The sequence below is a fragment of the Ixodes scapularis genome, unplaced genomic scaffold (assembly GCF_016920785.2).
Source record: "Ixodes scapularis isolate PalLabHiFi unplaced genomic scaffold, ASM1692078v2 PGA_scaffold12__126_contigs__length_90152505, whole genome shotgun sequence".
Lineage (NCBI taxonomy): Eukaryota > Metazoa > Arthropoda > Arachnida > Ixodida > Ixodidae > Ixodes > Ixodes scapularis.
Window position 1 is genome coordinate 83,298,719 of NW_024609838.1, and position 144,179 is coordinate 83,442,897.

A 144,179-nucleotide genomic window follows, 5' to 3' on the forward strand; every position below is an offset into this window, starting at 1 on the left:
ACTGGGAGTTCAGAGGACCAAATGCTGCCGTTAGTCCCTTGAGGTCAACTTTTTTCTTAGAGTGTACAGCCTTCTAACACGATTTCCTGAGCATATTTCAAATTGTGGGTGTGATAGGGGTGTAATAGGGGTGTATGTAGGGTGTAAGCCTTCTCGTACACCCCTGTTACACCCACCAATACTCAAAATTGTGTAAAAAGGGTGTAGAAATGGTGTAGGAAGGGTGTTGGTTAAAACAAACACCCTTTTAACACGATTTTGGGTGTTAAAATATTTACTGTGCATATACTTTACTAGGGGGAATACATTCCACTCCTCTCAAATACAATAGCTTCGGCGCGGCGAGAGCCATCTATCGTCGTGGAGGTCTCGGCTACCGGGCGGTAAATATACTTCGTTTCACCTTATGTGCGAGCGAAGGCAAAGCTCGAAGCACGAGCACGAAAGCTCCGCGCGTTCAGGCTTTGCTCGAGCGCGCGAGCTGGGCAAAAACGCAAAAAGCGCTGCTCTCGCGCTTTTAGCTTTGCCTTCGCTCGCAGAAAAGGTGAACCGAAGTATAGCTCAGTGCTGCGCCAAATACTTTGCTCCGCTGTGCCGCCGTAATCTTCCCAAGGGTTGCACGTTGCACGTGCCTCGTGCATCGACGCACCTCGCGGAGACGACACCGCCGCGGCCGCCACGAACATCCATCCACGTGCACATGCGCGTGGACTGACACGGATTTCCACACCGTCAGCGGCGCTGTAGGCGTTTTGTCTAATGCAAATGAGCAGAGTGGAATGTATTTCCCCTATACTCCGTTTCACACTTAGCGTGCAACGCTGTCAAAGCTACTGGCACGAGCGCGTGGCTTCATCTATGGTTTTGTTTGCGCGAGAGCGCGTGCAAATGATCAACGAGATCAAGCCCCATGCTCTCGCCAAAAGCTTTGACAGCGTTGCACGCTAAGTATGAAACAGAGTATAGTAAAGTATTTGGTGTCCCGGTGTCCTGCGCTGCGCCTGACCTCCTTGGCCACGCCCCTTCACTTCTTTCTGGTCACCTGTCACGTGACCACCCGAGAGAGAGGAGGGCGCCAGCGCGCACGAGCTACACGCTGATAAGCATCGCTTGCGAGATCCGGTACTGCGCCCGCTGGCAGGCGTTTTTTTCTTTGTCTGCTTGTTGTCTGTTCAAGTCCGAACTTCGTACATCCTACCTGCTTCGATCTGTCGCCTTACCCTGCGGTCTTATTTGGATGTCACGACAACGTATTGGATGTGCACCAGAGCTATCAGTGTTCGAAAAGTCCTACGTGTATATCGGCAGCAAGCGATTCTTCAAAGAAGTCAGGAATTCTTTCGGTTTGGTTGGGTTCGGCAAATGACCGCTTGTGCGCCGCATCGTGTTAAAACTTCAAGGAGCCTTCCTTCTCGTTTTGGTGTTTGTGTCGTTGTCCTGCTTTGATCGGCGTCGACATTTATATCGGATTACATCTTTCAAGTCCGCTATTATTACGGTAAGTGCACTGCAACCTACTTGTTGGCAACGATTGACCGTTCTTCTATGCTTACTCTTCCAATTATCTATAGAAATATGAAGCGTCGATTCTCGCGACAGCCCTGAGAATAATTTTGCCGGAAGCCTACCATTACAGTCTAGAATTAACTCGGGCGGGGGAGAAAAGCTTACCGGAGAATAGCTCACCGCAAAACTGGAAGATGCGGAGAAAAGCTCACCGGCATTCGAGCGGATGCGAAAAAAGCTCACCCATCTTTTTTTTTTTTTGCTTAGTTCAACAAAATGGGCGTCACACGTGGCAATATAACACAATTAGAATCCGTTACTTCATTAAAATTAATTGTCCAATTTTTTTGTAATATTCTTGAAGTTCATTTGGCACATTTACTAATTCCTCAGAAATTATTATTCACCCATTGTGTTTTAATGACGCCGCAGGTATAAAATCGGAACGTCTGACACCCGTAATAAGGACACTTCATTGACACCTTGACAGTGCGCCGTTGGTAGCTCTGTCAGATAAAGAGGTTTGTTTTATTGCGAGCTAATATAAATAGCGGTGTGTGAACCTTTTTCCTATTAGCGTTTTTCACTAATAAACCTTAAGTTGCGAGAACAGCTACGTCCTGTCGTGTTTGTTGTCTTCACTCCGCCTTCGTCGTTTGGGCGGTTTTCATCATGTATAACGTTTACCAGCTCGCCCGATTCGGTGACAGAGTGCAGCTCTGAAGGTCGTGGGTGGCTGGCCGTTGATGGGCACTATCACACAATTGCTGTAGTAAGAACGGCTGAGTGGTCGTTCATTGATGAGGTCAAGAACAGCGTTTATCTACATCTATTTACATTAAAAATGACCTGCATCATCCGCTCATGGGCAGGCCTGCATCGTCCATCTCGTAGTTTCCTTTTGCTCGAGATCCCGCTTCTTCTTCGTCTTTGTCGGGAGGTCCGATTTCACATAAGTTTCAACATAATCCCCGCGAAAAGAAGAGAGTTAATCTGTCCTCGTCGTCAAATTAAATGATGAAAGAAAATTATGTTTTTATTATTTTCCTAGATCTGATGACGTTTTCGTAATCAGAGGGAAGTGTCGGTAGCCTGGAGATCATCTCTTCATAATTTATGTCGTGTTTTTGCACATCATATCTACCATTCTTGTGGCACCCAGATGCGATCTCTTGTTTTTACAAGATTTGGCCAGCAAGTTCTCCATCCGTTAATCCAGAGGGGCTTAAAGGGATGCTGAACCGAAATCTGGATTCCACAAAACACGCGGCAAAAGCGTGAAACGTGATGCTACAAACACCAATACATCACTCATACAGCGATATCTCGAACGGATGGCCGTATTTTTCAAGAAGAGAAGGCGCATTTGACAGAAATGTTCACGTCATGTTTCCCCGAGAAGGAGAGGGAATGGCATCGCGTCTTCTGCGCCTGGCGGCCTCGAGTGAGCGAAGCAAAGAGAGGAGGAAACTAGGTATATTCACGGTCACGCGCCTTGTCGGCCTGGTTCAATCTCGACCTCTTTTTCCCAAAATACGGCCGTTCCTTCAAGATATCGCCTTACGAGTAGTATTGTAGGGATTGTAGCGTCCCGCCTACATCTCCTGCATTGTTTTTTCTGAAATCCAAATTGCGGTTCCCCATCCTCTTAAACTGACCTGAATGGTCTCGTTTAGCCGACCCACGGGTTGGAGACAAAGCGCAAAGTGTGCGATAAGCCCTTTTTCTGGTTTCCTTTAAAGCTCTCGTTTGTCGCTGATGCATTCCGATTATTCGTTTTGTTCTAGGTTTTTTTGTTTGGTCCGTCTTGGCTGTAGGTTCGTTTCTTTTGCTAATAGTTTGTCTGAATCTATGTTTCCTTATGTGGTTTGTAACTTCGATACATTTCTGTTTCTTCCTCTCGGTTCTTCTATCGCTGGCTCGTTTTTCTTTTTTTTTTTTTGTCAGCTCGCCGCGTTTCATTTTTATATAAGCAAAGCACCAGCAAAACAACCTGCTTCACATTTTCCTGCTGAACCGCTTATGACCTGTTTGTTGATCAGCATGAACACCATAGTCATCCTTGGCGTCGTTTGCGCGCAACATTCGTCCAGTGGTGTGTTGTTCACATCTGTAGAACCACTCGGTACGCGTCTGTGCTTCCTCTGTTGTTCCCCGTGATTTTCTGTGACCAGAGAACGGTCGGCGTAGGTGGTGGACACTAGGGCGACCGTTCCGGCTTCCTTATCTCTGGTGCAGGCGGTCACGTGAACTTCACTTGGTCTCACGAGGTATTGCCTAACGGAGCTTGTGTCTGATGGAATGCGTTGTTTTGATAAGTGCTGGTGTCCTTCCCCAACTTTCTGCGGTTTTGTCACCCACTGATTGACTAGTTGAGCTTTAAACTTCACCATTGACAGGTACCCCACGATGCGGTCGTTGAGTTCTATGACGTAAATGAATTCTTCCTCAAATTCTTTAGTGGGTATGAATGGCTCGATCGTATCGCCGAGGTACTTTAGTTGACATTTGTATTCTTTTAACCTCCTGATAATTTCGTTAGGTTGTCAGCCTGTTGTTCTTCCCGGCAAGGCATTCTCAAAATGATCAGAGTCGTTACCTCGGTGCGGTATGTAGATCTTTGATGCAGAAGGCATTCGATGTCGACATCGTTGAGGGTGATATTGTCAGGGACGTCTGTTGCTTTGGTTAAAATCTTGTTCTTCTTGCCGGTCGATCGTTGGTAAGTTGGCTGTGGTGACCTTTCGTTGATGTGTCCAGTCAGGTTCTCACTGTTTCGTTAAGCCCTCTCTCTGGTTTCGGCACCATGTTGTAAGAACGGCTGACTGGTCGTTAGTAAATGAAGCCAACAAGATTATTTATATACAAATATTTACATTAAAATGTCCGGCATCGTCCGCTCATGGCCAGGCCTCGATCCATCTCGTGCCTTCCTTTTCCTCGGGATCCCGCTTCTTCGTCTTTGTCTTGATGCCTGATTTCACATAATAAGTTTCAACAGTCCTTGCAGGGCCCCTTTAAGGCTGAGTTCACACTCTAAAAAAAGGGTGTAGTGTGTACACCCACAGGGGGTGTAAGTACACCTCAAAACGAGGAGCATATATACACCCTATTTAGGGGTGCATATGTGCACCCTTTTATACACCTTCAGCATTTGGGGGTGCAGAGATACACCCCATACTGGGGTGTTTCAGTACTCCTTTCTTACACCCTTACTGTCGTTTCGGTGTGCAGGTACACCCCAATTTAAGGTGTATAAGTATTCCCTTCTGTACACCCACCAACCGGGTTTGCTATTACACCGTTTTTTACACCCACCCCGCTCATATGGAACATATATACACCTCATTCAATGATGTACCATTACACCTCTTTGTGCGCCCACCTCAAGGAAACCTGTAAAAAATGTACGCGCCCAGGCGGTTGCAAAAAGGCAGGTAAACAGACACAGCGGATTGTTTTCAAATCTCTTATAAGTTTATTAGACAGCCTATTCCGTAAACAAGTACAAACGTGCAAGCGATCTGTGAAGATGTACAACGAAGCTGTTACACAACTGAGGAGATTACTGAGCGAACAAGAACCGGGGTGATTCTTAGGTAGTGTCAATTCTCTCAGCAGCCGGCAGAATTATTTACCCGAAATCGTGCCGGCAGTCGTCACTCATTGGCGATATAATCACTTCATCGAACGACGTGTCATCGACAGCTCAGGTTAGCTTTTTCTATAAACATCTCTTTTTTCTTTCTTTTTTTGTAATGAGCCGCCCCAGGCTATGTGCGCGAGGTGATATATACGGGTATCACAGGTAGGGTGAACATTTTTTTAATGAGCCGCCGCATACTGTCGCCACGAAGCGACGTGAACGGATGGGCTGGGTCGGTGAGCACGCGCCTCAGAGACACACGCACGACGAAATGTCCCTACAGCGTGTATTTCGCGTAACGAGTAACGGTGAAACGTTAGTGTCGACGAAACGTGTCTAGAAAACGTGTATCAATGAAAAGGTGTCCATGAAACGCGCGTTCACAAAACGCTGGGAGAATAAGAAAGTCACCTGCAGTTATCACATGATTGTAGACAGCTAATGGCAGGCGACTGCCGATAGAATTTCGGGGAAATTATTCTCCCGGCTGCTAGGAAATAGGCACTGCCTAATTTTAGACGTAATCAGAAACGGAACGGTCAATTGCTGCAAAGGAGTAGGTTGCAGCGCACTTACGAAGAAAATATCGGACTTGAAATATGTAATCCGAGATAGATGTTGACACCGGCACTGCAGAACCACACAAACACAAACACGGAAAGAAAGGGGTCTGTGAAGATTCAACACGATGTGGCAGAAGAAGTAATTTGCCAAACCGAACACTAAACGCATCACATGAATTCCTTGGGATTTTTTGAAGAAATCGCTTGTTGCCGATGTACGTTGGACTTTTTAAACACTGGAAGCCTTGGTACACTCGAATATGTTGTCACGGACGAAATTTCTGGCAGCCCCGCTGGTCGCAGCACAGCACACAATAAACTAGGCCGGGAATCAGACATTTCCGGATCGGAAAGAGCTACTACGTCACTCGTGAAACCTTTGCCACATGATCACGCTCTTGCCATTACCCGCGCCCAGACAGCGGACTCAAGGCATAAAGAAAGCCTCCAGTTCATCGGTCCGACGACTGCGTAGCCTCTTCCACGCTTTCAGCTTAGGGAGAGAAAGAAAAGAGAGGAATATACGAAAATAGCAGCTCCTTCAAGGCCAAAAGTGGTCGCCCTCGCGAAGGCTTATCTTCAGGGTCATCCCAACAATGAACGCAGCTAGAGGATTTGTCCCCTATATCCTCTTGAAAGTTCGACCCAAAGTTAATAGTGCAGTGGATGCTATCCGTGGCCTTGGCCTTGAGGCAGGTGCCGTGCTCTGCCTTATCTCTAGCTTGGAGACTGTAGTCACATGATCCTACACGGAGACCCGATTGGCCTAAAACAAGCATAGCGTCTACACTACTGTCAATACCGAGTGAAGAAAACAGTTCCATACTTCCTAAGAAACTCAACAACCCAAAAGTGACCTCCAAGAGGGCATCCAAGCACACGCTGGTCGGGGCGCTTGGCTGGCGTGGTGGTGCACTGATACACCTAGAGGTTTTTAAGGGAGAGGAGGATGTTCATTGTCGGTGCACAAATACACTGGCTGGGCAACTGAAGGTGCATCTTTCAGGAAGGGGGTGCATGTGCTGCCGATACACCCGACTACACCCGTTTTTTCTTAGAGTGCAAGAAGCACGCTGTTCGGTATATTCGATCGAAATATGAGACTGCGGAAACGAGTCTCAATAGACGCAACGCTCCTAGCAGTGTCTATTTGCAAGCCGCCATCTTTTTTTCGAATGAAGGAGCCCTCCGTGTTATTGAGGTAGGTTGAAGGGGGGCCAGCGCTGGTACAGTCAAACCCATTTATATCGAACTCGCAAACAACCGTCTGCCAGTTTGATATACCGGCTAATTCAATTAAATATCTTAACGAATTTGACACCAAACAAGAACGCCAGACTTAGGAAGGTTGTTTACTCTCACAGAGCGTCTGTACGTCATGACTCATGAGTCGCCATGTACGTTCTTCGTTTTCCAAGGTCTCACCGGCTTACCCTCTCCCCGCTCCCTCCGCAGAAGAGAATTTTTTCTTTTCTTTTGGGTAGTCTGCGCGGCCGCTTGACAGCAGTCTTGTACACGTTACTAAAAAAGGTAATCGATTACAATTACTATTACTATTGGCTAAAAGTATTCGATTAGATTACTTGATTACTCGACGGCAAAAGTAATTGGACATTACTGAAAGAAGTAATCGTTACTTTTCTGATTACTTTATTGTGTGAAGACACATCTTTAGCGCTCATAGCAATGAACTACTTCCAACCTATATTTCACATTTGCACAAGTATTGAAGAAGAAAAACTGGCTCCCTCTTCGTGGTCGTTGCACCTTCGCAATGCGGACACAAGCACAGAATTCGTTTGAAGACGTTTAATGATTTGGGCGTTCGCCAGTGTGTGTGTGTGGGGGGGGGGGGGGGAGCGGAGGGGGTTCTAGATCTTGTTAAGCTTGAGCAAGGGTTGTCGCTCAAAGTTTGTGTCGCTCATTTTATTATTCACATGTGGATGAGCTCGCATGTTATACAAAAGAGCAGCAGCTCCAGGATTTGAAACGGATCATGTGTAGTATCCATTAGCGGAAGAGATCGCCCCGACCACTTCTCAACTCGAAACATTGCTTGTCACAAAGACCACGTAGGGGAAATTGGGAAATATTTCAACTGCCTTTGTTATATCATCCGCTTTATGCATTCTTCGGTTCTGGTTCTCCTACGGGCTGCAAGTAGGTACCCTAAGCAGGATTTTTTTTTAATTTCTCTGTGTGTGTGCGTGAGGGGGCTAGTTTGAAGGAAGGACTCACAAAGCTACATTCTGCTTCCTCAAACTTCGCCCTGAATGGCCTTTGTCACGCACTGTGGCTTCCCTGCGGCTTCCCACTCCCAATCCTAGCTCGAAAAAAAAAAAAAAAAAAAAAACGGACATTCCACGGAAATTGTACATAGAGATTGACCTCGTTCCTACAGCTCCGCAAAAATCTTTCTTTGTTTCGTTCGAAAAAAAAAAGCAAATTTTTGTCATTTCATAAAAAAAAAGGCGTGTGCCGGGGGGGGGGGGGGGGAAGTCCCGTGGACAAATTGTAACGGTTACAAGTAATTTTATTACTTCAAAAAGTAATCAGATTACTCTTGTGATTACTGCCTAATAAAAGTAATCAACTGATTACAAAATTACTCCGAAAAGTAATCGATTACAAGTAATTTGATTACTTGTAATGCGTACGGTACAAGTCTGCTTGACAGGAAACAGCCAGCTTGCTCTGCAAGCTAACTTTCCGCCAACGCGCCCGCGCGCGTTGAGAGAAAACCAGCTTGCAGAGCAAAACGGCACTCTTGGCAGTTCAATGTATCGGGAGACGCTGCAATGTTCGTTTGATGTAACCGCATTTTTCACTATGCATTTTCATTTCAACTACTAGTCTGTTCAGAAATAGTTTGATTCAAGGGATAGTTCGAATTACCCGGGTTTGAGATTATTGAGTTTGACTGTAGCGCCCTCGCGGTATCTCCAACTTTTCGAGAAAGAAAGTATGAGGCAAGGGCAGGGCCGGATTAAGGTACGGGCTAAGGGGGCTGCAGCCCTGGGCCCCAGGCTCTCAGAAGGCACCATGCTGGCCCCTGAAAATTTAAAAATGTTAGTCGCTTTTTTTAGTTAAGAAAGTTTAGGCAGAAAACAGAAGAAACGCTCAAAAGGCCCTCTGGCGCCATGGCCTTCTCGTTCTCTTTTCCTCAACAAGGAACCAAGGATGCCATAAACTTCCCGTCTCTAGATCAGCTGGCGTTTGTGAGCTCGTTGTACAAAAGCGCGCCAGAACATCAAAGTTTAACACGGCCTCCCATGCCCCTCGCAAGACCTTTTTTTGTTGTTGTTGGAGCTTTTCTGAAGGACGGTTATGGAGCTTTTTTTTCTTATACTGGGGTTCCCTTAGCGTGTTTTACGGACAATTCTTGGCAGGAAGTTAAGCAAGCGTTAAGCAAGCAAGGCAGATCGTTCACGCATGTTCTTTTAAACCTTTTCGCGAAACTCTAAATGGAGTTTCTTCTAGAACGATAAGTTTGGAAGAAGCGAAAAGCTGCCCGTAAATCTTCCTGACACCGTCTCTATAGCCATCAACAAAGAGGCGTTTCAAGGAGCCGGCTCTTAAGACGCCTCTCAACAGTTTTCGATAGGTACTGACTGCAAGGAAGTGCTCTAGAGTCGATACCTGGTCTGCCAGTGAAACTTCATTTATGTCCTAATCATATGTAAATAATTTGGTGCCCGCGTCTCAACTGCTGTTTAGGTGGCTCGGGGCTAGACAACCTGTGCTACAGCTTTTTTTCCCTTTTCACCTTCCAACTGTAAACTGTTGGCAAAATAAGACATGTATTATTATGATGCCCACCCTTTTAAAAGTGCATTGTCCCGGTTCAACGCGCAAAGAAAAACAAACGGCTAGGCAAATAAGGTGAGACGTAATTAACATGCAGCGTCAGAATCCAAACGCGCGTATGACGGCTTGAGTCGAACTACTTGGACCACTTCGAGTCGTGGCTTGTAGAGTCCTGGTGGTCGGAGTCCATAGTGGAGCTCCTCGTAGTTCAAGCCCCCAAAGAGACGAATTACCTTGTAGGGCCCAAAGTAAGGTTTTAAGAGTTTCTCGCTGAGGCCGCGGCGGCAAATGGGCGTCCAGACCCATACCCTGTCTCCGGGCTGATGGCACAGAGACCTGTGGCACAGCAGAATATACATCGATCGGAATTGAACACTCCCACCGATTTACAAAAAAAATGCACGTGTGCACTTGGATAGACCAGGATACAAGCTTGTGATCATTACCTGTAACCTAAAGCTCATGAGTTACTTACAGTGAAGCACTCTATTCACTTACTGTGAAGCACTCTATTGAAGACCTTCGATAAATGATTAAAAACTGCATCCATTTGACCTCTATTTTTAATCACTTCCGCGAAATCATGCACTATATCACTCAGCTGAGGGACGGTAGAAACAGAAGCTTTCGACCCAAGCTGATGACAAAAAACATCGGTTATTCTCTTCCATGTATTTTTTTATGTCTTTACTTAATACGTGTTCCAATAGTTTACAGCATGTCGAGGTAAGCGATATAGGACGACAGTTGTTAAAATGTGGCTTGTTTTCAGCTTTTGGATGTTGGAATAACTTTGGCAACTAGCCAGTCCGTTGGCACTTGACAGTGCAGAAGAGATAGAAATACTTTGCGATCCATTCTGCGAATCTTTTCAGAAAAGAGTTACTTATCCTATCCGGCCCTGGTCCTTTTTTAGTATAATTTATGAAATGCCCGCTCCAGTTGGAAAGGGTGCACCGACAGAGCTACGACGAACTGTCGGTTCTGCGCGTCCGTCGCTGCTCGAGAACGCCTTTTGTGTGCTGGATCACTTAGTTGACCTTCATCCCTTCAGGCATGAGGTATGCAATTCGTAGTCACTAATGACCTTCTCCACTATTGACATTAGCCAATGCACTTTAATGGTCAGATGTGGGGCTCACTTCTGTCGGCATTTTTGACGGTTTCTAATGTGTCTCTGACGAATACAGAAAGATACCTGTATTTGAGACACTAAACTGTGCACTGATCTTTGCGTGATCAGAGGTGGGAGCACCGTAAAATTGTTTCCAGAAAGTTTGCAGTATATTTATAGGTATGTCACATATATGTTTTGAGGCTCGATAAAGCAAATGGATATTACCTTTACTTCCTCAATAGCAGATTGATTGATTGATTGATTGATATTTATTTATTGCGTGCCCAAAAACACCATAATGGTTTTGACATTGGTGCACAGAAGTCAGATTCCTATGAAACATGCAAACATATGGAAACCACAGTAGTCATATTAGAACAGTCAGCATAATAAAACAGTCGTAACAAAGTACATAAAATACACATCAGGTGTTAAAGGTAAAATAAGGCATGAAAAAAAAATCGTGCTGGACAAGGAGGTTGCATGATGTCTGAATACGATAGATTGGTGACTCCTTTAATCGCATGTCGGGGTAGAACATGTCGCACTGTCGCGTGAATTTCGTTGGCACACGTAACTTTATGCTGTCCAAAAGGTCAGGTACGTCAATTACACCCTGGATAAGCTTTTGTAGAAAAGCCGCATCTCGGCAATGCCTTCGGTCATCCAAAGTGCTGAGATTCAAAATCTTAAGCAGAGAATGGTGGTCGAAGTAAAGTCTCCTGTGGAAGTATCGGTCATAGACTATGCGAACCAAACGCCTTTGCACCGCTTCAATACGTCTAGATTCAGTCTCCGTTAAATGGTTCCACACGACAGAAGCGAATTCGAGCCTGGGCCTGACCAGAGCACAAAATAAACGTAATATGGCCTCAGGTGCTTGGAAGTGCCGAGTCAAACGGGAGATCATACCAAGCATTTTGAACCCGGTACCACAAATAGTAGTTACATGAGAACTGAACGTCAGTTTGCAATCGACTAACACCCCGAGGTCCCTGATCATATCAGTTCGAGTAATAATACAGTTTCCCAACGTGTACTTAAAATGTAAGGGATTTTTACGTCTAGTTAGCGAGATGACTTTAGTTTTGTTTATATTCAAAGGCAAACGGTTGGATGAGCACCATTGCAAAATACTCGAAACATCAGACTGTAACGCATCACAATCTTTTTCAGAACCAATGCTTGAGAATAACTTAATGTCATCGGCAAATAAAAGCACTTTAGCAATCTTTACACATTTTGAAATATCATTTATAAATACCAGGAACAACAGTGGCCCCAACACTGACCCCTGGGGTACGCCTGAAGTTGGGAAAAACGGATTAGATAAAACAGTATCAACTCGAACAAAATTTTTCCTCGATGACAAGTAACTATAAACCCATTCACAAAGTTTAGGGGCGAAACCATATTGTTTCAATTTATGTACAAGCAAAGCATGGTCAACCTTGTCGAAAGCCTTTGTAAGATCGAAATATACCGAGTCAACCTGCCCTCGGTTTGAAACGACCGGGGCTGCGTAGTGTAGAAAAGTACAAAGGTTAGTTTCGACAGAGCGCCCTTTAATAAAACCATGTTGTTGCAGCGTCAGATACTTAGATAAATGAGAGAAGAGACATTCTTGCATAATGGTTTCAAATACTTTAGCAAAACCACACAGTAGTGACACAGGACGGTAATTTGATACAATACCAGCATCACCAGCTTTATGAATGGGCACAACTATGGCTTCCTTCCATATTGCTGGAAACATACTGGTACGCAAAGATACATTAAAAATATGGGCTAAAATTTGCGCTAGAAGCCCACAGCATCCTTTAATAATAAATGGTGGAATGTCATCAGTGCCCACTGACGATTTTGGCTTGAGCTTTATAATCGCCTTTTCAACGTCCCGTGTAGCAACACTGAACAAGGAGAGCGAGTCCCCATCACTGGGATCATTGATTAGATCTGACTTCACCGAATGTATGGGCGGTAAGTAGCAGCTGCTAAAAAACGAGGCAAACTCATCAGCGATGTCTTTTGGCGATGTAACATAATGAGTATCACCGTTACTAGAAGATGACACATAGGTCGACGAGCGCAGAAGGTAGCTTCTCTTGGTCACTTCGGGTATCGCCGTTTTCAGAAAAACTATGACACACGGCTTTGATACTTCCCCGCACCGCACATCATGGCGTTTCAGCTCATATTGGCCGCAATAATGATGACCAGAAAAATCCCGTGCTGCCTATGCTGAGGTTGTATGTGTCTAGGAGCAGACACAACTTCTAACTTTCCCGTCATACGGTCTCTGCTTGTCCTCTTGTGGCCCAGACGACCTCTTGAGTTTTTTCACTTAATCCCCTGGCTGCTGACCGGCCTTGTCTTGGGAGTTAAACCCTTAAAGCTTGCCATCACTCATCGGTGGCTCTCACTTGTCTCTTTACTTCTTTGAGGAACCACCATGCTGGAACAAGGAAGTAATAACATACAGTGAATGTACAAAATTGCATGCACCTTTCGCTTATAGAATACACAAGTAATAATTGTGTCCCTTACTGTGCGCCGTGTTTGGCAGAGATAGACGACTAGGGTTCGACCCATATTGAACGGCGGGTTTCGAGACGCTGCCGTGCTCACAAGGAATTCTGACAAGACATGACCAGTGTGAATCTCAGAAACTGATATATATACGATGCGCTATTTCTAGAGGTGACTCTGCGTTTAATTTCTTCAACACTACACCGGGCTCTAAATCCATTGAGATGTATGTACCCTGTCAACTTCTTTGCTCGCATGTAAATATAATAACTGATAAATTGACTTTTTAGAGCGGCGCAGAATTATTATTTTTCTAAGCGTGCAATTTGTTGCAAGCTTTCTTTTATTATTATTTTGCAGAATTGCAAAACGCAAGTTCGTTCGTGTGCAACCGGATTTGCCATGGAACGTTTTATTTTCCCAGTAAAGCGGTGTGAATCTTTCGTTCCGTGGAAGTTACGCGGATATTATAAAGCGTGAACAAGTAATTACGTTCGAGTCGCGTCTTCCAGTCATGTCGTATAGCGCACGGACGCACGTAACGCGCACTGACCAATAACGTTAATCGGCTACGCCGGATATGCACTCCGTTCGAGAAAAACATACTCGTATCTGGCGTTGCACGCAGGGTAGCATGAACACATTAAATTATGTATGCAGCTACCTGTAATGAACTTGGAGCACAATCCCAATCAGGTCAAATAAATGGATTGGTCGGCTTCTGCCCAAGGAGGCCCCTCTGGGACAATTTTGCATCGCGATTCGAAAACGCACGTCAAATTAAAACACCAAGCGAGGCTAACTGAAAGGGAAATGCCCCTTAGAAATGGATATTCGCCTAGCGATCACCGACAACGAAACCGCTGAAGTCTAAAAACATGGCTTCGGAGAAGCGGGGCGCAGGGCAGTGAACTCTTGAAGGCTAATTGAGCTAATGGGCTTAACGGTGGTTAACGTCCACTGCTATTTTTGCCTTACTATATAAAACCATGGCTCCGCGCGGTTACGAATGTTTTCTAAAACTAATAATGTAAATATCAGGAATTCGTACTATTGAGACAGTTTAACTAAATCAAATAACAAAGAAAAAAAAGGAGCTATAGTTCCCCATACTGCTCTCGGGGCGCTGTCAACGCCCGGTCACCGGAAGTGGCCTTGAGTGGGACCACCGCATACCATTTTACTGTAAGTGGGACTAGAGTGGTCATGGAGGGCCACCGTGAAAGGGTGGGAAGAAACATGAAGGCTACGGAAAGGCCAGAGCCTCGGAAGGCTTATGAAACGATGGGAAGGCTTACATGGCGTGGCACGTGGGACACGAAGCAGGCGGCCCGGGACCGAGCGGGCGCACCGAATAGACGAAGACGCGTCAGACCATCTCGGAGTTGGAATGATACTGGTTCTTTTCACAATATCTACACGCATTCATGGCACACTTGGATAATAATTTAATTACAGTAGCTCAATTCCTGTAATTTAATTACTTTATAATTTGTAATTGTAACGTATTACATTCGGCTAAAAGAAATTGTAATTGTAACTTACTTACCTTCTAGCGTCAGTAATAGCAAAATTTCAAGCGCAATGACAATTACTTTTGCAAGACTGCGGCGCCGACGGAACATCTCTGAAAGCCTCAGCACTCGCACAAGCGTCCTAGCGCTTGACGGCACACTCGCACACCATGTACTCACACACACGCACAAGAAGAATAGTGTTGCGTTTGTTGTTTTGCTGCTCATACCTGCGGGCTAAGGAACAATCCTCTTTCGAGCCTACCTCATCGGCGCCGCTTGGCGCCGTCTGTAGTCTGAGCAGAAAACAATAGCTTAAACATGCCAACATATTGAAAGAAACAAAATTGAGCTTCAGGTTTTAGCCGCGAGGTTGGGGATTTTAGTTGTCTACGAAGTTATTTTTCTTCTTTTAAGCTTTTTACGTCCCTCTTCCATATCTGGCGCATATATATCTGTTTCGTTGTATTATTCTGAAGTTTATTTCCTGTTGGTTTTACTTCGGGTATTTTTTGCATAAGTATTTTCGAGACTGACCTCGCATCTGTGAATATCCTCACCATTGATTCGTCAGCCCCAATTCAGTTCTTGTATATTTCTGAGCCAATATAATTTCCACTCAATGTAAATAATTTACACTAACATAAAATATTTGCATGTTAATCTGGTCGTATTAGCGCTTGTGGATTGTAGTGTTATATGAAGAGTATTAAAATATTCAGAAATGACTAATTGTCGCATTTTTATTTGCCTAACTGACAATTGTGTGTCAGCCCAGTTTTATTATAGCGATCTAGCGGTTTCAAGTATATAAACTAATTCATTATGTATTTAAAATGTAAGAACCTAGGACTCCATTACCAAAAACGGTCAAGTTCTATCAATAATTTAACAAAATTCGCAAAAGAAAATTACAATACGTGAACAGCGATGGTTGAGCCTCCTCAAACATTGGGCAAGAAATGAACAAATGCGCTGCATTCTAAACATCTCGTTTAAATTTATATTTTCCAGGTCGGGGCGCTCCCAGAAATACGTAATTGCAAAGTAATTTGTAATTGTAATAAATTATCTTCCATGTAGTAGTAATTGTAATCAATTAACTTTCATGCAGTAGTATTAATTGTAGTAAATTACCTTTCATGTATTAGTAATTGTAATAAAACGACATTTGGAGCAATGGAGCAAAGTAATTGTAATTGTAATTAAATTATATTTTGGAAGTAATTTACCCATGTATGAGACACGGCGCGTGCCGCTGAAAGGATCATGGCGCCATCTTGTTTTAACAACACACACTATCAATCATGGCGCCATCTGATGTACAGATGGCGTACTACAACACTACAGGCGCCACTGGATATGATATCACTCTGGTTGGCTCCACGCTATCTGGATCTTCGTTCGAAACCCACGGCCGTCTTCGCGTGAAAGGTAAGGCGTTTACATTTTGACCATTCAAGCGGTTTCATACGTGCTTTATAGGCATTATCATTTTATTACGTGCTTCACGGGCATGCATGTGAGCTAACTTGAAGTTTTCGCTTTCTTTGCGGGCTTCTCAGCGCGATTCCGAAACTATAAGTATTATCGACGAAACGCCCGTCCTCTTGGTAGATATCGTGCTTTCGGCGCGCGCTCTGCGATCGGATTCCCGACTGACTGGCCTATGAGCCTACATTTAGGATTGCTTCTCCTTCCTTTTCCAACTACGTCGTCTGCACACACACACGCCGTAGCTCTCGAGAAATGCGAACGATCTCTCCGCGTGCGGCATGTTGATCTGAATCCTGAAGCCGGCGAAGCGCTCGCTGAGCGAACCGGTCCGTTGGCTCCGTGTCAAAAAGACGGGGCGCGTGACACGTCTGATCCGGAGAGCTTTTTTTTATGCCTGCTCCGGAGAAGTTTGATCCCCGTAGTCACTCGCAAAACTTCAATTTCAATGTTTGCGTTAGCCTTGTTGTCACAGTCACGAAAACCATTGCGCCAGCAGTACTTCATAAACATAGATACGGTTGAAAGTTATGATAATATTAGAGGGATGCGATGCTGTGACTAGCGGCCTTGAGTGGGCCGATAAGATTGGACAACTCGGTTAAGTAAGAGTATTAAAGAAGGGAAAGCAAAGAAAGTGTTTCGCGGTCAGTGGCATTGTATCGCACCTTTACTACTAATGTAGTGATTGCGCAGGCGAGCTGGTGGATGTTAACCATTTTGTTCTTAGCCCGAGACTGAGGCAGGAAAAGGGGAAAGTTTCGAAGTAGAAGAAAAATGAACAGTCGAAGACACGTCTCTAACGCAGCTAAAGACAAGTTTATTTGGTCACCTTCTTATATACACTCCACAAACTTCACCACAGAACCTTCCCGATCTCGAAAGCCAAAAGATAACAAAGGTCTCACATCTTTCCACCACAATTGTCAAACGACCTTGACGTTTTCCACAAAGCAATGAACAATAGCTCCCCTCATCCGGAAGACACTTGACTGAATTCTTCGCGTACACAGTACACTCTCTCCCTCTACTCTCCGACCCACAATCACAAAGCATCCCGGTAACAGAAGATCTCAATCCACGTGATACACAAAAGAAGAAACCACTTACACCTTCAAATTCAACAAGCACTTTACAAAACTTTCGAATCCGCAAGAATGATTTTGCATTTTACAAAACTTTCAAATCCGCAAGAATGATTTTGCACTGCCGCTAAGCTTTTACTGCCTTGGTTCATTTCATGTTGTAATTTATAGCCGAAAGGGGCAAGGGATAGGTACGTGGCAATGACGCGTACGTACATAGATAGCTTTTCTGCCTTGATCTGATATGACCCGTCTTCCTCAACGGTTATTCGCCGCCGAGCTCAATGGCTCAATACGCCTCGCATGTCGCCTCATTTTTGAGTTCTGCGCATGAGAAAGAAGACGCGAAGGCGGGAGAGGAGGTTATTCGCGATTCTGACTAAGCGCCGCCCTGGCACATATCAGGAGGGGCTCTTGGGGTAAACAAACATCGGCGCCGGTGATGGCGGCCGTGCGGTATGGGCGACCCAGTTATCGCTGACCCCAGTGACGCCACTGACTCAGAACATGTTTGGGGAAAAAGAAAACAGCGCCGAATATAACGGAGTACAAGAAGACTAAGTGTACAAACATCGCTGCCTCTCCACTGGTTGATTGAGAGAAAACAAAAATTTACACGCATCACTGATCCTCAAAAATAAATCAGATCCCTGCCCTGCACGTGTCAAACCTCATCAAGAACGCCAAACGCATTATTTTTTTTTTTTTGCTTCGAAATATAAAAAAAAAAAGCTTTTAAAATTTCACTAGTCATCTGCTGACTGTGTTCTCCTAAGATACACGTTTTTTGTTTATCAAGAAATGTGTTTGCAACCGCACCTATCACAGTGTACATCAGTTCGCCTTCTATCGCATTATCTGACAGAGTTGACATTCTTGAGCAGGTTTAACACGTGCGGGGAGCGGTGACTTGATGATTTTTGAGGATCCGTGATGCTTGTCGGTTTGTGTTTTATTCCAACAAATCAGTTGAGAGTCAGTGCTTTTTTTTTTTTTGCACTTCGTCTTTTCTTTTTTTTTTGTTTGGCGCTGGTTTACTTTTTGGTTAAACGTGTACAACCAACACGCCCAACTTTCCACCCTATGACTCACAACATATCGCCGCCGTCTCTCTTCTTTTCGGAGAGGGAGGCAGAGCTGACGGCCATGGCAACAAGAAGGAATGTTAGTTTATCGGCGGGTAAACCCCTCTGATAAACGAGGCGTAATGATAAACTTCATCATCTGTAGTAACCGGCTGCCTTTTAGAGTGGACAATATCTCCACTCATCGAAAAAGAAACGTTCCAGGCAGCGGCAATATGGTTCGCCTGATAAAAACCGGTCGTGACGTGATCAGTTGTGGTATGCCATGTTGTCCCCTAATTTAGACTGGTTGGATTCCTTTCAATCCTGACTTGTGTTGTGTTCTGTGGTTGTGTTCAATGTTTTTGTTTTTTATCACACGGGTTATTCTGCCGAATATAAGCACCCAAAGCAACTAAAAATTTTCTGGAAGACTGTGTGCATGCCTTTATGTAAATGCATTGTCCCGCATGTTTAGTTGCCTTATGCCAGCATTAAATGTAGGCGAAGTTTGATCGAATTGCTACTAGTTTGCATATAATTAGGAAGTACCTTGACCTGACCGTTTCAGGGCTTTTCGATGAACCGTTCAACCAGTCCAGTGGATGTTTCATAAGTACGACAGCTAACGAGTAATACAGGTAGTACCGTGAGTACTACAGCGCTGAGAAAAGGGTATATTCACGGCGTAAAAGAAATGGGCAATGTTTTCAGTAAAATTTGTAGCACACTTCGCGATTTTTTTTAGATAAATTCATGAAAACGTAGTTGGAAACTGAGAAATTTAGTTTTCCATCCATGAAATTCAGACTTGGAACGTTTAATCGAAACTTTCTCATTTTTCGAACTCGAAAAAATTCGAAATATTTGATTTTCCGAACTTGAATTTGGAATGAATTCAGAATGGGAAACGCGAAGTCGAGTGCTGGCGAAAGCGTGCGATACCCTAGTTACACGGGCGCTCTCAACTGCCATTGAGTGAACGACAGTTGACTCAATCGCGATCAGCCGGAGTCAGAGCCGTATATTGGGAGAGTTTGGCCAGTGGGTGTAGCGACGAAGGCGCCGGAGAAGAAAAAAGTAAATGAAAGGGAGGAGAGCGCCGAAGGAGCGAGAGAGAAAGAAGGGAGCAGAGAGGAGACCGCGCCATTTTTTTGCAACGCTGTCGGAGACTGGTCGGAGAAGAGCACTGCTGAGGCTACGCGTCGTCTGCTACGGGCCGACTTCTTTTTCGCCTGAATAAAAGTTTGTGGCCATACGTCGAGAAAACTTCATTTATTAGCTTTTTTACCCACCGAGGAATAACAGAATATCATTGTCTTGCCAGAGCCAGCGATATAAAAGGAAATAATCGAGAGTTAGATGCCGATCCCATGCATTCCTCGGGAGAATGAACGAAAATGGCGGCCTTCCCCACTCGGCTGCGAGCAGCCCGGAGTTCACGCGCATGAGCTCATGCCTCTCGCTCTGCGCCGCGTGCTGATTGGCTCGCTCGGGAGAAGAGCGGTACGGCGGCGAGATCATGGACTGACCAAACTCTCCCCATATACGGCTCTGGCCGGAGTTACACGGCGGCGCCATCTGTCATCGAGCCGCTAATGACAGTCGAGTTGAACTGAGGTTGAGCACCTCAGTTGAATACCCCCATCAATTCAACGGAGCTCCTTCAAGATGGTGATCACAAATTCCGGTGCGAGCACGTCAGCAGCGTCCGCGAGAGGAAACGGCGGCCAGAAGTGCTTGATTTGGATGCGCGATACAACGCTGACCCTCACATTCCTCTGGGAAGATAACCTCGCCTCTCTTTGCGGAGCGAAGCGAAATGCGGTCATCTTCGCCCGCATCACTCAATTTCTCAACTCGGCAGTGGCGAGCGCCGACGTTGAGCCAGTCGAGCTTTTCATCGTGAAGCAAGTGAAGCTCAAAATAGAAAATCTTGGACAAATCTACCGGTATGTAAAACTTCTGACGCGAGCAAGTAAACTACCGAGCATTTAACTCCTGGAAGGGTATTATCAATGTGTTGTTTCGCTGTCTGCGTTTGTTTCGACCTCGTTTGTTTTCAGGTCCACTTTAAAACAAGATCGTTTGTTATTGTTTGATATGCAATCTCGCAAATACAATAAAAAAAAACGTGTTGATACTTTTTCACTTTGTAAAATATTCTTATCTTTCAAGAAATATTTTTTGTTAGTGTTAGTCACGTGACGTGTATCCCAACTGGGTTCGGAAAGCCTGTGAAAGTGTACCGCCGGACAACTGAGTTGGGATGAATGTCAGTTGAAAAATTCTGTCATTGACTCACTGACAGTTGAGTGCGCCCGTGTAACTAGGGTATGAGCCATTCAGCAAGGTCACGGTCAGGTCCTTGTCTACTACACACAGGAGTGGAACGGCTGCGCCATTCTGCGCCATTCTGCGCCATGTGGCAGAAACTGCGCCACAGCCAATACCTCGCGCCATTATGCGCCAGATCGCAAAACGTGCGTCAAAAAACTTTTTATTTTGTCTTGGTTTTGGTTTTTATCGACTAGATTGGCAACAATGAGAGCGTCTAGCCGGGTCGGCCTTGCAATCCTTTGTTCTGTTTATTCCCCCTGTCTATCCCGAGTCGGAAGCGCGCGAAAAACTCGGATTCTAAGCGCTACACCACCTGCGACTGGATTGTTATTCTTCAACCATAAGCGGTAGGGCAAGTCGGCCGAGGTGAGGTCGAGTCGTTAAGCGCCAGATTGCATTAGGCTCTGCGGACGGGATCCGGACGTCATCCAATCGAAAGCGATTGAGCAAAATATTCCTTTTAGTACGTCATCGTTAGGAGCTGGAACCGCATTCTCGCAAGGCAAATCGTGATTTGATAGAACTGAAACGCGGTCCGATCCGAAACCTTGCCGGCCAGCAGCTCTACTTACCTGCTCGGCGTACTTTAACCTTGCTCCTGCTTATCGCTTCAAATACGATAACTTCGTTAATCGTAGTCTGCTGCTTCGATATCGAGTTGCACAATAGGACAAACTCGAAATTTGTTTTACTGTTCCTCCGTGCAACTGCACGTCCGTTGTTTACGCACGTCACGTGGTTCGCACATATAATTACTATGTCGAGCACGTGTGGGTTGTGCGATAAGCAGTGCTGGTGTGCATCTTGAGCATCTGAAAGCCACTCAGAAAATATCAAGGAAGCTATCTTCAGAAGCATAAAGTACTTGCTTTTTGATTCTCATTAAGGCTCACAAAGTTTCAAGTTTTCGCATCTATTACACTGTTATCCCATCTACCTAGGTCCCTAACCACTCATGATCTCGGCTTCTAAGCACAATTGAAATTCCTCCCGTGCTTGTCTAAGACGCAAGCTGAAGTGCCATGCAAACTGATCTGAGCTGCTCCTAGCCTGCTCTAGAATGTAGTTTTAGCTGCTCCCAACCTGCTCCAAAACAGCTGTTTCAGCTGCTCCCGTGTCTGCTCCCAAGTACATTACATGAGTTCCACCCCTGTACACGCGGTAGCTCGAATATTCGACCTAGGACGTTAAGGAGTGGGCTAGGGCAAGACTGACTAGGCAAGGCCATTCTAGCCTTCTTATATTTCCCACTAGGGGTAAGGGTGTACGCGAATATTCTGGATGTACCGAGAATTCAGCATTCTTTCTCGGTCATTCACGCGGCATCACTCTCCCTTTAAAAGTGCATTGCCTTGGTGCATCCTTAAATAAGTCAAGACAAGGCTATGAACCAAATAACAGCAAACAGTCCACCGCGGTGTCGGCTGAACCATACATAGTCCTCAGACCTACACTGTTAGCAAAAATGCACTACTCCTCTAGAAGTGTAAACCGTTGTCCCAGGGTGGCCACCTAAACTAGTGTTCGTTTTGCTCGCAAAGCTCGGTGTATTTTGTTTACACGCGAGGTGTCTTGAAAAATGAACGTCTTTGAACGTGTACTTCGTTCCGCGATCAGACGTCTAGGGATGTTATTTTATGACAGCCGCGCAAATATAAAACGGCGGCCGCTTGAGGTGAGACGGGATGTACGAGTGAGGCCGAGCGCTTTACACGGCTTTTGGGTTTGGGCTAGTTGGTCTATACTGATTCCAAGAAACACGCGGTGGAATATATTGATTGTGTCACGAACGTGGTGTACCAGACCCCCTTTAGTTGAATGGTAAAGCACGTGAGAAAATCTGTCTGCGCAACAACGGGGCCGGGAGGAAGGGGAGCGCGGGAGGGGGGCACCTTGCTGACCATTGTAGGACAGTGGGGGAGGGGGGGGGGGGCAAACTTTACCTAACTTCTACGAAGTTTTTAATAAAGGCAAAATATCATACGAAAAGAGATCTTAAAAGTGTTCTATGTAAAAAGGCAAAAAAAAATGCAATCGCGTCAGCGCTTTATTTGTCTGTCTGCTTCAAAGTGAAATGGCATTTATGGATGGCTGTCTGAGCGTTCGATTGGGTATGATGCGGGTTGGGCAAGAATGTGTCTTCATGTAGCTGACTTTGTTCGCGCTTTTAGCCTTTTATTCTGTAAAAGCGTAGTTTGCACGTGTCTATTCGTAGTCTTCCATACGCGCTAAACCACCGAAGGCATCCTTCCCGAAGAGCCGACACTGTATTTATTACGGCGATTACGCGACAGTAGAAGCGACGGCGGCCAGCCGTCTTTCTTCGTCGACGTTCGCGTAGTGGTTCTGCCGACCTACAGAGCCTCAGGCCGGCTGCATTTTCACCGAGACAAGATAATTATATGAGGCGAACCCTTTCGCGACCACCGAAATAAAAGTTTTCTTGCTTCATTGAACTTAGCCTCTGTTTGCCGTTAGAAACGACGAATCTCTCCGACGCCGACCCGGCCGCGCTTAGTTGCTTCCTCACGCGGATTAAGACCATGGGGCGACTCCGGTGCCCGTGATTGGCCTTTTTTGAGGCACGATAGAGATGCGCGCACCGCCGGCATGCTAAACGCACGCCCAGTGTTTCACGCGTACACAAATTCATTCTCGGGTATAGAGATGCCGTCTCGAGAGATCCGCTCGCTCGCTCGCTGGCTTCTTCCTAGTCTGGGCTTGCGGCCCTATTGGGAAGCGACGCCGCTATCTCCGCATTGTTACTTCTACACGTGGATTAGGCCCGAGACACTCTTATCGCTCCACCACGCGGTGCTGGGTTTTGTATTCGTCGCCCAAACTAGCATTTTGTTTACCCGCCAAATATCTATCCCCAGCCACGCCCATATCGAGGCGCGTTGTAATGTGCCACCACACAGTGTCGCCGCGGCAGCAGTGTGCAGCGGCACATTACAAGGCGTCGACGATCGCTGCTGCTTTTTTTTACAAGTGTGTTCTTTTTTTTTTAATTTCTGGCACAGGTTCGCCCTCCTTTAAATTAGTTCATTCCGTTTTCTCCTTCCTCATCGTCTGTCATTCGTGCCATTTTTGGTGGAGGTGCGGGGTAACTCAGCCCATGAAGCGTGCCCCTCCCAGGCCTCGCAGCAGCAAGCGACGGGGTGTAGGTGTAACAGCGGGCTGTCGTGAGAGAGAATCAGCTAATGAATCGGCAATGCGACGTTCGGCTCTTTCCTTACTATGCTTGTCATCTAGAATTTTCGATCTAGAATGTTCGGGAAAGAGCTAGGGCGAGCTGACTATACTTCGTTTCGCCCTAAGTCCAGACGCAGCAGATGCTACGAGCTGAGGCCATCAATCAGAGAGCGTCAAAAGCGCACCATCATGGTGTTCGTCATAATTCTGTGCGTATTCTCTCATCGCTGAACCAATCATACAAAGAAAAGGCCCAGTAACTAGCGCTTTCGACGCTCCTTGATTGCTTTCATTACCTCGAAGTATTGGCGGCGTCTGGACTTAAGCTGAAACGGAGTATAGGGAAGGCCTTTCTGGTCTCCTTTCCTTTTGCACTAGGGGTAAGACTGTACGCGAATGTCTCAGACGAACGGAGAAACGTATCTTCTGGATCATGCAGGCGGCAATATCTTAAAATATCGGGTTTTACCTAAAAGGAAGCGCAATACATATAATTCATTATCGCTTGCATAATCAGAAGTAGGAAAGTACGTCTTTATTCCTTCTTTATAATTTAAAATATGTTGTTTAAATGTCATACTTTAAACCACCTATATATTTTCAATGGATCTTTATGTTCTTATATTTCTTCATAACGTTTTTGTAAAAATCATTCATAAAAAGTTGAATACATCTTGAACCGTCATTATTGTATAATAATAATATCATTAATAATAATGATAATAATCTTTATTTTCGTGTGCCCAAAAAATACCCGGAGGTCTTCACTTTGGTACACAAAAACGAGTAAACGCCAAATTAACACGAAACCAATAAAACACATCACAGACAGGTAGCGATCGCTTGCAATGGCTTGTGGTCAATAGAAAAGTCACTGAATATTTCAATACCTGGATTGTCAAAGCGATTGAACAACGATTTCATGCGTGGCAAGGGTGACGATCATAGTAGCGCAAAACTATGATTTATACTATCGATAGTATCGATAGTCGCCAGAAATCTGACTATCGATTGTAAAAAAAACTAATGATAGTACTATCGATAGCCGACTATCGAAAGACAATCGATAGTCAACTGTCAAACAACTGTCGATAGTACTCTCGATAGTTTTGCCACACTATCGATAGTTTTCGAAAAACTATTGATAGTATCGATAGTCAATTTATCGATAGTTTTGCATGACTAGAAGATATGCAGATGGCATTGACATAAAAAGTAGAGTGATTCCTAGTCAAACGTAAGGGTGCATGGGTATTAACGTTGTATAAATGCGAATCATTACCTGTAATTCCATCTTCTATCTTGTGCAAAAATATCAAGTCGCGTTCTGTTTGTTTGTCAAGCAATGTCCTCATCAAGAACTTATCCAGAAGAACGCTGTAATAAAGGTAAAAGCGAAACTGAAGATAGCGGTCGTAACCGATGCCTATTAAATGTTTTAGCACACTTTCAATTTTTGTTGAATTCGCTTCTGAAAAAAAGTTCCAAGCTACAAAATCGAATTGAAGCGTTGACCTAACAAGAGAGCAAAATAAACGAATAATACAGGCAGAGTTTTTAGATTGCTTCGCGATGCGAGATATTAGTTCGAGCATCCTTGTCGCACTGCCAACAATAGACGACAAATGCAATCTAAACGTCAGTTCATTATCCGTCCTCACGCCAAGGTCTCTTAGAACAGAGGCGCGTATGATTGAAATTTATTTGAATACATACTCTTTATGTGGTGCATTACGACGTCTGCACAAAAACGAGACATTTGTTTTGAGAGGGTTCAGTGACAGGCCATTCACTTTACACCACTGAAACATGCGCGACACATCATTCTGTAAAGTTTCGCAGTCGACACGAGTATGTACGTTCATAAAATGCTTAATGGCCCCTGCAATCGACAGCTCGGCATTTTCAACATATGACGCTAAAGCATTTACGAAGATAAGAAATAAGGGGGCCAAGTATAGACGCTTGGGGAACGCCGGAATAGGGAAAAATGTTCTTGAGCGACTGTTATTCATTCGAACACGGTCAGGACATGATAGGTAACTTGGAAACCATTTGCACAACTCTGTACAACGACCATAAAAATAATTTATGCAAGAGCAACTCATGCTTTACTTTATCAAATGCGTTTCACATATCAAAATATAAACAATCAATTTGACCTCTGTTCATAACAACAGCGGCAGAGAAGTTAAAAAATGTGCACAAAGTAGTTTCAACTGACCGTCCCTTCAGCAAACCATGTTGGCAAGATGCACATTTTTGGCGGAAGTAAAAGTTAATTTAGTTATGCATAACTGGTTCAACACCTTAGGAAATTCAGACAATAAAGATGTGAGGCGATAGTTATTAGTAACAGAAGCGTCGCCACCTTTGCAAATAGGCACAATGAGCGCGTTCTTCTAAAGCGATGGAAAAACACCAAAACTAAGAGAGAGATTAAAGATGCGCTTCAAAATAGGTAAAAACAATTCGCCACAACCCTTAATAATGAAAGATAGATTGGAGTCCGCCCCAGTAGATAATTTTGGTTTTAGTTTCTTTATAGCTTCAGCGATTTCTTCGATATCTACTCCAACGCCAGACAAAAAGTTATGGCAGTTGATTTTAATATTCGTAGGCTGAACTGCTTACCGAACGGTGGAGCAACAGTAAACTAAAGTTATCGGCAAACATATCTGCAACCTCTACAGGGGCGGAAACATAGATATTGTCATGTGAGCGGTCGCGTAGGCAAACAATTCGGCTAGTATCGCGAGTGTGCGGTTTGCAAACCTTCAAGAATCTTCTAGGCTTCGGTTCAAGCTACGCTCTGTTCGGTCAACGTTTAAGCGCGTGTCTTTAGGGTTCAACATTTTAGGTAGAGCACGATACATGCTAGACTGAGTGTACCATAAAGCATTGCGAGTTCGTTTACAGTCTGAAAGTGATCTTTTACGCAAGCAATTTTATAAATATCTGGAAAACCATCCGGCATAAATTCAAGGCTTGAAAATCTGCTAAGGCACAAAAGTCTCAATCGCGTCAACGAGGCAGAGGGGCTTAGAGCGATAAATTGGCAGCTCAAAGTGACCCCCAACAGGCCACCGCCATGTTGCAGATTTTTGACCACTAGACGCGTGACCTTATAGTTTTACGTCCATGTTTTAACAAAGTACCGCCCAGAGATAATTCGTTATTTATATTTATTAACAGTACTTGACGAGGTAAGTTTCGTTTGTTTTAAGTCCAAATGGACCTTTTCCGAATACCGACGGCACCAGGCGGTGGCTGCACGAACTAAAAATCGAGGAAATGACCTACCTGCGCTACCAACCGATAATGGGAGCTACGCTACCAGTTGCTTCGCTCTCTGAGCCGCGTCGCGTGCCCAACACGACTTCATAGAGGGAAATCCGTAGCGTCCACCCAAACGTCGTGTTTTTTTTTTCCGTCCACTTTCTTTTTTTGTGTAACACAATTATATATATGCTGCAATTACGAGTTCTACTCGTCGATCTACAGCCTCATTCCGAATTTCCTCGATTTTTCGTTCACACTTCCACCGCTTGGCATCGGGCGCTCGCGCATGCGCAGAACGCTTCTCGGAAAAGGTCCATTGTGCTCTTACGACAAAAAACTCGGGCAGCTTCGCAATGGCTCCGCTAGATGCCGTCAGCCGCGGCGCTGTATTTTGGGTTTCTATCGGAGCTAGACGCTGATCTCTGGGGCTAGCGGTATTGAAAAGTTGTTTATCATGTTTTTTTTTGCAGCGATCGCAATACAAGTCTAGGCTCAGTTTTGCGTAAAAGCCTGAGATTTCGGTAACGTCAGGTGTCTAGTGATCAAAAGTGTACAACATGGCGGCAGTCAAGTGGGAGTCACTTTTGCCTGGTGAGCGACATACCAGTTTATCGCTCTGAGCCTCTGTATCTCCTTGAATTGTGTATTTAACAATCGACGAAGACGTCTTAGTCACCGTTTCTATGTCGGTTATTGCAAGAACCCCGCTCCCATGAAAGTGTTTTGAAGTATCTCTTCATGCTCAGATAATCTCCTTGGGCATAGTTGTAAGTAGAGTAAGTACGGGATGTTAGCTCTTTTCGTGGAAGTAGAAGTTAACCTCCAATTTTGAGCGAAACAAATCTATTCACCTTAAGGAATTTCTAACAGGGGTCACAAAATCGACTGGTATGTTAGATAAAACAAGGTCAAAAACCTTTCCAGCGCTATTCGTAATTGGGTTAAGTTGATCAGGGCCACCGTACAGTACATGAACGACAGTCACCATGAATCCTTATTTGGTGTTATAGGGTTGTAGCAATTAAGAAACCTCATCGGCCAGTCTACTTTTGGAAGATTAAAATCTCCATATAGCTGTACTCTGCATTATGAAAAAATTATTTGTTTACTAAGTTTCTCAAAGAGTTCTATACATGTTACTTCATCGGAAAGTTGTGAAAAATAATAGTTTCCAACTAGATAGTTAAAGTCATCGCCTGCTAAATCTCTACCGAGACACACTCATAATGTGATTCCAGGTCAAAACGAGGATGTGACGAAAGAAATGTCTCGGTAGCAATTAAAACGCAAACTCCAAACTTTTCACCAGTAGACTGGTAATCTCGATTCCGGCAATACACTCTCTAGTTAGGTGTAAAATAGTTGGAGTTGGGTATCGCATAACAGAACCAAGTTTCTGCGAGGAGAAAACATCAAACTTCGTTGTCACGATGTTGGGCAGGAACTCGTCGGCCTCCGTTTGCAGGCCCCTCGCGTTTTGATAGCAGACACTAAGCGTTGCAGCCATTCTCGCGTGTTAGTGTTTCATCATTTTGAACACGCGCATTGTCAAGCCGACCGAAAAACTGGTGGAAGATACTGCCCTCTGGCTAAACTTAGGGTTTGCTGAGAGCTGCAACCACTGTCTCATCGCAAACATATCGGTTTGTTGGCAATTTTTTTTTTTTTGTGAAAGCTTAGAGAAACTAAAGTTTCACTAAATGTTTTCCTCGATTTAAAAATAACCTTCGACACTTGTTTTTCAAGTGTTTTTCATATTTGAAACTAATTTTATAGATGGCAAATTTCTCACATGTTTCATTATTTTACCGTATACCACATTTTTCTTAGCTTGAAGAAATCTTTTTCAAATGCATTTTTTTCTTCGTAATTTTATGTTTAGGTATATATAATTTTTGACCTAAGTTTTGTGTCTGAATCTAAAAATTTTCCATCTTGGTAACATTTACCCAGTTCTATGTACAACATATTTCTCTTTATCTTTTACTATTCATATACGTTTTTTTTTGTAGATTTTATTGGAGCTAGTGGAAGGTCATTTCGACAGTTATGTAGTTCTTTTACATATTTAAAATCAACCTCAAGAGTGGATTCATAATCTTATGCTAAAAATGGGTTATCTGATGAGGATGTTGAGATATGTCACAGTCCATGAATTCGATATGATCACATGGCAATCTTTGAGGTAAAGCCCATTTATATAAGTTATTCGCATCGAAGTATATTAAGTAGTTTGAGAGCTTAATTTTCAGAGCTCTATTACATCTGCCATTGCTCCTCTAATTCCTTCTTGTATCATAAAAAATCATCAATATTTGAAATCATTTATGTTTAATATTTGTCAGCTTTAACATGGAACCTAAAACTAATCCTGGAGTTGTAAAGCATCAATATTCACCTGATTCCTGTTTCCAGACATACACCATGAAAGTTTTCAAGTATATCTGCAAGAAATAAAACATCTTGCTTAAGATATAGGTCAGAGTATTCTACTAAAGGTTTGCTGTACGTTTTATAAAGCGCTAATCTTCTTATATTTTTAGCTATTTTATCTGCAGTCATCTGGCTTATAAATGTATTTTCGTGGGAAATTCAGTTTATTTATATATTTCAAAGAAATCAATGTATACATATAGGAATTTACCTTTTTGTAGCAGTATGTCATCTCTAAGGTAGTTATTGGTCTTTCTTATGTTATTTTTAAATGAGTTTTAAACAAACCCATTTAAGCATGTGTTCATAAACTGTCTAAAAATGTTATTCAAATTATTCCACTATTCTAATGAAGGATATGTATTTTTCTTTGTTTGGTTTCATGTTCGAAGCTCTTTTTTTACAAATAGATGTCACAATCTTAACCAGATAAGTTATGACAATAAACTGGAATAAATAGTGAGGCATTATAATTACATCGGTTATATGCTGGACCTTCTCCAGTGCTATGAACCTAGTTATTTTTGACCGGTCCTAAGGATATATAGCACTTATCAGCATGTCTTACTTGGTCTGCGTCAATCATGTATTTCTTCCTTCAGTACGCTATGATTTTTTTGGCAATGCTTTTAATCTTGTCACGAAACCTTTGCTGCATTTTCATCTTAATAAACATACAGCGGGATTTTTACATTATTGCAGAGACTGACAACGTAAAATTCTGAAACTGGATGGAACTTTCTGTTGATAACTTTTGTATTTTCTCCAGCATTCTCTTCTAGTGGTACAAAAACTGACTCAATGTCAAGATATACTGCACTTAAAAGTCTAAGTTTACGAAAATATTATCGGAATTCAATGCTACGATATTCTGGGAATTCAATTCTTTCTAATAACCTTTTGTTATAAATTTCTTTATGATTATCCAAAATTGTTTGCATTGAAGTTTCACAAAGACATCTTTATTCTGTATATAATATATTATGACCATGTTTGGGAGTGTTCAGCGGAGACTATATCCTTTATTCAAGAGTATTGAGTTTTTTTCAGCTTCTTCGAAAATAGGTTTACTTTCTCCTTTTAATAATTGTATATCTTAATAATATAAATAACGCCCATATCAATTTTACAATGATCCACAGAATTGTGTTATTCTACTTCAAGCTCATTTAACATTTTCTTATTCAGCCTTTCAAACTGGAATTTTTACACTACACAGGAAATGCGACAGCATCAAATTTTAATTCATTCTGATATATTATATTTTATATTTGGAAATTATATACACATCATGGCTAGCTGGATGTAATAGATATGGTACAGTCCAAATAAACAAAAATTGTCTTTATTTTGAACATTTATAACTTCGTGTTTAGTCGGTGCAGTTTGGTGGAAATATGTATGATGCACCCTTTATAGCTTGAAATTTAGTGATTGCCATTTCTATTCCCAATACATTTCGAACGTTCCAACCAGTCTTTTGTAATTCACCGGCTTGTCTTCCTGGAATATATTTGTGAATATTTTCATATCAATCAAAATTTTAATATTTATGATATTGTCACAGTTGAAGGCAACGAGACGATGAATGATGAACTGAAATAAAGAATTCATTGGCGAACTTGTTCCAAAAAAAATAAAGAATGAGGTTCGAGACAGCATAAAAGCGGGCGGCGATTTGGCGACGCAACAGCAAGCGAGAGCGAGAATGGCTCATCGAGGTCACGCGCAGCTCCCTACCTAGTGTGAGTCGGCATCTCGAAAATTCGGCCCAGAAGGTTCAAATGTTGAGCGCTGGGGGTGAGAATGAGTAGGCACTTTCGAGAACAAGAAAGTAGAACGAAATGATAAAAGTTACTTCGCGAGTAAGAGTGAGCACGAATCTTCTAAAAATCCGTGACCAAGCGTTGATTGCTCAGCCCCCGCGCGCGGCACTATCTCACCTTTAAAAGTGCATCGTCCAGATGCAACGCCAAAGGGAACAAAAATGGCTCAGAAAAAAAGGAGGCCGCATCTCTATGTGGTGAATGATGTTTATTGGGGCGAAGCTCTGGTAGTGCTGATGATACTGATAATATTGTTCATAAGTAGTGCTGATGGAGCTGATATTTTTATTGCTCATAGGTAGTGCTGAGTTCCGGGTTGCGTTTCGACTTCATTATTACTGCTTTATGATCGGTGAAATGCAGAGCCAGTGGTTCTAGCGGATCAGCTTGGATCCGCTAGAAGCCTTGGGAACGCGTCTCCACCGCTTAGGTCAACGGTCCATGTCAGAAAGAAAATGTGTAATATGGATCGTGGATATATAGGAGTTGAGTACTTGACCGCAGCGCCTTCTCGTCTATAATCCTTGAGCCAACGCATGCAAGGTTTAACGCGATTATATGCGCATTTGAGCGCAGCGCCCTGTCGTGTATAGACGTTGAGCGACTACATGCAACGTTGGAGTGTAGCGTAGTGATTAATACGTCTGCCCTGAGTTTGAACACCCGTGCGGGCGTACGTTTTAGAGCGCAGCTCTTAGGGGCCCGTTCCCGGCTTGAGCGGCGTCGCCGTCGGCGTCGGCGTCGCCGTCGCCGTCGGCGTAACCAAGGTCATCCCAAGGTCACGTGACCCCCAAGGTCACGTGACCCCTCCCAAGGTCATCTCAAGGTCACGTGACCCCTTCCAAGGTCATCTCAAGGTCACGTGACCCCAAGATGACCCCACGTGACCCTTTGAAGGTCACGTGACCCCCAAGTCACGTGACCCCTCTGAGGTCACGTGACCCCCGAGGTCACGTGGTCGCCTCCCCAAGGTCACGTGACCCCCGAGGTCACGTGACCCCCAAGGTCACGTGACCCCTTCCAAGGTCATCTCAAGGTCACGTGACCCCACGTGACCCCCAGGTCACGTGACCCCTCTGAGGTCACGTGACCCCCCGAGGTCACGTGACCCCTCCAGGTCACGTGACCCCAAGGTCACGTGGGGGTCACCTTTGGGGTCACGTGGCCTTGAGGTCACCCCCAGGTCACACCTCCCCGAGGTCACGTGACCCCCTCCCCGAAGTCACGTGACACCCCCCCCCCCCGGAGCATATTAAAGAATGAGGGGAGGAGGAGGAGAAGGGGGAGGGGTCTACCCTCCCCTCAGTACCCTTCACTCCTCCTCCTCAAGAGCTGCGCTCCAATTCGGCGTTACAGGGATTTGTAAACGGCTTTCACTTTTTTCTTTGTTCTTTTTTTAAGTGGGCCGATCCCGAAGGCAGTGCAATCGATGTGAGCACGGACGCAGGACGGATGGACAAGGCTAAATCCTAAGGAGCTTCGCGCCTAAAAATACGCTGAGACGAAATAAACGTGCCGCGTCACAGTCGTAACGCGCGTAAAACGGCTTGAGTCGAACGACGTGCACCACTTCGGGTCGTGGCTGACGGCGTCCTGATGGTAAAGTTCCGTCAGGGTGCACCTCGTAGTTCATGTCCCCAAGGCGGCGAAGGACCTTGTAGGGTCCGAAATAGCGTTTTAATATTTTTCGCGCTTAGGCTACTGCGGCGAATGGACGTCCACATCTACACAATGTCTCCGGGCTGGAACTGTATAGGTCGCGAGGACGAAGGTTGTATTGGCCAGCTTCGACACGTTGTTGGTCCTTTATCCGAAGGCGGGCTAGCTGGCGTACCCCTTCTGCCCGTTGGGTGACCAGCTGGGCGCCGTTGGTGCAGTCGTTCGTCGGGACGTGGGGCAGCTTGGCGTCGAGCATCGTCGCCAATTTTCTGCCGTGTTGTGCGCGGCAAACCGTGTTGTGCGCAAACGTGTTGTGGCCGTGTTGTGCGCAGCACGTGTTGTGGCCGCAACACGTGTAGTGGCCGTGTTGTGCGCAAACGTGATGTAGGGCAACCTATCATCCCACGTTTATGTTCCACGTCCACGTACACCAATCTCATGTCGGCGATGGTCTTGTTTAATCGCTACGTCAACCCGTTGTTCTGGGGGTAGTATGCCGTGGTTCGAGTGTGGTCGATGTGGCTCAGACGGAGTATCTCTTGTGTCAGTTGGGCCATGAACGATGTGCCTCGGTCCTTAATCAGGACTTGGAGAACGGTGTGTCGGAAGCCGATGGACTCAAGAACGAACTTGGCTAGTTTGTCACCGGCTCCCAACGGGCTTGCGTTTTTTCGTGGCGTACCGGGTGAGATAATCTATTGCCACGATTATCCAACAGTTTCCCTCATCAACGGCTAAAAAGGTCCAAGTAGATCTATTCCAATCTGTTGGAACGGTGCAGTAGGGGGTGCGATCGGCTTTAGGAGGCCTGCCAGCTTCGTCGGTGGTGTTTTCCGTCGCTGACACCCATGGCATGATCGTGTGTAGAGGTGGACAGTCTTCGGGAGATTGGGGCAGTAGTACTTCTCTTGACTCCTTGCGAGAGACCTGCTAGCTAAGGTGACTAGATGCCGGGTTGTCGTGGCAGGCTTGAATCTTCTTGAAGGCTAGTAGGAATTACCAAAAGGCACGTCGAGTTGCTGTCCTCGAAGTTCTCTTTGTAGAGAATTCCATGCCGGACGGCGGATGTTGGCAGGTCAGATGAGAAGCCTCGGAGAATCGTACCCCCCAGTCCCTCCTAGTTGTCGATCAATGCGCGCACGTTTTCTTTGGCGCAGCCGCTAGCTCACTCGACGGGGACTCTGAACAGGCAATCGGCGTCGTTGTGCTTTCGTCCTGACTTGTAGACTACGGTCACCTCTTACCATGGTCACCTCGCAGTCTTATACTCCATCGTGCGAGGCGTCTCGATGGAACTTAAAGCTCGCTAACCAGCATAACGAGGCCCCATTCACACAGCCATTTTCCCCCGTCCTGGCGAGAGCGCCGGTCGGCGTGCCCGCCGGGAAGAGCGTTTTCGGACCGGTCCGATACAAAAATGGTCTATGGTCGGCTATGGAAAATCCTTTGTATGACCGGCTGTAGAAGATTGGCCCAATTAGCTGTAGCCGCTTCTATGGTTGTCTATAACTTCTCCTATGGTCTCCCCTATGGCTGTCTATAGCTTTTTTAATGGAATGCTATAGAATTGTGTATGGTTTACTCTATGGGTCTTTTTAGAAAAGATGTCGTCTATAGCTTCTTTAGCCGTTTATAGCTTCTAGTAAGGTCTGCCCTATAGGTCTCTTTGGCTTTCTTTTCGGATAATTTTAGACTCCGTGCTATAGCTGCCTCTGGCTTTTCCTATAGTTTATGTAGCCGCCTATGGCTTCTTGTATGGTCTGCTATAGAGAGCTCCGTGCTTTTTCTATATATCTTTTTAGACACCGTGCTATAACAGTCTATGGCTTTTCCTATGGTTTCTTTTGCCGTCTACCGCTCCCTCTGTGGTTTACTGTAGCTTCTTCTATTGCTCGTCCTGTGGGTTTCTTTACCATCGTGCTATAGTTGCCTGTAGTTTTTCTTTTTACCGCAATCGTATGAAATGTGAAACAATTTATTTGTTGTCACTGTACATCTTAGAAAAACAACCTTGTATTTAAACATAAAAGAAGGTTGGACATATCAAACTCATTTAAGACGTTTCGAACTTTATAAACCCATTTCAAACATGGAGCAAACCCTTCAACAACAAAAAAGCACTCACCCAGCTGTTTGCAAAAGGGCAGGCAAACAGACACAAAGGATCGTTTTCAAATCTTCTAGAAGTTTATTACACATAATCCATTCTGGACTATGTGTAAACTTACAAACTAAGCAGTCTGTAATATGTAACAGGGGACTACTAAAATGGTATAGAACTGAGAAGATTGGAAAGCAAACAAGAACCAAAGGTAATGTCTGGGTAGCGTCTGGTATACCGGCAGCCAGTAAACGTTTTCCGCGAAATTTCACTGGCAGTCGCCACTCATTGGCGCTGCAATCAGTTGATCGAATGATGTGTCATCGACAGTTCGTCTTATCAACACGGGATGTTTCATAAATAAAAAAAAAATTTTTTTTTTTTTTTTGTTTGTAATGAGTTGCTGCAGACTCGCCAAGAAGTGGCGCGGACAGGTGGGCTGGGTCCGTGAACACGCGCCTCGGGAATACAGGCGCGACGAAATGTCCCTGCTGCGTGCAATTCGCGTAACGAGTGTTGACGAGAGGTGTGTCCAGGAAACGTGCATCCACGGAAAGGTGTCCATGAAACGTGTTTTTAAGAAAAAAAGGGAGTATAAGAAAGTCACTATTTTACCTGCAGTTGTCACATGATTTCAGACAGCTAACGGCAGGCGACTGCGGCAGAATTTCGGGGAAATTATTCTCCTGGCTGCCAGGAGATAGACACTGCAGAACGGTCAATTGCCGGCGAGTAGGTTGCAGCGCACTTAGGTTGAAAATACCGGACTTGAAAGATGTAATCCCGGATATATGTCGACACGGGCACTGGGGAACAATGACTCAAGCAGAAAACCGAGAAAGAGGAAATCTGTGAAGATTCACCACGATGTAAGACGAGCTGTCGTTTGCTGAACCAAACACTGGATGCATCACAAGAATGTCTTGGGCTTCTTTGAAGAAATCGCTTGTTGCCGACATACGGGTAGGACTTTTCGATCGAGATATTATTTACCATAGAAGCGAAATCCACAGCAGCCCCGCGGGCCGAACCACACACGAAACTAGGCCTGCAAGCAGGCATTCCGGGATTGGTAACGGCTAATGCTTGATCCGTCAAACCACGTGATTACGCTCCTTCCGTTACATGCGCACAAAGAGCGGAGTCGAGCGATAAAAGGTCGATGGTTTATTGATCCGGCGAGTGCGCACCTTCTGCAATACTTTTAGCTTAGGGTGAGAGAGGAAAGAAAGAAGGAGTTGAAAAGCAGAGCTCCTTCAAGGCCAGTATCTGGGTGCGCTCACAAAGACTAATTTCAGGGGCATACCAACAGTAAACAAGGAAAGAGGATGAGTCACTGGTATCATCTTGAAAGTTCATCACCGAAACTTCACCGTAAAGCTACAATTATATTCTTTCTTTAAGTATAATTTGAATATTTTGCGCAAAATATATATTGCGCAACATGTGCCTCAATTAAGATCGAATATTTCGAAAAACTAGCAAGTTTGGAATTGATTTTCTAGAAAAAAAAATATTTTTATTCCTTTTAGGTTTTATTCACAGTTAGGTAATATAGATTGGGAACTACAAACAGATATTGTAATATATTGTTTGTAAGGCCGCCATTAAAGGGAGACCAGCAGAAATTTATTATACCTAAGAACTTCTGCAACTTCCTTCAAATGTTGCAAAATTATGCAGGGACATCCTTTCAATCTCCTCGGAACGTGGCATCGTTACATTCAGGGAACATTTCCTGAAAAATATTTTCAAAGATTCCACAATTACGCCTTACTTAAACTACAGGCTTAATGAGCCCGACTGCATATATGGATGTGATAAAGCTCCTCAAAGGGCGATATGTTTTAATCGAAACAGATTTTTAGAAGGCGCAAGCACAAGCTAGCCGCTTTCCCATGGCACGAGCTTGAGCACATACTAATGACAGTTTACTCCTGCCCGTCATTTGTCAACTTCTTTCATTCGAAATGTGCTCTATACATAACCGATTGCTCACTCCGAGCTTAAAGGCCGGCCCGCAAGCAGAGAGAAGGAACCCGACCCTCACTTTCCTTCTCGCCACTGTGAAAGGAGGAAATCGCCTCTTGTTTCCTTCTCAACCTTTTCCGTTTTTTTTTTTTTTGCGACTGTTTTATTTTATTTTTGTGCAAGTTGGTGTGGCGGAAATCAAAGCTTGAAGAATTTGAAACGATTATCCATAAGCCAACCGTCACACCCGCGACAAGGAGCTGAACCACCCGAAGAGCTGTTTTGAGCGAGCTTGGCACTTGCTCTTCCCAACGAGTTCGATTGACTTTTTTTAGCATGGGTTTGGAGAACGATTCTTGCGGTTGTGAGAACACAAATAACTTGTTCTGTTCAAAGAAGTAGTCATTGAAGTATCAATTTTGTTATAAATATCTAATATACCATCTTTCGTGTTTTAGGCGAATTCATGGCGACAACGGGAAGTACGAGCGGCGTTTTTCGGTATCTTAGGGATCGTGTTCCATAGACCAGTGGTTCTGAATCATTATGGTGCGTGTACCGGCAGAGGTGACGGGGGATCCCATCCGTGGTGGGTTTAGCACTTTTCGGTACAGAACGTTTTACTGCAGGTTATTTCGGTGCGGACTTGTCGGTGCACAGACATTTTGGTGTACGGACGTTTTGCTGCAGAAACTTTTCGGTCTGAGACTTTTCGGTGCGCGGATATTTCGATGCAGGGACATCTTAATGCATGACCAAATTAAAATCGTTTTCTTTTTTCTTTTCTCTCTCAAACGTGATAGGCACGATTTTAGCTAGAGATTCATTTTCTCCATTTCATAATTTTGTATTTTTGGTAATTCATCTACGGTCACTTACTGATATACGACCCAAGTGACTTTGTGAGGCGCAGCATGACTCTGTGTGACGCTCGGAGACGTTAGACGCTATGGTTCGCTCACCGGCATCTTTTTTCCAACGTACGCACTACACGCTTCACATCGTGTTTGCGCGTCGTGTCGATGAAGGTGGTCTCCTCTGTAAGGTCTTGTCTTTATTATTGGTACTGCGTGTAGGTAAGGCCCCAAACAGCAAAGAAGCTTGAGAAATTGTTTCTGTATGATAGCTCAGAACAATCTTGAATAATGCGCCTCGACTGCGTAATCGTAGAGCTTCGGTTGTTAAAAATTTGTTAATAAATTGTCAATAACCTTACACAACGAAGAACAGTGTAATTGTCACCTGTAGCTTATTATGGAATAAAGTAGGCGTGTGCGTTTACAAAATAAGTGTAATCAAATCAAATATAAATTTGAATAAAGTAAACAGGCCGAATTGGGTGAATCCTAAATTTATTTTATTTGGGATAAAATGTTTGCTTATTCTCGTATGAAAAAAGCGGTGGCTATGTATGATCTGTAGTCAACGTCTCCTTCCGTGCCGTAATGATGTTGCTGGTCGTAAAAGAACTGCTTTACAATCGTGTTTATAAAGGGTGACTTGTTGAACGACTAGACATTTTTTCCAAAAAGACGTCAGAGTTAGACAAATTGCGGTTTGTGCTTTATTTGTAGTCATCAAAAACTCCAAATCATTATTTTTTAAAGATCTGTAACGCGCGTGAAGTTGTTCACTGCGTCCTAAAAAACCTAATTTGGACGCGAATCGTGTTACCGCAATATTTTCGGCCGCCGCGCTCCTCGCAAGAGGAGCTAAGCCTTCTTATCTCGCCCCTTCTACGGTGGCGTTGTCACAGCGATGCGCATGATTTATCGCTTAAGGCCCGTTCACACTCTTGCGACCGAGTACGACTGAGAGAGACGAGATCTCTTACAACTTCTTAAATGTTTCTAGAATGAGGGGACACACTGACATTGTGGCGCCATCTATGCGGTGACCCTAGAACTGCATTTCACAAAAGCGAAGGTTTTGCGGGATTTCCGAGGTCAAATGTGCGTAATACCCATAGAAAGGCTCGTTTATAACATTGACAAAAGTTTTTCGAGCCAAAAAAGAAAGGATATTGCGCGAGAAATAAAAAAAAATATGCCGGACCGCCGAGTTTACACTGCTTCCCAATAGATGGCGCCAGTGTGTTCTCTGGTTTAAGAAGTTTTAAGGAACCCAGGTTTAAGAGGTTGCAAGCAGTCGCAAGAGTGTGAACGGGCCTTTAGGCTTCATGGCGTAGGTCCCCGCCAAGCGGAGATGGAGGCCACACCAAATCAGAACTATATTTTCGCGCCCAAGTTAGGAGGTTTTTCAGGACGCCGTATAACAGTGCACGCGCGTTTCATCTTTTTAAGAATGGACTGTTTGGTGGCTTTCGAGTATGCTTAACAACTTTCTAAATAAACTATTGCGTTTTCTTTAATAATTAAAAAGGTCATTAGTAAAATTTAGGTATTCAGTCGGTTATTTGTGGCTTTTTTGTTTTACATAGTCTTCGCTTGGCCGTATAGCTGACATGCACAAACCGCAATTGCGTTAATTTTGATGGTTTTTTTTAATATCTAGTAGGTTAAAAAAACGCTGTATTTAAAACAGAGGGCCGTTTTCTTGTGATACAAATAAAGCATGGGGCATGCGCCTTGTGGGCTTTTTTTTTTTGGCCTATAAAAAAATCCGGGACATTGGAAATTGAGGCTATGATGGGGCAAGCGCTTTATCACGGGGTATTCTTTCATGTTTCAAAAGCTTTATTACTGGTAAGAAGAAACCCATACGAGCCGTATCACGTTGCAAAACAGCTGATTCGGGTGTTTCGTAAGGAGCTCTAAAACTTTCCAAGTGACATTTCAGCTCTTAAAACATTTAAAATGTTGGGTAATTGGTCCTAAACATTTAATTTATTAGGCTTGTATTAAAATGCTGCAAATCTCGGAAGATGTTTGCTAACACTATAAATAACACAACAGAGCTCTGCATTTGTTTCTTTCAGTACTAGTAGCGAGTTAGCCCGCTAGACTATATTCAAGAATTTCCGAATTTCCCAAGCCACACTCTTTTTCTAGTTTGTTTCATATATTAATTAGGAATTAATTGTAACGATCTGTTGGCCTCAAAATGATAATTCTTGATGCCATCTCCGTGATGAGGGACCTGTCTGTGCAATCATGAGTGGAGTACTTTAAATCGGCAACTTTGCTCAAAATTCGCTACTCAGGGCTTCCCACCATGTCAAGACAGGGATTTAAGAATACGTCAGTTCACATTCTACGAGCATTCCGGGAGCCGTAATATGGCATGCAAAAACTCTCAATGGGTTTACAGGCAGTAGTTCGGTCACACATGGGTTTGGCGATGACCTTCCTCTGTGTTATTTTGAATTTCACAGTAAAAGCTACATGTGCACTGACCAATCAATGTCCCCTATTCTCACTTGTGTCCCATGTAGCGATTCCCGGCTGGGTTCGGGTGCAGATCTCGCACGTGTTCAAGGACATATTTCGGCAGGATTTCCCGCTTGGTGATGAGGTTGAGCTGGCCGTTGTTCAGCTTCTTTTCTAGGCAGGCCGGGCAACGCCAGACGCCTCAATTAGCCAAGCAGCCCCAAAACGTACGGTAGTACATCTTCCGAAATTCTGTTTTTTTTTTTGGAGATGGTCGTGGCTTTTGCCCACTCTTACTCTAAAATTTATGCAAGGGCTGCAGAGGCAATCTGGGCATTTCATTTCCCAATCTGCGAACAAATGGAAACAGAAGAGAATGAAAACTTCGAAATACCTGCTGTCGTTTGATATATGGCATAATATGCTATTATTGCTAGTTGGACTATTTTTTCCGAAGAAAATTGTGATTTTGCGATTCAATCACCGTCTTTCCCGCTCTCTTTGCTGATTCGCAATATATCTGTCTGTCGCCTGTCGAGTTTTCAGTTACATTTGTTGACCACGAAGATAGTTTTTTCAACGGCTGAATACACATGAAATATACTATAAACAAATTCACATTTCATGGAAGTTTGCTTTTTACTCTTCTTAGTTGCTTCAACAAGGCGACCGTTACTCTAGAAAACACCTGTAGTACGAACACATATATTACGCGAAAGAAATGGCAAGGCCGTGTTCATTTCGATGTGTGATTATATTGTCGAAATTCAACTAATTATATATGGTTTGCCCTCTTACTGTAATATTGTCGAGTTGTATTTACTAATGATTATTACTCTGAACAAGAAAACAAAATATCGATACAATCACTCTTCAGTGTGCCGTTGTTAGAACGACCAATTTTTAGCTCTCTGGGTAGAGCTCAAAGTTCAGAAAAATACCCACCTTTTTTTTTTTTTTGCCTTCCGCTGTGATGTTCAAGTTCCATTCACTCGAGATAAATATGCGGTGTTGTAACGTTGTGTCCACATGCGGAAGTATTTGAGTGTGTTTTAGAGCTGCAGAAAAAGCGTACAAAAAAAAGAGAGAAAACCGAGCTTATATCCAGCGTGCCAGACTAATCCCTGTTGTTTGGGAATGAAGCAGAGAACCTTGAAAAGTTCCAAAGATTGTGTCCGGGGGCCGGTAAGCCCATTAGCACTCGTGCGAGAAGGACGTGAAAAGCAAGGAGGAAAAAAAAGCAGGAAAGGGGAGGTGGAAAAAATGTAAAGAGCCGGAATCTTCTGCCACGCTGAAAAACTTTTTGATCGCCCTTCTTTAAACATTAGCGGAAGTTAATCGGCTCCAGATCACGTGGCCGCTGGTGGCTGCGAGTTGAGAGGGTGAGCGCTGTTCCTTTCACAGCGATAGCGGCTATGGACTTTTTGCCTTCGGAAATGATGTCCGTTGTTGTTGTGTTGATGTCCTAGTCGTTAATGTTGTAGTTGGCGTTGTAAAGGCCCTGTAACACTAAGGCAACACGACGGCAACAGCAACACAACACGTTGTCCAACAGTTGGGCAACTTATTGCTGGCTCCCCATGTTGTCCGACAAACCTGTCACATCGCGGCACCAGCACGACAACATGGACGACAACTAAAATGTTGCCTCGGTATGACAGCTTTCAGCAACAAAAACAGCAGCAACTTGTGTCGGACAACGTGTATTGCCCTGATCGCTGGCTGAGCGACAACATATATAGCTTCGATGGTTGAGCTAGTCCCCTATCAATAACCTGTTACTCAAATAAAGGCTTGTAAAACGTTAATTAACAATAATTAGGGCTGGCGTGCAGCTAAAATATTTGCGAGTAATGTTTTTGCTGCGTAGTTACGGAAATGGTCACAGCTAAACGTTCAGACTAGTTTTGAAATTAGAACTGCCCGGAGACCAGCTCACATTACTAATAGTAAAATAAACTGGTATGCCTACTCACCCGCTGATAAAGTATGATAAAAAGAATCCAGAAAACCGAATATTAAAAAATCGAAGCATTAAAACGACCATTCTGATGTTGATTGTTGATGCTTGGAACTTGGAAACAGCCGCTACCAGACACCTGATTTGTCTTCAAAATACACAGGACGTTTTGGGGGAATAAAGCGATCATATAGCAGGCGGTAGGCAAATAGGCAGCGTTGAAAAATATTTATTCCACCAATTGTTATGAAGGCCGAATGTGTCGGTGTCGCAGTTTTGAAGCACTGTCAGTTCAGCTCAACACCACGCTACAAAAGACGCTTTGGGGTACTGCCGGTCCTACCTCAATTTTCCAGTAGACATACGAATTGCATGAAAGAACTGGACAGAAACACTTCATATGGTGGCGTAAATACCGAAAATATATCAACTATGTCACTTTCCTCAGTTAGGGCAATCTGCTTTCTCAACGAATGAAGAACATTTCGATAAAATAAAGAGCGGAAAATACTCTCCGTGTCAAGTTTTCTAATCGCAGTCACTGGTTGAAGTCGTACTGTGGTAATTTCCGGCCCTTCGAACGCACTTGCACTTTGTAGAGTCATATTTCCAGCGATTCCTCGTCGCACACGAACGTAGGTAAACAATCAAGATGGCGGAGTGTTCCCCGTGTTGTCCTCGCCGTCAGCGCGGTGTGACAGGGTTGTCGTATAAAAAATCTGGCAACACGGTTGCCGGGCGGTAGCAGCATGTTGCCCGACTGTTGTTGTTGCCGCGATGTGACAGGGTCGCCGGCAACACGACTTTCCCGTTTTGCCGAATAGAGTTGTCAAACTGTTGCCTCAGTGTGACAGGGCTTTAAGGCGCCCGTCGTCGACGTTGCGAAATCATCGAAAAAGATCGCCAGCTGCTCGCAGGGGCCAGCTGCGTGCGAAACACAGACGTTACTGAGCCCCAGCTAGGCCACACAGTTAACAACCCGTTTAATATATGGGGTTTTTGTAGTACGCGTTGCCCATTGCAAGCGTCCTCTGGAAGACAAATGGCCTATAACGAAATGTCGTTGTAGCACTGTGAATGCCAAAAGCTCGTGCAGAAAGAAGCGCTTTTACACGCTCTGGAGCAGAAAAGAAACAAAATCTTTCGATACTAGAAGGTCTGTTTTCTATTTTGTTTCAAAAAGCCTTTGTTCACACACCCTACTGTGCATGAACGCGACGCTGATACCCGACGGCTTCGCCGTGACATCGCCGCTATCACTCTGTATACTGTGGATTTGCACAGAAGTGCGAAATTTTTTTGCGTATTTTTTTCTGCGACTGCTATTATGTGGAGAAAGAAAACACTACGAGAGCTTTGTAGGTTGTAACTGTCGGGGGATAACTCTAAGCGGTATCTACTGAAAGTACAAAATTGTTGCATCTCCCCTTTAAACTGTAGCTACTACTAAATACTCGCTTATCTTTTCGCAGCTCTGGTTTTCTAGCTTTTCCGGTGAATCTCACGGCGTCGTTTTTACAGGACGCATATCCTGGTGTGACCACTAGATCACGTGGAACTCGGAGCGCGCATCCGGAGCAATCTGGTTAACGGCACTGCAATGGCGTCCTCTGCGTCCACTTCGACGGCGTCCATCGAGCCTGCTGCACACACCAACTCGACTGGCGGCAACATAGATAAGTGTTCCGCGGCCGCTTCGCGGGCCCTTACCAATCCAACGGTGAACATCATAAAAATGAGTAATGGCGTCGTCAAGACGACGCATGGAGGACATAGGTTCACGCGTTCCACATATGGTTGCAATGGGGCCACTTTTATATGCGACCTTCCTGAGTGCAGTGCAGCCTTGAAAACACATCGCATCGATGGCCAATACCACGTGAAGTATGCCCAGCCTCACGACGAAGAGTTGCACATGCAAGGTTTTCGTCGTCCTCCTGGAGGCGGTGCTCGGACCCCGTCCATTCCGGGAGAAGGTGGAAAACGCAAGGCGGCCTCCTGCGCGGACAAGGTAAAGAGATGGCGCCTTTCCTGGATGCTCCGTGCAATATACAGGGTGTTTCACGAAAAATGGACAAATTTGATACTGCGAAAACTATGCGTCGCAACACAAAAGGCTTCTGTCGTTTTGTTCCTGAGCCAGGGGCCTATTTAGGAAAAGTATTAAAGTCCGGGATAATTAGGGTGTTCATTGTTTTTGCGTGTTTAACTTTTTTAATATTGTGTTTAAAGACATGATTTCAATTAAACAATTGCTCAGCATAATCAAAAAACACTAAATCAACAAATCGCAGAACGATAGAGGGAAGCGAAGCATTTTGGTGCTCTCTGAAAAACCGCACAAATTCGACGGGTTTTTAAATTTCGGTTTGCAATCGGACCGCATCTCGACTCCGACGGCATCGCGCCCCATGGAGAAATTGTGCAACCTGCCTTTAATGCGCTGCGTGAGGACAGCGCAGCAGAGGTTGATTGCACCATTTCTCCACAGGGCGCGGTGCCATCGGGGTCGAGATGCCCTCCGATTGCAAACCGAAACTTAAAAACCCGTCGAATTTGTGCGGTTTTTCAGAAAGCCGTAAAATGCTTCGCGTGCCTTCTATCGTTCTGCAATTTGTTGATTTAGTCATTTTCACTGATATGAAGCAGTTTTGTTAATCAAAACCATGTCCTTAATCACAATATTAAAAAGTTAATTACCCGAAGATACTTAACAATCTATTTATCCCGGACTTTAATAGTTTTCTTAAATAGGCTTCTGGACCACAACCAAAACGACGCAAGCATTTTTTTTTTGCGACGTGTAGTTTTCGCAATGTCAAATTTCTCCACTTTTTGCGAAACACCCTGTAGATCTTAGAAATAAATGAACTGCGCAAAGGATCCTTTTTAAGATTCCACGAGGCGGCATTGGCGGTCTCCATTGCTTGGACACGATGCGCGCGATTGGACCCGAGTTGACGCCGAACTCTGACGTCACCCTCATATCCAATCTATGCTCAGAGTATGTCAGCAAGCAATGGCAGACAGCCGTTGTCGCCGACTTTGGAGGAGGGTCTAGCGTGGAACAGAAAACATCGCAAAACAAACATTTCTTATTCCAGATACATATGGCTGAAAATTAATATTGTACGGATTATAGTCTTTTGCGCACGCTTCTGCGCAGCACGTTTATATCACTAGAAGAGGGTCTACGAGGGTCTACGAGCGGAATCATAAAACGATTTCTTCACTTCGGTTGTTTGGTCAAAGTAACCCATACAAAAATGGTCTATGGTCGTCTATGAAAAATTTTATGGCAGGCTATCTCCCCCAATGGCCTTCTATGGTCGGCCATAGAAATTCATAAATGCAGCTACAGCCAAGTATAGAAAAACCTATCACCCTGTGTCTAAAGCCTGGGAATTATTAATGTTTCTTTACCCGCCTTAAGAAAGTTCTATGGCCCCGTGTCTAAAGACTGTGAACCATTAAAGTTTCTTTTCCCCCTATAGAAAATGCTATGGCCCCGAGTCTAAAGACTAGGCCCCAATAAATGTTCTTTACCCGCCTATAGAAAATGCTATGGCCCGAGTCTAAAGGCTGGGAACCAATAAATTCTCTTTACCCGTCTATAGAAAATTTTATGGCCCTTACTCTAAATACTAGGAACCAATCAATTTTCTTTACACGCCTATAGAAAATTATTGCGTGGCGTGTGTCTTGCGAGAATCACGCCGTATGTGCCCACTTCGCTTCAAGATCGCGGATTTTATGTTGGATGAAACCTTGCTCCTGCGATAAGTACAGGTGGCGATTTATCACTGGCAGGGCAGGTACGACCACTTTCTTCGCGTTGCTTGCTGCATGACAAGTAGACATTGTAATCCAGGAGCGAGGGAACAAAAAACGGACAGACAGACACCAAACTATATCTACCCTTAACCAGCTCGCCTGCTTACTTGCTTTGACTTTAATGACAAGTAGTGCGCACGGAAAATGCATCGTCGTAACCTTGTTTTTTTTTTTTTTTTTTTTGCGTGATTATTTAGCTGTAAGATCGCTGCTTTCTTCGGGTCGACCCTTTCTTTAGGTTCCTGCCCCCGTCACCTCCGCGAGCAACGTATACTCTTGAATTAAAGAGCACGTACTATGAAACGAAAGATAATCCGTGCGGCGTTTATTTAAGTTCTGAGTAAAGCAGAACAGCATATCCAGTCGAAAAGAGAGCACTGAATGGCGACGAGCGAATGCTTCCGACACACGTTTTCGTCCGTCAACATCGAGACTCCTACCGGCTTGCGGGAACACGCGTTTATCAAGAAACATGGCCCCGCGCAAGAAATGACACCGAAATGACGATTCGGCGAAGGAACGAAGCAATCGATCCGGAAAACAAGGTCAACTGTTCATTCCGGAAGAGTCCACTTTGAAAAAAGCGTCGCACAGACATTCCATTTTGGATTGAACCATGGTTAAAATCGCTAAAAAGGCGTACGCAAGATGGAAGACAAACACAGGCGCTTCTATCTTGAATACGTCTTTTTAGCGCTTTTAACCATGGTTCAATACAGTCAACACCAACTAGCCCAACAACAAGCTCTTTTACATTCCATTCTGGTTGCGGGGCGAAGTGGGGGAGGGAGGGCGGATCCGCGGGCTTCAAGGAACCGACGATTCACTACAGCTGACGGTTCACCGCTGTTTTTTTAGCTTGCGCTGCGCTGTATCTCCTGCCACATATCAAATAACGCAATACCCCCCCCCCCTCAAAAAAAAAAAAAAAAAAGAAACTGGCATTTTTTTGGCTGCCGAGTTGCTCTTTTATCACGCGGTTCCTCTTGCGTCGCGAAACGAGCGCGGCTGTAGTGCGTGATTAAGCCAACCCGACGTGAACAATGTGTATCTCAAGTCTACTCGTCGCAAACGTACTGGACGTACTCCTGCAACAGAAAAAGAGTAGCACACGTGGCCGATGAGCGGAGCGGCAAAATCGAGACACGCGGCGCTGTTGTTCCTGAGCTCGCCGATACCGAGAGTGCCGGTCACGTTGCATGTTTCAACGCGGTGGTGGTCGCCAGAAAATTGAGGGATAAGATAGCTGTTAAAAGGCGGGCTTTAGGATGGGCTGCTTACTGCCCCGCGTTGAAACATGCAACGTGACTGACACTCTCGGTATCGGCGAGCTCAGGAACAACAGCGCCGCGTGTCGCATTTTTTCCGCTCCGGTCGCCGGTCACTTCTGCTACTGTTTCCCCCTTGCAGCTCTGCTTATAAAAGAAGCAAAGATGAACATAAGCACTGGATAATAAATTGATATTTTATCTAGATAGCGACATGAATAGAAGATCACTAGCAACTGCTATGCAAGCCTTTAAATTTAGCTTGAAAGTATTGCGTTGTGTAAGCTCTCGCGGCGCTATATTCTAGGCCGGGTTGCAAACATTCTACTAAAACATAAAAACGTAGTTCCCCTACAGTATATAGTTTTTTTTTTAAGTTAACTGATTTGTTTAAAAAAAAAGCCGTGAAAGTTACACTTATGCCGATTGTAGAGGTGAGTTATACCACCAGGGGGACATAGTATAGGGGGCTACTCGTAACGATCAGTCGGCGAATAATTTATAATTCGTTAATCAACTTTTCAATTATTACAAATAGAGATATGGTTCCCAATATAAACTTGGTCAGCGTCATCGAAAACCATTAAATCAACTCTTTTTAGACGGATATAGCGCAGGGGCAGCATATTACGACGTTCCGTAAAAACACTGAATTTGAACGCGTTTCTAGGTTTCGATTTCTTATCAGAGCGCATCTCTGCGCACGCGGTCCTGCTCCCCAGTGGCTGAGACGCGCAACACACGTGCGCCTAACTTTCCTCCATGCTACGAGGGAGGCGAGGGGGTGGCTTCGCGCCGCGACCACCGGGGGGCAGGAGCGCGGGAGCGAAGATGCGCTCCGATAAGAAAGCGAAGCCTAGAAACACGTCAAAACTGAGCACCTTTTAGAACGCCGCAAAATGCTAGCCCCGCGTTATATCCTCATAAAAAGAGTTGATTTAGTGGTTTTATGATGAAGCTGAGCAAGTTTCTAATTGAACGATATGCCTATTTTTGTTAATGAAAAACCTAATTAACGATTTCTAATTAATTAGCCGACGGATGGTTACGATTAGCCCCCTATACTATGTGCCTCCAGCCCTATAACTCAACTGCGGAGACCGCATTAGTATAACTTCACTGCGTTTTTTAAACAAATCTGTTAATTAAAAAAAAACTGTATAGCGGAGACCATAACGGATTGCGTATGGAGTTGCGGGAGTGACTACACGATCTACTGAGGGAGTAGGACAAAACCGTCTCAGTGAGAATCGTCCCAGTCAAGACGGTCCCTTACAAAATGGTCCGGGACAAAATCGCCCCAAGCGCCAACCCGGACAAAATGGTCCAAGGTGAATTAACCGAGACTTTGAGCGCTCATAACAGGAAAAAATGGTTTGGTACTTTGAAATTTATTTCGACAAATGTTCGAGGATAATATCAACATTTTCAATATAATCATTTGAAACAAATTTTAAATCCCTTTTATCTATACCATGTAGCTCTATTTGTCAAAGGTTCTTGATTTCTACCGATACATTACACGTGTGTAATCAAAATATTTCTATCGCCAGAGCCTGTTTTCAAATTAGCCCTATCGAGCTTCAAAACGATATCCGGAATGAAAATCATTAACCTGCACGTACTACAGGTTCTTGACGTGGCTTTCTAAAAATGAACCTGTCGTACCACCGCGATCTATTTTTCAGAAACAACATAGCTCTGTCTGAACAATGTATATTAAAGAAATCAAAAATTGATTTCACAAGTAGGAGCGTACTTATTACATAGACCACTTAAGAGACAAGAAGTCGGCGCTGCTGAAGCAGAGGCCTAATACGAAAATGTATTCACATAACCCACACCCCTAAAAGGTCGTTCAAGGGACGGAGCCCATGCACGTACAGTATGCACAGAGTTACAAGCCGCTGCTGCATCTCTTTGTAGATTATTTTTGTCTTCTTTTTTGGCGGATGTCCGGCCATTTCCTGTGTCATAACCGTAGCGACAGAGGCTTGTTGAGACTGCAGAGCGTCGATCGCCCTCCAAATGGTGGGATGGCAGTACCCAGCCATGCTTGAAAACTTCCTGTTCCACGCTTCCGCGAGGTTGTTTGTCCTGGGGTCGCCGGTCATCGTTGCAACGTGCATGTTCCAAATCCTCGGAGGAAATATAGGTGCACATCTTCGGAGTCTGACAGTTCCATTCCTAGTGAGAACTCTGCGAAACGTACCGGTGACATAGGTACTATCGAAGTAATCAAGCAAATCTCCCGCTTCTAGAGGAGCTGTATTTCGCAAAAACCCAATGCCGCGTGCGTTGTCGTCCAAAGGGAGGAATGCCTTTCCATTCATCATGCCAACAAACAGGCGAAAGACGTCGCTCTCCTTATAAAGGAACTCTAGAGACAGCTCTTGAATTTTTCACCATGCGCTTTGGCGAAAATGAAAATAGCACCCTCTTGTGGTGACGTCTTCTCCGAACACAGCACTTGCAGAGTTCATAGCAGACTTGGGTAGTAATTCAATTACAGTAATTGAATTACTGTAATTTAATTACTTTTCCTGATAATTTGTAATTGCAATAATTACTTTTGGCTAAAAGGAATTGTAATTGTAATTTAATTACTTTCTAGCGTCAGTAATTGCTAAATTTCAGGCACAATTACAATTACTTTTGCAAGATTTTGCGGAGGGGGCGTTTTTCCCCCTGGCCACGGAACGACGGCACAGCCAAAGCGACAAGGGAAAGTGTCTCCCAACCTGCTCAAAAAAGGGAAAAGAGGGATGGGAAAAAGAGGCTGGGATAGAACGGAATGAAGGATTTTGTAGACTGTAAAAGGATTTAATGAAGAATTTGAGAAATAATTTGATAAATGAGGGCTACATTTGCGTCCGTTTTCGTTCCTGTCGTAGTTGAATCTGACTCTTCGTCTCGTTCGCTTCCTGTTTCTCCTGTTTCTAGGGGTCTTTCTTATTTCTCATTCCCACACGGGGGCATCGAGGGTCGAAGTCGAGCTGGTTGGCTCCGATCACATCATCGCGTCGAGGCGGGGAGGTTCGAGGTTCTCCTTACTCGTCTTCGCCGCTAGCATATTCGCTTACATATTTCAGTCAAATGTGGGGTCTTTTTTGTTCATGAAATTATTCTCTTTTCTTTATGAGTTTTTCACGCCCTTCTCCTCTATCTCGTATGTTGGTACCACTAACAGTAAGTCGTGCTACTTTTTAACATCGAGGCGAAGAAGCAAAGAAGCAGCAGGTCTCATTAACACGACTCACCCTGCAGGCCTTACTTCCAACTGTTGTTGCTACACTGCTCTTGCTTCTCCCAATCCTCGTCTACCTTTTTGTATAAATCTTCATTATTTAGTGTTCGCTCTACCTAACCCTTTCAACCGTTTGTCAGCCTGATTGGATGGGATTCCAAAACTTACAAACCGCGGCCTTAGACTGTAGGGTGATTGTTTTTACATTTGTTGTTCGTTGAAGGCTTCTTTTTTATATACAGAGGGCTTGGCTTGGCACTTTGTTTTTACACCTCTATCGTGACCCTCCACGCGTTGTCCTCTCGTCCTGGCCTGTGGAACCGTCCCGAGGCGCGCACCGCTGCTTTGCATTGAGAACCTGCAACAGTCTTATCTACAATGGAAAAGGAAAGGCTACCGGGGCATTGTTACGAAAATTCTTTAAACAGATTAGCAGCAATGTAAGAAATATAATTGTGAGGTGCAAACTCTCCGCACCGTCTCTGAAAGCAAATTCAACAAACCGAAAGGCGACCTCCAATTTGCGGAAGGAAACATTTGTAGGTAGGCAACTTTTTTGTCACTTTCAATAATACTTAGTTATAAAAAAAAAAAAAAATGGCTCGTCTATATCTTCCAGCTGAAACACGCTCAAGTAACTCATGAAATTGAGGCGTCTAAGAGGCCGCAGTTTTGAAATAATTCGTGGATTCTAATTTTCGCGACGCGGTGGGGTCGCAATATAGATTCCAATGTGTTTACAAATTACCGGAATTGCTCGCGGGACTTATTTTTCGCGAATTGTAGGCGATTCGCGAAATTCGCGAAAATGAAGTCGTTTACAGTGTGTCATAATTTTTCGAGGTTGTTCTTGCCATGCTAAATTCAAATCGGTCTTTTTTTATGAGACGCATAACATCGATACAATCATTGCTATCCTAATGATTGGCTACATGACGATCCTAAATTTATTATCTACCTCAGGAGCTTTTTGGGTGTTACCGTGCACTGAATTAACCCAGAATCCCTGGCAATTGAGTTGCTGCTATTGCAACACTAGTTTTGTGGAAGCGACCACAGTTCGCGTGCTACGGTTACCCACATCCGACATGTTACAAGTCCATAGATAGGGAGAGGCAGCGAATCATTGTGGCTGCAATGTTTTCGTAAGTTGTCGTATATTTAAATGTTTGACGTCATTTACAAGTATCTCTTATTAGCCATTTTTACGCGAGTTTTATGATACCAGTACTGTCGCATATTTGTTTCCTTGTATTATTTTAAGTTTATTTTTTGTTGGTTTGACTTGGATACCATTTGCATAAGCTCTGAGATTCAACTCGCCCCTGTGGATTTTGTCACCATTTATTTTTCTATTTTTTGAGAATATAAGAACGCAGGAGTTCATTACTCCAAACTATTAAGTTCTATAATCCATTTAACAAATTTCATAAAAGGAAAGTAGAATGCATACATTTATACAGCGGCCATATAACTCGTTTACAGTTATATGGCCCAAGGTGGGTAAATCTCAGAAATAAGTAATTGTAAAGTAATTGCATTACTTTTAAAAAGTAATTTGTAATTGCAGTGAACTACTTTTGCGTAGTAGTAATTGTAATTGTAGTTAAACTACTTTGGAAGCTAAGTAATTGTAATTGTAATTAAATTACATTTTGAAGGTAATTTACCCATGTAGGGTTCATAGCAGCAGTCTCGAAATCGGCGATGACAATACCTAGATTTGGTGATGATCCGGTAGTGGCTTCCGAAGCGGCAACCACGGAGTTCAGTAGTTCCTCGTATGAGTCTTGGGTTTTGTCGCTCATAAAAGCGTAAATCACTGGCACTGCGGTTTCTCCCAAAGCGACGTGTCAAACTTAGAGCTGCAGGAACAACCTCGGAGCCATGGCGAAGTTCCTATTCATGAGCAAAGTATTGCTTTGACAGAACAACCGTAAGCACTCCGCTGTGGCAAAAGCGACGATTCTCAAACGAGAATCGTCGCTTTATCGTTATCGTAGATCAAGAATGGCTTAGGTGACAATCCTGATGTTGTCTTGCACACACCATCAATGACTAGGTCGTTGAGGCTGGCTGGTGTTAACAGATAGACAGAACTCAATCAATCAATCAATCAATCAATCAATTTTATTTACATCATCATCAAATAGTGATGTGGGCTGCAGAGGCAAAAAGTCAAAACAGTTTTGACTTGACAAGGCCTCTGCAGCCTTACAATTGGCATACGGTAACAAACAACAGCAACCGGGGAAAACAAGCAGACAGCGACATGGGGAAAAAAATAAATAAAACACTTATATACTCTATTTGCTGTTTGAGGAAGGATTTGACCTCTTACACAAAGAACGAAAAGAAACGACAGCATCTAGGGACTGGGTGTATACAGGAAACAAAAATATATAAACCGGATGCATTTACAGCTCACAAAGACAATTTATTTTTTATTTGTGAAAACAAAGTTCTCGAATTTCATTGAGATGTAGGTTTTCAATGTTTGACAAATTTTGTTTTTCAACTTTATTTAAGACAAGTGGAAGATTATAGCTTAACATTTGAAACCCGTAGTTCGTGCGATTAAATGGAATTTTCCAGCGCTCCCTTTCCCTAACGTCATAAGGTTTAGAAATGGGAGTTAAATTTGAAATACAAGTAAAAAATGGTTCATTACATCGGAGGGTGGATCTATATCGTGTGAGGAGAGTAAATTCATATGAATCAAGAATAGATGTTAGATGCAGCTCTTTAAACAGAGGACGAGTGTGTGTGTCAAAAGACACGTTTCGTATAATGCGGACAGCCTTTTTTTGAAGAATATGTAGTTTATTTAGGTTGGACTGGCTTGTAGTGCTCCACACCAAGCTACAGTAATTTAAAATAGGTTCAAAAAGAGCTTTATATATGAGCAATTTTAAACGACAAGGCAGTATATTTTTAAACTGGTACAATTTTCCCAGCACTTTTGAAAGCTTTTTAGCTATATTGATAATATGATCATTCCAAGACAGGTGGTTGTTAAAATAAACTCCAAGCGTTTTCACATTTTGAACGAGTTCAATTTGAGAGAGGCCAAGAACAATATTAAAATTGGAACTAACATTTCTATTCTTAGGTCTGAAAAGGACCGCCTTGCTTTTGCTCATATTAATTACTAACGAGTTTACTACACTCCATTCATATAGCTTCTGTAGTGTGGTGTTAGTTTCATACGCCAGTTCCTGTATTTCAGTGCCTGAAAAAAATAAGCTAGTATCATCAGCGTAAATGATGAAAGAGGGGGTTCTACTGATGTTAACAATATCATTTATATACAAGTTAAATAAAAGAGGACCCAAGATGCTACCTTGTGGTACTCCTGATCTGATAGGTTGAACGGTAGAACTTTGACCATTTATTACAACACATTGCCGCCGAAAATTAAGATATGATTTTATAATATCAAGTGTTACACCACGGACTCTATAACATTCGAGTTTTTTTATGAGAGTAATATGATCGATACGATCAAACGCTTTAGAATAATCTATAAAAATACCCAAAATTAATTTTTTTTCTTCGAAAGACTTTAAAATTAGCTCCTTCTGTTGTAACAATGCCAATTCCGTTGATCGGCCTTTGCGAAAACCGAACTGAGAGTCTGTAATTATTGCAAATTTTTTTACAGAAACTTGTTAATCTATTATGAATGATTTTTTCAAGGCATTTAGAAAACACAGGTAATATTGATATAGGTCTATAATTTGAAAAATCGTTTTTGTTTCCACCTTTAAACAAAACAATAACTTTTGCAATCTGCATTTTTGTAGGAAATACACCACTATACAATGAGGCATTCACAATATGTGTTAAAACAGGTGCCAAGACATCTAATACATACTTAATTGGTTTGATCTGGAAATCATCTATATCAGAGGAGTTACTGTTTTTAAATGATAACATTGTGGAAAATACTTCTTGTTCGTCTGTTGGAAAGAAAAAGGCATTGTGTTGATTTCTAGGTTTCATAAAGGCCATTGATAACGGACTATGTATGCTACTTACAAGATTTATTAGATACGTATTAAAAGCTTCTGCGAGAGCTTTTCCTTGTAATGTTACACCTTCTTTAGTTGCTTCTTGTAGAGCTGACTCAAAGGGGCTATGTTTTAACACTTGGTTTAGCTGTTTCCATACAAGATCTGTTCTCTTCATACATGTCTCATTAAATAAATTATGAAAATATGTATGTTTAGACTGGCGAAGAACCTTATTTACTGTATTTCTGCATTTTTTGAAAAGAGCAAGATCTTCTGGAGTTCTTGTTTTAAGAAACGTACTATACAGTTTATTTTTTTTTATTAATCAATTTTAGGCATTTTCTAGTTACCCATGGCTTGCGGTTCTTTTTAGCTTGTTTCAATTGCCTATAAGGAAAAGAGTTTTCATATATATTCTTAAAAATAGCTAAAAATTCATTATACGCTTCATCAGCAGATGTAGCGGAAAAAACCGGGTCCCAATTTGTATTTGAAATAGTTTCACGAAATTTTTCTAAAGTGGCGGAATTTATGCTTCGGATCCTAATAGTCCTTCTGTTTTCATTCTCGCTCTCAATTTTCTGGTATGTTATATTATTTATCAACATGAATATGGGTAGATGATCACTTAAACTATATTCCAGAACGCCAGCACTAACCGAGCTTACTTCTTGATTAGTCACAAAAACATCAAGCAATGTGGACGATGAGGATGGGACACGAGTGGGAGAATTTATAAAATTACAAAAGTTATTTGATGTAAGTAGAATAAGAAAGTCGTCTTTGACACGCGATTCTTCGAGTATGTTTATATTTAGGTCTCCACCAAGAAAAAGTTTACATCTCTCCTCATTTGCAAAACAAAAAAGTTCTTCTAAAAAGTTAAAAAAGATTGAAACATTTCCACCTGGTGGACGATAAAAAACCGAGTAAATGCAGTTTTTTCTTCTAACACAGAGTATCTCATAGTCGCGAGTCATGATGGTGTAATCCGGAACAACCTCAAGGTCAGAAAAATTGCTTTGTAACGAGACACCTCCACCACGTCCGTAATCTCGATTTAAATAAAAATGATTATATCCAGGTAGTACAAAAAAATCACAGTCATCAATATACCATGTTTCCGTTAGCATAATAATATTAAATGAAGTTTGAAAAGAATCAAAAAGCAACATTAGGCTGTCTCCTTTATTCCTAGCAGATTGCACGTTTAGATGAAAGAAACTTATCTTAGTTTTGTGACCCTCACTCAAAAAAAGATTCAACTGATCAAGCGTTACAGCACCAAGGTCTTCTGCCATGACAAGGCATACACAGAAAAAAAAAAAAAGAAAAACAACGATGTTTAACAAATCAGCCTCAAGTCATCCTCATGTGATACTGAAATAACAGGAGTGTCAACAGATTGTTTCGCCAGTATCTTGCCGTTTCGGACCCACACAAACCGCCAAAGGTGTTCACGTTTCTTAGACACCGCCATTCCGAGCAGTTTTTTCAAATACGGGCACAAGTGCTCGTTCACAAATACTGGAGCATCCGACGGCTGATCTAGGTCGCGACACGAAATTCGCTTTTTCTTAGCCTTATCAAGGACACTGTCTCGCTTATTTCGGTGCATGAAACGGACAATGATGTTGCTTTTGGCGCTATCTTTAGTCGGCACCCAGTGGCATGCTTCGACGTCTGCTTTGGTTATCGGTTCACCGATGACATCTCCAAGTTTCATTATCAACTGTTCTGCATTTACGGTTTCGTCTTTCAGAATACCTTTAACCTCGATGTTGTTGTTTCGCGAGTACTGCTCGCAGTTCACTAGCCTATTTTCAGCTTCCTCTAATGCCTTGTTCAGCACAACCATTTCCGCTCTCATTTCGGTGTTTTCCTTTTTCAGGACAGAGTTTTCGGTTACAAGTACAGTCATTTTCACTTTGAAAGTCTCAAATTCCTTATTTATAAAGTTCATGCTGTCCTTTATTTCACTTATTTCTTTTAAACCGTTACGTATTTCCCGTAACTCTGTCCTGAGATCTCTCTCAAAAGTGTCCCTGAAACCCTTCAGCTCCTGTCTAATGTCTTCTTTGAAGTCACTTAACAACTTGGCTATATCCTTCGTCATATCGAAGAGCAGTATTCAGAGAAAACAAAAGAACCGACAGGAAAAAAGACACGAGAAAGCAGGTAAACACTTGGCAGCAGCGACGACAAAGCAACAGCAACACAATTTCAAGTCAACAAGGGAGGTTAAAACCAACCTGCAAATTTACGAGGATTCAGTACGTTGTTCCGTTGCCGCCGCCGCCGCCAAGAGAGATCCTGATGAAGCGTGTTGTCTTTTAAAGACGAGTTTGCGCACGGCCCTGGCAGCAGATGACCAATCCAGAGCAGGCAGCAACTGACGCGTGGACAGGACGTATTCCACCGAAGAAATGGCAGCTCCCGCCGTCAGGGTCGATCCTTGTACTTAGATAAAGCGACGAGTCTTTTTTCGCTGCCTCAGCCTGCAAATTTACGAGGATTCAGTACGTTGTTCCGTTGCCGCCGCCGCCGCCAAGAGAGATCCTGATGAAGCGTGTTGTCTTTTAAAGACGAGTTTGCGCACGGCCCTGGCAGCAGATGACCAATCCAGAGCAGGCAGCAACTGACGCGTGGACAGGACGTATTCCACCGAAGAAATGGCAGCTCCCGCCGTCAGGGTCGATCCTTGTACTTAGATAAAGCGACGAGTCTTTTTTCGCTTCCTCAGCCTGCAAATTTACGAGGATTCAGTACGTTGTTCCGTTGCCGCCGCCGCCGCCAAGAGAGATCCTGATGAAGCGTGTTGTCTTTTAAAGACGAGTTTGCGCACGGCCCTGGCAGCAGATGACCAATCCAGAGCAGGCAGCAACTGACGCGTGGACAGGACGTATTCCACCGAAGAAATGGCAGCTCCCGCCGTCAGGGTCGATCCTTGTACTTAGATAAAGCGACGAGTCTTTTTTTGCTGCCTCAGCCTGCAAATTTACGAGGATTCAGTACGTTGTTCCGTTGCCGCCGCCGCCGCCAAGAGAGATCCTGATGAAGCGTGTTGTCTTTTAAAGACGAGTTTGCGCACGGCCCTGGCAGCAGATGACCAATCCAGAGCAGGCAGCAACTGACGCGTGGAGAGGACGTATTCCACCGAAGAAATGGCAGCTCCCGCCGTCAGGGTCGATCCTTGTACTTAGATAAAGCGACGAGTCTTTTTTCGCTGCCTCAGCCTGCAAATTTACGAGGATTCAGTACGTTGTTCCGTTGCCGCCGCCGCCGCCAAGACAGATCCTGATGAAGCGTGTTGTCTTTTAAAGACGAGTTTGCGCACGGCCCTGGCAGCAGATGACCAATCCAGAGCAGGCAGCAACTGACGCGTGGACAGGACGTATTCCACCGAAGAAATGGCAGCTCCCGCCGTCAGGGTCGATCCTTGTACTTAGATAAAGCGACGAGTCTTTTTTCGCTGCCTCAGCCTGCAAATTTACGAGGATTCAGTACGTTGTTCCGTTGCCGCCGCCGCCGCCAAGACAGATCCTGATGAAGCGTGTTGTCTTTTAAAGACGAGTTTGCGCACGGCCCTGGCAGCAGATGACCAATCCAGAGCAGGCAGCAACTGACGCGTGGACAGGACGTATTCCACCGAAGAAATGGCAGCTCCCGCCGTCAGGGTCGATCCTTGTACTTAGATAAAGCGACGAGTCTTTTTTCGCTGCCTCAGCCTGCAAATTTACGAGGATTCAGTACGTTGTTCCGTTGCCGCCGCCGCCGCCAAGACAGATCCTGATGAAGCGTGTTGTCTTTTAAAGACGAGTTTGCGCACGGCCCTGGCAGCAGATGACCAATCCAGAGCAGGCAGCAACTGACGCGTGGACAGGACGTATTCCACCGAAGAAATGGCAGCTCCCGCCGTCAGGGTCGATCCTTGTACTTAGATAAAGCGACGAGTCTTTTTTCGCTGCCTCAGCCTGCAAATTTACGAGGATTCAGTACGTTGTTCCGTTGCCGCCGCCGCCGCCAAGACAGATCCTGATGAAGCGTGTTGTCTTTTAAAGACGAGTTTGCGCACGGCCCTGGCAGCAGATGACCAATCCAGAGCAGGCAGCAACTGACGCGTGGACAGGACGTATTCCACCGAAGAAATGGCAGCTCCCGCCGTCAGGGTCGATCCTTGTACTTAGATAAAGCGACGAGTCTTTTTTCGCTGCCTCAGCCTGCAAATTTACGAGGATTCAGTACGTTGTTCCGTTGCCGCCGCCGCCGCCAAGACAGATCCTGATGAAGCGTGTTGTCTTTTAAAGACGAGTTTGCGCACGGCCCTGGCAGCAGATGACCAATCCAGAGCAGGCAGCAACTGACGCGTGGACAGGACGTATTCCACCGAAGAAATGGCAGCTCCCGCCGTCAGGGTCGATCCTTGTACTTAGATAAAGCGACGAGTCTTTTTTCGCTGCCTCAGCCTGCAAATTTACGAGGATTCAGTACGTTGTTCCGTTGCCGCCGCCGCCGCCAAGCCAGAGGATGGCGACCCTTGGCGGCGGATCGCCATCCCCAAGGCGAGGATGGCGAGCCGCCGCCAGAGGATGGCGACATCCGTCGCCATCCTCTGGCGACGGATGTCTTTCTTCGGGATTTCTTCGGATGGCTCTTGCAGACTCCTGAAGGTTTTCCAATGCCTGGGCGCAGATTGAACTTGGAGGCCCGTTCGTCTCTATGCAGTTTTTTTCAAGGCCGCCCGAAACTCCGCTATTTTGTCAGCGCTGGATCTGGAGAGTGCGCATGAGGAACAGAGAGTCGTGGATCTTGATTGCTTCCGTCTGTGATGCAGCCTCTTGTTCGTTCCACGCAGCGTCACGGAATGCCGGAGCAGACCGCCTTTTGTCTCGTGCACTCAAATCCCTCTAAAAGCATCTTCGAGCCCTTCTTATTAGTGTCGCCGAGCTCTATACCTAGGGAGCAAAAAGCGAACATTTAAAGCGCAATTAAAGACCAGACTCGTAATTACCCCTGAGTTGTCAAAATTATTAGGGCGGACAGGACGACGTATGAAAACCAGGAATGATAAAGCACAAAGTGCACCTTGAAAACAACGAAAGCGTTATTTGAAACCATCTTAATGAACATCCATTGTGTTATTTTGGCTATCAAGTTTAAAAGTATTTAAGATCACCAATGCGGCGGAAAAGCTGGACAATCATCCAGCCCTCGCTGCGAGCTTGAACGCTTGCAGCAGCACTTCGTCGGACCAAACAGTCAAGCATAGTCATGATGAATAAAAATAAGCAGCGTGAGCACAAGCCGAAGTCCTCAATGAGCCAAATATATTTCGTTAAGCGTACCAGGCAGTCTTGGGTAACTTAATTCGAAAAAGTAATTCGTTACAGTTACAGTTACTTTCAAAAAAAAGTAACGAAGTTACCGTTACAGTTGCCGCAACAAAAGAGAAACTCGTTACAGTTACAGTTTTAACGAGTAATAACGTTACTTCTCAGTTGCTTCTCTATAACGCAAAACATTAGTAAAACTGAAACGCCCCTCACCAAGTTTTATTGCATAAAATTTAAAAAAAGTACGCTTTTTACTTCATATTGTAACTTAGCAGCAGTTGCTTCTCAATATTAGTGTTTGAAAGTTTCCACGCCAGGGTAGTGGCGCAAATCAAAATACGAAACATGCGCAGTGCCCTCCGCGTGCATCGTCGTTTCACGGTTAATTTACCCAATTTATAAGCGTCTGTGCAAAAAAAAAAAAACGCACAACATAGGTAGTGCTTTAAGATACTAAGATATAAATGTTCAGTCACAAACTACAAGCGCGTGAGTAAAGATAACAAGATTTGTTTTCATCAAATCTACACATGGGGCTATATTCGGGTCGTGGCTCGCGAGAAAGAGCGTATTCACAAGAGTGTGCAAGGCCAACTTTATACTCGAAATGTAAGGACAGACAATTTCAAAGTGCAAGGAATAGCAAGATTGCACTCGTTCATTGATATATTACTCATAATAAAAAAAAGAAAGTAACGACAAAAGTAAATTTGTTACTTTCATCGTTACCTCAGAAAAAAGTAATAAAACTACAGTTACAAGTTAGATTTAACTGGTTACAGTTAAAAGTTACTTAAAAAAGTAACAAAGTTACAAGTAACGCGTAACTAGTAACGTGTTACTACCAAAGACTGATACCAGGTTCCCGACCGGGAAAGCATTTTCGATTAAAATGGCCGAGAACAACACGCTAGATGGAGAAAAGCAATAAACCAGGTACCTCTTTGCTTCAGATTTTAGTCATAAATTTGACGCGAAATATTTGATTAGTTACGTTTTGCCGTCTGAAAAACAAAAATGGAGCTATTTTGTGTGCCATGACCGTCAGATAAGGACGGTCATGCTAGTGTCATTCCTCTTTTTTTTTAATTTGATCTTTATGAGGTAGCAAAACTTGTCCACACAACGGGACACGCCTTACTTTTTCAAGGTACATCCTTGCATTTGTGAGAAAAATCGCATTCGACAGCAGGTTCAAACAACGATTTTCCCAACTGCGCGATGACGCCACTTTAAATGCGGGAGGATTCAATTATGCACCTTTCTACCCCGTCACATTTTTTACGTTTAATGCACGCATAATTCACTGCCGGAAATTGTTAAAGTTACCATATATAAGCGTATATCTTAAGCAAAATTAAATGCCATACTTAGCTTCTTGAGCAAATGTTACGCAATGAGGCATTCTTCGGCAAATTTTGAAGTCGCTTTACATTTATATTCTAAAGCTAAACCTTTTTGCGTCGAGTGTTTAAGGCCTTATAAATGTTTAACAATTCAGTAGCGTTCTACTGTAAAGTCGGCAGCGGCAGCAGCACTTTGACGCGTCACCTAAAAGGTTTGTTCGCCCTTTCTAGACTGGACTTGGCGGCCGGTGCGAACCTATCTACGCGGGAACGTGATCATCCTCTTTTGGCTCGTCATCATCGGCAAGGGGACCGGATTCTGGCGGCGAACCACGACCAGGCCACGTGGCAGTAACGTCACGACCATCCCTTTAAAAGACGTTACCTTACTACGGACTCCTCAGTCGGCAGCGGCAGCAGCACTTTGACGCGTCACCTAAAAAGTTTGTTCGTCCTTTCTAGACTGGACTTGGCAGCCGGTGCGAACCTATCTACGCGGGAACGTGATCATCCTCTTTTGGCTCGTCATCATCGGCAAGGGGACCTCATTCTGGCGGCGAACCACGACCAGGCCACGTGGCAGTAACGTCACGACCATCCCTTTAAAAGACGTTACCTTACTACGGACTCCTCAGTCGGCAGCGGCAGCAGCACTTTGACGCGTCACCTAAAAAGTTTGTTCGCCCTTTCTAGACTGGACTTGGCAGCCGGTGCGAACCTATCTACGCGGGAACGTGATCATCCTCTTTTGGCTCGTCATCATCGGCAAGGGGACCGCATTCTGGCGGCGAACCACGACCAGGCCACGTGGCAGTAACGTCACGACCATCCCTTTAAAAGACGTTACCTTACTACGGACTCCTCAGTCGGCAGCGGCAGCAGCACTTTGACGCGTCACCTAAAAAGTTTGTTCGTCCTTTCTAGACTGGACTTGGCAGCCGGTGCGAACCTATCTACGCGGGAACGTGATCATCCTCTTTTGGCTCGTCATCATCGGCAAGGGGACCGCATTCTGGCGGCGAACCACGACCAGGCCACGTGGCAGTAACGTCACGACCATCCCTTTAAAAGACGTTACCTTACTACGGACTCCTCAGTCGGCAGCGGCAGCAGCACTTTGACGCGTCACCTAAAAAGTTTGTTCGTCCTTTCTAGACTGGACTTGGCAGCCGGTGCGAACCTATCTACGCGGGAACGTGATCATCCTCTTTTGGCTCGTCATCATCGGCAAGGGGACCTCATTCTGGCGGCGAACCACGACCAGGCCACGTGGCAGTAACGTCACGACCATCCCTTTAAAAGACGTTACCTTACTACGGACTCCTCAGTCGGCAGCGGCAGCAGCACTTTGACGCGTCACCTAAAAAGTTTGTTCGTCCTTTCTAGACTGGACTTGGCAGCCGGTGCGAACCTATCTACGCGGGAACGTGATCATCCTCTTTTGGCTCGTCATCATCGGCAAGGGGACCTCATTCTGGCGGCGAACCACGACCAGGCCACGTGGCAGTAACGTCACGACCATCCCTTTAAAAGACGTTACCTTACTACGGACTCCTCAGTCGGCAGCGGCAGCAGCACTTTGACGCGTCACCTAAAAAGTTTGTTCGTCCTTTCTAGACTGGACTTGGCAGCCGGTGCGAACCTATCTACGCGGGAACGTGATCATCCTCTTTTGGCTCGTCATCATCGGCAAGGGGACCGCATTCTGGCGGCGAACCACGACCAGGCCACGTGGCAGTAACGTCACGACCATCCCTTTAAAAGACGTTACCTTACTACGGACTCCTCAGTCGGCAGCGGCAGCAGCACTTTGACGCGTCACCTAAAAAGTTTGTTCGTCCTTTCTAGACTGGACTTGGCAGCCGGTGCGAACCTATCTACGCGGGAACGTGATCATCCTCTTTTGGCTCGTCATCATCGGCAAGGGGACCGCATTCTGGCGGCGAACCACGACCAGGCCACGTGGCAGTAACGTCACGACCATCCCTTTAAAAGACGTTACCTTACTACGGACTCCTCAGTCGGCAGCGGCAGCAGCACTTTGACGCGTCACCTAAAAAGTTTGTTCGTCCTTTCTAGACTGGACTTGGCAGCCGGTGCGAACCTATCTACGCGGGAACGTGATCATCCTCTTTTGGCTCGTCATCATCGGCAAGGGGACCGCATTCTGGCGGCGAACCACGACCAGGCCACGTGGCAGTAACGTCACGACCATCCCTTTAAAAGACGTTACCTTACTACGGACTCCTCAGTCGGCAGCGGCAGCAGCACTTTGACGCGTCACCTAAAAAGTTTGTTCGTCCTTTCTAGACTGGACTTGGCAGCCGGTGCGAACCTATCTACGCGGGAACGTGATCATCCTCTTTTGGCTCGTCATCATCGGCAAGGGGACCGCATTCTGGCGGCGAACCACGACCAGGCCACGTGGCAGTAACGTCACGACCATCCCTTTAAAAGACGTTACCTTACTACGGACTCCTCAGTCGGCAGCGGCAGCAGCACTTTGACGCGTCACCTAAAAAGTTTGTTCGTCCTTTCTAGACTGGACTTGGCAGCCGGTGCGAACCTATCTACGCGGGAACGTGATCATCCTCTTTTGGCTCGTCATCATCGGCAAGGGGACCGCATTCTGGCGGCGAACCACGACCAGGCCACGTGGCAGTAACGTCACGACCATCCCTTTAAAAGACGTTACCTTACTACGGACTCCTCAGTCGGCAGCGGCAGCAGCACTTTGACGCGTCACCTAAAAAGTTTGTTCGTCCTTTCTAGACTGGACTTGGCAGCCGGTGCGAACCTATCTACGCGGGAACGTGATCATCCTCTTTTGGCTCGTCATCATCGGCAAGGGGACCGCATTCTGGCGGCGAACCACGACCAGGCCACGTGGCAGTAACGTCACGACCATCCCTTTAAAAGACGTTACCTTACTACGGACTCCTCAGTCGGCAGCGGCAGCAGCACTTTGACGCGTCACCTAAAAAGTTTGTTCGTCCTTTCTAGACTGGACTTGGCAGCCGGTGCGAACCTATCTACGCGGGAACGTGATCATCCTCTTTTGGCTCGTCATCATCGGCAAGGGCACCGCATTCTGGCGGCGAACCACGACCAGGCCACGTGGCAGTAACGTCACGACCATCCCTTTAAAAGACGTTACCTTACTACGGACTCCTCAGTCGGCAGCGGCAGCAGCACTTTGACGCGTCACCTAAAAAGTTTGTTCGTCCTTTCTAGACTGGACTTGGCAGCCGGTGCGAGCCTATCTACGCGGGAACGTGATCATCCTCTTTTGGCTCGTCATCATCGGCAAGGGGACCTCATTCTGGCGGCGAACCACGACCAGGCCACGTGGCAGTAACGTCACGACCATCCCTTTAAAAGACGTTACCTTACTACGGACTCCTCAGTCGGCAGCGGCAGCAGCACTTTGACGCGTCACCTAAAAAGTTTGTTCGTCCTTTCTAGACTGGACTTGGCAGCCGGTGCGAACCTATCTACGCGGGAACGTGATCATCCTCTTTTGGCTCGTCATCATCGGCAAGGGGACCGCATTCTGGCGGCGAACCACGACCAGGCCACGTGGCAGTAACGTCACGACCATCCCTTTAAAAGACGTTACCTTACTACGGACTCCTCAGTCGGCAGCGGCAGCAGCACTTTGACGCGTCACCTAAAAAGTTTGTTCGTCCTTTCTAGACTGGACTTGGCAGCCGGTGCGAACCTATCTACGCGGGAACGTGATCATCCTCTTTTGGCTCGTCATCATCGGCAAGGGGACCGCATTCTGGCGGCGAACCACGACCAGGCCACGTGGCAGTAACGTCACGACCATCCCTTTAAAAGACGTTACCTTACTACGGACTCCTCAGTCGGCAGCGGCAGCAGCACTTTGACGCGTCACCTAAAAAGTTTGTTCGTCCTTTCTAGACTGGACTTGGCAGCCGGTGCGAACCTATCTACGCGGGAACGTGATCATCCTCTTTTGGCTCGTCATCATCGGCAAGGGGACCGCATTCTGGCGGCGAACCACGACCAGGCCACGTGGCAGTAACGTCACGACCATCCCTTTAAAAGACGTTACCTTACTACGGACTCCTCAGTCGGCAGCGGCAGCAGCACTTTGACGCGTCACCTAAAAAGTTTGTTCGTCCTTTCTAGACTGGACTTGGCAGCCGGTGCGAACCTATCTACGCGGGAACGTGATCATCCTCTTTTGGCTCGTCATCATCGGCAAGGGGACCTCATTCTGGCGGCGAACCACGACCAGGCCACGTGGCAGTAACGTCACGACCATCCCTTTAAAAGACGTTACCTTACTACGGACTCCTCAGTCGGCAGCGGCAGCAGCACTTTGACGCGTCACCTAAAAAGTTTGTTCGTCCTTTCTAGACTGGACTTGGCAGCCGGTGCGAACCTATCTACGCGGGAACGTGATCATCCTCTTTTGGCTCGTCATCATCGGCAAGGGGACCGCATTCTGGCGGCGAACCACGACCAGGCCACGTGGCAGTAACGTCACGACCATCCCTTTAAAAGACGTTACCTTACTACGGACTCCTCAGTCGGCAGCGGCAGCAGCACTTTGACGCGTCACCTAAAAAGTTTGTTCGTCCTTTCTAGACTGGACTTGGCAGCCGGTGCGAACCTATCTACGCGGGAACGTGATCATCCTCTTTTGGCTCGTCATCATCGGCAAGGGGACCTCATTCTGGCGGCGAACCACGACCAGGCCACGTGGCAGTAACGTCACGACCATCCCTTTAAAAGACGTTACCTTACTACGGACTCCTCAGTCGGCAGCGGCAGCAGCACTTTGACGCGTCACCTAAAAAGTTTGTTCGTCCTTTCTAGACTGGACTTGGCAGCCGGTGCGAACCTATCTACGCGGGAACGTGATCATCCTCTTTTGGCTCGTCATCATCGGCAAGGGGACCGCATTCTGGCGGCGAACCACGACCAGGCCACGTGGCAGTAACGTCACGACCATCCCTTTAAAAGACGTTACCTTACTACGGACTCCTCAGTCGGCAGCGGCAGCAGCACTTTGACGCGTCACCTAAAAAGTTTGTTCGTCCTTTCTAGACTGGACTTGGCAGCCGGTGCGAACCTATCTACGCGGGAACGTGATCATCCTCTTTTGGCTCGTCATCATCGGCAAGGGGACCTCATTCTGGCGGCGAACCACGACCAGGCCACGTGGCAGTAACGTCACGACCATCCCTTTAAAAGACGTTACCTTACTACGGACTCCTCAGTCGGCAGCGGCAGCAGCACTTTGACGCGTCACCTAAAAAGTTTGTTCGTCCTTTCTAGACTGGACTTGGCAGCCGGTGCGAACCTATCTACGCGGGAACGTGATCATCCTCTTTTGGCTCGTCATCATCGGCAAGGGGACCGCATTCTGGCGGCGAACCACGACCAGGCCACGTGGCAGTAACGTCACGACCATCCCTTTAAAAGACGTTACCTTACTACGGACTCCTCAGTCGGCAGCGGCAGCAGCACTTTGACGCGTCACCTAAAAAGTTTGTTCGTCCTTTCTAGACTGGACTTGGCAGCCGGTGCGAACCTATCTACGCGGGAACGTGATCATCCTCTTTTGGCTCGTCATCATCGGCAAGGGGACCGCATTCTGGCGGCGAACCACGACCAGGCCACGTGGCAGTAACGTCACGACCATCCCTTTAAAAGACGTTACCTTACTACGGACTCCTCAGTCGGCAGCGGCAGCAGCACTTTGACGCGTCACCTAAAAAGTTTGTTCGTCCTTTCTAGACTGGACTTGGCAGCCGGTGCGAACCTATCTACGCGGGAACGTGATCATCCTCTTTTGGCTCGTCATCATCGGCAAGGGGACCGCATTCTGGCGGCGAACCACGACCAGGCCACGTGGCAGTAACGTCACGACCATCCCTTTAAAAGACGTTACCTTACTACGGACTCCTCAGTCGGCAGCGGCAGCAGCACTTTGACGCGTCACCTAAAAAGTTTGTTCGTCCTTTCTAGACTGGACTTGGCAGCCGGTGCGAACCTATCTACGCGGGAACGTGATCATCCTCTTTTGGCTCGTCATCATCGGCAAGGGGACCGCATTCTGGCGGCGAACCACGACCAGGCCACGTGGCAGTAACGTCACGACCATCCCTTTAAAAGACGTTACCTTACTACGGACTCCTCAGTCGGCAGCGGCAGCAGCACTTTGACGCGTCACCTAAAAAGTTTGTTCGTCCTTTCTAGACTGGACTTGGCAGCCGGTGCGAACCTATCTACGCGGGAACGTGATCATCCTCTTTTGGCTCGTCATCATCGGCAAGGGGACCTCATTCTGGCGGCGAACCACGACCAGGCCACGTGGCAGTAACGTCACGACCATCCCTTTAAAAGACGTTACCTTACTACGGACTCCTCAGTCGGCAGCGGCAGCAGCACTTTGACGCGTCACCTAAAAAGTTTGTTCGTCCTTTCTAGACTGGACTTGGCAGCCGGTGCGAACCTATCTACGCGGGAACGTGATCATCCTCTTTTGGCTCGTCATCATCGGCAAGGGGACCTCATTCTGGCGGCGAACCACGACCAGGCCACGTGGCAGTAACGTCACGACCATCCCTTTAAAAGACGTTACCTTACTACGGACTCCTCAGTCGGCAGCGGCAGCAGCACTTTGACGCGTCACCTAAAAAGTTTGTTCGTCCTTTCTAGACTGGACTTGGCAGCCGGTGCGAACCTATCTACGCGGGAACGTGATCATCCTCTTTTGGCTCGTCATCATCGGCAAGGGGACCGCATTCTGGCGGCGAACCACGACCAGGCCACGTGGCAGTAACGTCACGACCATCCCTTTAAAAGACGTTACCTTACTACGGACTCCTCAGTCGGCAGCGGCAGCAGCACTTTGACGCGTCACCTAAAAAGTTTGTTCGTCCTTTCTAGACTGGACTTGGCAGCCGGTGCGAACCTATCTACGCGGGAACGTGATCATCCTCTTTTGGCTCGTCATCATCGGCAAGGGGACCGCATTCTGGCGGCGAACCACGACCAGGCCACGTGGCAGTAACGTCACGACCATCCCTTTAAAAGACGTTACCTTACTACGGACTCCTCAGTCGGCAGCGGCAGCAGCACTTTGACGCGTCACCTAAAAAGTTTGTTCGCCCTTTCTAGGGGGGTTCTGGTTCTTTAACCTCCCTCAACTTTTCGGTTTCTGTGTGCTGCTTCAGCCGACACAATGTGCATGGTGTTCGTGTATCTTTTTTTTTTCTTTCTTCTTCCCAGTGGTACTATGGCACAAGAAGAAATGACAAAAATCTTAAAGGCCATAGAAGATTTCAAACGGGAAATGCGAGCGGAGTCACGAGCCCTCAAAACTAGTGTTGACGCCTGCAAAAGCGCCACAGATGACTTTAGAACGGCACTTGCCGATATAAAGCAGCTTCGAACAGATGTTCAAATGGTTCAGGAAGTTTGCAATGAACTAGAAAGGGGAAATGACTGGCTGAGGGGACAGTTGTACAAAACACAAACCGAAGTCCAGGACCTCGACCAGTACAGTCGAATGAATAACGTGGAAATAAAAAGCATCCCAAAAGGAAACGGAAAACACGCCACTGAAATCGCTAAAAGCATTGGCGTTCTGGTGAATAATCCGCTCGAAGAAACCGACATTGACATCTGCCACGCAGTTCCCGCCCGTGGTGACGAAACTGAAAACATAATCATTCGCTTGGTCACAAGAAAAAAGCGCAACGAGTTTCTTGCGGCTTCCCGCAAAGCAAGGCTAGCTACCGAAATACTCGGGCTCTCGGACGCTGGTGTCAAGTCGATCTTCGTTAACGAGCATTTATCTCCTGCAAAAAAGCAACTGCTGGGCGCAGTTGTAGCGAAGAAAAAGGAAAAAAATACTGGAAGCACGCTTGGACAAACAACGGAAAGATTTTTGCAAGGCAGACTGATGACTCTGAGATATTGTATATTGCTTGCAAACAAGATATCTCAAAGATAAACTAAGATATGAATGATGACGGTGCGGAGAGAGCGAAAATACCTGATACGTCACAGTTATATGATATTACAGCGTTTAACACGTTTTGTTCGAAAGTATGTAACAATTTTTCGATTCTTCATTTAAATGCCAGGAGTTTGTGTAACAAAGTTGATGAGGTTGAGTGTTTTGTTAATTCCCTAGATATGAAATTTGATGTTCTAGCATTTACCGAGACCTGGTTTCGAAACTATCACGTTTGTTTGAATGGGTATCACTGCGAGTATTTAAATCGACCTCAGAAGACTGGTGGTGGTGTTGCCATATACATAAAGAATAGTGTTGCTTTTAGGTTAATCGAGGAGTTATCGTCGTCAACCCCCAATTATGAATGTCTTGCGATAAGCTGTCTAGGTATTCTTGTTGTTATCCTGTACCGCCCCCTGATGGAAACAAATGTACATTCTTTGAATTTGTTTGCTCTGTTTGACAATATGCAAGTGCACTCCATCTCAAAGTGATAATTTTTGGTGACATAAACATCGACTTACTCGTTGAAAACACACACCAAGTAGAGTTTCTTACTCTCATCCAGTCTTTTGCATGCTTCAACAGGATCAATACTCCCACCCGTGTAACAGCCACTTCATCTGCATTATTAGACCCATGCATAACAAACTTCCACCCAGATGACGTACTGTCGGGAGTCATAACCGCTGGAATAAGCGATCACATGCCCATTTTTTGTATTTTGCCTAAATTAATAAAAGTTAATAATGCAACTGTTTCACGCTTATATCGTTATATGTCGGAAGAGGCGTTGAATACATTTTATGCCTTATTAAAAGAACAGAACTGGGAAAATGTCCTGTGTGAAAGAAATCCAGATAAGGCATACAGCCTATTTTATGCAACACTGAAGGATTCCTATGAGGCATCTTTTCCTCTACGATTGAAAAGAACCAACAGGAAAATTAGAAAGCCATGGATCACGCAGGAACTTTTCCGTAGGATAGGTGAAAAACATAAGATGTACGATCGCTTTGTTCAGACTCGAGATACTACTATTTTAACGGATTTCAAAAAGTATAGAAATCGCCTGAACTCCAATATTCAAAAAACAAAAGAGGCTTTCCTTCAACGTAAGTGTGCAGACGCGCAAAATGATCCGAAAAAGATATGGGGAACTGTTGACGAAATCATTAGACTTAAGCCGCGTCACAGCTGCTTACCCGATTTGAATATAGACGGGGAATCGTTATCTGGAAGTGAACTAGCGACACGATTTAACACTCATGTCCTATCAGCTGGTGAATCCACGTCTGCAAGTCAGCCTGGTGACCACCGAAAGTACCTAAAGAATGATATTTCAAACTCAATCGTTCTTTATCCAGTAACTGAGCACGAAATAATTATGTTCATCATGTCCCTTAAAAACAATTCAGCTTGCGGGGTGGACGAGCTTAATGTAGCACCTATTAAATTTGTATCTAGCATTATTTCAATTCCTCTTACTCATATATGTAATTGTATATTTGAAAGTGGTATTTTTCCTGATCTAATAAAAATAGCGAGAGTTTCAACAGTCAGTAAGGGTGGCTCGAAACATGACTTAGGAAACTACAGACCAATATCAGTGTTGCCGTTGTTCTCAAATGTAATTGAAAAAGCAATTAATGAAAGGCTTCAAACGTTTTTTTTTCAAGGTACGATGTCATAATCAAACAACAGTATGGTTTTCAAAAGGGAAAAACTACCGAACTAGCGCTTTTGCTCATTAAAGAAAAAATATTACGTAATATTGAAGATCAACGTTTTACAATTGGTTTATTTATCGATTTTAGAAAGGCTTTTGATTCCATAAAACATGACATACTCCTTTCCAAGCTCGAGACATATGGCATACGCGGGACTACGAATAAGCTTATTACAAGTTACCTTACTTCTCGCACACAGTATAAGGTTTATAATAACATAAAATCGCCTCTAGGGTTAATAAAATATCGGCTACCGGAAGGCTCAATACTGGGACCTTTACTCTTTCTCGTCTATATAAATGACATACATAATATACCATTTACCGAAGATTTAATACTGTATGCCGATGATACAAATGCATTTTTTTTTCTGGGGCCAATCTTAGCGAACTAGAGACCACAATCAACAAATATTTAATTGAACTTTCATCTTGGCTGGTGGCTAACAGTTCACTTCTAAATACAGAAAAGACAAAATATGTAATTTTTTCCTCAATAAATCGCGCCCACAATACACATATTGAAATGCAATTCCAAAGAGCTCAAATTGAGCGTGTCGACAATCATAAGTTTATTGGAGTATGGTTTAACGAACGCCTCAATTGGACGCACCATGTAAATAAATTAAGAAACGAAATCTCAAAATCAATAGGCCTAATTTCATCTGCAAAGCATCTTTTACAGGAATGGCTGAAGTACCAACTGTAGTATGCGCTAATATATACCAAGGTTTACTTCTGCTTTTTTGTCTGGGGTGAGACGACAAAAACAAATATCACATATCTGCATTTATCACAAAAAAAAAAGCTGTTCGTCTAATGCACAATTCTGCTTATGACTCACATACAGCTCCGCTTTTTGAGAAGTATAAAATTTTGAGCTTTGAACATGTCTACATTTATAAACTTGCACTCTACATATTCCATGACCATAGACTTCAAAAACCTAACTATCAATCTGCATGTACTAGACCCGACCACCATTACAACACTCGAAATTACAAGTATATACTCCCCAAAATCAGGACAAACATGGGCAGACAAAAGCTCTCATTTCAAATTCCAAACTTTCTTAATACACACAGTTATCTTCATACACTTATTACGTCAAATTTATCGCTAAACAGATACAAAATTAAACTTAAAAAAACTCTGGCCCACAAATACTGCAAACTGATCTAAAATATCTGGTTTTATCCTCTTTGCTATCTCTGTTTTTTTTGTAGGTTTTGTGTGTTATGGTATTACAGTATAGTTTTATAGTATGAAAAATGTTTACTATCTAAATGTCATTGATATGTATATTTTGTTATTCATTATATTTTATTTAAGAGCGCTTCTTGGTTTAGTGTGCTCTGCTGTCGACGACTGTCATTGTCTTTTTACTATTTCATTTATGCAGTGGTACCGAGGCCTCGTCAGACCTTCTGGTCTTTTGCCTTGGTACTGCAGACAAAGTGTATTGTCTGATCAGACTGAAATAAAAAAATAAAATAAAAAAGGCTCTACAACGACAAGCTAAAAATATGCCTTAAGACGGGCGGAAAAATGGAGGAGCATCCTTTAACACTGAAGCTTGGAATGCCGTCAAATGCAACTGATAACTTTGGCTTCAGTTTCCTGATAGCAAGTTCAATATCTGCAATTTCAAAAGATAAAATTGACAGGTGATCACTGGCATTATCACCGACGGCATGCACAGGCAGTTTAGTTTGGCCGCAAGAATAAACCTTAGAAAAATAACTTGCGAATGTATTGGGTACATCTTCGGGCTCCGACAGCATATTACCAAACGAGTCAGCTATGTTTTTTGATGACGAAGTTTTAGTTGTGCCATCCTTTACATATCGCCAGAAAAGCATTGGGTCACGATTTAAGCTAGGCTCTACTGACTCACGGTGTAATATTTTTATGAGGTTCGTACACGTCTTGGCATCCTTACGGAAGCTAACTCTGATTAAGCATTGAAAATGTAACGTGCCAGGTGGAAGGGAGTTGACCGGCATCCAAACACCAGCGCCGCGAGCTCCGCAATGCACTCAATGAACGTGGAGAACGAAAAAGGCTTAACTTAAAAAGAAGACAAGAAATCCAGGAAAGAGGGGTGCAAGACTCTCCTAAGAGTCTTTGCCAGGTGAAAGGAAAAATCCGAAACAAAACAAGAAAAGAAAAACGAAAAAAAAAAAGCAGCGCAAAAGAGGACCTGGCGATGCTAGACACGGTGCCTGGAAGGCTGAGATAATCCTCAGAAAATGTGTTTCTGAACATATCGGTTTGATAGAAAAATTGAAATACAGTAGCAAGTTTTAAAGCCTGAAATGCTTTTTAACGCCACCCCCCCCCCCCCCCCCCCCGAATTCCCAAAATTTTGTACGTCCGTCTGTCCGTCCGTCAGTACATTCTCCGCTTCATCTAGCGGGCAAAGTATCGTCACATGACCCATACAATGCAAACTTGAAAACAGCGCAAAAAAGACAAAGAACAAGAATGAGAAGTGAACGAACACAACGCTGACTGGCAACTGTAGTTTATTCCTGCGAGGAACAGAAAGAAAACTGAAAAGATGCAAGATTGATAAAACATAATCCACCCCTTGAGGCACGGCCGAGCACTTAAACAAATCTGCCGAATTTCTTAATGAAAGACACTTTGTCATCTGCCAAAGCCACGGACGGTGCACCAACACGCGTGTCCCTTGCCGTTTTTGCGCTGTTTCCAAGTTTGGATTATGAACCAACTAGCCCAACTTCAGGCCTTTGTGACCCATACACCTTAGGGAAATTGTCGTCAAGTAATCTATAGTGAACTCAGTTTCCCCGCTAAATTTAGGTTTTAAATTCACATCTTGTGGCCAAAACACCAATTCAGTTTCCCCGCTAAATTTAGCGGGAAATTTACGTCACATAACTTATACACCACTTCAGTTACACCGCTAATAATAGCGGGAATAACCACGTCTTGTGAACTAGACACCAATCCAGTTTCCCGGCTCAATTTAGAAGAGGAAATTTACGTCCCGAGACAACGTCACGTGACGTTTACAATATTTATGTTTCTCCGCTAAATTTAGCAGGAAAATACACGTCATGTGACAAACCAATTCCTTCGCCCCATCTAACACCCCATAGTCCTACTGGGTGATTCAAGGAGACGCCAGGCTCTTTAAATCGATCGCAAATTCGGTTTTTTAACCTATCGCGCTACGACTTTGTGCAGCGTTGCCCACAGATGGTGCATTTTTTTTGTAAAATTTGCAAACGGGAAAAGGTTAAGAAAAAAAAAAGGCTTAGCTCCTATGGAAATGTGGCGAAGCCAAGGGTCTTCAAACAAGACGACGCCGTTTCGCACGGGAGACAAGAGATGGCGCTACGAACGCCGCCAACGAACGAGCATACGGCGCCGAGAGCCGGCGTCTTTAGCAGACAATCTTTTCGACTCAAAAGCGACGCGCGTTCTGCAGGCGGCGACAGTAGCAGAAACAAAAACAGGCGCGGTAACAGCAAGGAACTGCAGTTCTTTGTCTGCTAAAGACGCCGGCTCTCGGCGTCGTATGCTCGTTCGTTGGCGGCAGTTGGCGTCGCGACCGCTTGCGCCATCTCTTGTCTCCCGTGCGAAACGGCGCCGTGTTGTTTGAAGACCGGTGGCTTCGCTGCGTTTCCGAAGGAGCTAAGCCTTTTTCTTTCTTTACTTTTTCCTCGGGTAAGTTCGCTCTTTGCAAATTTGACAAAAAAAAGAAATGCATCATCTGTGGGCAACGCTGCACAAAGTCGTAGCGCGATAGGTTAAGAAACCGAATTTTGCGGTCGATTTAAAAAGCCTGGCGTCTCGTTGAATCACCCTGTAGATGAACGGAAGGCCTTAGTGCTCCTCCAGAGACGTCGCAAGAGTGGGAGCGTTGGCGGAGGCCAGGCGCTGCTGTATAGTGCCAAAGGGAGGGAATGGCGCGTGAATTCTCCGTCGAGACACAACTTTGTTTTTGTCAATTTGTCACTTCTTCAGCGTGGTTTTTATTTAAGCCAAGAGAAGTGAGGCATACAGCATAAACAACTCGTTCTAATAAATATGCGATGTTCTTCAAAGGGCGTGTTTCTGTCGTAAAACATATATATTACATACAAACATGTCTATGATTATTTACGAACAAAATTATGATTACGAACAAATATTGTGTAAGAGCATGTGCTTTTTATGATTATCCACATTACATTATAGACAAACACGATACGTGTAGCAATACTATCTATGATTGTGTGCAAAAAATATGTGATTGTGGACAAACTATTTGTAGAAAAATGTTCATTAGATGATTATCTACAGTGCAATATATACACTGTATATGTGCAAACACTAAATATGATTATGTACAAACTAGAATTTATCAAAAGGAAGTTTTGCTTCGCAGAGTTTCAGCTTTTCGTTTTTTAGATTTGTCATTCGCTTGAACATTCCTGTCGTTCACTCTACAACAAACGTTTTTCAGCAAAATAATTGTGCTGCACCACAACACATGCTTCAGCACCAGCTCGCTCGTGTGTCCGTTGGCTAGCAGTTAGAATGTAAGGTTCGGGACAAGCTGGCGCTGATTAGGCATTTTTGGGAACTCCGACTTTTTTACAGTTGTTCAACAACAGCGTATTTGTATGTGACGGCGTTTACAGCTGTCCCACTTCTCGATGTCCTCAAAGAGCTCCATCACGTTCTTCTTGCTCTTTGCCACAGCTGAAGCGTGCAGGTTGAATCCAAATCTTTTTACCGGTGTTTTCACAATGCAGAATGGTAGCGTTAGGTCAGCATTCACAACAATCAAGTATTTGATCCATGGCGCTTCACCTTCAACGACGTGCTCTAAAGTGAGGGATTCATTGGCTTTGATAGCATGCCAGAATGCCGAGAGCTTACTTCTCGCGTACATAGCTTGGTCGTTTACGCTGAGAATCCTGTCTGCTTCTTCTTCCTTGCGAAAAGTCCCCATTAATGCTGCAAACGCTGTTTGCATGGCAGAAGTATCTAGACGCTGTCGTTTAGACTCTGGGTCTTCCCTTCTGGTGCATATTGTTGAGAAGTAAGATGTACAGTCGAGGAACTTCGATGGGACTGCCTTTTCACGAAGGCGGAAATGTGTCAAAGGGGCGCTGACCAAGCGTCCGGTAGCATTATCCACATACGAAACCTCTCGAACTATGTCGTCGTCCGTGAAAGGACGGTCGCACACCTTGAAAGATAATTTTGTTTTCTACAAATAACAGCGACTTGACGGGTGTAATAAAATGTGAGGTGACCGCTCCTAATATTACGTTAGTCAAAGTCAATTCAATGAATTGGGTTTGACGAGGTTTTACTTCTCAGACATTTATTATTTCATTATTTTACTCACTTATCGCCCTACATCTCTCTCAGTCGAATGGCTATATTGCACCGGTACCGATTCATCAACAGAGCACCAGACCCTTCCTGAGCTGGTGGCTCCAACGCGAAACGGAGGGTTTGATAAACAGAGATATGGACGCGTGATTCTATCCCGTATTGTGCCATTAAACAAGAAAACGGCTTCAAAAGCTCTTACCTCTTAAAGGTGTTCATGCAGTCAAGCCAGCGCCATAGGTAAACATGGTTATTTCTACTTGAGACAAAGGCCGATTGATGCCTCTCGGCATCGCTCGAGAGACTTCGTGCAGCCTCTCGAGCCACAGCCGAAACAGAACACGGAAGCTGTACCAGAAACACTCAGAGACGAACCTGCACACATGACATAAACGGAAGATGTAAGCCAGCTAGAAAATAGAATAGCGATCGATTTATCATTTTTTATATAAAAACGCAAACTTAAAATTATATTTAACAACATTTTGAATACGGCACTGCAACTACTACGGAGCTCAAATCACCCACTGTTCGGGAAGAAACTAGACCAGAAAGGTAGAGAAACCCAAGGAGAAGCCTAAGGCAAAGCCAAAATTTCAGAATTGGCTCCTAAATCTGACGTGGATGTCGTCATGCCTCCAATCGCTACGGCCTTGACTCTAGGTGATGTTAGGTCTCTCCATCCACCTCCCCACCCTCTCTACCTACCTTCTATTACTTACCTTACCCCCGGCACCCTCTACCCTCTCCCCATTTCCTCCCATTCTCCTACCAAGTCCTCCCTCCCTCTTCTTCCTTGGTCATGTGACTGCAATTCAGTTTCCTCGCAAAATTGAGCGGGGAAATATACTTCCTGTCACACTAATTCCCTCTTCCTCTACCCTCTCCTTGCTTCACACTCTCCCTTTCCCAAATTTCCTCGCCCTCCTACAGTGCCCTCTCCACCCCTTCATCTGCCGCCCATTTCCATTTATCTCTCTCCCCTCCCCTGTTCCTTTCCCCCTAAAGTGCTCCTCCTTCCCTCCACCTCCCCACTTGCCGTTCTTCCCAACGTCGGTCACGTGACACACTAATTTAGCCTCCTCAAAATTCATAAAAGTAGGTTCATCACTATCGTAGCGACTGTTTAGTGCCTTCCAAATGTATGAAACAGGCATGTTTAGCTGCCCTGAATTTGTAGTTCACGAACAAATCCTCAGACGGTGCTCGTTACTGGAAAAAGGTCCGACTCTTGACTGGAAAGAGCGGGGAACTTGAAATAAAGTCTTCGGTATAAAGCCCTGAAATGCCCGTACAACAGGGACACATAAGGCTGTCCTTTCAGAAAACGCTTCACTACAACTTCTGCTGTGAACGATACCGCTTCGCTTTGCCTGCCTACAAAGTTCGAAAGAATTACAAAAGCAATGCCAAGAATGATATGCACAGACCACCGTGGTACAGACAGAACCGGTTGTAGCAGACGACGGAGAATGTGCAGAGCGATACCTTGCCTCTTTGGAGACCTTCAGTGTGAAGGCTCGTTTACACTTGCGGAAGGCTCTCTTGATGCCGACCGACTTAGAAATGCAAAGAGCGCCCGCCTTTTACACTTGTTGCGGCCCGCCGCGTTCCCGCAGCTCCAGTGTCTCGAAGGACCAGAGAAAGAAGCCTCCAGCAGTGTATAAAAAACGCTCAGGCAGCCAGCATTTCGCTTCTGCCCTATATCATACAGCTAACAGCGCACAGTGCCCAGAAGGATGTCCCCAACATCCTCTCGGCGATACAAAAATGCAAAAATAAAATAGCGAGCAAACGGAGTCAGCACGAGTACGTACCACTAGCGCCAATTTTATTCAACAGTTCTCTTTTGTGGGCACTCTATTCGTTGTTCAAATGCCTAGCGTCAAAGAGCGTTGAATAATTCGTTAGTCTCGTTTAATATTTCTTCCGACACAACCTTGCCACGAAACGGCGCCACTAGCGCAACTTGGGAACTCCGACAACTCCGGGTGCAACCCGGACAACTCGGGAGATTTGGCTAAATTGTGACGTCAGTAAGCGTCATTTCTCTCTTGCGTTCTGATTGGCTGCAGTGGCGCGGAAACTTCTTCCGCGCCGAAAAAACCGCTCCCGTACCGAGTGCTCTCGCCGTCGACTATTCCAACAATTTCGCCGCCTGGCGTCCAATTCCTCGCGGATCCGCCCGCGGATCCGTAAGTGTGAACGAGCTATCACGTGGTCGATGCCGCCGTGAGAAACAGGAGCGTAGAGCTCTTTGCGCGCAGCCTGGTTTACACCTTATAAAAAAGGAAGTTCCATCTAGCGTGTGTGTGATCAATTATCGAGTTTACGCCACATTAGGGTGTTCCCATAAGAGCCCTTCGCAGGGCGTCTAAGATAAAGACCGTGCACTTACCTGGATAGCCCGTTTCATTGATTCAGTGACGAGCCTTGCGACATCGTTGCTGGGAGTTCCTCTTCACACAATCTCGTCCCCACCTTTCTTTCCTCCGTTGCACCAAAGCTAAATAGAAATTCATTGAACGCACAAATACATTGTCCTAAAATCGTGAAAACAGAGTTGAATGCCGATTTGTGCGTCCACAGATGGCAGAATTTCTTCAGTATGGCCACTCTGAAGGGCAAGATGATGGTAGCTTGCAGGAATTTTGCGTGCAGCCTATTATTTATTTATTTATTTATTTATTTCTCTGCCAGCCGTAAAGCCAGGGCAGGAGTGGTACAAATAGCAAACATAAACAAAATGTCATAATTACAAACACACAAAAAGAAACATGAATAAAAAGAAAATTAATTGCATGCATACACAAACTCTAGTTCCTTTGCGAATGACGTGAAATCTTCGGAATTGACAACACGTGCGGGTAGCTTGTTCCATTCATGTATACACCGAACAAAAAAGGAGTAACCTGAGACTGGGGTAGAGAAGAAGCATCAAAGCGTGGAAGGGACAGAAAATAGACAGGACGTCGTCCTGTCTATTTTCTGTCCCTTCTACGATTTGATGCTTCTTCTCTACCCCAGTCTCAGGTTATTTCAACATGGTTAATATTCACCAGCTCGCCTGCACCCTTACGATTTTTTCTATCAAAAAAAGGAGTATTTAAAACGATCTGTTGAGCACCAATATGGTTGAATATAATGATTGTTTTGTTCTATGCTGCATAGGTTCGGGAGTTCTTATGTATTTCGAAACATCTATTCTGTAACATCCATTCTAAAATCTGAAAAAAAAAAAAAGTTTAATTCTGCTTATAGCCAACCTGGTGTGAACACTGCATAGGTTTGCTCGGGACCTGAGTGCGGAGACAGAGTCGGTTGATTTGTAACTATTGAATATAAATCGCACTGCTTTGTTTCATAGTCTTTCTAGAATATGAACATTTCTAGTGGTAAATGGCTCCCATACAGGGCTCGCATATTCAATGGCTGGTAAAATCAGACATTTAAAAACCATTAATTTTACTTCTGGACTTGCATGATCTAGCTTTCTTCTGATCATCCACAGTTTTTGAAATCCTTTTTGGAATACATGATCGATATGGGAGTTCCAGCTCAGATCGGAGCTAAAGAACACTCCCAGATATTTATACTCAGTAACTTTATTAAAAAAAAAGGACATTTATTTTATAGTTAAATTCCAGAATTTTTTTTTTACGCGTCACATTCATATAGACAGTTTTCTTAATATTCAATTCCATCTGCCACTGAGTGCACCTATTTTGCTCAGATGCCTATCTAGGTTCTCTTGATCTTGAACGAAGGAAAAAGTACAATATACTATAGTGTCATCTGCAAAATGCTTTAAACATATCTCAGGATCGAATCCGTCACTCATGTCGCTGATATACAATATAAGAAGGAGCGGTCCAAGCACAGAACCCTGCGGAACACCAGATAACACTGGCAATGAGTTGGTCCTTTCGCCCTGAAGATAAACAAACTGTTCTCTGCCCGATAAGTATGCCTCCATCCAATCTACAATTTGACTGTTCTTTAGAATGAGACTAAGTTTATGTAATAGCTTCGGATGCGATACGCGATCGAAGGTTTTCGAGAAGTCTAAAAACATGACATCAGTTTGTACACCCTTATCTACATTTCTGCTAAGGTCATGAAAAACTTCAATCAGCTGCGTAGTTGTAGAACAACCCTGCCTAAAGCCGTACTGGTTAGTGCCCAGGATGTTGTTACTTTCTATAAAATCTATTAAATGTTTTGCTATTATATGTTCTAAAGTTTTGCAGCACGTACTAGTGAGTGATATTGGTCGATAGTTGCACAAGGTGGTTCTTGCGCCTTGTTTGGGAATAAGAATTACTTTCCCGCACTTCCAGTCTCGTGGAATCATTCCTCTGCTAAGTGTAAGTTTAAAAATTATCACTAAAAAATGGGAACACCATTCGGCATATCTTTGCAGAAACGAATTTGGAATCTTGTCGGGTCCCGGCGACTTTTTTGTATCAATTTTTAACAGCAAACTAAAAAGACCTTCTTGATTCACGTATATGTTTGGAATGGGAGGTATGCAGCCAGAAACGTGAAAAGCGGGAAGGGGACCATTGTCTCTCGTAAAAACTGACTGGAAGTATTCGTTGAATAATGAAGCCATCTGATCATTATCCGTTATAACAGAACCGTTTTCAACTATGCTGGTTATCGCATCTCTCGAAGGAGATAAATGCCTCCAAAATTTTTCAGGGGAAGTCTTCATAACGTTTAGAAGGGAATTATTCATATAAAAAGATCTAGCATTGCGAACTTCTCATTTAAAATGTCTGGAGAGGTTCCGCACCTTCTCTCGCCTTTCTGGAGTTTCATGTTTCTTAAGCTGCCGCCGTTCCCTCCTTAACCTATGCTTCAGGCAAGCAATATTTCTTGTTACCCAAGGATTGTTCTGTGAATGCCTTCTTACTCGAAGCGGAACAAACTTTTCTATATCATTGTGTACCAGGGTTTTAAATTTTTCCCAAACATTGTCTATCGATGACGTGCCTAACAAGGAAAACTTTCTAAAATTAGCAAAGTGGACATCTAAAAATCAAGTATACTTTCGTCATCTGCTTTCGAAAAATCCGGAAATGAGAGGTTCTGGCGCGTTGGAATATCTCGTCTCTCCAGAGGACATCTTATAAGAACCATATCATGATCAGAGATCCCGTCAATAATCTGGCATGAGTATTTTGTTTGCGCCATAGTAGGACTTAAAAATACCAGGTCGAGCATGGATTCAGTTTAGCCTTGCGTTCTTGTACTCCCTTGAACTATTTGTGTAAAATTTTGTGAATAAGCCAGATCTAATAGTGCTTGAGACATAGAGGCTTCGCCATTCCCCATGCACAAATTAGTCCAGTCGATGTTAGGCAGGTTGAAATCCCCGGCCAGGACAAGCCTAGAGTTTTCGCTATTAACATATTCGCATAAATAGTCATTTATACGCGTAAAATAATCATCATTTGACATGGGGGGACGATATACAGCTCCGACTATAATAGGAAGTTTATCAACCATGACCTTACAAAACAAAGATTCTATGTCCAGAGCAGGCATCTCAACACTCCCAAGTGCTTTTTTAATGACAATGGCAACCCCACCGCCACGAGTCACCCGGTCTTTACGGAAACACACATAATTGGGGGGTATAAAGTCAGAATTTTCAACAGAGGCACTTAACCAAGTTTCCGTTATTATAACAACATCAGGTTCATGCTCTAAAAATACAGCTTCAAGTTCAGCCCGTTTGTTCAACACACTCCTTGCATTTAAATTGATGACCGTGAGCGCATCAGGAAAAACCTTGGTTTTCAGGAGACGATGACTGCCTCAGTTCTTCTTCCAGTTCCCGCCTGTCCCGGCACGGCAGTCGAGAGTTGGATTCAGGATCCCAGTAGAACTTACGACCTTCAATAGCCACTTTGTCGTGAACCAACCAAACCTTTGAACCTCGATTCTTTTCCTCGCGTGAAGCTTCCCAGAGGTGTTTTCTAATATCTTGAACATGTTTAGAAAAGTCTTCACTAACGGAAATGTTCGTGCCTCTTAGCCTGCTACAGTTTCGCAAGACTTCCATTTTCTCTTTGTAGTTGTAGAAACGTACTATTATAGGCCGAGGTCTGCGACGTTTCTTGCCAAGACGGTGCATGCGTTCTATGGTTTTGGGATTCACGTTAACTTTGTTAAATACATTGGACTGAAGCGCCTCGGAGAGAACCGCTGGAGTTTCATTTCGTTCCTCATTTAATCCGAAGATCAAAATATTATTGCGCCTCGAGCGGTTTTCTAGGTCGTAGATTTTTTGCGTTAATTCATGAACAGTTCGCGAGAGTTCCCAGACCGAGGCCTGCAATTCTACAGCACTCTTAATCGACGATTCGAGATTCACTAACCGAGCATCCAGATTTTTAAAATGTTCTGTGTTTTCATTGACGGATTTTTGGATAGAGCGCTCATCTCGTTTAATATCGTTTAGCATCTTCATGTGTTCTTTTTGCCCATCAAGGATCATTGACACCTTTTCCTCGAGTGAGTGGTGTGGTCCAGGGTTCATCTCGACGTCACCGCTTAGAAAAAAAGTCAAGTTTGGGGGTTTTACGTACCAAACCAACGACGGGCATCTGGCACGCCCCAGCGGAGGACTGAGGATTAATTTGGACCACCTGGGGATCTTTTGACGTGCAGCCGAAAGCTCGGTTACACGGCGCCTTCTCCGCAATAAGCCTCCGTCAGATTGCGGGCACCTCGGCCGGGATTCAAACCCGCCGCATGGGGATCCGTAGGCCGACGCTCTCGCCTCGGACCCACCGAGGCTAATACGTCACCGTTTAGAAGCAGAAGCTGTTTTACAATATCTAAGAACTCTAACGTCATGGAAAGCAATTTGTGGGGGCACGGTACAACAAGGCACAGGCAACTACTGCGTACACCACAACTCTTGTAGCTTACCTGCAAGCAGGCGAAGACAAGTAGGTTAGGCATCTTGTCGCAAAGTGTACCGTGCCCACCACTGGTACCGTGCAGTCTGTTCCAATGTATTATAGCACCCAGAGGTGTAGTACTCGTTGACGTTGATTGGCTTGGAGTGACGTAGGTAAGGGCCGTGCGCACCGTGGCCGATGTCTCGCAGATACCGACGTCCCGTGTTGATGACAAGACATGTCCCACGCTGCTTGCGTCGGACGGTGGAAGCTTGAATGGCTCAAAGGCCACGTCATGCACGCAGTTTTCCATCGCTTGAAAATACAGTACCTGCAAGCAGGCGAAGACAAGTAGGTTAGGCATCTTGTCGCAAAGCGTACCGTGCCCACCACTGGCACCGTGCGGTCCGTTCCAGTGTTTTATAGCACCCAGAGGAGTAGCACTCGTTGACGTTGATTGGCTTGGAGTGACGTAGGTAAGGGCCGTGCGCACCGTGGCCGATGTCTCGCAGATACCGACGTCCCATGTTGGTGACAAGACATGTCCCACGCTGCTTGCGTCGGACGGTGGAAGCTTGAATGGCTCAAAGGCCACGTCATGCACGCAGTTTTCCATCGCTTGAAAATACAGTACCTGCAAGCAGGCGAAGACAAGTAGGTTAGGCATCTTGTCGCAAAGCGTACCGTGCCCACCACTGGCACCGTGCAGTCCGTTCCAGTGTTTTATAGCACCCAGAGGCGTAGTACTCGTTGACGTTGATTGGCTTGGAGTGACGTAGATTAGGGCCGTGCGCACCGTGGCCGATGTCTCGCAGATACCGACGTCCCGTGTTGATGACAAGACATGTCCCACGCTGCTTGCGTCGGACGGTGGAAGCTTGAATGGCTCAAAGGCCACGTCATGCACGCAGTTTTCCATCGCTTGAAAATACAGTACCTGCAAGCAGGCGAAGACAAGTAGGTTAGGCATCTTGTCGCAAAGCGTACCGTGCCCACCACTGGCACCGTGCAGTCCGTTCCAGTGTTTTATAGCACCCAGAGGCGTAGTACTCGCTGACGTTGATTGGCTTGGAGTGACGTAGGTAAGGGCCGTGCGCACCGTGGCCGATGTCTCGCAGATACCGACGTCCCATGTTGGTGACAAGACATGTCCCACGCTGCTTGCGTCGGACGGTGGAAGCTTGAATGGCTCAAAGGCCACGTCATGCACGCAGTTTCCCATCGCTTGAAAATACAGTACCTGCAAGCAGGCGAAGACAAGTAGGTTAGGCATCTTGTCGCAGAGCGTACCGTGCCCACCACTGGCACCGTGCAGTCCGTTCCAGTGTTTTATAGCACCCAGAGGCGTAGTACTCGCTGACGTTGATTGGCTTGGAGTGACGTAGGTAAGGGCCGTGCGCACCGTGGCCGATGTCTCGCAGATACCGACGTCCCGTGTTGATGAGAAGACATGTCCCATGCTGCTTGCGTCGGACGGTGGAAGCTTGAATGGCTCAAAGGCCACGTCATGCACGCAGTTTCCCATCGCTTGAAAATACAGTACCTGCAAGCAGGCGAAGACAAGTAGGTTAGGCATCTTGTCGCAAAGCGTACCGTACCCACCACCGTGCTGTGTTCGTGGCATTGCGCGAAGATCGCGTGTACTGCCCGTTCGTCAATCAGAAATAGACATTTTCATTTACCTTCGAGTGCCACATGGCCTTCATTTTTGCGTGTATTCTCTTGTCCAGCCCATGGCCACCGTCAACGGCGACGCACAGCTCCCGGCGAAGAAGTCCACAGGCCACCGCCTGCCCGTAGGGGGCGCGTTCAAGTTCAAGCCTAGCGCCAGGCCGCACTCGCAAGGCGCACCACCAAAGAATGCTGACGACGCAGCGCGCGACAAACGCAGGTGAGCCGCCCTTCGTTTCGTTCTGACTGTTGTTGCTACAAATCTGTTAACGGATCTTGCTCAATCAGCTCAAGTATGTCTCAGATGACGCTGCGATCCGATGCAGCGAATCAAGCAGCGACAAAAGTGCATGACACGGCGCTCCTTCTCCCTGTGGGAAATTTACTGTCGATGGCTAAAACGATGTGCGTCGTCTGATCGCTGCCCCTGTCGGAAGGTGGCGCCACAAGTTAATGGCGTCGCTAACTCTTTCGTCTGCAAATGCGCCCAAAGTTGACTTGCCAAGATTGTTGCTCTTATATTTTGTTACAGAGGAATTATACACCTTGAAGTTTTACGAGTGCACTTTTAGTGTAAGTTTGGGGTTTTATGTGCATTTAATAAATTTTCCGCTTTCAACGTCGGCTCCGTTGAGCCATCCTGTAGTAGCAGAGAGCTTCAGTAGATCGTTTTGCCATTTACGCTATGCTATCAGCAATCCGCTAGGACGTCCACTAAATCTTCCTTAGCGGAGCAACATGTTCATGTTTTAGTAGCGCGTGTGCAATCTTCGCAAACCGGTACCGGAATATAACGTTACGAGGGCTGACGCAACGCCACAAGCGACTTTGTGAGATACTAAAGCTTCCGTAAAATAATATTTTGTAGATACATTGGTAGTAGTCGCCTACTTATGTCGTTATGTCTCAATAATATCTATCCTTTTGTTAATTAAAGGGCTCATCTTTGCTTCTTTTATAATTAAGCGTAACTGATACTCAAGCTCACCAAGGCGATCCAATTCAAGTCAAGATAGTTAAGCGTGAAGTAGCAATCTCTCAGACGCCGCCGGTCTGTTCTGATCGTGCTTCTCGCTTCATCACTTAATCACGACGTGCCCACTGTCGGAAAAAGATGGCTGCACCGACTCGCCGCACTCGACAGTTGGAGACACGTGCTTTAGAGGCGTCGTTAAGCTCAGGTACGCCCAGTTCTGGGTATCTTTTTACTGCATGGATGCGTAAATTATAATAACGGTATTTAAAACGGGAGGTAGCTTGCTCCACCTAGACAAGAAACCAAAAATATAATTCCTTTGCTCGTCTTTTGTGGTTTTTCTGACTTAAAAAGATAATTTTACTCTATTGCACTAAAACATGCATGTCTGAAGATTTTAGGTGACGTTACTTATTTGCTCGACATGAGTTAATCACGATCTACTGCAGCGGACCTTAGGAGCCATCCCAGCGAATCGAGCACTGCGTACAAATCACGTGACTACGCACCCTGCGCAATGCTGCGTTTGCTCTGAATTTCACGTGACATTCGCAAGACATTGGAATAGCTCCTAGCGTCCGCTGCTGTCCATCGCAAGGTGAAACGTAGTATAGTCGTGTCTCGATGGTCTCGATATGTCCCAGAAGGCGTAGTTGCTATGGACGCGTGAAATCAGCATCTCGTTTTGTGCGCCCGGGGAAACGCGATGGTGTCCGTTTTCTTCACAACGACGACTCGCGTGCGGCATGACGCACCGCGCACCGCCACATCCGCTTCCCCAGGCCACGTAGCACCTCCTCTCCCGATCGGTCCGAAAGGCACCTGACAACGGGACGTTCGGACCATCCGTGCTGCCACTGGCTACGGCCCTCCGAAAATCGTACAGCCGTGTGGCGAATATATAGCAAGTTCGTAGCATGCCGTTACCGGACAGAACCAACACCACCTAGACAGAAGGCCTCCGCACCGTCTTCACAGTCAGACCGATAGACGCCTTAGATTGAGGACGAGTGCTGTGTCAGTGTTTTTCTGGGGCTTGTGTCCAATCAGCGCGTCGAAGGTCGGGCTGGGGCTCAATGGCCGACTTAGCGCGATCCGACTATGATGACGTACCATGAAGGGACAGGAGGAAACGTGGAGGCTTTCATTATTTTTGGTGGTGTTAACAGAGCTGAGTTGTTGACAGAGCCGACGCTCCGATGCGACCAAAAACACTCGCCTCCGGAAGTCGTTCCTACCTTTCGCACATAGGATCGGGTAGTTCTGACGCGCGACTGCCCGACATCGTGTCCTACTTCGGAGTCTCCAGATGGCGCTTCAAACGACTGGTGTAAGGCTTAAACAGGGTATTTATGCTCGTCGAAGTTTTAATGCGAAAGCATTATCTGTCCCAAAGAGCGAAACCGGGGTTGTCTATAACCGCTGTCTGTAACCGTTTGTAGCAGAAACGACACTTAAACTTGAATTTTCAATAATACAGAAGGAAAACTTCAGCAACGCAGATGCCTCGTCACGGAAACCGGCGGGTGCGCTCAAGGTCAAAGCGGACGAGCTTGAGAAATAAAACACGAAGAAAAGCACACCAATGCAATGCTTCGTCTCAGATGCCGTCGTGAAGCCGGAAGGTTTCAAAGCGCCGGGGCACCGCGCTTTGAAACCTTCCGGCTCTCTTTGAAACCTGCGCTCCGTGCGCGAAACGAAGACGTGGCGCGTTTCTTGTAGGAATGCGTTGCGTGTAGAAATGTCTTTAAATTCCCACACGTAAGCAACCTTCAAATTCTCTGCAGAAGTCTTTTTTTTTTTCAAATTTTAACATGACCTAAAAGAGTCCAACTACTAAGAACAGAATTTGCCGCTCAAAATTCGTTGTCTTTACGCCCGAAAACAGCCGGTCGAGAATTGGCCGCGTCCAATCGCGCTTTCTCTCTCTTCCATGGTCATGTGGCACTCAAACTATGCGTACAAAATATATTTAAAGTTGCGGGTCATCTGTGAACATTAGATGACCCACGACATTCATTATTATAAATAGAAACGAATTAGAACCCTGTTGTGTGGCCTCCAAGAAAGTGCAAATACGGTGATCGAAATAAAAATAAAAAGTTACAAAGATCACCGCAAGTACATGTACTACGTCATTCTCAATATGGCGAAATACCGCGGGTTGGACGACGTGAAGGCGGCTCACCACTACGGAACTGTCCTTCGTGGTACCGGCCAATTGATCTTCAAGCGTAGAACATTGAACGGAAGGGATAGAAGTGCGAAACTATCTTGAAATAAGCGGTGCACCCAACTTCGTCGTCGTCGTTGTCTGCGTCACACGCCCGACAAGTGGAGAAGAAAAAAAACGCGCTCGGCTCTAACCACGTGACTTCCGGCATCTAACTCTGTCCTCTGCAGCTCTCCCTCCTCGGTAAACATCGTCCACGAGTCGCGGCCATGAGCTTCCGTGCTCAGGATTCAGTCTTGGTTTCGAGCAGTTGAATTCATCGCCTTTAGTAAAAATATATGTGACTTTGTAGCAAAATATTCATTGGATAGACTCCTCGCATCATATTAAATCACCTGACACAAATTTTTAAAAAAAAGTTGGGGGCGTGTTAGTCCCTCGCTAAAGGAAAAAATGAAAAAATGGAACTCCCCTAAGGGAGTTCCACTGCTGAGTTTATCCTATAACGTTTTCTGCGGCATAGCTCTCACACCATATAATTTGTTCTGCCGCTGCAGGATGCAAACGTTTTCTTCGTTGTTTTGCGATGGGCGCAAGCAGGAGGCGATGAAGTCATCTCATGCAACCTGTCTGCTCGCAACTCCGATTCACTATAGGTGGCGTCACTCGTTTTCCAAAATGGCGATTATAGTGAGGGTCGAAGGTGCGTGCCATTATACCAGTTGCTGAGCCTGCATTGTGTGCTAGCTCGACTGAGCAACACAAATTATTCCTGCGTCTACGAGGAAGCTGGGTTGTTTTGTGCGAAGGTCACCATTTTATCCTGGAAACAAAAACGGTGTTCAGTGTATTATTTACGCAAGGAGGCACGCTTTAATTCTGGAGCGAAGCCGAACCAAACCTTTTTTTTATATTTAATTTCTCCGAATAGGCGTTAATTTCGGATTCTTTCATAACTCAAGATCTGTCTCACAGCGTAACTATTGAGCTAAAGCAGTTGCTCGTGGAAATTATATTCTGTGGCATACGCGTGCGATCCAGGTGCTTAAAATATTTTGCAGTTCAGTGTCCTTTTAAAGACAGGGTCTTTCATACACCTTAGAGCAAACATGGAATATTGTATATGTTGAAAAAATATCTGCTGATATTTGTGTGTTTTTGCTGCCTTTTGTCGCTCAGATAATTGTCATGTGAAATAATGTACTGGGGGCCTTTTAATTGGTTTTGGGGTATTTAGATGATTGATTGCTTTTGCACTATTCCCGGTACAAAAGAGAACAATATCAATCCAAATTTTACAAAATATCGCCACCGGTGATAAGTTCGGAATATGTTTACAAAACGATTAAATTAAGATAACTGTTTTCTGTACAACAACCCAAAGACAGAATCCGAGTCAGACAGCAGAAGTGTGTCTGTGTGTGTCTGTTTTTAAAGCAACGCGTGACTCACAGGACCTTATATTACATCTAGTGTTTTTTGTTCTATCTTGACAACGATGTCAGAGTTCTCCATATGCTAAAAAGAACACAAAATGTGACCTTTCTGTAAGGAATATTAAGGTTAAATGGCATATGTTTGTTATCGTGTCACTTATTGGGGGTCTACATTTCCGTAGGTTTTGTGAATAATAATGTAATAATTTATTAGAGTTTGAAAAGTGTAGTTTCTCACACTCTAATATAATTTGTTGCCGAGTACCAAACTGCAAACGCGCGAACAAGTATGACAATCAAAAATTTCTACAAATTAACAACAATATTGCGAATTGCAGAATTTTTTAATTCTCAGGTTACAAAAAACTGTCTAAAATCAATAAAACATTTTAGCTGATTGAGAAATTAATGTAAAATTACATTAATGTGGGTAAAGCATATGTTCCTATCAACGTCACGACTTAGTCGGAAAAACTTCCAAAATCACCTTCGATCCTTCTAGACCAACCCTGGAAGGGTTTGTAGTGCAAAACTTTCCGGAACATTTGGATTCTTTTATTTTTACGCACTGTCGTTTGGCCAAGCTGAGCCTTTCCAGTTCTAAGGAACCCCATCCTGCTTGCACGTCTCCTCTCTGCAGCACGTTTCGTTGGCGTTGGAAACTGGTGAAACAAAAGTGAGTTTCAGTATTGCGTATAGGAGCGAACGCAAGGACTTTGTTTTTGCGTTAGCGTTGCGTGTTTCACACTACGTGTGCGCGGAACTCAAATTTGCAGTCCTAGATTGACGCATGGCGACGACGCGCATGTGGAGCCCTCAGGTCTAATGCCAATGCATAGCACTTGCGTTTGCAGAATATTAAAACTCTCTAGTAAAGTACAATTTCCTACCGGCTGCAGCACTACATTGGGACAATAAGAACTACCGCTTGCGTTTGGAAATGTCATTTCGCGAGCCATAATCGCGAGCAGTTCCGCCGTGCCCGCTGAGCAGAAGAACCGGGGAACCCTTACTAGAGCGCTTACCATTTCCGCCGCGGGTGGGCGAGCAACGAGCTGGAGACGCGAATACGGAAATAACCTAACGGAGAGGAGGATTGGGCGTGCAGTGGAGTCAGAGGGCCGATCCCTGATTGGAAGGATAATAGATGCACGCAAAGGCCACCTTTCTCTCCACCCACTGTCTCCTTCCAATCAGAGCGTGGTCTGCTCGTCGCTCAGGGTTGGGTGTTGGAGCGCAGGTCATCGGCGTGCGGCGTTCGAAAGCCAGACCTTGCGCGAGGAGCGGACGACGCCCTTGCTCCTTCTGATTGGAGGGCAGTCGGGGGTTGAGACAAAGGCAGTTAGCCTTTTGCGTCTACCCACTATCCTTCCAATCAAAGCGCGGCTCTCTGACGTCTTCACACGCTCTGATCTCCTCTTCTCCTATACTGTTCCTCTCCGTGAAGACGACGTTATGAGATCACCTGAGTTGTGAAACTCTAGCGGAAAGGAGTACCAACTCCTCCTTCTCCTGAAGCCCGACACCCGTCGCTTGAAACACTATCTAGAGCAGGGCCGTCTCAAACACGCGACCCGCACCGTCCTCGGCTACGAGCCCCGTTCACAAATCCGCGTACTGCACCACAAGAGCCTCATGTAGTCGATACCTTCATTTCCTCTAAGTGTAGTTTCGTTTTCAGTTTTGTTTCCATCTGTTTCTTATGTTAATCTCCGGTACGACGATCTCACTACTAGGCTAAAAACACGTGTCTCTTGCGCAAGGACACACCTCGGATACATAAAATTTACGTAGCAGGAGTAACTGTCAACTCTTATGAGCTTGAGCCTCTAACTTTCGCTGATGCATGCAATAAGTTAAAATGACGGTTATAGAATAAATATAATTTAAATTCAATGAAAACATTTTAGCTAATCCGGAAAATTCATGTAGAATTACAGTATTTATGAATAAATCATGTGATACCATCAAACTCGCGACTTTGGGCAATTGGCAAAAGTTCCAAAGTCGCCGCCAGTCCTTCCGTGCTAAAAGACCCCCCCCCCCCCCCCCCACCCGCCCAAACCACCCCCTCCCCAATAAAAAGCACAAAAAAACGATTTTCGTTTGTTTTTATTTGGGAAACTTCCCAAAATATTTATTTTCTTTCATGTCTGCACGCCGTCGTTTTGTCAAGTTCAGCGTTTCCAGTTCGAAAAAACGCCTGTCCGCTTGCACGTCTCCTCACTGCAGCACGTTTCGCTTGTTCCGTCTATCTACGGATGATTTTCGTCATGAATAAGAGGCCAGAAAATAATGCTCAAGCGCGAGCTTTAATTTTTATAGTTTTCTTTATTCTTTATTCAAAAATTACCCCGCATTGCCCGGAGGCGTTATTGCAGGGGAGTTACAGTTTTGAAAAAAGCACATCTTCATTTGTAGAGCACACTTGGTCTTCAGTCAACATAAACCACTCTGCAATTGTTTTAACAAAAAAAAAAAAGATTTCACATACGTGTTTGTCCTGGCGTGGTACTCTCGGATTTTTAAAACGTCATAAGTCTGCCTAGAAACATGATGTGGGGGTTTTAAATATATTTCTCTATTAATACCGGTTTTATTATTCTATATAAGAAATAAAAGCTTTAATTTCAACTTCTTTTGTCGGGAGAAAAGTAGTTCCCAATTCAATTCACTTTTCATTTTAGTGCAGCTCTCCTCCGGCCATACCGATCCAGTACAAACCTAGCAGCTCTGTTTTGGATTCTTCCAATTTATGAATCAAGGAAATTTGTGAAGGGTTCCAGACGCCACGGGCATATTCTAGAATTGCTCTTACACATGATAAGTACGCGTTTTTTTTGTTTTTTTTTTCAAATCAGGTTGTGAGCAATTCAAATTTCTTTGAATAAAATTGAGCGCCCTGCCAGCTTTCACGATCACGTCATCAACAAGAGCGTTCATGAACAGTCGGATGATCGAGTGACACCAAGGTACTTGTACGTAGATTCGTTACTTATTGAGTTGTTTTCTATCCGGTAGTGACTTTCAATTTTTTTCTGTTTTCTTTGTAAAACACAGGTGTCACACTTTTTTTAATTTAAATTCATCTGCCACGTGGAGCACCAAGTATTAATACACTTCAGATCTCGTTACAACAGAGCAGCCTCTTGTTCATCCTCGATTTGTGTTATAAACAACGCAGTCGTCGGCAAACAACCATATACACGTTGAAATTCGCACGGACATATCGTTTACATAAATTAAGAACAAAAGTGGACCTAGAACAGAGCCATGTGGGACTCCTGACGTGACGTCAACGTACCCAGAATTTTTTGCGTTAAGGACAAGAGGTTGGCGACGCTAATATAAGTAATTTTCAATCCATCTGAACTCGCTAAAATACAAGTTTAACAGCTGAAGTTTACAAAGAAGGAGCGGGTGCGACACAGTCCTGAATGCCTTACGAAAATCGAGAAAAACCACAATCAGTTTGCCCTCCATTTTCAACATTAGAAGCCAGTTCGTGATAAAACTTCTACAAGCTGTGTCGTGCAAGATAGTCCTTTACAAAACCCATGTTGTTCACTAATTGAAATGCTGTTGTTTATTAAATGCCCCATTATTTCTGTATTTAAAATGTGTTGGATGATTTTAGACGAGATAGCAGTTAGTGATATTGGCCTGTAGTTAGAAACTTCTTTTTTTGAACCGCCTTTGTGAATAGGGACAACATGGGCAATTTTTTTAGTGGCCGGTAGGGTACCGGCGTACAGTGATTTATCGTAGATTAAATAAAGGTACAGCGATATAGGTCCGGCACAATGCTTTAGTATTTGTGGAGGTATACCATCGGAACCATTTGCCTTGGTTTCGTTGATGTTTTTCAAGAGCGCCTCCAAACCTCTCAGGCTTAGTTCGACCGGTTTCATTAACAGGATGGTGTTTCCATGTGGTGGAGGACAGTTGCTACCTTTAGGTAGGAAGATAGATCGAAAGTAATCATTCAGGCACGTTGCCTTCTTAGTGTCGTTTTGGTTGTACACAATTTCGTAAATTCCGAGGCAATCTGGTCTTAGAAATGGTCGTAAAAATCAACAAGTTAACAGATCTCTGCCGCGCAAGGACTTTTTTTTATGATGCTGAATTCGATTCATTTTCGGGTGAGGAGAACGACAGGACAACGACGGTATATCCTATTGTTCCATAAAAAAATACCAGCACGTTCCCTGAGTGGCGCCATTTTACTTTTTCTTGCCCCATCACGTTTTATCTAAAAGAGTAACATAAACTATTCAAAGATAAATATGTAACTTGCAAAATGGCGAGTTCACAAGCAGCACAGAATACGAAGTCAATATTCCCAACGATCTCTGGCGGACAAAGATGCTCCGCATTCTGGACCTTCAGGGCTATTTTTCTTTCCTCAAGAATCTCTCCCCCCCCTCCCCCCCCCTCCCCCCCCCCCCTGCCTTGAGTTTGAGACCTCTGATCTAGAGGCTGCGTTTCAAAACACAATTCTTCGGAGACGCTGCGGCGAAGCGCCATCTGAAAGCTGTTCTTCAAACACTGTGTAACATGCAGTTCCATAGCAGCCATCCCCCAAGAAACGGTGGCGCGTCAAATGATGGGAGGCGGACCGTTGTGGAAGGGGGGGGCGGGGGGGTGCTGCTCGCGTAAACAGCGTGTTTCGGCAGTTTCGTAACTATGTTGATCTAATAACGTTTGTGTAACACTGATGTTACCTCTTATATTGTCTTCATGATTTTCTTTGTTCCAGTATAAAAAGTGCCAAAGGGAGCGGCGCTGGCAACCTCGTCGGTGCTGCGGCAGATCGGCCAAGTCCCGTCCACGTCCAGCATCCCGGGAGCTCAAACGAACCAGGGACTTCTGCTTGGCCGTCCGGTGAACAAGGGGTTCAAGATAGCGAGAGTCTCCTGCCACCTACTCCACCTCTGAGGGCTGACCACGCCAACCAACTCCAATATGACGCCGATGACGGAAACCACAGTGTCCTCATTTTGATCGACGACTCCAGTGACGGGGACATCGAAGAGAATCCTGGTGCCGCCAAGCGCGAAGCAGGCGACGTGAATTCTTGGGACGCTAAGGAAGGCGGTAAGGGATCACTCGATTTTCCATTCCGAAAACCTCCGCACGAGAGCATAAGTAACGTTTGCAACGTCGTCGACGATTGAGCCGGAATACTGTTAAGTATGTACGGTTTGGGCCGCTCGCAAACCGCCTTTATTATGAATCCGTTGCTCTGTTCGAGGCTAAGCTGAAAAGATGAGGTAGATAGCCTTTATTCTTTTTGCAAACGTGGGTTCCGTCAGCCATTGTATAAAGCGGCTTCTCTCTGCGCTAGAGACTCAACAAGCTACGCTTGATGGACAATTTGGTCATTGCAGGAAAACTGGAAATCTGCAAAAGTAAACGGCCAGCTAGAACGATAGGGACAAAACACAGACAGGAAGAAACCGAAGCATACACAGAACTGACTATCAACTGAGATTTTATACTTCTTCATCACTTCGACACAAAAATTCACACCTAAAGTAATGCCAATAAATTACCCTAAATCCTTAAATTACACTACTAAATTAAAATAAATTAAATTAAATTATTAAATTTGGGCAACCCACAAACCCAACCCACAAATCACCGCCGACATATCCCTATTATTCCCTTTCACATGGCCGTGTCACATTGCGAAATCTGCCTTTATTTCTTGCTGTCCGTGATGGAGGGCATGCTGACGCAGTCATCAGTGCTTTCCTCAGTGGCCAGGTGATGGTGATGAAGAAGAAGTATAAAGTCTCAGTTGATAGTCAGCGGTGTGTATGTCTTTCTTTCTCTCTCTCTGTGTTTTGTCCCTATTGGTCTAGCTGACTGTTTACTTTTGTATTATGTACCAACTAGCTCAACTTCAGCCTCGAAATCTGATAATAGTCACCCGGACTCAAGCTAGTACGACGTTGATTCATATGAAACAAGATATGACATCAATAATTGATATGTTGAACACGTGTTTGCCGCCAATAGGAAGAACTACCATGTTTGAAAGGGTGCTTCACAATGAGCTATAATTTGAGAAAATAACTTTGACCCCTCACAGCGCAGGCGTAATCATCTTCCTTTTTTAATTACAGATTTAGAATGATGAAAACAGCCGGCTCCGATTCTGGTATGCCAGAAAACGTGGGAAGCGGGACGAAGGAGTAGAAAAATGTTGCCCAGCTCAAGCCATGTACTGTATGTAAATATGACAGGAAAAAGCCCCTAAAATGTTGGTTAATCGCACATATGTTAGACGTAAGCTCAAAAATCATGTTCAGTGTCTTACATTTGGTTTCTATTTGACTTGTGACGTTCACTTCAATTTGCATAATGCTTTTTATAATCAACCATGTGGCTGAAGAAAAGTTTCGATCATAAAGCATATTTGATACGCTAAGAATATCGAATTGGAACAAATATTTTGGCAGATTGACTATTTGTTGATTGGGGAAAAAAACGTGATGTATATTGGAAACTGCGTTGCATATCCAGCTAAGGTTTACATTCATAACGTACAAAACCAACGTACGTACTTGTTCTACCAATGCACCTTAAAGTTTGCTTCTCGAGGCTCCAATTTTCGTCCTAGATAAAAATCCCACAATTAATTTACCTAAAACAGCATAATCAACCACCATGGTACGATGTACTGGAGTCATTGTTTATCAGGTCGTTTTGACCTTATATTGTTTAAAAGGTGCTTGTTCCCACATCTACCAAGTGCTATATTACAAAACCGCCTATTCATCTCAGGGCAGTAGAAAAACATGTGGACTCTTTTTTCTCGCGGACTACATTGTGTGGACCAACGAGAGCCTTGCAACAAGCGCAGATTCCAAATGATTTTATATTAACTTGTTTTGAAGAGGGTTTAATGGGTACACATTTGGATAAGACGGCACTTTTTCACCGCGGGCGAAGCCATTGATTGCAACTCGCCGACAAGCGCCCTTCGTCGACCACTTCACTCGGAAGAAAATTCTTCCCAAAAAAGGCGTGTTGCGATCTTTGCACATGCTTTTAACAAAGAAATATGCTGCGCACTATTGTATTTTTTTTCTTCTTTTGGGATGCTTAGAGCGTCCAGATCGAGTTGTGACCACAAAAGGATGACCTCAGAATCGACTTCAGTGCCTGTTTAAACATTTTCCCATATTCTGAATGCTTGGCTTCCTGCGGCTATAATATGTTTGAAATATAGTGAACTTCCTACATATTTAAAAAAACAAAAACAAAACAAAAATAAAAAATAAAAAAAGCAACAGCTAGAACAGACACAAAGAGGACAAAAACACAGACGGGTATGTATCTTTCAACTCAACACAAACATTTATTCAGGGGCGTACGTTACGCCCCTGATCAGCCCTCAAGTAACGTGCAACAAACGTAAGCGAAGGTGTCTAGCCCATTATTAGTCCCTTAGGCTCTACAATTGAGAATTTAGCTAAATCTAATTGTCCTGAAGCTAAAATATCAGAAACTTTTTTCACGCAAACTATTACCCTTCGCAGGTTCCAGATTTTCTCTTACTAGTGCAGCATCTACCATCGGACAGCCGTTCGAATGCTCGCTGTTCCTCCTGTTTTCCTCGGTTGTCAGAGAGTCCAGCTCTAGAACGTTTGGAGGCTCAGGAAGCTTTTGGGGACCTGCAGCAGTGTCTCTTTTAATTGCAAACGACACTTCAAACTACACGGCGTATTTTCTGAATATACATATACTGAATATAAAAGGTACGGAAGCACTGAGCACGTCGGTATCGGCCTAACCCAGCGTCTTGTACACCGCGTAAACGAGGTCCCGCTCCCCGCAATGCTTGCGGCAAACAATGGCCAAGCCAGGAAACCGGGGCAGGGAAGCTAGCCGGATCATGCGAGATCGCGAGAGGAGTCCTTCCCCTGACGTCACGGCACATCTCACCCAATCAGGGCGCGGCGACTGCAGCGACCGCAGCGACGCTTCTGTTCGCTCTCGGGGCTAATAAGGAATGACGGCCAACCTCTTCTTCCGTTGTCTAAGTGCCTGTGTCGGAGTAGCAGAGGGGGAAATGAGCAGTCGGATTCGCTTTTCGGCCGGCCAAATGATAAATGGACAATGAAACTTGCTACATTTGGTGCATATTTACGAAGTGCAGCGATAAAAAAAAAATATGTGCCAGCTCCACGTGCGATTGGGCCGGCAGTATCAATGCGTCGGCTCGGGAGCACGGGACGATATCTACGTGATGCAGTCGACGCACCACCGATTATCAGTGTTGCCAAGCTGCTTCAGCCTGTAGTTTCGGTTTTGCCGTGCCAGTGGAACGAAACTTGGATACGCGATATCTGCAAAACTATACACACTACCGAAAAACAAATTATATCTCGTGATTCAGGATCGCCGACTTTGAGTAAACAGTATATAGCACCAAAATCGTAAAACTGGAGTGCAGTTGCCCTTTAATATTGAACTTTTGAAGTTTTGGCAATGACTCAATTTTATCAACTACAACACTTAGCCGAAAGCTCATTTTTGCCGCCGCTTGTGGCTGGAAATGGTCGAAAAGTTAGTTCTATATGCTTCCCTGAATCACGATCTCCTGCGTGGTTTCGGAGAGCCGTGAAGCTATGTTGACCCTCATAACGCGACTAGAGTCTTATTCAATTTTTTGTTCAAAATTAGTACATAATGTAGCCGGAAAGAAGCCTTCAATTTCTGTTGCTGAAAGTTATAACGTTCTCATGCATCGATTTCGAATCGTTGAATCACTGTTCGAGTCACTCCGGCAGTAAGCCAATCTCGACTTCGCTGCTTTCAGTTCTCGAGAAAAGACGCATTCGTCAGCACGGGATGCTCAAATAAAACGTTCATAAACACCGATACCTGACCAAGTTTCAACGTTTATAAACATTGATGCATGAGCACGTTTCAACTTTCAGCAACAGAAATTGAAGATGTCTTTCCAGTACATTATATACTAATTTTGAAAATAAGAAGAATCCTATTTTTAGATTACCCGGCGGCGCGGAAAGTGGCCTTCCAATAAGTGTTGCAGATAATAAAATCGAATCAGTGTCACCACCTTAAATTTTCAATATTAAAATGAACTTAGTTGCAAAATGTTACAAGCTGAAACAGATTATCAGGAGAAAACTTGCACGCACCTTGCGAGCGTACCCCATGTTTATCGACGGTACAGCGTCAAGTCCAGTGCGCGCTCCATTCACAAAATGTTCCGAGCGCATTCAAAATCATGGCGTTGGGGAAAGGTTTTTTTCGGTTTAGGGACGCAAGCCACTGCCGCCGGAAATCGGGGTCATGTAGAAAGCGATGGAGCTTAAAGACATTGCAGCCGCACTCGCCTTGCCGGATTCCGTGCAAGCTACACAGGCCGTCGGACAGTATTTGACGCGTTCTGTCGTTATTTGTGCATCCAATGACCGAGCAATGGTGTCACGATGATCAGGGGAATGTTGTCATCCAAGCCCGTGGCTCTAAATAAGTATGGGAGTTTAAAACAGAGAAGAAAGCGCGAACGGCGTTCGGGCAATGCCTCCACCCAACACAGGCGAAGCATCTCGCCGGCGACTTTCACTCTTTCTAGCACTCCAGCAAGAGGGAAACCTCCAGTACCTCTTTCTTCTTTCTTCTCTTGCCCTCTTTTAGTAAAACGGTCAACAGAACACCTCCTCAGTGTCCAGAGAGAACAACCCGAGGGTCGCGGAGGAGACGTGGAGGGGCTCAAGATGGGAGATCAGCTCTGAGGTGTTAGTCACACGGAAGGGTTGAGGGTGTGTCAGTGAAGACAGTTTCCTGATTAAAAAGGATGCCGAATTCTTCTACCAGGACCCGCTCTCCAAAACAATGCTACGGAGTGGGACCTCTGCTTTATGGGTTTTTGCAGTCAGTGGTTTCCTGGAGCTCTGCTTTCTGGGTTTTGCTGTCAGCGGCTTCCTGGAGCTCTTGGATGTTTACCTCCGCTCAACCTTAGTGGTGCATGAGGGTAAGGTGTACGTATATTCCGAGAGTGAGGGTGTGCATCGGGTCGTTCCTTGCACCGCTTCTGAGTGAGGTATTTCTCATGTATGTAGATCTGGCCATCAGGGAGCGACTGGAGGGTTCCGCGCCTTGCCGCCGGGTGTACCGTTGTGTAGATGGCGACCTAATCATACATGGAGAGCAGACATACCCTGAAACTACCCTGGAGGCGTTCTCGTCGGGACCGGTGGATCTTTCATTAAAGGGGAGGACCCCTCCGACGCAACTTTCCAATTCTTGGACCTTCGTTTGGCGATCCGTCCCGGGGGAATCTGCTGGGAGTTTAGGCAAAAGACGGAAAAGCCACTTCCGCCTTTCGCTAGCTCTCACTCCAAGACCGCTAAATAAACTAGGACTCCTCAAGTTCTTTATGACGTCAGCGCGTTCTAGATCCTGCCCCCTTTACGCGGAGCATAGTGTCTGGCTACAGACGCAGAGGTTGAAGAAGGCCGGCTTTGCCGAGGACCTGCTGGAAATCTCGCTTAAGAGGCTACTTTCCGGCCCTGCTACTCCGACACTGGCACCCAGACAACGGAAGACGAGGCTGGCTGTCATTCATTTTACGCAGAACACAACGCATCGGCTAAAGGCGCTGGCGTATAGATTCGATGTAGGGGTGGCGTGCAGCTGCAAACTTAAGCTCGGACAATTGTGTAAAATGGTGAATTGCACTCCCTTAAAAAGACCCTCTCTAAAATGCACTTGCATCAGTTCGTCCCATGTAAAAAAGGGAGGGTCTACTCCACCCCGTTCACCTGCGGCGGAGAATACATAGGCCAGACAGGCCGGTGTTTTAACAACCGCCTGCGGGAGCCTTCCAGAGAGGTAGCGGAGCCCGGGGAGGACTCGGCTCATCCGATCGTGGTGCATCGGCGTGCGTGCGGTGGGTCTTCGCCAAGGATCGAGCGCACGCCCGCCTTGGGGTTTCACAGCCAAACGTTTGGAAGAAAGGTTATAGAGTCGTACGCCATAAAGGGCTCAGGTGTAAACTTTACCTCTCCTTCGATGTTGCTCTCCGAACGAGAAATCGCGTTTCTGCGCCCAATGCTTTCCAGTTTGGGCTAGCCGACATTGGTGGATAACTCGTATCTCCTGCCCTGTCGGGTCCTTTCGTCCTCTCCGGGATGGAGAGCCGGCGAGCGGACGGTCGTAGGCACCTGAATAAATGTCTGTTGTGAGTTGAAAAATACATACCGGTCTGTGTTCTGGTTTTCTTTGTGTTATCTTTGTTTTTAAGTCTACCAACACACTCCTTAAGTTTTACTTCTACAGATGACGTACTTTATCTGTTGCCAGGTGCACTCATACCACAGCCTACTGAATTTGAAAATATACGCTTGATATCATTACCTGCCCGATTTACCTTCGCCCCCTGCACCGGTCCAGAAAGGTGTTGGGCGGTGTACGTCCGCCCTTATCGCAATACATACCGGAAGTGCCCCGTCCTTTACTATTTTGGACCGGTGCAGGGGGTGCAGGTAAATTGAAAGGGCCTATTCGCATTCTGGCATTCTACCCCCGGGCTTGATTGGGATGTTCTGACATAGAAGACAGTCGGACCGATTCGCAATTAGCCTAATTTACTTTTATACGGTTTTGGTTTATGATGCCTGTTTCTACGACATTATCCATGTATGGTTCATTATGCAAGTTATTGTAATGTATCAAACAAATCTTTTGAAAAGCTGGCTACTTCATAGAAAGTCAGGTATGGCACTCGAATAATCTCGGCTGGCAGAAATTTTAATATGTGCGACAAGGATCTCCCAAATGGTGCCAAAACGCTGCAAAGCAAACACTCATTACATAACAATTTAAAATGGGGATTAGGTTGTAAAATATAGCAAAAAGGTTTATTGGCAGGAGTACCTGTCTACTACAAGTTTGATTAGACTTCTATAAAACCGCGTCCCCCTGACGATTCAATCATATGTACTCAGTATTGGAGAATTTACCCCTGCACTACCACTGGCTTTCACAGGCACGGTAACGCTCCGGGGGCGCTGCATTAAAAAAAAAAAAAAAATGCCGTGCATCTGTTTTTCCGCAGAACACTCGGAGAGCCAATCAATGCAGCTTACGGAGGCATGCAGCTCGGCGCATGACAATGCCGAAACATATGTTTAGACCTAAAAACGAAGGCTGCGATGTAGCATTAAGCAATGCAAGCCTGACGTTTTGCATTGCCTAATATTACATCGCAGACTTCGTTTTTTGGTTTAAATATATGTTTAGGCATTGTCATCCGCTGAGCTGCCTCTGCGAACTGCAGTGATTGGCCCTCCGAGTGTTCTGCAGAGAAGTAGACGTGCGTTTTTTTTACTGTACCCTGCACGTATGCTTGCAAGTGTAGCGCGAGCTACACTTGTAAGCGTACGTGCAGCATAAGAGGTATGTTAAAATCCTCTATTACAGAGGTTTAGCATACCGTGTCCGTAATCCGCCGCCACGCTACCGTGAGCTCATACTAAACCTCAAAGCATGCTCTTCAGAGCGAGCACGTAAAGATACCGTGGCCTCGGATCCTACGAATCGCGTTATGCCAGAACTCTCTACTATTTGGAACATGAAATATCTCACGCGTTTATATTGTCGCAATTTAATTTTGTTTTTAATTCTTCGATTCCATTGGATGCGATTTTTTTCAAGAGCTATACTTTGTATTACCCTACGATGAACTACAAGTCAAAGCTACTGACCTGCAGGTCCAATGACAATATACGTTGAAACCACGTAGTATATCGCTTACTTGAGGATTGAATCAGAGCAATACACCAAGTCTTTTTATTTGATCGTGATATGACCTTACGGCCCGCAGCTTTGGCTCGTAGTCCATCACAGGGCGAGGCGAAGTATAGCAATGTGCGTGTCGTTAACTTGACTCTTTCAAGAAATATTTTGGTGTTCTGCAGTGTGACAACTGCTGAGCAGCAAAATAGTATCTAGTGACACAGTAAGCTTTGCGTTCTGAATGTTGTCTCCAAAATACCTTTCTCTAGGTTCCTTCAAGAAAGTTCATAAAGACCTTGATCTACTCCACGAAAAGGTGGACGTCCTTCACCAAAAAGTCGACGCCCTTGAAGAGAAGGTGCATGCTGCACCCCCTGCTGCTTCTCTGGCCCATCCTGTGCTACGCAAACTGCCGATGAAGACAGCGGAGGAGTTTGAAGCCGTGGAGACGCTTCTGGCAGACGAAAACAGTTTTAAACTCATGGTTGGTTTACAGTTTTATTATAGTGAATGATATTTTCCAAAAGTAAGAAAATCAATCAAGGTGGAGTGATTTTCAAACCAATCGTTTCGATTGTTTTAATCCTAAGCCAATTGAGATAACCCTATATTAGTAAGGTTGAATTAAAACAAATTGTTGACCTATAAGTATACCGGGTGTTTCTTTTTTTTTTCAGTTCAAAGTTTTAGGAAAAGGGAGTGCGTTATACAGATACTATTCTAATTTCGTCTTTATCGAGCTTGCCGGACATTAGGTGGTGAATTAATTGTCACGATCAATCATCTAAATAACAAGAAAGCGCCGATTAAGTTTTTAATTCGAGGTTTTATGGCCCATGTTGCTATTACGATTTGAGGGCAACTACCACAGAAGCCTAAAAGACTCAGGTAATATAAAAGCAGCCTGCTTTGAGATATTTGTCGTGAAATCTGCTCTTTGTCAGCTAAAATTACTCAACTGGACGCAAATTTTGCGCCCAGTTACAGCTGTTTTACCATTGCAGCTGTGTACCCGGCAAACGTCACGTCGTTTCTACCGCCAACCCCCCCCCCCCCCCCCCCCCCCAGAACGTCAAATGGAGATTACTATAGCGAAATAGACCTGTTGCTAAATTATCAAAGCGTCAAGGAAAATGCAGGGAATGTTGTTCCACGCGACGCACATGCTGGCGTGTGCAGCAGTAACAGTTCTTATGCAAAAGCCTAAAACGAAAGGCATCTTCAACGAGCGTTCATCAACGCTTTATTATGGTTATTTACTTCGAATCGCTTATATGGGGAAGGCTTGCGCGTGCAGCGCGTAGAACACCATTCCCTGCATCTTCCTTGCTGCTTGGGTAATTTTGCGATAGGTCTATTCGATTTAAAAATTCTATCATAGTTAGAACATATCAACGATGTAGAGGGCCTTAGAGTGATAAACTAGCATACCGTTCATCAGGCAAAAGTGACCCCCGATTGGCCGCCGCCATGTTGTACAATTTTGACCACTAGACACGTGACCAGGCCAAATCTATGACGTAACCAGACCAAATCTCTGGCGTCAACGATAAGATGGCAGCGCCCAGTGCGTGTCGGAAGCGTTGTGGGCGTTGATCGGAGTGTGTGGATTTCATGTGCGGAATTCGGTTTTTCAGGGTTTTGTGTGCTCTCCCGCGTAGGAATAACGTGAAGTACGAGGGAATGAGGCTTTTCTTTTTTTATTTAATTCAGAGTAAGCCAGATTCGGTCCCGTGCTTCTCGTACGGGCTCGGATCACTACCTCGGACATCGCTCGGTCGTTCGAGTTTAATTAAAATATCCGCAATCGTTAACCACGAGAGCTCCTCGATAATCGCTGTGTCGAAGGATACGTCGACCCCTCCGGAACGCGGAGTCTAAAGGTATGCAAAACGTAACCAGAACGCGGAGTTCTAACGGTACGGCGGACGTGCCCGGGCAATTTTCTTAGCTCGACGGTCAAGATTCGCATTGAAGCAGCGAGAGAAGTGTTGAAATCTCCGAACTGCTCGGTGCTGAACTAACTACGGGCCACATCACTATGTGATCCGTAGTGACGTGAAAAAGACCGACGGCGGTCACTCCGGGCGGACGGCGGCTCCCGGCCGCCTGCCGTGTGCCTTCTGTGAAAAGGCGACAGTCGTGTAAGCAGTACTGTACCAGCTTCTCTTATAGTTATGTTGTTTTCGAGCAGCTTCCCGATCGCTAAACCCCGCAAACGCGTGCCGAACTTTCAAAAGGTGTCTGCCGACCTGGAAAGCCTTGAACTCCCAGGGAATTTCGGATCATCCGGGAAAGTCAGGGAATCATTCAAAAAGTGGGCTAGATAAGGGAAGACGACTAGTGAAAGCGGCATGGCGGTTGCTCGTCGGCACGGCCATGCTGAATGACATTGCCGAAATGTCATCCTTCGACTCAAAAACTCAAGGAATTTGATCAAAATAGTCAGGAAAAAAACTTGGAAAAGTCGGGGAATTTGAAATCAGTAGTTTGTTAGACACAATGTTTGATTTTCTTGGCACTCCAGGCGTTTTTACACACGACAGGCACACGCCCGTGTATCACACGGCGGCCAGGCCAAGCGGCTGCCAGCCACTTATGCAAGGTCGATAAGACGCAAACGTGGAACGCTTTCGGACTGCTGTAAATACACCAGCGGGAGCGTCCGGCCGCAGTCCGACTGCCCACGCTAGGACACCCGACACAGACTCCGCGTCCTGGGTACGTCTGACGTATCTTTAGATTTTGCATCATAGGTACGTCAGACCTATCTTTAGACACAGCGCCTGATAATAGTAGTGAATAGGTTCACGTTCAGTGCGCAAGTCACTTTATTACACTCGGAGAGCAGAATTCCATTCCCGTTGCGCAGGTAGATCCCCAGCTAGGCATGCACTTGAAGACTATGTTTCACTCTTTCATAAAGCAAGCTTTGCGGGACCCCTCCGCCCTTGTGCACCCATTCGCAGGTCGTGTTGCCTTTGCTCACATAGCTCCCGCAGGTTGCGGGGCAGCGAGTTCACACATGAGCCCTCTTCGTCCCCCAATTGAGGGTCATATGAGCTCTATAAACCAACCTTGCCATGTTGCTTGTCCATCTCTGGCTCCATTCTTGGCACTCTTTGCTCATTAAATCATCGTCTCTTGTGATTATGTTACATGGAGCGTGCAGAGCTGTTTTGGGTGCAGTTTTCACGACAAAGCTGACATTTGAGTGAAAATGCCTTGGTGCTGCAGTGGATTCGTGACCCTTATCAATGCCCGCGAAAGATTACCAACTTCGTCAAGAATTGTCGGATGGTGCTACCTCTTTCTGCGGCACTCTGCTCACGGCACATGTGGTGGATTCGCAGCTTGAAGAAGTATTCCAGCATTGTCTTGACCATAATTGCGCAGTGGGACTGGTTGTCGATTGTCTGTGACAGGAAGAGGTGGTCAAAGATCTTAAACAGCGGGGTCATGAAGATGATGGCCATTGCCTCTGCCTGCAGTCTTTGTAGCCAGCTTCGACCTCCTTTGGCCGCCTTGTCAAAGTGCCTGCGAAGCACCTTCTCCGCTATTTTGCACAAGCCCAGGATGTCCTGTGAGGGGCTGTGGAGCCCCCCAGCATCCTTGATCAGTATAAGGTCGCTCTTGGCTCTTGTAAGAAGTGCGATCTTAGAGCACTCAGGGCACTTGGTCATCTTTGCAAAGTTGACTGCCACGTTTCCAGCAATGTATTCTACAACACATTCAGCGAATTCTGAAAGCGGCTTGTAGGAGGCAGTACTGTTGGCCTCTTTGCCTCTTGCATCGTCAGCCCTTCTCTGACCTTGCTGGTGCTGCGCCGACGAGCTTACGAGAAGCGTCTCGGTGCCGTCGACCTGCCAGTTGCCGCAAGTTGAAGGCAGGACGTTGGCGAGCAAGCACTTTCTGTACGCTGACCGAAACTCTAGCGCTGTGGGGTTGTTGTTGTTACCCGTCCTGTTGCGTACAGTGGCAAAAAACAGCTCAAGGTGGTCCTGACTGAGCGTTCGCGTCAGCAGGCACTTGAGTGGCGGACTGCGGCCGGACGCTCCCGCTGGTGTATTTGCAGCAGTCCGAAAGCGTTCCACGCTTGCGTCTTATTGACCTTGCATAAGTGGCTGGCAGCCGCTTGGCCTGGCCGCCGTGTGATACACGGGCGAGTGCCTGTCGTGTGTAAAAACGCGTGGAGTGCCAAGAAAATCAAACATTGTGTCTAACAAACTACTGATTTCAAATTCCCCGACTTTTCCAAGTTTTTCCCTGACTATTTTGATCAAATTCCTTGAGTTTTTGAGTCGAAGGATGTCATTTCGGCAATGTCATTCAGCATGGCCGTGCCGACGAGCAACCGCCATGCCGCTTTCACTAGTCGTCTTCCCTTATCTAGCCCACTTTTTGAATGATTCCCTGACTTTCCCAGATGATCCGAAATTCCCTGGGAGTTCAAGGCTTTCCAGGTTGGCAGACACCTTTTGAAAGTTCAGCACGCGTTTGCGGGGTTTAGTGATCGGGAAGGTGCTCGAGAACAACATAACTATCAGAGAAGCTGGTACAGTACTGCTTACACGACTGTCGCCCCTTCACAGCAGGCACCCGGCAGGCGGCCGGGAGCCGCCGTCCGCCCGGTGTGACCGCCATCGGTCTTTTTCACGTCACTACGGATCACATAGTGAAGTGGTCCGTAGTTAGCTGAGCACCGAGCAGTTCGGAGATTTCAACACTTCTCTCGCTGCTTCAAATGCGAATCTTGACGGTCGAGCTAAGAAAATTGCCCGGGCACGTCCGCCGTACCATTTGAACTCCGCGTTCTGGTTACGTCTTACATACCTTTAGACTCCGCGTTCCGGATGGGTTCGACGTACTTTTCGACACAGCGATTATCGAGGAGCTCCCGTGGTTAACGATTGCGGATATTTTAATTAAACTCGAACGACCGAGCGATGTCCGAGGTAGTGATCCGAGCCCGTAGGAGAAGCACGGGACCGAATCTGGCTTACTCTGAATTAAATAAAAAAAGAAAAGCCTCATTCCCCCGTACTTCACGTTATTCCTACGCGGGAGAGCACACAAAACCCTGAAAAACCGAATTCCACACACGAAATCCACACACTCCGATCAACGCCCACAACGCTTCCGACACGCACTGGGCGCTGCCACCTTATCGTTGACGCCAGAGATTTGGTCTGGTTACGTCATAGATTTGGCCTGGTCACGTGTCTAGTGGTCAAAATTGTACAACATGGCGGCGGCCAATTGGGGGCCACTTTCAGCTGCCAGTTTATCACTCTAAGGCCCTATACCTCGTTGGAACATATCTTGTTAATATCTCGAATATCAGCAGAGTTGGTTGCATTTTCGCGTGGTTTAAAGTCTCGGAACTGCTTTGGTACATTGGCGAACCTAATTGTCAGCGCCGTAAAGGACGTTTTTTTCAGTGGAGTTGTTAAGGGCTAGTTTCCCCAGAATATCCTGTCCGCTGTATTAGAAATAATGACACCGAACTCTGGACAGCTACCGCCATCTATCAGCGATGGCGGCGACTAGACAACTGGTTGCCGCCGTGGCTCATAGATGGCGGCAACCTTTCTTCGGAGGAAGAAGAGTGGGAGCGGAATGAACGGCGATGTGCGCAGCAGCGTGAATGATTCCGCAACAGCCGCAAAGCCGCTATCGCCCAAAAGTTCCACTGCATCGAGCGCTTCAGATTCCCTTGCGAAAGAAGAGCAGATCGCTCGCTTGGAAAACCACCACCGAGAACAGAAGCTACAGCGCCGCTGCTCTTCCTTCTTTACCAGAGAGGAAAGGCTGAGAGTTTTTATTTTTGCAGCATTTTTATTGTTTAACTGCTTTCAATCTTGAGACAACCCGTTATTCTACGGTTCCACTGGCAACCTCGAGCTTCAATTTCATCGAGGAAGTTTACCTCGAGTGACTTAACACGGCGATCGAAAACAAGGATTGCATGTGCACTCTAAAAATGCCCGTGTGTTCACTTTCTCATCACATACTTAATAGCCAATCACAACAATCTGTGGAGCAAGCTCGGTGAATCATGTAGTAGAAGAGGTGTCTAAGCCTAATAGCTGGTTGAAGCCACGCATGATTTTTTGAAGTACTGAACGGTAAAGGCCAAGTTGATGTTATATTTTAGATAGAAAAAATAATTTGATAAGGTTAACCACAGGAAAGTATGACTCAAATTAAAATATATTCTGAAGAACCCAGGTCTCGTCAGATGGATAGAGATGTTTTTTTGTAAGGAAGAAGACAATTTGTAGAAATTAAAGATAAACATTTAGTTTTAATCGATGAAAAATCAGGCGTACCTCAAGGGACAGTGCTCGGTCCTTTTTTAATATTTATTATTTATATACTCTTCAATTTAACTGTTAAGGTTAGGCTCTTTGCCGACGACCGTATCTTTTACACATAGGTTAAGGAGCCCACCGATCAAATTAATCTTAACACGTGTTTAGCACGCGTTGGTGAGTGGTGCAATACTTGGCAAATGTCACTAAATTTAGATAAAACCGTTTGTATGACTATTACAGATAAAGCAAAGCCCATTGAATTCGCGTACGCCATCGAAGGGTATCCACTAGTAGGGTAAGCAGTTACAAATATCTGGGTGTCATTATTTCTCACGATCTCCGTTGGAGTGCTGATATTGATAGTATTGTAAAAAAAAAGCGAATTATAAACTGTGGTATTTAAGGCGCTCTTTGAAATTAAGTTCAATGAACACAAAACTTTTGGCTTATAAAACACTCATTCGTCCGTTGATGGAATACGCATGCGAAATGTGGGATCCTGATATTGTTAAGAATGTGCTAAAGCTAGAAAAGGTGCAACGACTTGCTTTAACGAAAATAATCCCTGGAGAAAGGGAACAAGAGGGACAAAGGACAAACACAAATATCCAAGGTGACTGGTGCGCGACCGAAAAAATCGACCTGGTCCGCCGTCCGGGTATCGAACCCGGGACCTCTCCATATTTGGAGATTTGTGTTTGTCCTTTGTCCATCTTGTTCCCCTTCTCCAGGGATTATTTTCGTCCAGCTCGCTTGCACCTTTGCATTTAATTGCATTATAATCATGACTTGCTGTACGTTTCATTTTTTTTCAAATATCGCCGTCTGGATTCACCTACGGCACTTTATTCAAAAGCCAAAATTCCATTACTTAAGATAAGACGTAAACAAAAAAAGATTCGAATTTTTAGACATGATTAATAATGGCTTATTGCAGATAGATAAAACATCTTACCTAGTTCCTGACCAAGTCGAGAATAACTCGAAACAAGCACAGTCGCGCACTTCATCAGCCCCGGTTCTTCAAGGACTGTTTCAGATACTCATTCTTTCTACAAACCATAAGTGACTAGAATCTTCTTTCGGAGCAAGCTGTGGTATGCCAATCACTTGAAGCTTTTTTTTTTCTTATATAGCATCTTGCAAAATGTGAAATAAAATGTTGTTTTCTTGTATTGTTTTTTGCCAGCGCATTATAGCCCATGACGGATTTAATTTTTATCTTTCATTGTCAAAGTATTTTCTTTGATTATTTGCTGATATATTTTGTAGTAGCTTTTCAAGTATGTGCTGCTCTTGTTGTTGTTTTCTTTGTACACTTGTATACCCACCCTATCATAGTCTCAATAGAGACTGATAGTATTTTGAAATAATTATAACAATGAAGTCGGCCCTGGGACACTGAGCAACGTGAAACGTCACGCTCAGTGTCCTAACGAAGACTTAATTTTTGGGTCTAAACACATGTTTGGCCCCGTTATTCACCGAGCACGTTTTGCTGATTGCTGTGATTGGCTATTAAGTGTTTGATGGGAAAGGAACGCACGTGAATGTTTAGAGTGGAACTATTCGACAGATCTAGCAGAACTCAGATGCGGTTTATCTACTTTTGCGGTTGGAAGTCATTTCTCCGCAGTCGAACTCGGGTGTTTCGTTTTTTGCTTCTCACCTTATATTATATTGCCATAATCTCTGACACGTCGGCATGTGGTCCCAGTTTGGGTACCTCTAAATTTTATATAATGCGTAGTTTAGTTTTGCAATTTGAATATCCCGATTCTCATCTGTGTCCCGTTACCTGTATTTTGCACTCTTTAAAAATATTCTCATGGCAATTCTACTTGCAGGTCTCCCACCTCAAGAGCTTTGACGGCTCAACACTTGAAGAGAAGGCTGACGGCATGATGACTCGTTTGTTCTCGTTGGAGTTAGCTGCCACCTACAACTACAACAAGGGATCAAAGGGGAAGCTTGTTTTCAAAGGAACGCTAGCCGAAAAGGCCGTCCGTCGTAAGTACTCCCATTAAATACTATTGAACGCAATGAATGTTAATTTGGAATTTAAAAGCTGATAATTATTTATAATGCTCTTCATGTGTGTCAAGCCACGAATAAGAATTACGAAAATTGTCAGATATATATAAGCGAATAAAATTGGAGTTTCACAGTTTGTCACAAGTTAACGTTAGGAAGGTAAACTGTTTATTAAAGTTTTGTTGCTCTAAGCACCAATGCAAAGAAGAGAAATGGATGAGAAAAACGGCGTAGTCGTTAAAGTATTTAATTTCAAATCTTAAAACTGAGAACCTTCATTTTCTTAAATTATAGGTGTTATGCTTTTCCTGCTTAGTTGAACATGCTTATTTGGTTTTAATATTGTTATGTAGTGAATGAAATGTTGGCTTTACTTAGTTCCAAAGCAAAACGTGCTTACTTTGGTAGCTATTCCAGGAAAATGTTTGCAGGAAAATTCTAATCTAAAATGATTCTTTTGTAGAATGAACATCTCCGAGAGTATAATTTTGCATGGTTTTAAAAATATAGTTTAATCATAATGTCACAAAATGAGCTCGCATATTTTGTTCTCAGGCAGCAATGTATGCGCACTCCTCGCTGGGCGAGGTTTTAAAGGTATAGAAAAGACAATTTGTAAAACGAGCAGAGTGTCGTTCTTATTTTTAAAATGTACGATAGTTCTGTCAATATCAGGCAGGATCGAATGTTTTGGGAAAGCACGGATGTTAAAGTGGTCTTTTTTACACTTTTTTTAGGCGCCGCAATGGAGAGCTTCCCAGGACTCGAGCCCAAGGAATACACGTCCCACCTCAGAAAACGGTTCCGCAAGGCGTACGACCACCTGAAAAAGCAGGAGGACGCGTACGTATTGAAAGACATTTTTGGTCGACAAATTTTCAGATTCTACCTTAAAATTTGGCTGAAAAAAATCTCAAGAGCTTTTCGAAAAAAAAAAAACGAGTTGATGGTTTATTCTGACGTGTTTGTGCCTACGGAGTCCAAATATCACAACCGTTTGACCCAAAATAGTCACTAAAACAGAAGCGATCGCCGCAGCGGCACGCCATTGGCTAGTCACGCGTGACGTGCCACTACGTCATAAAAGGTCCATCTCGATTCTCGCCTACTCCGTCGATAGCAAAAGCGGTCGGGCGCCGAGGCATCTGCTCTTGTAAATTGGGTTGGGCTTCTGATTTTTCGAAATCTTTCCGTGGATCCGAAAGGGTAATGTGTCTAGAGGACGCTCTACATGAAAAAGTACCCGTTCCAGCCGTTGACGAAGCACTTCTTCCCCTTCTCCAGGGATTATTTCCATCAATCTTGTCCAGCTTACTTGCCCCTTTGCATTTGATTGCATTGTAATTAGAAAAATGACCCTCCGCAGTAATAAGAGGAGACACGCGGAACCGCTTGCGCCGACGCAAATTGGCCGGCTTGATACGATCTGGAACGTAGACTGTTACTTATTGTAACGTAAAACGTTGACAATAAACGGGCTGCTATTGACGAGACGCGTAAGGCCGGATTAGCGTGACCCTCCCCAAAACGGCTGTCAGAGGACAAGAATTCGGTACACATCGTCCTTCATGCTTGGCAGCTGCTGGACACGTGAGCGTTCAGGCTGCATTATTCATTAAGACTGAAGTGGGTTGAAGGGATGGTATAATCTAGGGTGCCTTGATGTGCGCTTCACATAGAGTGATGCCAACTGCCTGTTTCCCTTTCCCACACCCTCGTCCACCGTCATTTTGTTCCTCTCATTGTTTCCCTGTGCGCCGGAAAGTGGCCCTTGTATCCATCCGTCCTCCCATCCGAGGGGGAAAATGCTAATCCTCCCTCCGTAGGTTGCACAACGCTGCTCCGAACTTGTGAGATAGGGTGCTTGTTTCCGGGAGGGTTATAAGCCCCACGGATTATCGCCGAGAACCAAAATGGCTGCTGGTTTGTCGGTGAATGGTATTACAAAGGGTGGCATCACCCTAGCAAAGAGCACAGGAAGGCTCCCGAGTATAATCGGCTTGGAGAGACGGGAGAGCTTCCCCTGAGATGAGACGGGTGATGAGATAGGGTCGTCGCTCTGCCACCGCGATGTCCTTGCGTGCTACGCGAATAGCTGCACAGAAGATCCATCCTTTTGATAGCGGTACCCTCTGCTGAGTTTAATTTGTTGGCCACCAATTATTCCGCAATTACAGCTTTAGAAAAAGCGGATATGTGTGCCCGGCAGACCTCGCTGTTATGTCGAATTTGTGAAAGCTTCCTGGGCCTCTACATTTACAGACATCTCCCGAGATTTGTTGACGGCATTGGACCACCACGAAGCATTATCATCGTCGGATTCCATTTTCACGGCACAAATAACCATTGCGTGGCTCACGAACTTCATACGGAACACACTGCGTAACTTGTAAAAGAAGAACTCTATTCACAACAGAATGTCACATGCTTTTTATATCCAAAGAGGGCTCCTCAAGTGAATATGTATGTATACCCATGGAAGGAAAATTTAACGATATTTGCGTTTACTTTTAAAAAGTATGACCTCAAATAGTATCAGCAACTGTAAAAACATCCATGCTAAACATCTTGCACCGTGAAAGTTTCCTAAGTGACAGGGTAGCGGAGTAGATAAAAAAAATAGAGAAACACCTAAGCATTCCTTATGAGTCGTGAATGCGAAAGCATGCAAGCTGCTCGTCCGTTCACTTTTTCGTCTGCTGCGTATTTTTCGTCGCCGGTCGGAGCGTGCGCTCCCCTGGTGACCTTGGACGCTCCGCGCTGATGGACACGCAGCGCCATGGGGTGAGCGTTCGTAGAGACTGACGAGCGCCGCGGCCAATGGAACCGAAGGAAACTATCTGCCGTTTTCGTGCTTCAGACTGATGACGTCAGCTCGCTTCATGAGACAGTTGATGCTTTCGCATTGAAAACAAAATAAAACAATCTGGGGTAATGGAGTCGGTGCGGAAAATATAGTCACTTCAACGGTATAAAAAACAAACTAAAAGACAGTGATAAGGCGGTTAGCACAAACGAGCCACTGGAAGCCCGGTATTTGGCTACATGATCGCGGCTTTTCCAGTGCACTGCTCACAACCAATAACGTGATGGCTTTTTTTCTAGAACAGTCTACCTATGATTCCTACCCAGCGTAGTTCTAATTTGCGTGTGCCTTTTCATGCGCTGAATTGCCTCTTCTTACCTTCAAATACGGTCGCCAGAGCGTCGGGTTCAGGCGAGCATTCTTCAGACCAAAACCCATGTTAACATTCTTTTCATAAGCGCCGTACGGAACACCTCCCGAACAGAAAACGGGGCAGTCGCTAAAACTCGTCAGTTTGCATAGCGGGAACCCATCCCTTTAAAATCTCGGTGCCGGAGTGAAAAGGGCGGTAAGCAGGAAGAACAACTGCGACGATCGCTGTTTGTGCAAGCCGACGACTACAGATGGGGACGGCATGGAATCAGGTGCTTCGGCGCCACGAGAATCCCGCAAACCCGTGAACTAACAATCAACACGTCAGGCGATTGAGTGAATAGTACGACTGGTAAACGGATAAAAGCAAGCGCTATGCGGCGGTAGAACGACGACGGCTCGAGAAGCCACTAGAGCAGACAACGAGGGAAGCGCGGCCAGCCGTGGAGGGGTCCCCCAGCCGGACCTTTTGAGACGTCAGCTGACGGGCTTCCTTCTCTCCCCCGTTTCCCTCTGCATTGGAGGGGTGTGGCTTCAACACTACTTTGAAGGCGCTTTTCCGGTTAATCCGCGCATAAAATGACCAAATCAATTTGATATTCATTTTGACTGAGGTCTAATTAACCAGGCTCGGGTGTTTTTTCTCATATTTAAAACCTCTTCGGCGTCCCTTTAAGTCCAATTCCCAACACCGTTGACAGCACAGAAAAAAAGAAAGAAAAAGAGCAACCAGTTTGCGTGTAGTTCAACGCTGAATGAAACAATTACATTTAATAGACCATTTGCTCTATTACCCAAGCACCAAGGAGAATGCGGGGATTGGTGTTCCACGCGCCACACGCCCACGCCTTCCCCGTATGAAAGAATCGAAGTAAATAACCAAATTAAAGCGTTGACGAAGGCGCGTGAAAGATGCCATTTGATCTAGGTATTGCCTTTGGAAAAGTTAGTACTGGCTGAGGCCAGCACGTGCGGCGCGCGGAACACCAATCCCTGCATTCTCCTTGATGCTTGCGTAATATAGCAATAGGTCTATTCACAATGTGTGGGCTGAATTTTTTACAGCGTAGTTGTTAAGGGCTAGGTTCCCCAAAATCGTACCCACCAGCAAAAAAAAAAAAATGAAACGCCGAATTTCGGACAGCTACCGCCATCTGTGTGAATGAGGCATTATGCCTTAAAAAGGTCGGCATCTGGATAACCCTAGTCAAGAAAAGGCACCTCAATTCGCTACATAAAGGAGTTATTATTTTTCGCTAGGAGCCGAAAATTTTTAACAGTCCTTGAGGTGTAAACGGGCCGTAGTCCATCCCTTGTGCATTAAATGTAATTAGGTGCATATAATAAAAATCGAAATTTATAAACAAAAGACTTGCAGCAGCAGGGGAAGCTGTATCTTCTTTATGGTGTTTTGTTATAAGATCGAACAACCATGTCCGGTGACCATTTTTAATTATGATGAAAAAAAATATTTTGCTAACTTGACGCCAATGAGAATTAAAAAAAAATCCTAGATTAAGGAAAAAAAATGTCTTTGCGTATCATGCGATGTTGGCATTTCGGGCGTCTTCCCCAGAAAAAAACTCTTCTGGTTACGGGTCTAGAAATATTTACTGACAAATTAGGCATAGGAAGGATTGACAAAAAGTATTAATCACAAGGTTTTAGGGTCGTTCTTTCGATAAACAAAATCACAAACACGGCACATTGAGGTCTGGAGTAAAGATTTGTTTTCTCCATACTAAAAAAGCTAAGGTCTCGAAACTATGTCAGTCTGTTGTCCTGCATATGGACAACAGACTGGCACCTGTCCAGCCTGTTGGCTGGACAGGCCAACAGGCTGGACAGGCCAACAGGCTGGTTCACCTGTGCATGAAATATCGTTGTCCTGGTTAGTGGGAGAAATTTTCAAGAATTGCTCACGCAGGGGCATTTAACTAAAATTGCATTATTTTGAAAAGCGTTTTAAAAAAGGGCCACCTTTATTTTTCCTTAAACTCTCCAAAATTAACATCTATAGTATGAACTAACAGAATCTGCGAAAAGCGTAACGCAATATTTATGTGGCTCTGAAGTTATAGCACGACAAATATGGCAAAACTAACTCTAACACGGTTTCTATAAATTTTGTGTGTACATACCCAATCTTCGCAATTCAATTAATATTAAAATGTGTAAAAAGGCTACGTGGTGGTCAGGAAAAGACAAACTGACAGCGCAGAGGTGGACGGTAGTTTTTAAGGGAAAATTCCCAATACATTTTCGTACAACCGGCCCATAAATGTCAATGCGCCGGAGCGATCGAGGGGCGCCACCCTGTAACATGCTTTGGTGTGCCTGTTTCAACAGCCGGCTTGTAGCGTCTCCGTTTACGCGACATAAAGGAAACAATCCGAGCAACGTTGCATACAGATCAGCCTACAACCATGCCGGTCATATGATATAGGAATTAAGACGAGGCAGATCCTGAACCTTCGCCGCCGGTAAGTGGCAATAGATCCGCCGCCGTGGAGGGCCGCACAACACAAAAAATAAAAAATACTGCAAAAAAAAAAAAAAAAAACAAATTCAGTTGTCTGAGATTGTTTGCATTGGGGCATTTTGAGATAGGATCGAAAGAGCATATCCGGTCGACATTTTTTTTTAATTTTTACCACAAGATATATTTTACTTGCGCAACGGCAAAAACGTGTTCCAACTTTTTTGGCGGAAAATAATATTTCTCTTGAGGAACGAAAATCACAAAGTCGCTGTCGGTATACGCGCACATTTTTGCGACTTGCGTGAAACCGTCCTTTTGAATATTTATAAAAGAAAAACTGTTGTTGCCTTAGGATTTTTATTGTTTGTGCAGAGACTGTTTATAAAATAAAGAGAGGTAAACATGTATTATCGATTACTAAGCAATTCAGAGCTTTATGGATCCGGATCTTAAAAGGCTCGAAATTCAAATGTTTTAACATTATTTGGACGCGTTTGTTTAATATTTAGATAAATTGTCATATAAATTGAAAACGATGACCTCAATAAAACAATACGCTGAAACGCAGACAGGTTACCGATTTTGCAATAATTAGAAAATCAGTTTAAAATAAAGGCTACCTTAATTTGTTTTCTACTTTTCACAGATAAAGGCTCATAATGTGTCCTATCGGGCCCTTCAAAAATATTTTGCAATACGTTTCTGTATTTTTGAATTTACAGAGCACTAAATATACAGAATTACCGTAACGGTAGAGAAAGCTAGGACGGTGCCGATTTCAAACATGGGCAATAAAGTGGTCGAGAAATGTGGGAAGTCTGTGAAGAGAAAGCAGTGTGACAGGAGTTCGTGAAAAATGCAGACTTTATACAAAATATTACAGGTGAGTTTGAAGCATGCATAACCCAACAATTTAAATACAAATTTCTCGGATCAGTGAATTTCGGAGCCGACCCTTCGTAGGAAGGCTGGGCTACTGACGGCAACGTTTAAATTGATAAGAAAGAATACATGTTTAAAGTGGTACAATAGAAACGAGCTTATTGAAACAAAATCCTGTGCGCACATTTGGCGCTTGTAGCGTGCATTCTTTCTGCCGTACGGCGAGCGTCTGCCGTACGGCGACCGGAGTCGGTCATGGCGGTCTCCTGGCACTCCAATGAGGAACATTTTGCTCCGATTTCGCCTTTAGTGATCTCTGTTCGTTTCTTATCAGTGGCACCGCAAGCTCGCTAGATCGATCTGCTAGTCGCAGCCATGGGAGACTTTACTTTCATAGATATATCTTTTCTGCGTCTACTGCTCTTGCTAAAAGAGCTGTGGCTGCGAAATCTCGGACCGCGTGCACTGCCACAAGTGACGGGACTGAATTGCACTCACGACGAAAACAGAGTCCCAGTCCTTTGCTTTCATGTCCCTATACGCCTTGACATCAGCTTTCGGGAGGTGGATTATTTTCACGTTCGGTAGTTTAGCGTTTACTGGGGCAACCATCTGTGACTCCGACTTGATAACCGACTTGGTGGGCCGTCGGAGCTGGCACAACGTTGCCTGGTGCTTGACACGACCCCCGATTCCATCGCAAGCACTCTTACCATCTCCAGTTGCGAAAAAAAAATGCACTTGATTGACGAGTGCTTGTTGCTCTGCAGGTCGTGTAGTTGGTGCTTGTTCCTAAAGTGACTTGCTGCACTTTCACTGACTTGGGTCACATGAGCATACCCAAATTGAATTTCACGATTCTCCAAACCGTTGTCATATAAATTAAGTTTCAAACAATCTTATTCAATCGCAATTTTTTTTCTGGAAATATTTTTTTTGCGTTGTGTGGATTTTTTACGGCGGCGGATCTATTGTCGCTCACAGGCGGCGCAGGTTCAGGTTCTGCCGCGCCCTACTTCCTATATCATGTTACCGCCAAGGTGTAGGCTGATCTGTTTGCAAAGTCGCTCCGGTTGCTTCCTTTACGTCGCGTAGACGGAGACGCTACACGCCGGCTGTTGAAACAGGCACCGCGAAGCATGGTACAGGGTGGCACCTCTCGATCACACCGGCTCATGGACGTTTTTGGGTCGGTGGCACAAAAATGTATTAAGAATTTTTCCTTTAAAACTATCGTCCACCTCTGTGCTGTCAGCCTGTAATTTCTTGACCACACCGTATCATTTTTACGCTTTTTAATAAAAATAAAATTGTGAAAAATGGGTATGTGAACTCCCCATTTGTGGCAACCGAGTTAGCGTGAATTTGGTCATATTTCTCGTTTTATAAGCTCAAAGCCACACAAATATTGCGTTATGTTTTTGCAGGTTCTGTTAGTACGTACTATGAAACTTAAGCTCGGAGAGTTTGAAGAAAATTAAAAATGACTTTTCTTTCATGATTTAAAAAAAAATGGTTTTAGTTAAATGCCCCTGTGTGAGCAATTCTTGTAAATTTCTCCCGCTAACCAAGACAACGATATTTCATCCACAGATGAACTATTTACAGGACAACACACTGACAAAGTTTGAGGACCTTAGCTTTTATACATACGGAGGAAAAAAAAACATTCAATCCAGAGCGTTGTTACGCAATGTGCCGTATTTATGATTTTGTTTCTCAAAATCACGACGCTAATAATGGGTGATTAATACTTTTTATCAATCCTTCCTATGCCTAATTTGTCAGAAAATATTTTTAGACCCGTAGTCAAAACAGCTTTTCTTTTCTTTTTTTTTTTTTTTTTGTTTTGTGGGTGGGGGGGGGGGGGGGGGGGGGAAGCCACCCGAAATGCCAACATCGCCCGACAGGCCAAAGGCGCCCGTGACTGAGATGGTGCTTACAACTGTTTTTAGCAAAGACAGTTTTTTTCCCCCAAAACAAGGATTTTTATTCTCCTTATCATGAAGCCAGCAAATCTTCACCAAAATCAAGGACGGTCACCGGACACGGTTGTTCGCTCTTATCTGAAAACGCCCTTTATTATTACTCAAAATAAAGCCTACAAGCACAAGCCGACGTAGCTTAATGCACACGATGATGTGCCTCCAAGTGTTATAGTTGTGGGCTTTAGAAGTTGTTTCTATTATCTGCGAAGTTACAGCGGTATTTACGGCAGTTACCCTAAATTGCCAAAAACCACTGGACTTGGTTCTGTATGTTTGCATGAAATTACAGAAACAGGATTTCTTAGAAGTCCGCACGAGACCTTTCCATTCTCCAGTGGAGCATAAAGGACATGTGCAATTTCGTAATTCCTTTTACAGGCAAGCAGAATACCCGTGTTTATTTGACTGGTTTACAATAATAGCCGATATTGCATCACCATTTTTTTTTAAATGTCAACTATTGTTTTGTTTGGTATTTCAGGAGGATACTCAGGGAAGCGCGCGCGCTTTTAGGAGCGGTGCCAGGATGGGTCCAGGACCAAGCATGAGGGAGCAGTGTTGTCACTTTTCAGAACATTTGTTTTATGTTTGCGTTTCAATCTATTATTTTTGTACACCCTCCGCTTTAAGAGTATAATAGAGAAAATGAAATGCAATTCTGTTTTTGTGTCGTTCCACGGGAGATGTCGTCGGTTTATCTTTGATGGGACTTGTGGCGTTTGTCAGGTTTTGTTAGCCTAAGTTATCGCGGAATAAAATGTCGTCTATCTTTTTATTTTATTTTTTCCATAGTGTTGGGAAGTGATGATGCGGCAACAAAGTAATTGCAGCGACGTGATTGCACGAGCATTGTCAGCACCGCTTGCACGTGTCGGTGTTTCTTTCGAATTTGTTCTCTTCTTTTTTTATTCAATCCTTCCGTCCCGGCAATAAACCTTGTGGGCACCCTGACGGCTCCACTGCCCAGTTGCCCGACTGCTAGGCAAAGGTGCCAAACTTTTCCAGCGTGGCGGCGACGTCACGCCAGCCACGCGCACATCGCGTGCGCTGCCTTGATAAGGCGCATCAGAGGCGCCGCACAGGGGAGTCGCGGCCTGGACTCAGGCGCCGCTGGTAACCATGTTAATTGTGTCGTCCATGTCCCATTAAATGTAGTTTCTTGTTGTTCGAACCGTTGGCTGCGTGTTGTTCCTCCGGGTCGGGTATGCAGCAATGCAAACCGACCACAGCCTTCAGTGGTCATCATGCTGCTACACGGGTCCGTAATGTCTACTTTATAGCAGCGGCGGCGAGGAAAAGGTGTATAAACCCACAAAAGGCTGGCAAAAACGAATAGCACTTCATCTTTTTTGGGGGACTAAATAGATGTCACTGATAGTGATCCCCCAAAAGCGCCAAAAACCCCAGTTTAGTCCTTTCGTCTTTTTTAGTCCCTTGGAAGTGATTTCTTTAGGTCGAAGTTTTGATTCGTTGAAAGGAGTGTTTTTGATCCCTACAGCAGGGCACCAGGAACTAACTTTAACTCTTTAGGGGATTAACTACGGTACCTTGAGTGTCGTCGTGTCTACAATTGGGGGAGTAACTTTAATCCCTTCGAGGATCGGCAGTGCTGATTGGGGACTAACTTTTCGTCCATTTGGGGATTAATTTTGCCACATGAGATGATATTTATAGTGACGGGGAAGTAACTTTCGTCCCTTTGAAGACCATTTATTGACACTTTAAGGGATCAATTTTAAAGCAAGTAACTTCGTCCCTTTAAGAATCAATTTTGACTTTTAGAGCCTAATTTTTATACTACCGAGGAAGTAACTTTCGTCCCTTTGTGGACGAATTTTGACGCATTTAGAGACAAATTTACTAGTAATGAGACCCTTGAGCTGTGAATGGGAGTGAAAGGTTTGCGGTACTAAACAGCTTCCTATTAAAAAAAGGCAGATTGTGTAACTTGTTTGAAAAGGAATATTCTCTTTTGAAAAGTTATAAAAAGTGTCTTTTGAGAACAGAAATTCGTATTCAATACCAGAGACCTTTCACTCCCATTCACAGCTGAAAGGTGGAAATATTGCAGTAGATCTGAACAGTCGCACACTTTAATTGGAAAAAGCAAGCCTGTGTTGCCAAACAAGCAGCATCATGTACTACGTTAATCTAAATGGTAATGATGCCCGCGCATTCTGGATATGCGGACAACACTCGTAGAACATTCAAACAGGCTTTAACAGCCAACATCACCATTTTACAAAAAAAGTTGCACCAGTAATCTGTAGAAACAACACCTCCATTGTGGAGATATTATTTTAGAACTACGCAACATTGAAAATAAACACAATTTCAGATCACAAGAAAGTTGTGCCAGTACTGAAGGACTTGCCAAAATTTAACATGACTAGCATATATATGTAGGCGCGTACAATGGTTTAAGCATTGTACGCGCCTACACATGAAAGCTTAAGCATTCACTGAATGTGCATGTTACTTGTTGAAATTATAAGGCATTTCGCCTCCTTTTTGTGAAAAATGAGACCAACTTGCCAGGGCCTAGGGTGGACATGCTTGAAGAGTTAGCAATGCTTGTAAACTGTGACGTCATTTTGTTTTAAGCACAGCAAGCAGAAGGCAATCTTTCATCTGCTCGTTGTGCCTATCGGGAGTTAGAACCATCGCTCACCTGCAGACATGCCTGCAATTGACACTGGCAAGTTTGTTGGTCTTATTTTTCATGTGAAGGGAGCTAAGCTTTGCAATTCCTGCAGGAAAAGTTCACATTCGGCTAAATCTTAAAATAGCTTTCTACACGCAGGATAATTTTTCTGGCTCGTTTCACAGCACTAAAACATTTTGTAGATTCCTTTTATATCAATTCAAGAATGAGAAAACTTGGGGAAAAAAAAAAAAGCTACCAAGAGACAGCTCTCTTTAGTGTCCTTTTCTTCCTTGTATAATGAAAATGACTCTAAAAACTCAAGCACCCTAGTAAAAGAGCTCCCAATCATAAAATATCAGGTAGAAAAATGACTAGTATATTTATAAATTTAAGAAAAAAACATGGCATGGGTTTTGGACTTATATACTGTATATGCTAAAAATATTACTAGTATATAGGATGACCCAAGTCACCAGGCTCGACCTAAAATGGACCGTAAAAATCGACGCCTGCACGTAACAATCTAAACTTTTCGTCAAAGGCGTATTTCTGTAAAAAAATAGGGCCAAGAGACCTGCCACGGTCTACGGGTACAGCTGACCAGAGAAAGAAAGCAGACGACACGCGGACGAACTCCGTTGGTAGCAAAAGCGCCGTCGCTATGCAGACGCGCGTTTTTTTTTTTTACTTTTAAGTTTTGCTTTTATTGTCCACACTTATTTTTTTAACCAAAGATACAGTCCAAAAAGATTAAGTTCATTTTAATAAATGACGGTGGTCGAAAGTCGTTGCGATAAGGAGGTAGCGCTATCTATCAATACGAACCGCACGCCGTAGTCTCTGGCAAGTTTCTTTACCCTATTCTTACAGAAAGAGCTACGCTTGGTAATTTTACAAGAAAAAAAAAAAGAAAAAGACCTTTGACATACACCTTTGACGAAAACTATAGATTGCTTCGTGCAGGCGATAATTTTTACGGTCCAGTCAAGATCGAGCCTGGTGACATAGGTCACTCTATATTTGTAAATTAAATAAAAAAAAAAAAAAACCTGGCACGATTTTTTGACTTTCAGGAATATATCTTGTCAAGAGAGTAAAAATAATGTTCAGGTAAGTAAGAATATATTTTTTAAAAGGAAACCAGCACAAAAAAAAACTTTGTTTTAGCAGCATGTGCGGGGAAAAATAAAATAATAAAAACATTTTTTAACAATTTAGCCTGGTCATCTGTTTTGGGCCCATGAAGCCCAGCTTTGAATGTCTGAGACCTACAAGTTTCTCGAAACAAACAAATGTGCGACGATATTAAACGAAGTATTGAAGGTCGAAAACCCATGCCAAGCAGAAACACAGTGCCACGGCTTCCAGAGGGCCCTCTGCCTCATAGGCCTGGTTTTCAAAAAGCACACTGCAGCGCTCTGTTGATGTCCTGGGACACTGTGATGGAATAGACTGCGGGACACGTCTGAAACAAAGGTTAGAAATTAAGGCAAATCATAATATCGAAGTCTTTCGCGCACAAAAAAAAAGAGGCTTACTCATACAGCAGACGCTGGCAACTGATGATAGACTAGCTGAAACACGTACAGTACATACTCTCTAAACCTAACGCCACAAATCAGTTATCGAAATATTGTTGTTGGCAAATCAAAGCTAAATTGGTCATTGCAGCAGCTGGAATATCTTCCCCAAGCTAGGTCATCGTCGGGTACCCAAACGTCACCACCTGGTTCGACTCGTAGGCCAAGGAATAGCACAAACAACGAAAAATGGACCATACCTGGGCAACATTAAGTTTGGGAAGCATTGTGATATCTAAAACTCCTAGGTGTGGTTGCTGTATGTGGAAAGGCTCTTAACATGGATGCATCTAATGCCTTGCATTAAAGGGGCCCTGCAATGGCTCTTTTACTGGTTTTAATTTGCACCGAACCTGAGCGCACTGAACTTAGTAAGTAAGGGAAACTTTTCTTTTCTCGAAATTCGCTTTATTTTAAAAGTTACCGGCAAATTAAAATTACAAAAACAAGCAAAAAGTAACCTCCCTCATGACGTCCTTGGTTGCTTGAGTGGCCGTGAACTAGAGGAGGGGTAGTGGGCTCTTCACGAGCGCTCACGGCTGCCGCACTCCGTGTCGACGGCGCGAGAGGGCACCACTAAAGCACGTTCTGGATAGGCTGTATGCAGCGGGCAGCCAGAGCGGCTCTCATTGCATTTGCTGCGCAATTAAACACTAATTCGGCATGACACTCCAATGGCCACAAACGACAGCAAAAACGGGGTAAAAATGAGTTTAGAATGGGAGCCACTTTGCAATGCCATACCGCGAAACGACCAAACCGCAAGAAAAGGCTCTCGCCGACGGCCTTCGGAACCGGTGGCATCCATGACCGCAGCGCCGCCGCGTACATCCGGGACCTTTCCGTGTCGGCGCTTGATCCCACTACTCCTTCCTAGTATGCGCCGCCTTTTCCACCGCTTCATTTCTTCTTTCCGTACTTTATAAACTACATTCGTTTCTTTTCGGATCTAAAATACAGAACAAAAACTACTTTTATAAATAATTGAAACGGTTCGCGCCACTTATATTTTGTATTTCGACTAAAAAGAAGCTTTTAGCGGGTCTGACCAGTAGTAAGCCCAGGACCAAAGACGTCACATTTTGCGCGCTTTCGGTACCGCGGGTCACCCTCGTCGGTGGAGGAGGTTTCCGCGCCGTCCGGTTAAAATATGCCGCACTGATATTTAGTTACTCTCTCCGTGCCTGCTGACTTGCTCGGGCTTCAAGAGACGTGGAAACCGCAAAAAAGGTAGACGCTTAAATATGATTGCAGGGCCCCTTAAAGCCAGAAAGGTACGCCTAATAGCTTAAGATCTATTCCACCATATTGAAAATAATTCTAGTTTGCCCATCAGCCTTGAAGGATTATGAGACCTCACAGGCCTTCAAAACCCTTCAAAAATACCCTACAGGAAAACCCTTCAGGTGTACCCCGCAGAAAAACCCTCCAGCCCCACAGCCCTTCAACCCGTCAGACCCTTAAGCCCCAACCCCTTAGCCCATCAACCCTTTAGACGCTCAAATGACTGTGCACCATAGACAAAAATGCAGTTCAAAACGTTATTGGAAATTTGTTGCGGACATCAAGTTTTACATGCGTATTAAAACTCAAAAAGGTGATAAAAGCCTACGCTTGTTCAAACCCGGGCGCAAGAAGCTGTAGGCGAAAGAGATCATACCAAATACAGACATCTGACTTCTTTATCACAATGAAAATTATCTGTCAAAGTACTCACAATGCCGCTGGGTTAATTCCTGATGTACGGTAGTTCAGCTAATAAAACCAAGCAGGTGAACCTCACGGACACATACACAGACTCACTAAGCACGTTAGCGAAAACCGCGAACTCGCAAGCAACACCCGTCATGGTTGAGAAATCCTGAGCACAGTCACGGTTTTGTCCATGATGCCGTCGAGGTGGCGTCTTCGGCGTATTTTTCGCTCGCTGGATGCTTCTGAAGCCGGACGGACGAAGAGGCGCAAGGAACAAGGCAGGACAGCGGCCATCATCCACCGTCTCAGGACCCACAGTGCCATGATCCCGAAGCGCAGGCACTACATGCGGTGGAACGCTGATCCCGACTGCCAGGTTTGCGGCGAGTAGGCCGACACCGGCCACCATATTCTTGAATGCGCTCAACACGATGGCGCTCGAGCAACGCTGAAGGCAGCCAACGCCGAACTGGAATTCACCTGCGGAACCAAGGAACAAACTACACGGATCAAAACAGACCAAGAGGCGAGCCCTCAATGTTATGCTCACCTTTCTGGAGGAAACCGATCTGTTCCAGATATCGATGGCGGTAAGAAGCAAACCACCCACGAGTGGAAAGAAAATGGCTATAGCGGCCTCCTGGCTCCCTCGGCTTCCTCACACCACTCTCTGCCGCCGACCGCTGGAGAAGGGTGTTGCCCGGCCCTGGCGGTTCGGCACCCTCTCCCCATTGCCGGGCTCAGCATGTGTGTAGGCGTTGTAAAAGGGGGGGGGGAGACAATTTGAGTTGCCTGTTGGTGTTTTTGACGACGACGAAAAAGAGAGGAGCTCCGACTCTGGTGAAAAGCAAAATTGTTTTGTTTATTTTCGTCTTTTTAGGAACCGTTCCCCGCGGAGGAACCGGTTCCCGGGACGAGTCGCTGCCGCTTCGCCCTCGCAATCTCGCCCGCGTCCCTGTTCTTGGGCGACGCGCTGCTCTCGGCTTGCCCTTTTTTATTATTACTCGTGCGACAAGCAAAACTTGTTCGCCTCAAAACGACACTCGACCAACAGCATCGGCCCGCGCCTTGTCAATTCTTCACATGGGGCGATCGCCCCCAGTGGCCCCCTTGGCGACCGAACACCCGGCCAGTAACAGACGGGGTCCACGAGGCCACACTTGTTTGATAAAAGAGCAGCAATAAAAATCTGACGGTACACACAAACGATCGGCATTCTCCAAATACTTTTTTTCCCCTTCGCGAACAATACCTCGCTATGTTATAAATCTGCGAAATGTGTTTTCTCCACCTAAACCGTGTCTCACAGACATCTCAAGAAGCCTGAAGGTTTTCCCGACCCCATTTGAAAAACTTCGTGACAGGCTTTCAGACATTTCAGGAGATCCTCTGACGGTGCCAGCGAACCCGCCAGAAAATATCGGTGCCCCCTTCAAACATCTCAGAAATTCCTGAAGTCTCCTTCACACCCTTTAAAAACTTTTGAAGTCCCCCTCAGAACGATTTTCAATAGGGTACCATTCCAGTGAGATAGTTTGTGCCCCCTGTGATCGCAGCAATTAGTAGTACAAGGAGTGTGCCTCGACAGTAGGCATTTATTATGTTAAAATGCGAACCCTTCAAGGTTAAACGGATGCTCTGAGCGAATTTAGCCAATTCAGCCCTTCATTTGTGCCTTTGACGTTTTGCCTCGCACAACCAGGAATCAAATGCAATAATTTCGCTTCAGTGGCTCATTGCATATAATGCAGTACAATGTGATGTGAAACTGAGTACATTGACTGGATTTTACCAGAATATCTCATTGCCACACTGTCAGGCCACTGTAATAGAGAAGGCAGTTTTAGAAGACAAATATGGATAATAAAAACAACCTAGAATATACCTTGTGACCTGCACTTAAAGGGATACTACAACAAAATTTCGGAGCTTAATATATGGTCTATGCGTGTTCAAAGGAGCAGTATCACATCGGATACCCTAATATCTTGTCAAAAAAGACACGAAAAGGAATTTTAAAGCAAATTAAACAATTAGCAAGGAGCACCTGGTGGATGTTGCTAAAGCCTCGTTTGTAATGCCCGTCTAGGAACCTTGACTGCTAGTGACGATAACTATCTCGCCTAGAACTATACATGTTATGAACCTGACATCATCCCGTCAGTTTAGCGGGTATCACAAGAGGGGATGGAAGAATCTCTCCTGTGTGTCCCAGGCGCCGCTATTCCCCGTCTACATGATTATAGCAGAACAACCTGCATCTCAAAATTCACACATATGCAGCTTTGTGGTTAGTTGAGATGGCCAGATCGATCGTTCTTCGGAAGCTGGAAAGGCTAGGGCATCCTGATGACGTCAACCTCGCCGCTGGATGTGAGGTGCCCGCCGCTGGCTGCTCTCCGAGCACTTGCCAGAGTGGGCCGTTTATAACGGAAAATTCAGCAATCAGGCTCCCTATACAAAAGTGAGATTGTCATTTACGGACATTGTGGATTATATTCAGCATATTTCTGAACACGACGGGTATATTTCAAATTTGTTAAAGTATCCCTTTAAGATAGTTCCATACCACGTAGCACAGACACTTTAGGATTTTTTGTCCAACCACCGTCTAGACTATACTGTTTTAACTTAGTCAGGGCCCAGTGGATGCTACGAGCTATTAAAACAAATCCAAAGCCGTGCGAGTGCCATGTGACCATAGAGAGCGGGCGCAGCGACACGCGCCATGTGTTATGTTCAAAGAGCACGATTGGCTGGAGTAAAGCATCCCCCTGAGGGTCAGGTTGTTTGTCCCGGTCATTCCTAGAAGTCGTAGGTCAGGGCCGGGCGATCGTGGTCTGCCGCGCTGGAGGGTCGCTTCGGTGCTTGTTGGTGGTGGCGGAGCCTCGAAGGACGCTCAAAGCCGAGAGCAACGATTGACAAAAATAAATGTATTAAAACGATGACATCAAACATATGTTAAAAAAACTATACTACCCGCTCACGGCAGTAGAAAAATGAAAAACGCGCCTCGGCGCAAAGTGCCCACCGCGCACGGTGAGGCTCAAAGAAACTGCTTGTCGCTCCCGGCAAAGCTGCGCGGACCGACGAACCGCGAGAGATTACTTGCTCCGCGCACGGGCTTGTTCAAATTGAACGTTTTCTCGCCAGCGCGGTCGAGAAAACTCCCCGCTTACACAGGGCCTGTCCAATCAAGACTATTATACAATTCTATTGGACCCAGTGCCAGCGGGTCCTCCCCCAATCATAGGGAAGAACAGGGCCCGTCTTGGTTTTCCCTCAGTCACCATGAGAACAGTTGGCCGGTTTTCCGAGGCAACATCGATAAATCACCCCTTTTCCTTGACGCAAGTACTAATACGAATAAACTCTGCAAAGATCTACATGAAAAATGATTTTAAGATCTTCAGTCTGATTGAAGATATTTGTAGACTGCTCTTTTTAATAAAAAAAGCGACAAAAATCATGAATAGTTGTAACAAAATCATAATTGATGTCTGTGAGATAAAAAAGAAGACCGATAATGGTGCCAGGCTTCACCATGACTGGACTAATGGTGCGTTTATGCCAGGACTGGAACCGCAAAGCAGATCTGCGCGATGGGGAACATTTTCCCGAACCGCGTCATCGAGCCAATGGGATCTCCCTGTGGGAGCTCCCAATCGCTAGCAGTGCGAATGTACCATAATGGAGATGGTCGGGGTCTTATCAGGGTTCTTACTGCTGCTAAAAGCATGAGCAACGTTGTTACACACGGATGGAGTTTAAAGGGTAGTAAGCAACATATTACCTGGTCTGTGAGCTTTAGGGCTGGATAGTCGTCTACGCTATTGGAGATCGTAGGGTGTATGCTGATGTATTCTCTTTGCCCAAAAACTCCTCTCCATGGCACATTTCACCATCTCCATATACGTAGCCGTTTTCTCCCTTTCTCTTCTCATTGTGTCCATGCGGCCGGCTATAAAATGTCAATCTACAGTCGTGGGCGAGGATGCTTGCAGCTTCCGAAAATTGGAAGGAACAAAGTAAACCAACCTTGAACATAGTAAAAACACTCCAAGATCGCGAAAAAGAAAGGACAGGCAGATACAGTCTTAATCAACTAGCACCAGCTCGTTTTCGCCCTAACCTTGTGTTCATAAATGACCCTTTTCAATATGTCTGCCCTCCACCTGTGGTCGAATATTTTTTCTACAAGTATTTCTTTGATAACATTCAAGAGAAAAAGAAGCGTACAAGCCCGAAATCAATAGTTTAAAGAGCTTAATAATCATATACTACTCAGTTAGTTCAACACCTAAATCGCAAGGCCTTAGTATTGCTAGATTCTACCCCCGCTCATAGGTCATCGCAAGGCAGACTGGAAAAAAAGTGCTGCATTAGCTTTCAGCTGAGACACGTATTCTCACCACATGAACACGAGTTCTATGCCAATGCTAACATAGCACTGTTCACTTTGTACCCTGCACTGATATATGACAATTGACAAAGAAAATCAAGTGCTAAAGAGTTGGTATTTAGGATGTGTTAAGCCAACTCAAACTGAAAATGTCCTATGAATGGACCTATAGCAACATTTTGTGTGTTGGTGGCAACTGTTCATGGCATGGGCCAGTTTATTTTTACGTGACTTATTTTTGTTTGTTTGCGGCGACTTCTCTTCCAGAATGACAATGCTATGTGGTTTAACCCAATGCTTTATGTGAGATACTCCCATGAAGCATAGTGTCTGTCATAACCATAATTTATTAATGCAACATTGAATGACAGTCAAGACGAGAAAGTTGCACCTTAAAGGGTCACTGGAAAAAACTTTAAACAGTCTGGTTGGGACACTAGTGTAAAAAAAATACGCAAAAACATTTTATTCAGTGCGATATTGACGGCGCGAGATTAATTTCAAATTCTGAGCGCAAAGCTCATGACGTCACGGAATGGTCATGCGAAATTTCCACCTCAATAATACCCCTGTCAGACGGCAGCTAAAATGGCATTTACGCCAAATGACATTCAGGTTTTCAAATGACATTCAGGATGGGACCTGCCAGACGACAACTAAAATGACATTTAAGTGATGTCTATTACGATTGCGATCGCAAATTCGTCTCGTGCACATAGAACACGTTTTCGTCAATAAACAATTTTAACACGGCAAAACACTTGTTTTTGTGTGTGTTGTCTGCTGGGACAAGAAAATATAACAAAAAACTGGGATAGGAAGTTGCGCTCACTAGTTTCTGACGAAAAAATAAAGCGAAGCGTGGGGCGAAATCCATTAGCCAACCTAACGTCGTCATAAGCCGATCCGTAAGCCGAGCCTCCCGCGCTCCGCCACTACAGCTGACAGCTTGCTCGCACAGTTCTTTCGTTAATTTCGGTAGTGCTTGCTTGCTCTGGCTGTCCCTCACGCTCGATCTTCGGCTGCCGTGTTCACTTCTACGTCTGCGAGGGATCTTGGATGCCGTATTGCGCTTCCGCCGTCACTATCACGGCGGTATGGATTGATCTTGGTTCGAGCGTCTCCGGCTGTTGAGAAGGCCGTCCATCATCTTCGTCGTACACGCATTCCGCGAGCTTCGGTTTGAAGACAGGCTACCGTACCTACTAACGTACTGCGTCTTCAAGCAGGCGATTGGCTGATGTCGGCGACGTGATCAGCGTCGTGACGCGACGTGAATGTGTGTCGGTGTTACATAGAGTGCTTGGTTCGCCAGGTGACTTGCGTGCACCTAACCACCCCAGTGACAAAGTGAGTCGGCGCTGCAAAGCTATACTCTCCTGCGGAGGACAGAACCATCGCCAACTTGCTCGTCGTGAGGCAAACCACTGCCAAGTGATCGCACCCCTCCGACGCGACTGGCCGAAGATCTTGAGCGCCGCCGCGACCGCTGAACGGTTAAACACACAGGGGATAACCGAACTGCCCCAGGACTCCCTCAGGTCATAGGGAATCGCTGTAGGAATGCCACCTGGGACATCAAGTTTCAGCACCAGCGGCTACCAAAGCACAATAAATATAGTAAGTACCCTTTTTTGCGAAAACCAAGAAAAAAAAGAAAAAATGTTTGAACTAGTAGAAATAATATCCCTACATGTTTTTTTAGCTCTTATAAAATGCAGGCAATCTTGTTTCAAACTCACAAAATTAAAAAGATAAAAAAAAAATTCACTTGTCTTCCTTTTACTGAATGTCACTCAAAACTAACTGATATAGCTCCTGTCAGCATTCTAAAGTTATTCGTTAACTCGTTTTAATGTGAATAAAACAACTGGATTGATCATCTTCCCAATTGTGCATCTTTGATGAGGTGAAAATGACTGAATAACTGTTTCTAAATACGAGACAAGAGTGCCAGCTTCTAGCACTGTAAATACTATGTTTAGAGGCTATAGAATGTTCGCCATTCTGTGAAGTTTCCAAAAAATGTTCCAAGCTAGCTGTGTGGTGAAATTTTGACTGCTCTGCTTCCCCATTGAATCTACAATTTTGAGAATAATATGTCTAAGGTGTAAGATATTTTATGCCTAGAGGACTGATGCATCTGTTGCAATGTTTCTATCCAACTACAGTGATTCCTCTGGCTCTCCAAGACCACTGCTACCAGTTCCAGTATCTCAATGTTAGGATGCTGAGGCAGTTTCGTGACCATCTTCCGGAGGTTGGCACTGGCTAGCACTCGGGAAGCAGTGACGCCCCAGGCACATATGGCCACAGTCAATGGGACGCCGTGTCCCCACGGATCCTGTGTAACCACGTGTTCCTGATAGCATCCAACATGCTCGAACCTTGCCCAACCCAGGACATCATCTTGCAGGGAACGGCACGTCGATCAGTCAATTCCGTACATGCGACGACCCTCCCAGACTTTTCAGCATCACTCCCAACTTCTTGTAGTGATGGATAAATTTCAGCCTACTACTGACTTGGAGAATTAGAGTGGATACAGGGGCTATGGTTTCATTTACTTCATGTGCAAGTGAAGCTGAAGCTATGAGCATGAGCATGTTGCCCTGAACGATGCTAACACTACATGACCGTGCATGCTTGGTAGCGACATTGAAAGCCTGGATCTTGCACTTAAAATGAAAAGAAATCTTGCGTCGTGAGTGTTGTGTGTGCATCTGGCATCATCGGCGAGTCGGCAGAAGTCAAGCCAAGGCGAGTCAAGCTGGTTTTACCGAACCGTTTGTCATTCTGGGGACTCGTTGTAAACCACGTGTCTCTTGTCTAACTCCTCTTTTCTGCACGGCCAAGTCGGCCGCCTGAATAAAGCTTTGGGCAACAACGAGAATGAAGAAATTCAAACTCCGAGGCACGCAACCACACTTTTTTGAGCAACGACAGCTTCGTGGCAACTTGGCAACGACGAGAGCATATGGCGAAAAAAGACGAGCCTAACGTTGTCATCAAAGGGCGGCTGAGACATCTCGAAGAGTTCGACCCAAAAAGATTGAAACATGGCCCCTGTACCAGGAGCGACTAAACGTTTTCTTCATTATACTCAACATCGTCGAGGAGTCCCCAATATGCGCAGTCCCGTGTAGCGTTTGTGGACCGACAATCTACTCCGTCGTATGCTCGTTGTGTGTGCCAGTGGACTCCCTATGCGGACATTGTGTTGGAGCTCACCGCCCACTTCACACCGTGCCTGTCAGTGATTGTTCAGTGCTTTGCGTTTCATAAGTGCAGCCAACAGCCTGGAGAAAGCATCTCGAATTTCGTCCCCGCCCCACGCCGCTTCTCCGAACACTGCAACTTTGGTGAGAGCTTGTCAGCCATGCTATGGGACCGTCTGGTGTGTGGTGTCCTGGACAAAAGGGTGCAGCGTCGTCCGCTGGGCAAACCAGTGCTGGAGCTCAAAAAGGCGTTTGAAGCTGCAGATCCTTTGCCTTTGTAGGATTTGCAGCAACGACATTGATTTCCGTCAACACCCTAAAGGGGCACTCAAGTGGATTCTGAGATCGTCTATTTATTGGCATAACTCAATCTGTGGGCTTTAAGCATTCTAAAAAACCCAAGATAGCATTCAAGGGCAGCCGATTTTCATAGTAAAAATCCAATTAAAGATAGTGGCACGCCACCTTTTCTGTGCCGTAGCGCAGAACACCAGGGGGTGCCACCGGACGGGAAGGCAGCATGGGAGGGCACGCGACAGCCAGTCACAAGTGACAGCTTCTCGGCGGACTGATTTTTCAAAGGCGCACATGTTTGAAAATTTAGTGTGCCGGGAAGCCATTATTCGTAATTGGCTGTCATGTGCCCTCCCCTGTTGCCTTCCCGTCCGATGGCACCCTCTGGCGTTCTGCGCCACAGCGCAGAAAGGAGGGCATGCCGCAATTTTTAATAGAATTTTAAATAGCGAGATTGACCGCCCTTGTATGTAATTTCGGGTTTCTTAGGATGCTTAGAGTCCATAGATTGAGTTATGACATAAAATAGACTATCTCAGAATCCACCTGAGTGCCCCTTTAAGACGATGACCGCCTTCTTTATTGAAAGTAGCTACCCACTCAGCGTTCTGTGCAGTGCGAGCAGTCGCGTCTCTAACATTTCGCGACACAACGCTCTATTTCCCCAACCAAGATCTAAACCACCATGCAACACCCTCATCATCACGTTCCATCCCTCCATACCCAGGCTCAGCAGACTAATCATCGAGACCACTTTCCACCTGGTAGACTCTACAGTTATCTCTAAAGCACCCGCCCTAACGTCCTATCGAAGCACAACTTACGATCCCTTCCAGTATGCAGCAACCACTCCGAAACCCCCTCATCTTCACGTTCCATCCCCCCATACCCAGGCTCGGCAAACTAATCATGGAGACCACTTCCCACCTCATAGACTCTACAGTTATTTCTAAAGCACCCACCCTAACTTCCTATCGACAGCCCATCTTACGATCCCTTCAGTATGCAGCAACCACTCCAAAACCCCCTCATCTTGACGTGCCATCCCTCCATACCCAGGCTCGGCAAACTAATCATGGAAACCACTTCCCACCTCGAAGACTCTACAGTTATTTCTAAAGCACCCGCCCTAACTTCCTATTGAAATGGTGGATACTTGGGCTAGTTGGTAATTGCTATACATAATTAAACAGCGCACAAGGAGAGGGACAGAAAAGGAAGACAGAACAGGCTAGCGCTGACTCGCAACTGACGATTTACTATGAAAAGGAGAAGGAAGAAAACTACACACATGAACATATATCGGAAAAGAGAAAGATGTGAAAAAGCTAATAAATTAAATAAAATTACACCTAAAATAATTATAGCTGAAAAGGAAAACAAAATAAAATAAAATGAAAATCAATCTCTCAAAGTCCTAGGCATGTCCAGTGCCGGCACTCCGAAGCCTTGACCATACACGTATTTGTGCGCAGCTGCCCCCATAAACTCATACTCGCTGTCTTGTAGTGTTAATGATGGCTGGCTCACACATGTGGATTCGAGCTTTCTTATCCAAAAGGCTTCCACTATTTCTCTTGTTGTTTTTTCTTTATGGGAAGCTAGAACAGTTGTTGCACAAAAATCTGGATCACATCCACAGGTTCTGCAGTGGATGGCTAGGTGGCTTCCAGTGGTGGTTTGAAGAGACTGTTTATGTTCCCTCAAGCGGTCGTTGAGGCAACGCCCAGTCTGTCCGACATAGGTTTTCCCGCAGGACAGAGGAAGATGGTAAACCACTTGTAGAATGCAAGACACAAAGTGCACCTTGTGGTTTTTCATGCAGCAAGCCCTGCTGTCATTGTTCTTGTCCACAAGCGTGCAAATTCTACCCAGTTTGTTTGGGGCTGAAAACACCATGGGCACGTTGTATCTATTGGCAACATTTTTTAAGTTGTGCGACGTCTTGTGGATGTATGGTATAACTAGTGGTCGGATATTGGTAAGGTCTTTGCTCTTTTTTCTTTTGGTCGATCCTTTACAGGTTTGTATCAGAGTGCCCGCAACTTCACTTAACATGGCTGATGGAAAGCCGGATCTTGAGAGTTTGTTTACTTGAGTGCTGAAACTCTGTTCGATGGTGTGGTGACAGGATTTTTTCAAAGCTGAATACATGCACGAACTGGCTATCCCTCTTTTTATTAATTTTGAATGGGCAGATTGGTAATTAAGAATTTCTTTTTTGGAGCATGGTAGGTAGGACCAACAAATGTGGTGATCTGAGATTTTTATAGATAGGTCCAGGAACTGCAGCACATTTAGAATAGGTTGTTCATACGTAAAACTGAGACCTTTACCGCTTCTGGAGAAAACACTCAGGATTGTATCTATTAAGTCTTCTGTTTGTTCCTATCGAAGCCCAACTTATGATCCCTTCCAGTATGCAGCAACCACTCCGAAACCCCCTCATCTTTACGTTCCATCCCTTTGTACCCAGGCTCGGCAAACTAATCATGGAAACCACTTCCCACCTCAAAACTCTACAGTTATTTCTAAAGCACCCGCCCTAACTTCCTATCGACAGCCCAACTTACGATCCCTTCCAGTATGCAGCAACCATTCCGAAACCCCCTCATCTTTACGTTCCATCCCTCCATACCCAGGCTCGGCAAACTAATCATGGAAACCACTTCCCACCTCAAAGACTCTACAGTTATTTCTAAAGCACCCGCCCTAACTGCCTATCGACAGCCCAACTTACGATCCCTTCCAGTATGCAGCAACCATTCCGAAACCCCCTCATCTTTACGTTCCATCCCTCCATACCCAGGCTCGGCAAACTAATCATGGAAACCACTTCCCACCTCGAAGACTCTACAGTTATTTTTAAAGCACCCGCCCTAACTTCATATCGAAGCCCAACTTACGATTCCTTCCAGTATGCAGCAACCATTCCGAAACCCCCTCATCTTTACGTTCCATCCCTTTGTACCCAGGCTCGGCAGACTAATCGTGGAAACCACTTCCCACCTCGAAGACTCTACAGTTATTTCTAAAGCACCCGCCCTAACTTCCTATCGAAGCCCAACTTACGATCCCTTCCAGTATGCAGCAACCATTCCGAAACCCCCTCATCTTTATGTTCCATCCCTCCATACCCAGGCTCGGCAAACTAATCATGGAAACCACTTCCCACCTCGAAGGCTCTACAGTTATTTCTAAAGCACCCGCCCTAACTTCCTATCGAAGCCCAACTTACGATCCCTTCCAGTATGCAGCCACCATTCTGAAACCCCCTCATCTTTACGTTCCATCCCTCCGTACCCAGGCTCGGCAAACTAATCATGGAAACCACTTCACGCCTCGAAGACTCTACAGTTATTTCTAAAGCACCCGCCCTAACTTCCTATCGACAGCCCAAGTTATGATCCCTTCCAGTATGCAGCAACCAGACCACAAAGCCTCAGACTTTGCTCCCTGGTACCACGCCGTGCGGCACTCCGACATGTCTTGCGTGCAAACACACCGGCCCTCCTTACAACCTGCCAATGAGAATTCCTCCGGCCCTTCAAAAGTGTCACAAATATTAGATAATGCTGCTCTCCAGCTAGTGAAGGCACATCTAAGATATCATAATGACCACTGTGCCCAGTTACGCCAAACGCTCACCGTCGCTAAGACTTCTCAAGTCCCTTGACTCATCTTTCGATTCACACTCATGCAAACTTGTTGACAAAATTCTGGAAGTCAACTCATATCTCTATGCCGATGGTCTCACCTGTAAATCAAGGAAACTATACACTCTCTTGCCCCGAAATGATGATTCTTCCGTCCAACGCATTGATGATGTCGCCATACGAGACGATTTACCCCTCACTGCCCCTGAACACGTTATCTTATCGAAGGGCCCGTCCTTCATTCCTGCACTTCAAAGCCGACCTTACCCTTTTTTGTTTTTACATGTGGACAGCAAACAATTCTTCTGATGCCTACTTTTAGATGCCCGCTTCACCCAGCGTCCGTCTAACTTTAATCGCACCATGTTCAACACCATTAACCCAAAGACTACTATCCGGACCCTGCTTCCCGCCAAACACCCTGAAACTGACAGTTCAATCAAAGCATGTCGTAGCATTCTTGCCAACTCCTCTAGCAAACTAATCTCTAAATACCGCAACGCAACCCCACAAGAAGTTACTGCTCTAAACTCCCTTCGAAACCGCACTAACCTCGTAACCAAGCCAGCCAATAAGGGTGGAAACGTGGTGGTCTGCACTCTGTAACGCCTATACCCCTCCCTCAAGTTTACCTCACTGATATCGAAATGCGCTGTCAACTTCCTAGACTTAAAAGTCACTAGTGACGGTCACAGGTTCCACACCTTTGTGCACTATAAACCCACTGACAGCCATAGCTACCTTCTTTACTCCTTGATCCATCCTAGATCCCAAATCAACTCTATTCCCTTCTCACAATTCCTTCGCCTCCATAAGATTTGCAGCGACGAAATCAATTTTCGTCTTTAAGACGATGACCGCCTTCTTTACTAAACGTAGTTACCCACTCGACCTTCTGCGCAATGCGAGCAGTTGCTTCTCCAACATTTCGTGGCACTGCTACTGCGACTCGCATCTTCCGAGTGCTCTAGTGGGGCATGTCGGGCTGCTTCAACGAGCCGAAACAGCTTCTATGGCTATGTGGCCTTTTCCTTTTCACACTTGTCAGCTCAGCTGCACATTACTGTTTGTGCCGGCCCTTATACCACTGCTTCGTCGGCCTGTTCTGGTACTTGTGGCATCATCACTGACAACGCCACTAGTCTCAGGTATCTTGGCGTCAATACCAGTGACAGCCTTGATGCTGGCTATTGGACTGTCATCGTCAGCCTCACACAATTATTTTATTGCTGCTTTTCTAGAAGGTACCTCACCCAGGTTGCTTTCTGCGATACTTTTACACTGCACGTCTGAAAACAAGTGAGGAGAGTGTCACAAAAGTGGCCATGACTGCAAGAAACTGCCACTTATTTAGAGACAGTGATCCCGGGAACTTGTAGATTCCTTTGTAATGTAGCCAGCTCACTACTTTGCCTACTTCTATGGTGGCCCCCAGCAGCAGATGTTTCCTGGAACACATAAATATCTCAAGTAGCAACTGTGCAGCAACTTTATTCAATGTATATATGCAATGCATTATTAAACAATTTTCAGGATGTTTTGGAATAAAATTGTGCACGTATCATGTAAACACACGTAACATATTTCGTTTTGAAACAGTATGGGATTATCCAACATCAAAGAAAGCTAGAAATAGAAACATTGAGAGACTGACTTCACGCAGCATTTCTTTTTATTTCTTTTTGGAGGATGTCAATGGGAATGTAAAAGCCGGTCAAAAGTCAGGGTGACGAATACCTACACTACGTTTATTAGAACAGGGCATTTACAAGATTTGTACCACTTAAAGAAAAGTAAACTCTTTTTGTCGTATTGCATTCTTCCCAGAATCTCTACTTCGCGGCAGCCAAGTAAAGATTCAGCCAACTTCGCAAGCTGTTGCCAGAGCAACAAACGCGAAATTTAAAGCGCTGCTAGGCGAAGTCAGCTAGTATGAACCACGACCAAGCCGGCCGTGCAATGAACTCGTTCGAGGTACGCAGTACTCGTTCGAGGTACTACGCAGTGCTGCGACGACCCACACACACAAAACGAATACTAGGCGGTCGTCCGCTCCGATAATTGTTTTGCGTGCTCCTGTTGGCTATGCCCACCGTTAAAGTTATATCTTACCCAAAAATGTTCCTTGGGGTTTCGGTATTGTGATGGAGCGCGACGTATATCTTGAGGAAACGGAGGGCTTCTCAAATCGCCCGTAGGCCGGTGCAGAACCCGCCGTTCCGCTTCTGCTACCGAAGACCATTCGAGGTGCTCGTCTCACATAGTTTGAGTACCGACGTCTCGCGGGACAGGTCGCCTTTTTTTGTCGGCAGGCGCTCCTTCCGATATCGTAAAAACGCGTAAATGAGGAGCGCATCGCAAGTGGAACCAACGAACCGAGAGCCGACCGAGGCGAGCACACGACAAGTTCAGCGGTTCAGAGCCATTAGGCCTCCTGGGTAACTGGAGTCGTGAGTAGATTAAACAATTAGGAACGTAAAGTGCGTGCGAAATACGCGTTAAAGAAATTATTTTCGTAATTAAAACGATGTAAAAATTGTTTCCGTAATATATGCCTTCTTTTTTTAAAACAATCCCGTAATATGTGTCGAGCGCTGCCATCGAGAGTACGCTTTGCGAGCCGTAAATGAGTTTGGAGAACTCTGTTTACCCGAAATGGCATTTAGGTTAAATGCCATTTGAGTTGCCGTGTGGCAGTGCCTAAATGACATTTACACTGAATGTCATTTGGTGTAAATGCCATTTTAGCTGCCGTCTGACAGGGGTATAAGATGGTCATTCCCATTCTCCGCCTCAACGCGATGGCCAAGCCAATCCACCTCTCCTCCCCGCACCCGAAATGCCCAGAGAAAACAAGTGGAGAGGAGGTGACTACCGACTAAATCGCGTCTCGCGCAAACAATATTGATCTGAAAAACTTTTTCGCGTAAAATTTATTTTTTGACACGTGTATTCCAACCACACTGTTTGAAATGTTCAGAGCCCACATATATGAAAATGCTCGGAGCCTAAAGCAAACACAAGTATCAAATAACCAACAGCATAAGAAAAAAAAAACAGTTTAAACGAAGTTTACAAGAGCAGCTTCGAACAATACGAAATACATTTCGAAGCCACGAGCAGAAGAGAAGTTATACACAAGGCAAAACCAAACTCCGAAGTGAGGATCTGAAAAGCAAAAGTATTACAAGACAAAACACATCCACGCTAGGCTCTATAAACAAGTGTATCGTTACAGCGTTCAAGTTCAATTCCAATTTGGGCATTCCCGACCATGGTTGACACTATAAGCCGTGGCGCCGAGGCGACCAACATCGGCCAAAACATAGAGGGCCGAAAGGCACTCGAAAACCCGCGGAGAAAGTAAAAACATAAAGCAATGCTTAATTAAACGCTCGCGAGCACGACTTCGCGGCACCGCTCAATTTCGTGGACACATGCTCCTACAACGTTTCGTCAACTTTTTTTTTTTTAACCAACGGGATTGCATTATTGGTTTAATTTCGCTCGCTGCAAGCCTACCTCAACTAAAGCGGACTTGCGCAGGTGACCCTGATACGTCACAAATGAGTTCGCGATCGCCGCTTTCAGACAGTCCGCAATACGCGCTGAGACCCCTCGCTCCGCGGGGAAACTTTAAGCTCAAATGAGAACACGTTTATTTACGTATACCGGATACGACCATACCCTTCGCCTAAGCGCGTCAGGGTGAAACTTTATCTCGAGGCGCGAACTCGCACCAGGCCTCATCCGAACCGCCACGGTTTCGTCAAGCTCGCATCGCCCATGGTAGCCGCTACCTTCACGCCGACGACCGAGGCGATATGTGCGGAAAGACGCTTTCGATGAAGCGTCGCAAGGTTGGTCGATGAAACGAACACGGGAACCTTTCGATGAACCTAAGTCGCATTAAAACGTCGCTGCGTCGACGAAACGATATCCCGGTGTAACATCGTTTGTTCGATGAACCGACTGCCACCGGGCATAGTTTGGAAGTGCTAGGCCTCGTTTGCACGCTAACACGGGCGAGTACGCGCCCGACCGCGTCAGAGAGCGAGCACCTATCGTACAGGGCGATCCCGCGGCTTTATGAAGTACCTTCTGAAATGCGTATAACGTTCCCGCTGCTCTACAAGTAGCAAAAGCAACCAAAACTCGCCCTTCTCAGGGTTGCCACTAGGTTTCGAGTCAAAGTAGCCAAATCACGTACAGAAAGTAGCCAAAAGTAGCCATTCTATTCAAAATTCGCCAAAAAGTCGCCACACCAAATATGTACAATAAAACGGTATTAAAAAAAAAAAGAAGTAGCGAACACTATATAGGAATCTTGAGTTTACTGCACACACGTGCCGGCCGTATAGAAGTTTACAAGCGTGAGGGTGAAGCACTTCAAACTCATATCAAACATTGCAGCAAAGTGCTAGTAGATGCTGCTGGCCCCAGAATGATTTGCAGTCATTTTCTGGAGCATTTTATCTCTGATCATGTATGTAGATGATGTTTTCCGCTGCAGTCGGTGGCCACACTTAATTCTTAGGATGGACTCCAGAAGTTAAAGCTTCATCTCATTGCGAAGTTCCGTTTTAGTCAGCGCTACATGGGAGAATACTCTCTCTGCTTCGGCATTTGAGACTGGAAGCGTCAGAATCTTTACGGCGCCTGCGGTTATTCCTGGAAAAGGGCATATAGCGGCAGCATCCCTGAAAACCAGTGCTTGGTACCAAAAGCTGAACAAAGGACTTGTCTCGTTCGTGGCAAAAGCAGACCACAGTAGTCGGATCACCGCTTCCACCTCATTCCTAAAGGTGCTGAAAAGGTGAGAAGGCAAACTGAAAATTTCCCAGCAAGCATATTGGGCACCATTTCAACCTCCGGGCTGATTGCTTGAAACCTGCAGAGTGCAGATGTTGTGTTAAGAATGCGCGTTTGCAGTTGACTAGCCATTTTATTTAAAACCAAAGCATCGTTCCCGAATGCGAAGTTGCTCTTGGGCAGGCAGTCCGCTAGTAGCAAGCAATTTTGAAAATGCTTCCCTAAGGTCAGCTTGTGCAGAATCCAGGTAAATGCTCCCCGTTTCCAGCGTTTAAAATTTGCAGGACGAGCTTGCTTTGGCCTGGAAACGTGTCTGTGCCATACTGCTGAGAGCCGCAACGAGCCGCCAACAGTAGCCAAAAAATCGCCAGATCCCCAAGCGTAATTTTTGGTAGCCAAGCGCCCCCATAAGTAGCCAATTTGGCGAAAAGTAGCCACCAGTGGCAACCCTGGCCCTTCTATCGGTCGCAGCTCCGACTGCTTTTCGACGACGCATCCACCGCACCGCCACACCAGGGGGGTGAAGCTCTTGGCTACTTCCGTCCTGCCGCGTATATTTATGACGTATATCCGGCCCCGCAAACTGCTTCCGATTGCCGCGCTCCCGGCGGGTGTGGGCGGACGTTATTTTGTTTTAAATAAATATGATTCATATAATTTATAACGTTAAATAACGTTGAAGTTGTTTTCAAGGTATGACTGGCTTTGAAGCTTGTTATCGTAACTTTCTGTTTCACTCTTTCAACGTGCCTGGGCGAGCTCTCTCTCTCTCCGAACTCGCACCATAGAGTAATCTACACAAGGTAAAGAGCGGACACTGCCGTAGGCCCCAGCGTCCCGTAAACAACTAGCACGCCAAACGGTCGATGAGAAAAGCTTACTCTTGATTCCGGTTCCGGTGGTTTCAGTTTCGGTTTCGTTTCCGGCGCTTTTTTTGCCGAGCGTGCTGTCGCGCGGCTTCTCTTACTTGATGGCACAAATGCTTCTGATTAGAGGCTTCACACCACGAAAGAGCAAAAATTAATGTCTTTACTGATGTGAAATATTAAGATATCTATTCTTGTCATACTGCTTCCGTTTGTTTACGTGTTTACGAAGTATTTTCAGGCAACAACAAAAAGTGCTTCAGAATGATTTATTTTGAGGTCAATCATAAACAGACTTGGACAATTCAGAATCGGGAAGTATTCTTCATGAGGGCACACACATTCATATCAAGAAGAAACGTTACAAGAGTCCCACATTTACCAACACTCCAAACCAGAACTTTCCAGTGATGCTAAACGGTTTGATTGAATTAATCATTGGTTGTCAGAATGCTGAGCAGTTTCAGTAATGTGGACATGTGGCCATAGCTATCATTAACAAGTACTGTAAGCAACTTTATTGTTGCGAGCTCGACATTTAGCGATGTGCCAGTTTCGGGAATATTTCGCGGGCACAAACTTTCACCACCGTGAGTGACATTGCATGTATTCATGTCCGTAGGGCAACTTGTTCACGTTACCAATTTCTTGTGAACTTGATCAAATCGCGATATTTGCGAAAATTAGGTCCACGTGAAGATTAGGTCGTTTACGCTATTAGAGCACAGCCTAGACTGCACATAATTCAAAGAAGCAGATTCAATGTCAATATACACTACACTATTTAGTAGTCTAACACTTCTCGTAGGCTAACAAAAAGGACCTCATACAGACCCAGGGAATATTCAACATTCCCATGCATATTCAACACAATGTGTGTGCAGCAGAAAATATAGAAATTCTAGTACAGGGCCTGTGGGAAATTACAGCAAGAACAGGCAGCTAAGGTCAAACCACCTAACAGTGTTAGGTAATAAAAATATACAAAAAATATTACCAAAGTAATCATACAACATTTGGTCAATATACAAGGCACATTGATTAAAACATTAACATATCGGACATGTTCGGCATATACTCCACGCACGCACCCATCAAAGATCACTTCGCTACAAAACGTCCTCATCCCGTATATAAAAAACTATGTCCTGCATTATAAAGTTGCAAAAAAGCCAGAAATATAATCGGCATGCAAACTGCACAACCTAATTAAAAATCGTTCTTTCATAGGCGCCTGAAACACCATACCCTACTAAGCGTTGAACTTGTCGAGTTGAGCGCCAGCAACAGAATGAAACCGAACTTTTTCCAAGTTTCGATTAATAAAGCGCACATGCCAGCAAAACCGCACCCTGCAAAACATCTTCAAAAACCTCACCTGACACTCCTCGGAGCATAAATGCAAAGAACCAATACGCGACAGATGGTGATACAAAACATCACAGACATTGCGCAGGTGTGCTACGCTTTCTATAACACACATAAAGTGCGATTCCAGGCTCTGAATGTAAGTGAAAGTAGCCTCCGACGGCACAGTTAAGTTGCCGAACACCTTTCCTGGAACATGAAAGGCTTTAAGCATCGTAAAATATTGGTGGGGCCAGTTCAAGTT

At 45.0% G+C, this 144,179-nt stretch overlaps 1 protein-coding gene across 1 annotated transcript; it reads left to right on the forward strand.

Moving 5' to 3' along the window:
* The first annotated feature begins 16,020 nt into the window (after window positions 1-16,020).
* On the forward strand, window positions 16,021-120,348 carry LOC8037051. The gene is made up of 8 exons (XM_029975013.4): window positions 16,021-16,116; window positions 43,943-44,432; window positions 85,208-85,368; window positions 94,493-94,830; window positions 102,786-103,000; window positions 110,681-110,843; window positions 111,605-111,710; window positions 119,879-120,348. The coding sequence occupies exons 2-8, from the start codon at window positions 44,022-44,024 to the stop codon at window positions 119,943-119,945; spliced, it is 1,461 nt and encodes a 486-aa protein (XP_029830873.3). The 5' UTR covers window positions 16,021-16,116; window positions 43,943-44,021; the 3' UTR covers window positions 119,946-120,348.
* Window positions 120,349-144,179: the final 23,831 nt, after the last annotated feature.

Bases quoted from the DNA above. Each gene is read 5' to 3' on its own strand.
- LOC8037051 (XM_029975013.4), top strand. From the start codon at position 44,022: ATGGCGTCCTCTGCGTCCACTTCGACGGCGTCCATCGAGCCTGCTGCA. The intron at 44,433-85,207 runs GTAAAGAGATGG...TCTCTTGTCCAG, and splicing joins CGGCCTCCTGCGCGGACAAG to CCCATGGCCACCGTCAACGG. The intron at 110,844-111,604 runs GTAAGTACTCCC...CACTTTTTTTAG, and splicing joins AGCCGAAAAGGCCGTCCGTC to GCGCCGCAATGGAGAGCTTC.